This window comes from Stenella coeruleoalba (genome assembly GCF_951394435.1).
Source record: "Stenella coeruleoalba genome assembly, chromosome: 1".
In the NCBI taxonomy this organism is placed as follows: Eukaryota; Metazoa; Chordata; class Mammalia; order Artiodactyla; family Delphinidae; genus Stenella; species Stenella coeruleoalba.
In genome coordinates, this window is record NC_137169.1 from 22,237,663 (window position 1) to 22,352,881 (window position 115,219).

Here is a 115,219-nt window from a genome sequence, read left to right on the forward strand (position 1 = left end):
TATATAGATCTAATGTGCTTAGAGCAAGCTCTCAGCAGATCTGGGTACCACTGTCCCTCAGTTTCCCTGCTGTTTTCAAACTGATTGCAGCCACTGTGGGCCTTGTCCAGTTCATACCCACAGTGTCCCCAAGGGGGCCTGGAAGCCTTGAACGTCCCACACGGAGGCCTCTCCTAACCCTGCCAGCTACCCCCAAAGTTATTTTTGGCCCTTCCACTGTTCATCTTTTTTAGTCACCCAAAATGAACAGAATTATCTCCCAAACAAAATTGTCTGCTCAGAAATCAGAGAGACCCCAAGAATGCTAGAGGGGAGGATAGAACCAGACTGGCCATTCAAGTATGTCTCATATTGAAAAGAAGAAGGAAAAGGGAATTCCCTGGCGGTCCAGTGGTTAGGACTCTGTACTCTCATGCTCTCACTGCCAAGGGAGGGTGTGGGTTCAATCCCTGTCAGGGAACTAAGACTCTGCAAGCTGCTCAGCCCAGCCAAAAAAGAGGGAGAGGGAGGGGGATGCGGTGGGGTGAGGGTGAGGTGGGGTGTGGGAAGAGGAGAAGAAAAATTATTCTCTTCAATGTTTAGGAAACAGTGTTTAAGGGGAAAAGAAGAATAACACAGATTGCACATTCAAGACAATTCTTCAAGCTAAAGGAAAAAAATGCATAGAAAAAAGATTGGAAGGAAATATACCACATGTTAAATACGTGGGTTTTTTTTCCTTCTTCATCCTTTTATGCATTTTACAATTTTCTGCAGTGAACAGGTAATTACAGGAAAAACAATTAAGTGAAAAAATAAAAAAGGAAAGCCTTCACATGACCTTTTTGCCTCTTAAAATAATCATCTTTTTGCCTTATGCCTTAGTTCCTTCTTTTTGTCAAAAAATTTTAAAGAATTTTCTCCACTCACTGTTTCTGCTACTTCTCCCACTTACCATTTGATTCACTCCAATCTGGCCTCCTCCCTAACCTCAGAGGTGACCCACCCTGGAAGGATCAGCAATATCCTCTTAGCTGCTAAGTCCAATGACTTCTCCTTTTTCCTTGCCTGATCTCTCTGCAGTATCTGGCATTGTTGGTGCCATCTTCTTCTTCTTTTTTTAAAAAAATATTTATTTATTTAGGCTGCTCCAGGTCTTAGTTGTGGCATGCGGGATCTTTAGTTGCGGAGTGTGGGCTCTTTTAGTTGCAGCATGGGACTTAGTTGCAGCATGCAGACTCTTAGTTGTGTCATAAGGACTTCTTAGTTGCGGCACACATGCGGGATCTTGTTCTCCCACCAGGGATCAAATGTTGGCCCCCTGCACTAGGAACCCGGAGTCTTACTCACTGGACTACCAGAGAAGTCCTGCCATCCATCCCCTTCTGGAAGCGCCCTGCCTGCTCTCTGGGCTTCTTTTCTCTTCTCTGTCCAGGGAGCTAAGCATTCTTACCACTTCTGGTTGGTTCCTTCAGGTTCCTCAAGGCTTAATGTTCCCCAGGTTTGGGCCCCACATTGCCTGCACACTCTTCCTGGATGACCCATCCACTCTTGGCCTCTGTGGCCCATCTACATTGACAGGTCCCAAAATCCAGTCCTGGACTCTTGCCTCAGACCAGTCAATCCAACTTCCTCTGGATGCCTTCATCTAGATGTCCCTCAAACACCGCAGACTCAACAAGTCCAAATGGACTCATTATTTCTACTTTCCCTCAATCCCCAACAAACTCTTCCTGCTTTGTTCCTTCACTTGGGGTCATCCTTGTCCCTTTCTCTCACTCCCCGCATTTGCTTGGTCACTAAGACCTGTTGGTTCCAGTTTGGAACTGTGTCTGGAGCACAGCCATGAACTCTGCCCTGCATGAGCCCCTCTCTCTCTTGTGGGGGTGATCCTAGCAAGATGATCCTAGTTTCCCTCACATAGTTTCCTTTTCCTGGTCTTTATCCTCTCCAGTCCGTATCATAATTTTTCGGATCATTCATTCATTCGATCAACAAACATTTGCTGTGCACCAAACTCTACAGGTTGACACAAAATAGATAAATAAATAATCCAGGGGCTTTCACATTGTGGGGATTGCTATGAAGGTAAGCTGGGGGGTTGAGAGAAAATGACTAGGACATGGATGGGAGTTCTCTCAGACATGGTGCCCTGAATAGTCCCCCAAATGAACCTGACAAGTGCCCTGGTAGAACTGGGAGCAACAATGATAGGGAAGAAGGTGACTGGGGACCCCACTTTAAGGTTGGGAGCCAGTGAAGGTCTGTGAGGAAGGATAGATGAGAGTGAGCTCTGAAGACCTGAGGGAGGAGCTTCCCAGCTAGGGGGAAGAGCCAGTGACAAGGCCCTGAAAAGAGTTCCAGGCACAAAGAGAGTATCCAGAGCACAGTGAGTGAGGGGCAGAGGAGGACAGGAAGGAGATCACACAGGGTGGCCCTAGTGAGAGGTATGGATTTTATTCTAAGTGCAATAGGAAGCTACTGAAGGGTTTTTAACAGGGAAGTCACATAATTTGACGTTATTTCTTTAAAGGGTTACTCCCTTTAGGTGCCTAGGGCGGTTAACATTTGCAAGTGGGTGAATAGGGTTGCTGAGTACTAGAAAATGACTTCAGTGGTCCAGATAAGTCCTGTGGGCTGGGGCTGGGTGTTAGCACTACAGCTGAAGAGGACTTAAACCTCCCTTGGGTCCCCACTCCTTGTAGGATATCTCCTTACCCCTTATGAGAACCATCTGGTTCCAGCCCCCCTCTTCAGCCACATTTCCCTGTATTTCTTTGTACATGTTGTTTTTGGAATGCTCTTCCCCACTTTTCCCTTTGATAAACTCCTACTCATTGTTTGAGACCAGGCATAAATGCCTCCTCCTCTGTGAAGCCTTTCAGGAGTCCTCCAGGGAGAGTCTTTTGCAATTTTTCTGTGCTTTGTTTATATCTCTATGATAACACCTATCACACTGTACTGTCTTGTATGTTTACAATTCTGTCTCTGAAGAAGTAGACCGAGAACTTCTGGAAGGCAGGGACAGGGTTTTGGTCAATGTTCAATGAGTGCATGATGCATAATCAAAAGATATAGATGATCTTGCTATGAAATAGTTCACAAAGGTCAGGAGTCCACTCATGACCAGCCCCTATTATATTCAAAATCACCTACTAATGTGTAAGTCTCCTTATTTGATCCTGGAAACAGCCCTCAGAGGTGGGCACAGTGGGAAAATCATCTCTATTTTACAGATGAGGAAATCAAGGCTTAAGGGACTTGTGACTTGGCCAAGATCCCTGGGCTGCGATAACCAAGCCTAGAATCCAGGTTGTCTGACCCCCAAATCCTATTCTATTGTTCGACTCCTGGGTTGACTACCTGTTCTTGAATCAAGAACCTGTAAAACTTCCTGTCACCTCGTCATGACAGAGGGGACAGAGATCAGAGATGTGACTCATAGGAAGGGGCAAGATGGGGAAGCAATTCTCTCTCCCCTTCCAAAACAGTGCCTGCATGCCACTACCTCATTCGTTCTTAATAACGGTAGCAACCATATGAGTGGTTATGACCATGTACTCTGCAGAAAGAAGGGCCTGAGTTTACATCCCGGCTATACCATTTATAAGTTTTGTGACCTTGAGGGATTAGTTAACTTCTCTTGGCCTCCTGTATTTTATCTGTAAAACGGGAGTGAAAAGAAGCTACTTAGTAGAGAAGCCAAGAAGATTATATGAGACAAAGGTATCTTCCCTAAGGCCTGGCCATAGAAAGGTCTTAACACTTGCTAATTACTATTACTGGCCCCAGGAACTTTCCTAAGCATTTTCAAGGATCATTTCTCTTAACACTTAACAACAACCTAATTCCTAGGCAAAATAGGGGCTTAGAGCTGTCCAGTAACCCCCAAAGAATTTATGACTTGAACCCAGAACAAACCTCACAACCAGAAAAGGCTTGACAAACATGCATGGGTGAGAACGCAGAGTTTGCTTACTGACTCTATCCTGAACCAGATCTTTGATTCCAAAATGATAGTTGTATCATCACTTCTGAAAGTCTGATGAACGTAAGCTTCATAACCGGATTTGAGGAAGTAAGAGGGGCAGAGTCCTCCAAGGGGAGTCCTGCCTTTGAGAGACATGCCTTTGCCCCCGATTGCGAATGAGGTGAGACTTTAATTTAGGCCTCGTTTTCCTCACCCGTAAAGTGGGGTTAGAAAAGTTATCAGGATCCCTGGAGTCCCTCCCAACACTAATTTTCCAGGGCAGGAGATTCTTGCTCTGATAAAGGCCCCAAACCCTCCGGCTGAAGTTCATCCTCCGCGGGGCCGGCAATAGGGACGCGTCCCCTTTAAGGAGCCAACTCGCCGGCGGCGGCGGCCGGAAGTGTTGAAGCTGGGCCTGGCGGCGGCGGTGGCGGTAGCGGCCGTGGCGGCGTCTGCGCATGCTCCGTCGCCCGCCCGCCCTGGCCGCTCGCCGCCCGCCCGCCCGACGGAGACGGTGAGGAGGGGGAGGGGTGGGCGCGCGGGCGCGGGCGCGGGGTGGGGTGGGGGCGGGGGGGCGGGCGCGGGGGCCGCGCGGCGGCCGGCGAGGGCGGGCGGGCGCGCAGGGGGCGGGGGGCTCCTGCCTCCGCGGGCGCCTCCCCACGCCCTGTGCGTGCCGCCGCCGCCGCCGGGGAGCGAGCGGACGTCGCGGCGCCGCGGGGGGGTGGGGGGACGCTGCCGCTGGGTCCGCCCGAGCAGCCGGGCCGCCCCCAGCGCGGCCGGCCGCGGCGCCCGGGTCCGGACCCCGGCCGAGAGCGGCCGGGGGCCGGCGAGCCTGGCGTTGGGGGGCCCCGGAGCCCCGGACCGAGGGGCCCGGAAGTCCTCGGCCGAGGGACCTGGAGGGGCCGGAGCGACTCCGGGCTGGGAGGCCCGAACGCCCAGGACCCTGGGGAGGGGTCCGGGGATCCAGGGGTATCCCCAGAGGCGGGATCCAGGGAGCACCAGGCCCTTCGATGAGGAGCTGGGGAGAGGCCTGGGTCGAGCTGGGGAGAGGCCTGGGTCGCGCTCAGGCTAGGGAATAGTGGTGAAAGTGGGGCGAAGGGTGAAGGAAGCCCGCTGCCCGCCCGAGAGTATCCCTGGGTGCCTTGGGGTGGGGAGCAAGAGCAGAGAGTGGGTTGCTGAAGAAAGGAGGGTCCACGTTTCACCCGGGGGCGCGTTAGAGGCCTCGGCCATTCAGTCCAGGGGGAAAGAAGCAGGTGCTTCCCCGAAGGCGTGGTGACAGGTCCGGTAGTGGGAGCAGGGGACAAGGAAGAAGAGCTCTAAGGGGAAGTGAGCAGGCCCTTACCGTCCCCTAGATGAGGGGGCGGTAAGAAGACACCTCAGAGCCTCCAGAGGAAGGAATGAGAAGGGTCCAGATCTGTGAGAGAATAACAGCTGGGAGTACCTCCTGATATTATAGGTGGAGAGCAGGGTGATCTGGTCTGTCGCGGGTGGGGAGACCCGTGTTTTTGAGGACGGGAGAGAAGATAATTGGTGGGAAGAAGGCTAAAGTACCCTTGCTTTCTAAAATGACAGGGGAATTGGCCTGCTGTCTTCTAATTGAGGGGCAGGAGAGGTGAGGGCAGACTCTTGCTTGAAGGTCCTGGAGTGTGATCCACCCAGACTAAGGCACAAGTCTTGACTTAGGGATCAAGGGAAGGCTTGGCCGTCTAAGAAGCTGGAGGAGGCCTGCATTCTCTTCTCAAGATGTGAGAAATTCAAAAACCCTTCCTAACAGACACAGCAGGGGCCTTAACTGGTGTCTGTTTAGGAGAACCTGGAAGTGGCATTTTCCTCCTTAACCTGGAGGATTAGGAAAAGGGAGGATCAGATATTTCGAGTCTCACAGAGGATTCTTTTCTCTCTTGGGGAGACTTCTTCATTAAATGGACTGACTCCCCTAATTTGTCAGCCTTTTATCAATTATGTGTATTTAAATTAGTCTACTGACTTGATGACTTTTGTCATTAGTTGTTAGTCAACCACTTATTCATATTTACTTCAACAAACATATTGAATAGCCAACTTGTACTCAACTTCATTGGGATAGTTTGGGCTGTATTTTGGTCTTGTCCTAAGCAGAAGTCTCCTCAACTATAGTACGGTGACCCTTCAAAAAACCCTTTTACTGTCAAGCAGATTTGGAAAAGAATACAATAAAATTCCTAGTAATGAAAACTGAAAAGATTGAAATTTAAAACTTAATTTAAAAAAAGAATAGGGCTTCCCTTGTGGCGCAGTGGTTGAGAGTCCGCCTGCCGTTGCAGGGGACATGGGTTTGTGCCCCAGTCCGGGAAGATCCCACATGCTGTGGAGCGGCTAGGCCCGTGAGCCACGGCCGCTGGGCCTGCGTGTCCGGAGCCTGTGCTCCGCAACAGGAGAGGCCACAGCAGTGAGAGGCCCGCGTACTGCAGAATAAACAATAGATTTGACACACTTGAAGAGAAAAATCATGAAAGGGAAGATAGACATGAAAAAACAAAACATTCACACACCCACAAAAAACCCTTTTATGCTATTGCTTCCCTAAACACCTACGTAGTGGTCACCAATATGTGACTTATCCCAAACTTCATTTGCCCTGGCACTTTTCCTCACAGTGGTCCTATGTAGTGATCTTACTGGCTTCATTACATCTGGTAGCACCCTGGATCACCTACTAAATACATGAGGAGGAATAAAGGGAAAAAAAAATCCAGTTTTGACCTCATGTAATAATAAAGTTTTAACTTGGAAATTTCTTAAGAATAGACCACACAGTCTACAAAAATTACAGTGAAGTATGGAATAAATACATTTTGGAGTTAGAAAATTTCAGGATATCTAGTATTTCTGTTAGTCCATTTCAACTACCAACTCTGATGTTCCTATGATCATGTGACACTTATGCTTACATCTTGCCATGTTTTAAACGATTTTCAGGACACAAAGTGAATTTAATCCAGAGTAAGTCAGATTATCATATGTTTAGTTTTTTGATAGTTTATGTGAGTAGTCGTGCTTACTTTCAAGGTGTCTTATTTGTCTTTGAAAATAGCTACAAATAATTCTTCCTTTGCACTTAAGTTTGACATATTTCCTTCATGTGTGCCCCTAGAATTACAGAGTGTTGTGTGATTCCACAATGAATACTCTAAGTCCCCTTCCATGAAATACCCAAAGGAGCAACTCACTCATCTTGCCTTAGGAGTTTTGGTTGCTATAAACAGGAGCTACTTTTCAGTTTACACTCAGCTCGAAGAGATGACCTTGCAATTAGCCAGTGTAGTCTGTAGAGCTGATTCGGGTTACTTGCTAGGAATATGGTATTTAGGATAATAAGAGATATTCAACCCAAACTTGCTTCTCTAAAGAATGTAAGAATTGCCATGTTGGACCAGACCTGTGTCTCTGACTGATACTGAGAGATATATCGTGGATGATTATAATTATCTTCGCTGATAAATTCTCAGAAGGTTAGAGAAGCAGCCAGAACCTTCCTCTTGAGTTCTGAGGTGTGTGGGGGGTAAGGAGTATATGAGTTCTTATTGAGGAAAGTATTAATCAAGAAGTTAGTCTACCACTTATTCAGAGTATTGTAGAGAGGACTCAACCTTAGGGTAGAAGGTTGAACTAGAAGCATCCTAATTCTGCTTCTCTAACCCATTAATTTACCTATGCTATTAATTTTTTAACATTTAAACCATTTTTTTTGAAATAAATTCCCTACGATTGTTACATGCTAAAGTATTACATCTTTTAAATTCATTAAATATGTAACAGAATAGTGCTTGACAACAAACAAGTGTCCGACAGTTGTTAGCTGTGATTATTTTAATTCACCCTACATTTCTTTTTTCACCCTACATTTTTATGGTTCAAACTTTGACGATATCTATTGGTTCAATTATTCTAGGATTTGATGGCATTTTATACTTCATCATATCCGTTTTGGCTTTTTCTAAACTCAAGGGTCCTAATCATTTAGGTTCTATTGCTGGCAGCCAGCCACACCAGTCCACTGATTCTCTAATCCCCACCCCCGCCAGTTTTAAACCTTCAATTTACATAAGTTTATTTATTTATTTATTTATTTATTTATTTTTGCGGTACGCGGGCCTCTCACTGTTGTGGCCTCTCCCGTTGCGGAGCACAGGCTCCGGACGCGCAGGCTCAGCGGCCATGGCTCACGGGCCCAGCTGCTCTGCGGCATGTGGGATCTTCCCGGACCGGGGCACGAACCCGTGTCCCCTGCATCGGCAGGCGGACTCTCAACCACTGCATCACCAGGGAAGCCCAACATAAGTTTAGATTGTATATTGTAGTATCTTGCAATTACTTTTTTTCTGCACTATGTGACAGTGTCACACATCTCTTTCCCTTCTGTAGCTCCTTAAGAGCAGATAACATCCCTTTTCATATCCAGGGAGCCTAAGTCTGTGTCCGATGTGGAGTAGGGACTCAGTACATATTGGCCATAATGATGGGCAGTAAGCAAGGCAGCTTAGCCTGAGCTGTCTAAGCAAATTTATATCCCCTCAGTTAAAGATGAGAAAATTCTAGAAGTCTTTTAGGGTAAAGTGAGTTACTCATTGCACAAAAATTTATTACATACATGCTATGTGCCAGATTTTCTTAGGAAGTTTTAGGTGGGCAGTTTTGTAAATAGAAGTCTGATATTTGAAAACTATTTATTACACTCGAGAGTCCTGGGCACTGAGCTAGCACAGGGGAGCCTGTTGAAAAAGAAAAGCTATCCTTTCTCTGCCAGGATGTAGTCTGAGGGGGAGAGGCTGACAAAGGGGGTTGATGGTTGTGACGGGGATGCTGCAGGCGCTGAGGAAGCAAGAAGGCCCTCTCAGATCTAGTCAGGGATGTCACAGATGGCCTCTCTGAGGAAGCGATGTTTTAAATAAGTCATAAAAGTTTAGCAGTGACTTGCCAAAGAGGAAAGAGAAGAGAATTCCCGGTAGAGCAAACAAGTGTGAAGGCTCAGGTGAGGAAATATGGCGTAGTTGAGAAATTGGAAAAAATGCAATGGCAGGAGCCCACAATGTGAGAGGAAGAACTGTGAGAAATGAGGCTAGCAGGGTGGGCAGGGGACAGATTTGGTGGGTTTTGAAAGCCATATTAGGGTCTTTGCACCTTAATAGCAGCAAAGGGAATGCACTGAAGGATTTTTAAGTGGGGGAAAATGGCCTTTAGTAAGATGACTTTGCTCTGTAGATAATGAATTGGAGATCAAGACCAGAGATTAGGGTACTGACGAGAAGCAGCTGGAAAAATCCAGGTAACAGTGTGGTGGCTCAGAATATGATGATGGCAGCACAGATGGAGAGTGGGGGTTGGTTAAAAGAGATATATAGGTGATAGAATGGATAGGATTTGGTGGTTGGTTGGATTTAGAAAGAGAAGAAAGAGGAGTCAAAAATAGCTCCTTAGTTTCTGGCTTGAGAAAATGGGTGGAGGGTAGCACCATTTATTGAGGCAGGAAACATAGGAGCAGGTTTGAGAGGGAACAGGCTTTCAGTTTAAGGTGCCTACAAGATATTTTAAGAGGCTTTTAGATATAGGAGGTGTTGAATCCAGGAAAAAAGTTTGAATGTGAGAATCATAAAGGACAGAAGTCTAAGTCATATATGAGGAATTTTAACTAGGTCAAACACAAACAAAAATTGATTGAACCAATGTATGTCACTGCCTATGATGAGCAAGGCTGTGGGAGACAAGATTTTTATTTTTAATTAAAAAAAATTTTTGGCTGTGCCGCTGCATGAAAGAGGCAAGATTTTTAGATAAGCAGCACCTGTCCTCACAGAGAGTATAGTGTAGTCATGGAGGTAGATGTCTATTCAGTTAACTGCAGTGCAAGGCACAGTGTGATAAACACTAGAGGAGAGCTGCAAGCAAGTATTGGGGGACCTCAGAAAAGAAAGTGGTTTGGCAGTGGCTTTGTGGAGGAGTGAGCTTTGAGCTGGACCTTGAAGGGAGAAGGAGATGCGGGAGAAAGGAGTTTTGGGCTTATGGAATAACAAAGGTAGAGAAACCTGAAAGTACATATTACATGTTCAGAAATCTGTGGGAGGTTGGTGTGGCTGGATCTTAAGATTCTTGGGATACTGTAGTTGCAGATGAAACTGGGAAAATTTGGGGGCCAAATGAGGGAGATTTTGAGTGCCATGTTAAATGTGTGTATTATAGGCAAACAATTGCTGTGGCAGAGCTGAAATGTGGATTCGGTCATCTGAGTACTAGTTACATATTCACACTTGCATCCATTGTCTGTCTAAGCACAGTTCAGCACAGTCCTAATCATCTTCAAGTACTCACATATCTAAGTAAATGGAGTGTTCTTATCCATATTCTCTTAAGTGACTCTTTTCAGCTGTGAAGACTAACAGCTGCAGAATAACTTGGGGCCCTCTGAGTTTTCATTAAGCTTGAGATAATGCTTTGAGTTACTTTAGAGTCAAGGAGTTTGTGGTACTGGACAGTGGTTTCCCTAACAGCTCCGCAGGGGAGATGTCAGGCAAGGCCCTATCTCCATTCAATATGAGGCAAAGAGGTATTAAGACGTTCCTGGAGGTCATACAGTTGGATTCAGCATCTATTAAAAAACCACACGATGCGAACCATCTTTCTTTTTCCCATACAACTTAGTTTAGTTAGCAGATACTTATTAGTATCTGCTTATTAGTATCTACTCACAAAGGACAGAGCACTTGATGAGGTATAAAGGCTGGTTGCAAAGAAAACAGATGATTCTTACTTCCTAGGAGCTTAGTTTGGGATGGAACTAGTGGTGTGCTGTAAACCAGCTCTCTAGAAGAATAAATACCCTGATTTGTAATGTTTGTCAATTTCTGTGGTGTATATTCTCCCAGCAACTGATTTCAAGCTACCAACTTGATGTCACTAAACTTGGAGTTGGGAAGAGATGTGCACAGTTGGTTCTCAGGAGCTGGTAGAGCTGGCTCCAGCACACCACGGGGTGAATCACACATACTAAGAAAAACTACAATAACAAGTGAGTACTAAGGCATTTCTGGAAAGATCAGAGCCTATGTCAGCCCCTTCTCACAGTTCCCATCTTTTTCAGAGGACCATGATCTGCAGGATGCCCTGGGAATTAATAGTTATTATCTTGGTGTTCCTTTCCTATGGTTGCCATCTTTTCAAACCAGACAAAGTTACTGGTGCTTCTTGTTTCTGACAGCAGCTCCAGCTATCTGACTTCATGTGAAAGATGGCTAATGCGGAAGTGAGTGTCCCAGTGGGGGATGTGGTTGTGGTACCCACTGAAGGAAATGAAGGGGAGAATGCTGAAGATACCAAAACCCAAGTGATCTTGCAGTTACAGCCTGTGCAACAAGGGTAAGTGACTAGAGATTTGAATATTTTGAAAAATTTGGGAGGTTCAAAGAGTGAGGAAATTATAACTTTAAGGTGATTTAACATAATGGAACATTCAACATCAAACTCTCAGAGCTAAGTTTTCATCTCTATAATGTATTGTGTGCTATATTTGTCATTCAGTACTTACTACAACAGTTTGCTGTTTCCTTGTCTCTCTCCGTCTTCTCTACTGTGAGTTCCTTGGGGGTAAGTTACATGGTTCCCTCATCTTACTTATCCACACTGTTTAGCACAAGGCCTTGGTACATGTTTACCAAAAGACAGTGTATTTAGAGTCAGAGGAGACTAGGCAACTGTAAAATTATTCCTACCAGAAGTTCTCTGGACCCTCGTGGATGGGCAAATTACTAAGCTTAGTCTATCAAAAAAATATTTATCAACCACCTACGATTATACAACGTATTTCAAAGGTGTTGAAAGAAATATAGCACATGGTTCCAACCATCATGGAGCTTGTAGTCTAGTTGTGCAAGGCAAAAATACATGTTTATAAATAAAGAGATCACTTACATGGCAAAACCTAAGAAGTGCAGAGTGGCATGGTTAGGATGTGCTTTTGAATTCAGAGGATCACTGTGAATTTGAAAGAAGATATAAGATTTTTTGGTGGTCTTGAAAGTTAAATGGGAACTAGATCTGCAGAGGGAAGCGGGGGGTAGTTATTTAAAATAATTTTTTTTTATTTTTAAAGTTTTTTTTTTTGTCAAATATAGTTTTTTTTGGTTTTTGGTTTTTTTTGGCTTTGCCGCGTGGCACGTGGGATCTTAGTTCCCTGACTAGGGGTGGAACCCGTGCCCCATGCATTAGAAGCATGGAGTCTTAACCACTGGACTGCCAGGGAAGTCCCAGGGGGGTAGTTATTTTATTTTGGGGAATGTATAAAAGATTCTTCAAGGATCAGAAGTGTTCTTGGGCAAACATATACAGTTGGCCCTCTGTATCTGTAGGTTCCGCATCCACAGATTCAACCAACCTTGGATAAAAAATATTAAAAAAAAAAATCCAGAAAGTTTGAAAAAGCAAAATTGAATTTGCCACATGAAAGCAACTATTTACGTAACATTTACATTGTATTAGATTTTATAAGTAATCTAGAGATGATTTAAAGTATATGGGAGGGACTTCCCTGGTGACTCAGTGGTTAAGAATCTACCTGCCAATGCAGGGGACACAGCTTCGCTCCCTGGTCTGGGAAGATCCCACATGCTGTGGAGCAACTAAGCCTGTACGCCACAACTACTGAGCCTGCACTCTAGAGGCTGCGAGCCACAACTACTGAGCCCGTGCACCACAACTACTGAAGCCCGTGTGCCCTAGAGCCCACGTGCTGCAACTACTTAGCCTGTGCTCTAGAGCTCACGAGCCACAACTACTAAGCCCATGGGCCACAACTACTGAAGCCCGCTTGCTCTAGGGCCCGCGTGGCACAGCTACCTAGCCTGTGTGTTGCAAATACTGAAGCCACGTGCCTAGAGCCTGTGCTCCGCAACAAGAGAAGCAACTGCAATGAGAAGCCTGTGCACCTCAATGAAGAGTAGCCCCTGCTCGCCACAACTAGAGAAAGCCCATGCACAGCAATGAAGACCTAACACAGCCAAAAATAAAATAAAAAATTTTAATAAAAAATTAAAAAAATAAAGTATATGGGAGGATGTGTGTACGTTATACACAAATATTCAGTACTATGCCATTTTATAAGGGACTTGAACATCTGTGGATTTTGGTATTTGCAGGGAGGTCCTAGAAGCAATCCCCCACTGACACCAAGGGATGGCTGTAATCCAGTTCCAGTCTACTAAGTAATGCACCTTGCCTTAAAAATTTCTGGAGAAAAACAGTTAACCTATCTTGATAATTTAAAAAGCTTTTTAGTATAGGAAATTTCAAATATACCCCAAAATAAAATATAATGAACCCCCGTGTAAGCATCCATCACCCAGCTTCAACAGTTATCAACGCATGGCCAGTCCTTTCTTTTTTTTTTCACATGGCCAGTCTTATTTCATCTCTACATCCACCCACTCCTGAATTTTTTTGAAGCAAATCCCAGACATTAGTATGTATCTGTAAAAGATAAGGACTTTTTAGTTTTTAAAATATAAACATAGTTTGCTGACATTTCTGAATATTGTTGAGCATAAAGGAAATATTCTAAGGTCTATAAGGGAAAGTTGATATAAATAATGCCTAACATATAGCCTATAGAGTGGTTTAAATTTTTATTGGCACCAACAGATTATGCATGCTTATTCAAACTCATTTGTTTGGGAATTTTGTTTGATACACATACACATACTTGTAGTTGTTACCTTTTGAAGTAGGGTAACATCAGGAAGAATTAAAGGGCAGGTTCTTTAGTTCTCTGCAGCTTTATTTTCTTTTTCTTTTTCATTTTTTTTTTTTTTTAGAACTTATTTTCTTATGGAGTCATCATTTCTTCTGTCTTTCCTAAAGTACTCCAGTTGTCATTTGTCCTATCCCCAGTAGAGACAGAAGAAACTTCTCTGCTACTTAGAGACTTAATTCTTTTGAAGATTTGGTTCCACTTATTTTTCTGTTTGTCTTTTTTATTTTCCAAATGATATTGCCTTTTCTGGAAACCTCTCATTGCTTGCTTAGGTAGAGGATCTTTGTACAACATATATTGACTCCCCACTCCACTGTTTACACTGAATTTTAGTGCATGAGCTAGTGAATAAACATTTTGAGGTATTGCATTCTTTTTTTTTGAGGTATTGCATTTTGAGATGCCTGTCAGTTGATTTTTCTAGTTGTATTATTTTATTATTTGAATATTTTATTGCATTTTAGCCTCATTTTATAAAAATGAGCAGGGTACAAAAGCAGTGATTCTAGTGATAAGAAATACTGGTCTCATGATTTTAATACACTTGAGACAAAGATGGAAATCATCAGGTGTCAGTCTTCAGCCTCATCACACTTAACCTGCTTGGCTACAGTTCAAGTATGAAGGAGAGAAACAATCAAAGAGTATATATGAATTGCTGGGAATAAATTGGTAAAGATTATATTTAAAAGGCAAGAAATAATTAGAGATTTTATATAAGTATTTTTAGATTTCAATATATAATTCCTCTTGTCCATCTTTTTAGCTTTTACATATATGACATTTAATACTGTCTCAAATTTTCATCATATACACATTTTCAGGAATACATTGTGAAGCAAAAGTAGAGTGTCTGGTAACAGTCTTTTAATATGAATACATAGAACCTGACGTGTAAGGTGATACTTTCATAATAATACTAGATTGGTTTTTTTCTTTTTATAAATTTATTTATTTTTGGCTGTGTTGGGTCTTCAATACTGCACGCGGGCTTTCTCTAGTTGCGGCGAGCGGGGGCTACTCTTTGTTTTGGTGCGTAGGCTTCTCATTGCAGTGGCTTCTTTTGTTGTGGAGCATGGGCTCTAGGTGCGTGGGCTTCAGTAGTTGCGGCATGCAGGCTCAGTAGTTGCGGCATGCAGGCTCAGTAGTTGCATGGGCTTAGTTGCTTCGCGGCATGTAGAATCTTCCCGGACCAGGGATGGAACCCGTGTCCCCTGTATTGGCAGGCGGATTCTTAACCACTGTGCCACCAGGGAAGTCGCTAGATTGGTTTTGAAATATGTCCACATTCAACTTTTTAAAAAAAACATAGATACTGAGGTACTCAGGTACTAAGATACTAAGAAGACTTTTAATTCTGGGGGTTTTTCAACAAAGAAGGCTTGTTCAGCCTATGCTTTCTCTTTAAAAACAAAAAAAGATGGTTATTAACTTTTTCAAATAAAACCTTTAAAACATACTTAAAAAGTCCTCAGGAGGAATGAAGGTACTAAGATTCCATCACCATTCTTGGCTTTCTAATTCATTTTGGATTCATAACAGAGTTTTTAACAATGATATCAGGGACTGGTGATTTTAGTATTACATAAATTTACTCAGTGTGCTGAGTGGAATAGTTCAATTTGAGGAGTAGTGACCTTACTTTCCTTATCATGCTCATATCCCTCCCTAGTAGTAAGTTTTTTTTTTTTTTTTCCCCCCGCGCTACGTGGGCCTCTCACTGTTGTGGCCTCTCCCGCTCCGGACGCGCAGGCTCAGCGGCCATGGCCCACGGGCCTAGCCGCTCCGCGGCATGTGGGATCTTCCCGGACCGGGGCATGAACCCGTGTCCCCTGCGTCGGCAGGCGGACTCTCAACCACTGCGCCACCAGGGAAGCCCCCTAGTAGTAAGTTTAAGGCCTTAGGAAGCTGTATAAACTCTTTCAGATCTGTAGGGTACCCATTAGTTTATGTAATAATCCCACATTCCATTCAATTAATCAGAATATCTTTCCTTATCATTCAAGATAAAAAGAACTTAACTCTGTGGATTTTCAGTTTTCAGTGAATTAGAATACAATGATGTAGACTTAACTTGAAAACTCTAGTAAACATAATTTTACCTCACTTCGATGATTCATAAGGTATGTCGGTATCTCATAACGCCTTAACATTTTAAACATATTTTATGATTTTTTACCATAATCATAGTAGGTATAGAGAATTAGGCTAAATCCATCACTATCCTGAGTTACTTTAGAAAGATTTTCCCTGATAAAATCTTGTTTGACCGTAAAAATATAGACTATTCCCTGACTTCCCACCCCAAGTGCAATTTTCCGGTTGTTGAAATTATGTATAGACAAGAATTTATTCTTTTAAAGAATTTTGCACATACTGTTCAAGTTAGAATGAGCTTATCAAATTTACTTGAAGCAGTGGTTTTTTTTTTTTTTGGCCACGCTGCAGCTTGCCAGATCTTAGTTCCCTGACCAGGGATCGAACCTGGGCCCCTGGCAGTGAGAGCGCCGTGTCCTAACCACTGGACTACCACGGAATTCCAGAAGCAGCAGTTTCTCATGTGTATCACATTCCTCATTCATTTACCGGTCATTTATTATGTGCTGTGCCATGTTCCAGTTAGCACACGACATACCAGGTATACAAAATGAATAAAATGTAATCTCTGCTCTCAGGGACATTTTTTTTTTTTTTTTTTTGCACGTGGCTTGCGGGATCTCAGCTTGAACCCGGGCCATGGTAGTGAAAGCCTGGACTCCTAACGACTAGGCCACCAGGGAACTCCCTCTCAGGGACTTTTTTAGACTATGCCCAAGGAGAGAGAGAGACAGGTAAACAAGTATATAGTATGAAGTGTTATAGTTGTTGTGACTAAAGTACAGTTGCATCACAAAAGAGGAAGTGGGTGATTATACTGGAGGATTGAGATGGAAGGAAAAGCATCATACAGGCTACTCATTAAAAAACAAAAGATGGGGAAGGATGTTCTGGGAAGAGGGAGAAGAGCAAAAATAGACGGTGTAAAAGAAGGTGGCAATTTTGGGAACTACAAATAGTTTGGTATGATTGGGGCTTGGATTGTCTGGTGGGATTTGGTGAGAGATGAAACCAGGGGCCAGATCTTGGAGGGACTTAAATATGATATTAAGGATTTGGGTCTTTATTTTAGCAGCATGGAGAGGATTCTTGAAGGGTTTGGAGGAGGGTGTTACATGATCACTGTGGAAGGAATATAGAAGATCAGGTAGATGCAAGGAGACCAGTTCAGACTAGAGATGATGCAGCCTGAATTAAGGCGGTAGTAGTGGAAATAGACAGGGAGGATGGCTGGTGTTAAGGAGATGCATCTGGCAGGACTTGGTGACTATGTGGGAGTTGAGGAGGAGGAAAAGGGAGAAATTCAGTGTAATTCCCAGGCTTCTGTTTTAGGCTGCTGTGTGCTGTGTGGTGCCATTACAAGGACGGGGAATATAGGAAGAAGAGTAGTTTGGGAGGTGGGAGAGGAAAGAGAACTTGGTTATTTTAGACATAATGAATTCAATAAAGTCCTATGGGATATCCAAATGTATTTATTTATTTAGCAGTTAATTGTGTCCTGGTGTGGAATTCAGAAGGGAGGTCTGTGCTAGAGGTGTCACCATGCAGGTGGCTAATCACTGATGCAAAGGAGATTATTCAGGCAGTGCTTTAGGGTAGCAAGTGCAATAATTAACATGTTAGGTTTATTATGGAAATTGAACAAAGGATGTCAATGTATCATGTTAGGTATTCTGAGCCCATTTCTTAGAAGGTTGAAACGTTTTGGAGAGAGATTTTCCTTAAGTGGTACCTCTAGTTACTGCTAGTTACTTTGGGCATAATGGCTCTCTTACTTTTTTTTTTTTTAACGAGGTTCTGCTCATGTCTGTAGTTTGATTATGGTGACTTAAAAAATGCTAAAGTGTAAAAATGACTAAAGCTCCTAGATTCCGACAAGGGACATCAATTCTGTGGTCAGCAGGTTCTTCCTGGTTTGAACTAACAGTATTACTTTTTAGTCTTATTTGGATAAATCTACAATGTGACTTAATCTTATACTTGAAGCAGCACTTTATGTCATGAGCTTTTAAAGTTAGGAAGGGAAAAGTCTGGTGTAGAAGAGTAGCAAGTGGCGGTGTAAATACAGTAGCAAGAGGAACTTTCCTTTGGGGTGAGGAAAGTTGTTGATTCATTTCCATGGTAGTAGCTGCTAAGCAGTCCCGGGCAGCTTAGAATTTAAATACATTGGGGCACTAGTCAAAGCACTAACATCGAGTTGTAAAGTATATTATTTTATTCCTTTTGAGATAGATTAAAACAAATTTTTTAACCCCATGCTGTGAATATTAATTTTTTCATGATTTATGTAGTTTGTTTATCGATGGACACTTTTACAACAGGATTTATGAAGCCGGATCCGAGAACAACACGGCAGTTGTGGCAGTAGAAACTCACACGATACACAAAATTGAAGAAGGGATTGGTAAGTCTTTTTGTTGTTCTAGTACTTTTTTTTTTGGCCGTACCTCGAGGTATGCAGAACCCGTGCCCCCTGCAGTGGAAGCGGGGAGTCTTAACCACTGGACCACCAGGGAAACCCTGTTGTAGTACTTTTGACCTTAGCTTCCTTGGTTGAGATTTCTTGCCTCTTGTGCCTTATTTTCCCCCCCTACCCAGTGCTGTAGCCATCAATCTGATGATGGCACATCTAGAGACACCGCTGCCTAAGATGCTAGGGCTGTCCGTTGATGTTTAACGTGAATTTGCTAGGGTTGCTGAAAAGATTTTTCATCAATAGAAATCCCTCAAAGAAATTGGAGCCTCAAGGTTGAACTCTGTCATTAGGGAAGTTGCTGATGAGGTGTTGATTGTAAGGCAGTGAGTGGAAAGAAACTGAAGTTAGACAAACCTGAGTTTAAATCCCACGTTCTCACTGCTTAGCTGTGTGTCCTTGGGAAAGTCCCTTCACCTTTCTGAGTCCTACACAGGGACAATAGGAAACAATCACTGCCTCACAGGATTGTTTTAAGAACTAAAAAAGATTAAGTCTATAAAAGCACACAGCACAGCGTCTGGCACATAGTGGGAGCTTGATAAGAGAGCTGTTATGCCAAACTTCTTCCAGAAGATTCCTAAACAGTACCAACCAGTGTGAACTATTAGCCCCTCAGAGGAACCAGGAGACTAGAGATTCTGAATTAAGCTTTGGGGAAGAGTGTTTGATAAATAAATGATATTTTTTCCATTTTCAAGATGCAAGCACTATAGAAGCAAATGAGGATATGGAAATTGCTTACCCCATAACTTGTGGGGAGAGCAAAGCCATTCTCCTTTGGAAGAAGTTTGTATGCCCAGGAATAAATGTAAAGTGTGTCAAGGTAATTGTCTTTTCTCCTTGCTGGGGCCTATTTTGGGTCTCCTTGTTTTCAAAGGGTATGGTTTTAGTGCCTCTTCTCTCTCTTCCACCATGTCAATGTTTTTAATTTTGTGGTGTCCCTTTGTGTCACAGTAAAAAAAAAAAAAAAAAAATAGGGACTTTAGAGTGAATTTGACCTGGATTCAAGTCCCACCAGAATATAAGTCCTTTGAGAGCTGAGAATTTGTCTATCTTGTTCACCATTGTATCCCCAACACATAGAATAGGGCTTGGCATATTTATCAGTAAATATTTGTTGAATGAATGGAGTCCCATCTCTATCACTGACTAGCTAGGTGACCTTGATCAAGTTATTTAATATTTCAGAGCCTCATATGTTAAAATACAAATAATTATATACACACACAGTAAGTTTGCTAGAAGAGGAAGTGAGATCATATATGTAAAATGCCTTACACTGGTGTGTAATTTGGTAGAGTTTATTAAAAATTATTACTGATAAAAATAAGTAATCTTCATGAGAGCACAATATGGAAATAATTGCTTATTCTGTCTCCACTGGTAGCCACAGCTGACCTATGTAGATAGTAGTCACCATCAGTGGCATCATCCTAGAATCATTAAGAATTACAGAGCTTTGAGGCTTTGCAGTGCTGTTGGTTTCTACCATCCTTATTCTTTCTACCAGATCCTGAATTTTGTCATTAGGGCTGGATAGATTACTTCAGTTTAAATAGCCTTTGCAACATTGGACCTGTCTGCTTGATTCAGGGCATAAATGGATTTTAGATCCTAATCAGTATATTAATCTCTGACCCTCCTTGTGTCTTCTGTAGCTTCGTACCAGGACAGGGCACTGTGTCCAGAGAAGGATCATCTTCTCTAGCACAATAGGGTGGGAGGATGGAGAATACAAGGCTATGACTAAAGATGTCTGTCATTTGGGTATTTTTTGTTCATAACAAGTAGAGTTATGTCTTTCTTTCCCTCTTGGCCTGCCTAAATTAACATTGGATTATTTTGGACTTTACTTTTTACATTAGTTTAATGATCAGTTGATCAGCCCCAAGCATTTTGTTCATCTGGCTGGCAAGTCCACCCTGAAGGACTGGAAGAGAGCTATTCGTCTGGGTGGAATCATGCTCAGGTGAGCTCTGATAGCAAGTTCATACCTTTCAGCTGACTGTGGGGCACTTAATCATGGTGGAATCCAGAGAATCCAGTCTTCTTAATTTGAATTTTTATTCTGTCTGAAGGATTGGCTTAAACAATCCATGTATTATTTGACCTTCATCAACTTGTTCTTAAAATCCCTGTGAGAGAAGAAAAATTGAATCAAATTGACTCTTCCCAGCATCTAGGACAAATTCTTCTGATGTCAGAATGTTGGGCAGGATCTTCTCTGGGCAGAGAAGCTCAGGAGTAGATGACAGTCCAGCTTGAGATCACTCAGCATAGGCAGAGCTAAGCCTGGTGCTAAGAAAGCTTGACAACAACGGAGATGTGGGCTGATGGACAAATCCTGGGATAATCTGGTAGAGTAGAAGGGTGCTGTTTGTAAGTAACAATTATGCACAGCGAATGCAATCCTTGCCGTCACTGTACCATTGAAATAAACTTTATTTGTTTTTAAAAAATATTTATTTATTTACTTAGGCTGCGCCTGGTCTTAGTTGCGGTGTGCAGACTCTTAGTTGCGGCATGCATATGGGATCTAGTTCCCCAACCAGGGATCGAACCCGGGCCCCCTGCATTGGCAGCGTGGAGTCTTACCCACTGCACCACCAGGGAAGTCCCAGAAATAAACTTTAGAATGTATAGTATCCCCACTCCCATCTCTTTATGCAGCAAGTTTATCATTGTAATCCACCCCACTCCTCGGTGAAATTAACATTAGTTGGTGTTTCTTGAGCACTCAACTATTGATAGAAAATTTAAAAATGTGGTTAAGAATTAAAATTTCCCCACAGAACATGTATCATGAGCCTTAAAAACCTCTTACCTTTTGTCTTTAATTTTTTTAAGGAATCTGTCTTAAGAGAAATCTATAGTGCTTGTAGAGATTCAAGTATAAAAGTGTTCATTGCAACATAATTTCTGATGGTGAAAATTACAGTCTGCTTTAATATACAATCAGGGTATATCTAAAGTAAATTATGGCTCATCTAAATGTATATGAGTTTATACTATGGGGCATTATGAGGTCATTAAAATATTTCTAAAGAGTTTTTACATGGAAAATGCTTATGATGTAATGTAAGGAAGAAAACAAAATGTAATATCAATTAATATAGTTGTTTTAAAAAACACACATATGTAAGTAAATTTAGTAGAAAAAATATGCTGAAATGTTGATATGATCTCTGTGTTGGATATTTTTTTAAAGAGCAGTTGTTTTCTTTATAGTTTTCTGTATTTTCCACAGAAAATGTTTTTTTCTTTACGTATGATTTTTATAGTCAGAGGCATAATTAAAAAAAATTCATTCCAGATGATTTGTGTGCATTAATCAGTAGTTGAATGAAATTGGGGGTGAATACCTTTAACTTTCTTTTTTTTTTTTTTGTTCTTGGCTTGTTTTACTTGCCCAGAAAAACAAGTGTATGCCAACTTTCCCCAAATGTAAAAGACTCAGAGTGTCTAAAAAATCTTTAGTGAAAGCCAAGTAACATTATAACATAGAGTTTACTGTAATTAAAATACCTCATGGCTTTGCTCATGGCCTATAATAGCGTCTTGTGAATCTAGTTATAAGGACATTTTATAGTGGGGGTTTAGTATAATCAACTTTGCTCTGTATTTATAGGAGAGTTATCTCTTTTTTTTTTTTTGAAGGAAAGAAATGTGCTGAAGTTTTATGTCTCCAGAAGTGGCAACAGATCTTGCTGGTCTACAAGTACTAATACATCAGAATCTAATCACAAAATTCTAATCCCCCTGTGGCATTTCTCATTTGTGCTGGGATATGAGTTAGTCTTTTCCTCTTTTGGGCTTTGTTTCAGTGAGATTCTATGGGGAAATTTAGCTATTGTCAGGAGTATATGTCTAAAACTTAGTGATAACGGGAAATACAAGAGAGTACTCATAATGAGTAGAGGAAGGAGGGAAGAGGAGTACTTGTAAATGTGGGCAGGACCAATGAACATTTTATAGCCCCAATTAGAATTTCTGCAACCTAATGACTTTTAATACTATTAGGTTTCATTAACATATAGAAGGGACTCAGCAACTTTGTCTCTATTTGTCCCTTCAAGATGAAGTGCAGGCTGAATTGGTACTTCTTGTCTCTCTTTGCACAGGAAAATGATGGACTCTGGACAGATTGATTTTTACCAACATGACAAGGTTTGCTCCAATACCTGCAGAAGCACCAAATTTGATCTTCTGATCAGCAGTGCAAGAGCTCCAGTGCCAGGACAGCAGACAAGTGTGGTGCAGACACCCACTTCGGCCGATGGTAGGGGGTAGGAAACCACCTGAAAACCCACTGTGTTTTTCAGTAGCACTTTTCCCCTCATTTCTTCTTTGTGTTTCTTTTTTCAATTCTCGAGAGCGTTAATGTAAGGTATGGTAATCTTGGGTGGGAGTCCATGCTTTAGAAAGAACTCTCTTTGTTTTCTCCCAAATGATTCCTATTGGCCAGACCTCCTTCCTTGTTTCTTTATTACAGTGCATGGTAAACGTTAGAAAGGTGATCCAAATAATGCTTATTTAACAGTCTCACTTTGGTGCCACTTGACATATCTTTGAAATCAGATTGTTTTAAAAATCCTTTGCTCTTCTAGTGGCAAGGCAAGCGGGTGGATTAGAACGGAGAACGGGTTTTCAGCTGTTGAACTGAGATGTATCAAAGACAGTGTGTCATTGGCTGGGCTGGACTCTGGAGACTGCTGTAAGGATCAAAGAGCTCTGTCTGTAAGGAATTCAGATAAGCAAGCTGAGGCTTCTTCACAAATGAGATAGGATGGGCACACACTTAACTTCAGTATTGTTGAGCTTGGGACAAGGGCTCTCTAGGAAAGATATAGCCGTATGAGGTTATTATTAAGGATTTAGTTCAGCTGGAGACTTAGCACAGCTAAAATTCCTAGATAGAATATGTCTAAACTACTTCCAGGAGGCTTATAAATACGCCTGACAGAGACACAAGAACGCTAAAGGATGTAAGGGAAGTATTGTGCTTTAAAAATGACTTATCAAGGTTTCTTTTGGTCAGTCCTAATGTTCTGTGAGTAACCACTGGGTGAGTAGAAGCCAAATTTCTTGGAACCTAAGTTCCTTTCAGGAAAGTGTACAATATCTAGCAGTTTGAATATTTGGTGGTGTGACACTTTCACTTGAAAAGTGAAAAATGCTGTGAAACTATCTACTTCCTTTTCATTTTGCCGAAACTTCTTTACTTGATCATCCATATTGATATTACTTGTTTGCTTGATTATTGATATCCTTCAATGCGGAGAGTCCACACTTGTCTATATTTCTGTCTGGATCAGTTTGATTTTTCTCAATTCTCTTTGTTTAAAACCTTAATATAAAATTGATAGCAGTAGTTTTTTCCTCTGTGAATCTGCTATTCATGGATCTCTTATCTGATTTATTTTGGTCTCATTTCTCTTGCTTTCTTTTACATAGCCTGATAAATAAATTACAGCAACTTCATGAATTCTAGATGGTTAGTATCAAACATGCTTGTAGTAGGGCTCTTGACTATATATTTTCTTTTAAATTATTTCAAGTCCTCCTCATCCTCACCAAGTCTGGGGCCTGCAGCCTGGCAATCGTGCCCACCTTCTGTCTCTTTCAAAAACATAACTGCTCAGAAAGCAGATTGCTCTTTTGTGATTTTGTAAGTTATCTTTCACTTTCTTTTTTTATTTATTTATTTATTTATTTTTATTTATTTATTTTTGCGGTATGCAGGCCTCTCACTGTTGTGGCCTCTCTCGTTGCGGAGCACAGGCTCCGGACGCGCAGGCTCAGCGGCCATGGCTCACGGGCCCAGCCGCTCCGCGGCATGTGGGATCTTCCCGGACTGGGGCACGAACCCGCGTCCCCTGCATCAGCAGGCGGACTCTCAACCACTGCGCCACCAGGGAGGCCCCTATCTTTCACTTTCTATTCAGAGTAAGAAGAAAGCATTTTCTTTTGCAAGGCAGGTTTTATTTAGGAAATCCAATATTCATCCTGGATTACCTAGGATTCTAGTTTTTAAATATAGGGACATGCAGGCAAAAGGTTAGAAAGTTAAATAACAGGATCTCTTTGGCTGTCTGAGATAGAGGATAGTTGTGACTTTTTCATAAAATTCACGGGCCTTCCCTCTAATGGACTGCTTTTAGGTAGCATCACACAGATTGCCATCTCAGAAGAGAGCATGGAAGAGGCAGGGCTGGAATGGAACTCGGCTCTCACTGCTGCTGTCAGCATGGCCACAGAGGAGGGCATGAAGAAAGACTCAGAGGAAATTTCAGGTACTTTCTATGGGGCTCAGATTTCTTGTAAGGTTTTGTGACTCTTATCACCATTACGATTATGGACACAGAAGGCCTCTTCATTACTTGTGCTGGTTTTTCTTGTGCATATTAATACTAATTACAGCTGCAAACACCTTATTTTAATCCAAGCAATAGCCCTGTAAAGTCAGATTTTATGAAGCAATTGAGACTCAGAAAGGGTCAGCACCCTGCCTAAGACCAGTCACACAACTAATAATTCAGCTGTTTAACTGAATTCATCTGTTTAACTCTGAAGTCCATGCTTTTTATCCTGTCACACTGACTCCAACTTTGGCCCATTTGTTAGAGAAACCAAGCTGCAAGATGTTAGAAGAAAAAATTAGGTAGCAGGTGGTGTAGAGGATGGTGATTAATGATGATTCACTTAGAGGGGACAGGAGAAGCTTCACATCATCCTTCATTCATTAATTTATTTAACAAATATTTATTGCTGCCTGTTTTTAGCTGGTACTGTTGCTAGATCTAGATAGATGAAAAGACATAGCTTCTGCCCCCAGGGAGCTTATAACCCCACCTATTCAACTGTTTTATTGTTTTTTGGTTTTTTTTTTTTTAAATATTTATTTATTTTGGCTGCGCCGGGTCTTAGTTGCGGCACGTGGGATCTTCGTTGCAGCATGTGGACTTCTTAGTTGCAGCATGTGAACTCTTAGTTGCGGCATGCATGCGGGATCTAGTTCCCCGACCAGGATTAAACCCAAACCCCCCTGCATTGGGAGCATGGAGTCTTACCCACTGGACCACCAGGGAAGTCCCTTTATTTTGGTTTTTTAAGTATAGGATTAGAGGGAGTATATCTTTAACTTAATTTAATTTCTTTATTACTTAACATTTAAAATATTATGTATTATTTAATTTTAAATTAAATTATTTAAATAAATGCTTTAGTATTTATTAAATATTTAATTTAATATTTTTATTGGTGGACGATACCTGTTCCCTGTAGCCAGAGGCATGACAAATTGAGGCAATTATCACAAGTCCCTATTTTGCTGCAGAGTTCAAATAATTAGATACCAACTCAGGGAGGCAGCTAGTGTTCCAAAGGCTTTTTTTCTTTTCCCAGAAATAGCCCAATAAGAAATCATTTTGAGGGGGGGTTCCTTGGTTGCCTAGTGGTTAGGATTCTGGGCTTTCACTGTTGTGGCCCGTTTTCAATCTCTGGTCAGGGAACTGAGATCCTACAAGCTGCGCAGCACGGAAAAAAAAATCATTTTGAATCAAAATAATTTTGAATTTAACATTGAAGAGATATGCTTAAGTATATGTAGTGTCCCTTGTTTACCCTCTGTCTTATCCCTCTTTTGCCAGAGGACACTTTGATGTTCTGGAAAGGAATAGCTGATGTAGGACTGATGGAAGAGGTTGTCTGCAATATACAGAAGGAAATAGAGGAGCTACTCAGGGGAGTTCAACAGCGGCTTATCCAGGCTCCCTTCCAGGTCACAGGTAAACACACTAATCCCAACAATAGTGGTCATTGTAGGCAGATCATGTTAGCCTCATGAAACACTGAGGTATAGGTATTATTATCCTCATTTTACAGAATAGGAAACTAAGGCTCATAAAAAGTTACTATCCAAAGTTCGTAACTAGGGCTTTTTATTTTGAATTGTAAAATTTTTTTTTTTTATTGAGGTATAGTTGATTTACAATATTGTGTTAGTTTCAGGTGTACAGCGAAGTGATTCAGTTATATATATGTGTGTGTGTGTGTGTGTTTTTAAATTTATTTTTATTTAATTTATTTTATTTTTGGCTGTGTTGGGTCTTCGTTGCTGCACGCGGGCATTCTCTAGTTGCGGCGAGTGGGGCTACTCTTTGTTGTGGTGCGCGGACTTCTCATTGTGGTGGCTTCTCTTGTTGCGGAGCATAGGCTCTAGGCGTGTGGGCTTCAGTAGTTGTGGCACGTGGGCTTCAGTAGTTTTGGCTCATGGGCTCTAGAGCGCAGGCTCAGTAGTCGTGGCACACGGGCTTAGTTGCTCCACGGCATGTGGGATCTTCCCGGACCAGGGCTTGAACCCGTGTCCCCTGCAATTTCAGGCGGATTCTTAACTACTGTGCCACCAGGGAAGCTCCTATGTGTATTTTTTCAAATTATTTTCCATTATAGGTTATTAGAAGATATTGAATATAGTTCCCTGTGCTATACAGTAGATCCTTGTTGCTTATGTATTTTATACATAGTAGTGTGTATCTGTTAATCCCATACTCCTAATTTATCCCTTCCTCACTTCCCCTTTGGTAACCATAAGTTTTTTTTCTATGTCTGTGAGTCTGTTTCTGTTTTGTAAATAAATTCATTTGTATTATTTTTTGCTTCCACATGTAAGTGTAATTTGTCTTTCTCTTACTTAGTATGTTATTCTCTAGGTCCATCCACCTTGCTGCAAATGGCAATATTTCATTCTGTTTTTATAGCTAAGTAATATTCCTTTGGATATGTATACCACATCTTCTCTGTCCATTCATCTGATTGATGGACACTTAGGTTGCTTCCATGTCTTGGTTACTGTAAATTGTAAATTGCTGCTATGAACACTGGAGTGCGTGTATCTTTTCAAGTTAGAGTTTTCATCTTTTCTGGATATATGCCCAGGAGTGGGATTGCTGGATCATATATGGTAGCTCTATTTTTAGCATAACTAGGTTTTGAACTCAGGTCTGGCATTGCTTTTTCCACAGGTAATTTTTGCCTTGTAAATGGTGCCAGAAAGCAATCTCTCTCTCTCTCTCTCTCTCTCGATATAGATACAAAGTAGATATATAGAGTCTGAAAATTGGAGAAATCCACCTGGTTTTAGACAGTTCTCATATTCTGTTAGTTTAAAGCCTCCAGAACGATTGTCTGCATTCCAGGCAGAGGGAACAAAGATCTTGAAGTTACAATGAACCTGGTGGGTTCAAAGAATTAGAGAAGCACTGACGTGGCTCCAGTGGACTAAGTAATGGAGAGAGTGGTAGGTGATGAGGTTGCACAGGAGCAGAGGGGACAGTTTAAATAAGCTTTGGTCAGAACTTTGGGTTTTATTTTAAGGTGATGGTAAGCCATCATTGTGATTTTGAGCAGGGGAGTAAAGTGATCAGATATATTTATATATTTTTAATATAGTTTTTAAATTTTTATATCTTTTTTTTTTTTTTTTTTTTTTTTGGTACGTGGGCCTCTCACTGTTGTGGCCTCTCCCGTTGCGGAGCACAGGCTCCGGACGTGCAGGCTCAGCGGCCATGGCTCATGGGCCCAGCCGCTCCGCGGCATGTGGGCTCTTCGGGACTGGGGCACGAACCCGTGTCCCCTGCATCAGCAGGCGGACTCTCAACCACTGCGCCACCAGGGAAGCCCTAATTTTTATATCTTTAATGGAAGCAAACTCATTAATATTTTCAAGATTATTTCTTCACTTCTTTGTAATTGAGTTATCACGTTTGACAATTTCTAATGACCCCATGACAGTCTTAACTAATTTAAAAAATTTTTATTTTATTTATTTATTTATTTTTGGCTGTGTTGGGTCTTCGTTGCTGCACGTGGGGTTTCTCTAGTTTGCGGCAAGCAGGGGCTACTCTTCGTTGCAGTGTGTGGGCTTCTCATTGTGGTGGCTTCCCTTGTTGCAGAGCACAGGCTCTAGGCACACGGGCTTAGTTGCTCCGCAGCATGTGGGATCTTCCCAGACCAGGAATCGAACCTGTCCCCTGCATTGGCAGACGGATTCTTAACCACTGCACCACCAGGGAAGTCCCTCAGATTTATTTATATTTTTAAAAGATCACTGTGGTTGCTGTGGGGAGAATAGATTATATGGGGCAAGAGTAGAAACAAGAAGACCAGTTGGGAAACTCTTGAAGGAATTAGTCCAGGCAAGAGATGATGGTAGCGTGGATTAGAGTGGGTAGTGGTAGACCTGGGAAGAAGGGATCATATTGGGCTTATATTTTGAATGTGGAACTGACAAGTCTTGCTGATGGATTGGATGTAGGGTGAAAAAGAAAGAAATCCAGGATGACTCATATATTTTTGGTCTGAGCTGTGAGCAGTGGTAAAATTTCCTGAGATGAAGACCACTGGGAGAAGAAATCAGAATTGGTTTTTGACTTGTTTAGTTGAGATGCTTATGAGGGCTTCAAATGGAGAAGTCATTTGGCTCAACAGAAGTATTAATCTGTAATGCAGGAAAGAGGTCTGGGCTGGAGATCTACATGTGGAAATTCTTAGCATGTCCATGATATTCAAAACCATGGAACTGGATGAGACAACTGTAGAAGAGAGTTGTAGGTGGAAAAGTGGTCTGAGTTAAGGAAGTAATGACCAGTTACTGACAGCTCTTTCAAGAAGTTTTGTTTAAAGGGGAACAGAGGGACTTCCCCTGGAGGTCCAGTGGTTAGGGCTCCGTGCTTCCACTGCAGGGGGCACGGGTTCAATCCCTGGTCAGAGAACTAAGATCTTACATGCCGCGTGGTGCAGCCCCCCCACAAAAAAAATAATAATAATAAAGGGGAACAGAGATAATACTATTAATAATATTGCATGTCATTTCCCATGTTTGGCACTTAAAATATGATGTTTCTAATCTTCATATCTATCTTGCAGAGTAAGTATTATTAGTCGCATTTGTTTCAGATGAGAAAACTAAGGACGGAAATGACTTACCCAAGGTCACACAGATAGGCAACATCAAAACCAAGGTTCAAACTTAGCTCTGTCTAGTAGAATGACCATATTTTCTAAGACAAGTCAGAACCTATAACCAGATGCAAGATTTTTTTCCTTATTTTTGTATTTATTTATATGGAAACATGTATAAAGATATAACAATTAAATAATAATTAGTTACACATGTGATAAATCTTTGTTAAAATATTTTGAAAATGCTATTAGTATTCTAATTTCTGGATTGGTTTTTTTTTTCCCTATTTTTTTTTTTTTTTTTTTTTTTTTTTGCTGTACATGGGCCTTTCACTGTTGTGGCCTCTCCCGTTGTGGAGCACAGGCTCCGGACGCACAGGCTCAGCGGCCATGGCTTACGGGCCCAGCCGCTCCGCAGCATGTGGGATCTTCCCGGACCGGGGCACGAACCCGTGTCCCCTGCATCGGCAGGCGGACTCACAACCACTGCGCCACCAGGGAAGCCCGGGATTGTTTTATATTTATAAGCAGCACAATAGGGAGTTGGTGGAACATTTCTGTTTTAACTGGACAGACATGTCTTTTGTTTTAAATAGATGCTGCTGTTCTCAACAATGTAGCACATACATTTGGCCTAATGGACACAGTCAAGAAGGTTTTAGACAACAGAAGGAACCAAGTAGAGCAGGGAGAAGAGCAGTTTCTCTATACTCTGACAGGTATGTGTAACTTCTCTCTTTTCTTAGGTGATATTATACTAATATCCTTGAGTCTTGCCATTCCTTTGTTGACTTCTGTTGGGACTGGATTGGCTTGCTTCTTCTTTCTTTCCTTCCTTCCTCCCTTCCTCTGTCCTTTCTTCCTTCTCTCTCTGTCTCTCTTTCTGTCTCTCTCTCTCTCTTTCTTTCTTTCACCTCACATAGTATCAGATTTGGCTTTTTCTTTGTACATAGTCCTAGGTGAGGTGGAGTGGTGGGAAGCAGAGGAAGCACAAAGGAAAAGAAAAGAAAGCCAGCAACATGATCCTCCTTCTATATCTTTGGAGGATTAAGATGTCTGCTAGATCGCTCCATTAGTCCAGTAATATAAGTGGCAGAAGAAAAAAATTGGCCTTTGTCTTTTTTACATTATTAATACTGAGTCTTTTGATATACATTTAGCACTTTCATTATTTCTGGTAATCAGAAATTATGAGCACATGGATAATTTAACTCTTTTTAATAAGTACTTTGTGCTGGTCTCCAAGCTAGGTTTTAGAAATAAAATGTTGAATAAGGTAGCCTCAGTCTCTTGAGGGCTTTCAAGGAACTGAAGGGAAAGCAGACTTAGAAATAAGTGCAAAAAGTAGTCAGTTTTGTAACAGAGGCATATAGCAGGTATAGTGGTGGAACAAAGGGAGTTATCATTTTTACCCAGAAAAGAATCAGGAGAAGCTTTTGGAGGAGGTAAGGCAGTGAAAGATGCAAAACAAGTTGGAGGTATGGATTATCAGTCTTAAATGACATAGAATATATTATAATAGTCGGTCATGAAGACGAGAGGCAAGAAAGATCATTTGGTAAGAGAAGAACAACTTAGGTTGTTTTAAACTTATTTTTATGCCCAGTTTATATTTTAAATTCGGTTTACCAGGTATTCTCAGAGATGCCCTTTTTCATTTGATCTTTCTAGGAATATTATAGGCTGTTTCCTTATTTTACAGATAACCCAGTAGAGGCACAGAGAGGATAAATGATTTGCCTGGGACCACATCACTCCTTGACAGTGAAGCCCAGAGTAGAACTCTGTCTTCTTATTTATAGTCCAATGCTGTCTTCCACCTTGAAACTTTACACCATCTGAAAAATGGTTTTTGTTAGAAATGTAGGCTTCTGGTCCCTTGTCCATATCATTTTAGTTATAACCACAGTGTACATAAAGTTGTGTTTTCTGCTTTTTTCACTGTGACATACTAATATTTTTCCAAGTTGCTACACAGTATTTTACCTAGACGTTCTTTTAAGGATGAATTTAAATTTTCTTCAGTAGCTTATTTTGTTGCAGTGAACTTGTATGAATATAACTTTTCTTCTTATGTTCTCTTAAACTACTTCACAATATGAATACCATTTAAGCTTGAGGTTAAATGGTATTGATAATTTGTTTATGGAGTCTTGTGACCTACTGTCAAATTTTCAAGAAGATTATACCAATTTACATCACAAGTTTGAGCTCACCAACAATGGGCATTGTTTTTTACAATACACCCTGATTTAACTTTTTAAAAATTATAGATTTGGTATCTTGTTTAGGTTCACATTTCTTTGATTACTACTAAAGTTGGAAAAAATGCATTATCTTATAACCGTAAACGGCAATGTTTTAAAGTTTTTGAGTGTGTTCTTTATCACTCCCTACTCCTTTTATTCCAAACAAGGAGTTGGCTTGCTCTGGGTGTTCCACAGTGAGCAAGGTGCTCTACAGGTGTGACTGGTTATTTATTGGATGCTTATCAGGTGCTAAGCAATAGAGAAGTTCTGGTGTAGAACCAGACTCACCAGTGGTCATCAAGGTTGGATTGGACCCTTGGGAGAGGGATAGTGATAGATGTATTGGGGTGGAAAAGCCACCAAGTTGACTCTCTGTAACATGCTCTGTAACCGTAAGGAAGTCGCTTTATCTCTCTGGATCTATGTCAAAATGAATGTGTTAGAACTCTTAAGACCTCCTTCAGTTCTGTAATTCTTAGGGACTTCCTCTATAACTTTCTGTAGACTTCTCTGGGGGCTAATGGTAGACTAAAGCCATCTGGGTCACCAGCAAGTGATCCTGCCTTGAAGGACAGTTTGGGAATCACTGCTTTTCAGAGTGGCCATTGTAGCTCCTTTGTGGGTCCATGGCAGTTGCAAAGGGATTATGCAGATATTATTTTCATCTGTAGAGCCAGGCAGGGCATATATAAGCTGGTAGACCAACTGGAGACTTCTTTGGTTTGCATTTTGGTGACAGGTAACAAAATGCCACAGGAGCTTCTAGAGTTGAGCTATAGTAGGATCACAGCACGAAAAGATTCTGAATTATTGACCTGTCTATAATCACACAATGACATGTAGTAACTGGAGGGATTTTAAAGACCATCCAGTCTAGTTTCTTCTTGAAAACAATGAAATGACTTGCCTGAGGCTACATAGTAGCAAAACCAGGGCAAGACCCCAGGTCTCCTCACTCCCAGTTTACTGTTCCCAAGATTATACTTCTCTCCACACAAAGTCTGTCTTTTTTCCATAGACTTGGAACGCCAGTTGGAAGAGCAGAAGAAGCAAGCTCAGGATCACAGGCTGAAATCCCAGACGGTTCAAAATGTGGTATTGATGCCTGTGAGCACTCCTAAGCCTCCCAAAAGACCCCGGCTCCAGCGGCCAGCCTCTACCACCGTCCTGAGCCCTTCTCCTCCTGTCCAGCAGCCTCAGTTCACAGTCATCTCACCCATCACCATCACCCCCGTGGGTCAGTCATTTTCCATGGGCAATATTCCAGTGGCCACCCTCAGCCAGGGCTCCAGTCCTGTGACTGTCCACGCACTTCCTTCTGGCCCTCAGCTCTTCCGTTATGCCACAGTGGTCTCATCTGCCAAGAGCAGCTCACCAGACACAGTGACCATCCACCCTTCATCTAGCCTGGCGCTGCTAAGCTCCACCGCCATGCAGGATGGGAGTACCCTTGGCAACATGACCACCATGGTGAGCCCTGTGGAGTTGGTGGCCATGGAGTCTGGCCTGACCTCAGCCATCCAGGCTGTTGAAAGCACCTCAGAGGATGGGCAGACCATCATTGAGATTGACCCAGCCCCAGACCCAGAGGCTGAGGATACTGAGGGCAAAGCAGTCATTTTGGAGACAGAACTGAGGACTGAGGAGAAAGTCGTGGCTGAGATGGAAGAACACCAGCATCAAGTTCACAATGTGGAGATTGTGGTCTTAGAGGATTAACTGGGGGTCTCGGGGCCAGGAGATATGTTTTGGTTTGGAATTTTAATTATTTGTTTATTTTTATCATTGTCCCACTCATTTCCACATAGGATCCTTTTTTTTAAAAACAAAACCTTGTTGTTGTAACTGAACAGGTTGGGTCCCTTCCACCCCCTCATTGAAAAATGGACAAAACAAGCTGCCCTTCCGAAAGTTGAGAGTAGGTCACTCAATGTCCTAATCCTCTTACACCAAGAAAGTGATTTCTTTTGGGGGAGGCATCAAGATAACCAGAAACCCTATCCAGAAAGCCCTTTCCAGGCTAGTCTGTCTGTGTATGCATGTGGTTTTATTCTCATAAAGGTGCATTGACCAAACCAGGGAACACAAATCTGACCCTGGAAGGCAATCCACTCACACGTGGATGCAGAAGGATACTTTACTCTGTATCCTGGAAGGGGCCCTCAGAGGCCAATGCAAAAGTCTGAAACAAAAGTAAGTTGCACTCTGCTTGGAGGGGAAGGTGGCATACCAGCAGCGGCTTAAAAAGGGAAGTGCTTTGGCCAGGATGGGGCAAGGAAATTATCTTACTTCCAGAAGTGCACCTGATGCCTCTTAATATCTCTGAGGGTTACTACCATGGCTGCCATTTTGAGGCAAGGCCAGTGTTAAGAAGAAGGGTACATTTCCACCGAGCAAGTGGCGTCAGAGGCCTGTGGCTTGGCAGAAATAGAAATCCAGAGATGTCACAGCTGTGCTTTGGGGTTCAGGTTCACCTTGCCCCCCACTTTGTCAAAACACTTACCCTCCTAGTCCATTCATTTGCAAACTGTGTGATGTGGTGTAAATTGCTCTGGTTCTTGGACTGTGGCTGTTCTCGGGGTGGGGCTCCAAGGCCATCATTTTTATTGCATGACTCCAGGAGCAGGAGAGTTCCTCTTCCAGACCAGCTGCCCTTTTTTTGTGGGGCCCTTTTTTGGCTTTGGAACCAAAAGCAGCCATTCATTTGGTGCTTCCTCTGTTCTACCCTCTGTTCCTCAGTGGTTAATGGCATCTGTCTCCTGGATCCCACGCTCTTCAGATTTTTGGCTGATTCAGAGAACAGTGACAGGTGCCTGCCTGCCTTCATCCCCTTTTAGATTCATATATACCATTTATACCACAGATGTTTCTGTGAGATATTGAGCTCATAAAAAAACCTTAGGTTTGGCAACACCCCACCCTATCCCGAGGCACCGACTAGATGTCTCCTCCTGAGCGAGCTGGACTCCCTGGGAAAGAAGCATTGTCTGCAACATTATATTATAGGAAATGTACCAGGAATGTAATAATAATATCTTTTGGGGGGTTATTTTGTTTTCTTCTTTTTTTTTAATGTTTTTGTATATTTAGAGATGGGCCCATTTTCCATGCTGTGATTCCTTCTCTTTGACCATCTTCAGTGTCTGGGGCAAGAGTGGAGTCTGTTTTTTGTTTCTTTGATTGCATTGTTTACTGCACTAGGAAAAATATAGGGAAACTGCAGACAATTTAAAAGAAAAATAGGTCAAAAAAGAAAGCATACACTTTAGGAGTGGGAGAGTTTTTTTTTTTTAATTAAATACAAAACTTTAACCTGTAGTTTCCTTTTTTTTTTTTGAAGGCACCCACCTGAAGCTATGTTTCTTCCAACAGATGTTGGAAACCCTGTTGTTAAGCAAGTGAAAACTGCATCCTGCCATCCCTCAGATAGCTGTGTATAGCTGGAGAAGCCCTCTAACTTGAAAGGGTCAATCTTAAAAGCCTTATGGGTGAGATTTCTGAACCCCATACTGTTGTGGTTTTCAGCTTTAAAATTGGGGTTTTATTTTTCTTTTCAAAATATCTAATAGACATAGCAATCAGTTTAGAACAAACCTTTGGCCCTTTGTATATCTTTAGTGAAGGAAGTGGCTTTTATTTCTTGCTTCTTTAGGTTGTCTGTTGGTACATAAACAAAAACAAAATTTCTGCCTAAGCCTAAAACTACTACTTGAACCTAGAAAGGCACAAGTCATCTCTATTGCGGTTTTTAGGGACACTTTTATCTTTCCCAGAGACAAGAGGCTCAAATCAGGACAGAGGAGGAGCCCTGGAGAACACCTACCCACTAGCTCAGGTTCCTTTCTTTCCTCCATCAGAGCTGTTTGGTAGTGTTTTAAAGTAGTGTGAGCGTCATGCTTCCAAAGTCAAGAGATCACCTCCTAAAGACAGAGCCTGTTTACTTTCACTACCTGAATATTCCAGCTGGTGGAAATACATGAGCTTTGTTGTTTTCCTGGTCTTCCAGTAGCCTGTCATTATTGCTAGATGCTATGCACCCATTCTTGAGTGTGGGTTTCCTCACAACCCTGGTCTACATCTCAGACAGGGTGAGGCACATGCAAGACACTGGTATATACACAAGCAGTTACAATGAATCATTCCTCAGGCTGAGTTGGCAGTAGCCATCTAATCTTTCTGTTCATTCATTAAATAAACATTTGTAAGTACCATCTATGTGCCAGGCTTTGTGCTAGGCACTGGCAGTACAGAGATGAAGGCTCAGTCCATGCACTCAAGGGATTCATTCTCCAGAGGTTGTCTGGAGTTAAGAACTATATTTCAATATAATAATTGGTTTCCTTTGTAATGCTATGTATTTTATTTCATGCGTTGATGAACATTGTTCCGAGAGTTGGTCCGTAGGTTTCAGAAGGCTACCAAAGTTACAAAATGGTTAAGCCTTTCTCTAGTGAGATACTGAAATCATCATATTGGGGTAAGTGCAGTGGTAGAGCTATTGGCTGGGAGAAGAGAGAACAAGGGGTCAAGCATCTAACCCAGCTTGGAGGCAGGGGTCAGCAAATATTGGAGTACTTCCTGGAGAAGATGTATACCTAACCTGATTTAGGAGAGACCATTTTTGGCTACTTGTTTTGCATTCCATTTTCAAGTAGTTGCACTTATTTATACAAGAGGGGAAAAAAATCCTAAGTCTCTTGTTGCTTCTGTCTCCAGAGCTAGGCAGAGTCAGCAGCTCAGGCAGTCTCTTCTGAGAGCAACGCACTGGTGAAAGCCCAGTCATGTGTCAGTTTCTCTGAGCTTCCATCAGATGAATCCAGGGCAGGTAAATGCCCCAAACCTTCCTGTCATCTGGTTTCCACAAAGGCCTCAGAGTCAACTCTTGCCTTGGCCATGTCCCTGTCTGACCCCCGCTTTCCTGTTCTCTTCCCCTTTTCAATTTCCAGGTTCCATCCCTGCCCCCCTCCCCAAATTAAAACAAAACAAAAACTCCCTGGCGTTCTGAAGTAAAAAAGGGACAATAGATTTGAATATTTAAGATTTAAAGCTACTTCATATGAAGTTTCTTTCATGCTTCTGTCCATATTTGGGAAGGAGGACCAGAGTTAATCCAAATACCTTGGAAATTAATATTCAGTTTAGGTGGTCTGAGACACCCTTTAGTGGTGGCATTTTAATCCATTTCATGAAAGCATTAAAGGTAAGTCTGTATGGTGGGAAGTACTGGTAACACTTGATGATAAAGATAGTAAAATCAAGCATGAAATATGGAACTACTAGTTCATTGAGTTATAATTGGTCCACCACTATCAAGGCGGTAGCAAGGACAAAGAAAAGGTTGAATTCTCAAAATACGCACGAGTTTGTGATTCACTTTGGGTAATACTCCTGAGGAAATAGTCCTCTCTGAGACAAAAATTCAGATTCTAGGCTAGCCCCTGCATTTTCAGTCAACTTAACCTAGTACAATTGATCACAGATCCCTCACACCTTGGATGCCTCCTCCCTGGGATATTCTTGTGTAGTCTGTAATGTACTACAATGACAACCAAGGTGGTTGCCCTAAACAAGGGATCAGTTCTGCTAGATTGGAACTCTCTGCCCCTGGAACTTCTCTTCTTAGCCTTTATTCAGTCATTTCTAGGTTTCCTTCCCAATCCTGGAACACCTTTCTTAGTCCTAAGCTATGCAATTTCACTTCCCCTAGAAGGTTCTACTTTCCTTGAACATCCTTATCGTACTCCTGCCTCTCTAGCCCTTGCTTTGGGGAACCAAATGTGACTTAGTTCCCAAATTCTGCCATGTTAGTAACTCCCTTTCTGCTATGTCAGTAACTCAACTCTTGAGACAATCACTTCTTCCCAAGAAACCCCCAAGACCCAAACCTCAGCATACATCCATAGACTGCAGTCTTCACTGCCTAGAACAGCCTTCTTCATCCATCACCTGAATTGAAGCACCTTTGAGATGTGCTTGTAAGTTCCCCAGAACACACAGATTGTAAAACCTATCTTTTACACCTGATTGATTCTCTACCTATGGTCCATGGCCCAGGCTAAGACATGCCTGTTTCCTGGATAAATTATTTCAGCCCAGTATGATTCCTACTACCTCTTCTGTTATGTCTTATGAGCCTCCCAACCTGAAGACTCCTGGTGCTCTCTCAACCTAAAGTAGGCCACATCCTACTTTGAAATTGCCTCTGGGTTCTCCTCCTGTATCTATAGTTTCCAATTCTGTACCTTTACTAGTATTGGGCTTATAATATGGTATATATGGGTTGATTTCTCTAGTTTGAGAACAAGAGCGGACATTAGTATTGGATCACATATAAAGGAAAATGTGAGGCTGGGTAATGACCCAGAAGGAAAGATGGGTTCCTCATTGGGCTTTGTAGGAGCTTCTGTAAGAGGGGGTGTGGGGGATGTTACCTGCATTTCAAAGTATAAGTTTTTTTTTTAATTAATTAATTAATTTAGGCTGTGCTGGGTCTTTGATGCGGCACATGGGCTTCTCTAGTTGTGGTACGTGGGATCTTAGTTCCCCGACCAGGGGTCGAACCCGGGCCCCCTGCATTGGGAGCACGTAGTCTTAACCACTGGACCACCAGGGAAGTCCCCTCAAAGTATAAGTTTTTTAAAAAAAAAACTTCTCTGCTGTTTTCTCTAAAGAAATCTACGTATTGTAGAGCAAATTGGAAGCCCACAGCTCTGATTCAGCCTTAAGATTTACTTTGGCCCACATTTTAGTTTTATTTTAACTTTTTATTGAAGTATAAATGCATACAGGAAAGTGCACAAATCACTGTAAAATTTGATAAACTGAACATACCCATGAAATCAGCTTTCAGATCAAGGGAAAAAAAAAAAAGTCACCAGCACCTCACCCAGACAGGGTAACCTCTATCTAGCTCTCTAACATCATATCTTAGTTTTACCTATTTTGAACTCTTTAGGGACTGGCTTTTTTCCTCTCAACATTATGTTGTAAGATTCACCCATAATGTTGTGTGAAGTGTAGTTGATTGCATCCCATTGCTGTGTAGAGACTGTTATTATTTACTATGCCACAGCTGATCCGTTCTAATAATGGGCACTTGGGTAGCTTACAGTTTGGGGCTATTATAAATAATGCCTCTGAACATTTTTTTTTTTTTTTTTTTTGGGCCACACCGTGCAGCTTGCAGGATCTTAGTTCCCCGACCAGGGGTTGAACCTGGGCCCTTGGCAGTGAAAACAACAAACCCTAACCACTGGACCGCCAGGGAATGCCCACCTCTGAACATTCTTGTACGTGTCTTTTGACGAACATATATATGCATTATGCCTACGACAGTTCACATGAAAAATTCAAGATAAAGTTTTTCTTAAAACAACAACAACAACAACAAAAAACCCCACAAAGCCCAGAAGATCTGACAACACTGGGTCCACATTTCCTCACAGCAACACCTGACTGGAACTGAGGCCTGTCTTAGGTGGGCCGTGGCTTCTTCACGTATTACAAACCCAGATCTACTTATTTTTGGTAGCTTATTTTTTTCATTCAATAATCTCAAGCACACTCTTCCCCCCAGATAACTGCAAAGCTTATTACCTCATTTCCTTCAGGTCTCTATCCACATGTTACCTTATCAGAGAGGACCTCCCTGACCACCCACCCTATGAAAAGTGGCAACTTCCTCCTGCACTATGCTTCCTATTTTCCTTTACCCTGCTTTATTTTTCTTTCTTTTACTTATCACCTGACATACATGTATTTTTTTCTCCCCCAAGTAGAATCGAAGCTCCATGAGAGCAGGGACCATTCTCGTCTCTTAGTCACTGCTGTTTCTACAGTCCCTGGAACAGTGCCTGGCATGTAGCGGAAACTGGATAGATATTTGATGCATGAATAATAAGAAGAACAATAATAACCAATACTTATTGAAGGGTAACTATGTACCAAGCATTTTTCTAAGCACTTTACATATGTTAATCCATTTGATCCTCAGGACAATCCTATGTGGTGAAGAGCATTATTTACTTCATTTTACAATAGGAAACTAACACTTATATTCTACTCTAAACAATAGCTACATTTGAAACGTTGTATACGGATCAAATTTATTAAACAGAGTCTTTAAATGTACTAGAGAAGCTTAATACCTAAAAGGAAACTTTCAACAAACCATTTTATTAGGATGATGATTTGCTGATAACATGTTTAGTCGCTACTTAGGTTGTTTTGTTTACAGTCCAGTTCACCATCTCTCCACAGTACTGCAGAGGGAGTGGTGGAGGGAGGGAACTTCCAGTTACCTGAGAAAGGATTTTAGAACCCAGATCATCTGTCCTGTCCATCAGTCACAGGAAGTACTGATTTATCACTTTGTTAAAAGTGGTCTTGTCTTGTTTGAGATGACATTGATGTCAGGGTCCCTGGTTAGAACTCCTTCATTTGTTCGCTAAGCTCCTACTGTGTAGAGCCCAACCCCATGTGCTTTGTTACACAGGGAACCTATTCCATAGAACATTGATAATATTGTAAAACCTTTGCCCACTGAGCAAAAAGATATTCCCCTGCTCTAGGAACAAAAATGGAACCACTATGCCTCAGAAATGCTAAGTTAACATTTCCATGACTGAGACGTTCTGGTAAGCCTTTCTGAGCAAACTGGACAGGGCTTCTCATATTCTTGCCTCTCACATTCTGTAGCTGCCACCCAAGGACCGAAAGGGAAGGATTTATCTATAAAACATTGTCACAAATAGTTTAGATGCACATTCACTGGTTTAACTATTTTTTCTTGGCACAGACTTAAAATTGAACCAGCGCTTTCTGGGGCTCCCTGGCTTCATTTCCCCTTGGCACTATCTCCAGAAATCTTGTTTACACTCCATTTTTCTCTCTGGCCTATTGTCTTAGATTGAGACTGTAAGCTGTTTCCTAGCACAGTGCTGCTCAGACTTTTAGATCCCATGGATCAATAAAAGAGATTAAAAAAAAAAAGGTCTTAGGAACCAACATGGGGTTCTCTGCATTACATTTTACCAAATAAGGATATTTTAAAAAATGGCTAATTTTTACTGGCATCATTTGGGAAGAAAGGGCATTTTCACATCAAAAAAGTTAGGAGGGAAATAATCTCAGAATAAAGAACAGTCTTCTGCATTGAGAAAATTTAGTTTTATGAAAAGCTCATTACATTATCATTACCTTTCTTATTTCTTGGGGGACTGGTGAAAATTTCAGCTTTCACCTCTAGACTCTAAGTTGAAACTTCAAGGCTCCTTTCCTGCTGGCTCTTTCTTGGTTCTTGTTCTTTTCTGCCCTTGAGGACATCTCCAACAGGGTCCCTTGTATATACACAGCTGCGGATTCCTAGTGTCCTTCGGCCACCTGGTCCAGCTGTAGGTCTTTTCTTCCTTTAGCTTTGTTCTCACGTTGCTCTTTTCAAAACTCCATCTAGCAAGTCATAAAACACACCTGCAAGTTAAAAGCCAACCATCAGTTTATCTTGGGCTCTCCACAGTGCCTTTCCTTTAACATTCAATTAAGCTAGTTAAATCTGCACATTTGACTTTTTAACCCCACCAGGTTTTCATTAATAAAATGCGGATTGACATTACTAGGGAGAATTTTGAAAATGAATGAGATAAATTAATTCAACAAACATTTACTTAGAGTTGGAGTATAAAGATTAATAATAAAAAAGTTCTTTGTCGTCTAAGCAGTCATAGATTTATTAAAGAGGCAATATATAAATTGAGAGTTGGTTCTCTTAATCTGGAGTCCGTGGGATGGATGGGCTTGGGGAAGGGAGTGCTTAATGAGATTGTAGGCAAAAATTTGGGTGTATGTTCCTTTTTCTGAGAAGTTTCATTATTCTCATTAGATTTTCAACTGAGTCCAAGACTTCTAAAGGGAAAATATTGATGTAAACTTTTTTTTTTATAAATTTACTTTTGGCTGTGTTGGGTCTTCGTGGCTGCATGAGGGCTTTCTCTAGTTGCAGCAAGCAGGGGCTACTCTTTGTTGTGGTGCGCAGGCTTCTCTGGTGGCTTCTTTTGTTGCGGAGCACAGTCTCTAGGAACGCGGCTTTCAGTAGTTGTGGTGCATGGGTCTAGTTTAGTTGCTCCGTGGCATGTGGGATCTTCCTGGACCAGGCTCGAACCCGTGTCCCCTGCATTGGCAGGTGGATTCTTAACCACTGGGCCACCTGGGAAGCCCAAACAGATAGTTGTGGTTTTTTTTTTTTTTTTTTTTGCGCGGGCCTCTCACTGTTGTGGCCTCTCCCGTTGTGGAGCACAGGCTCCGGATGCGCAGGCTCAGCGGCCATGGCTCACAGGCCCAGCCGTTCCGTGGCATGTGGGATCTTCCCCAACTGGGGCACGAACCCGTGTCCCCTGCATCGGCAGGCGGACTCTCAACCACTGCGCCACCAGGGAAGCCCCAAACAGATAGTTTTAATACACTAAGTTACCATAAGGAAATGTGACCGATATTATGGGTGAACAAAGAATAGACCACTTTCTTTCTGCTTGAGGGAAAAAAATATGGTTTCATTGATCAGGGTCTCGAAGGACAGATAGGAATTGGGGAGGGGGGATGGCAAGGACATTTGAGGCAGAAAGAACTGCATGTGCAAAGTCATGGGTTCCAGAACAAAATGTGTATTTGAGAAAAATGCAATGTGGCTGGAGCATGGAGTGCATGGTGAGAAATATACAGGGCTAGGGAGTGACAAGCTTTGAAAACTGTGTGGACTACAGAGAACCAGCAGAAATCTTTAAAAATAGGTTTTTACACTGTCAGTTGTGTAAAGTATATAAACATTTCTCAAAGGAGGTCCCTTCTATTCCTGCCTTACTAAGGGAGTGACTTGGGCAGCGAGGTCTGCTGTTGCTGAAGGCTGGAAAAGTTTGAGAACCAGAGCTCTAGGGCCCAGCCCAGGCCATAGCAAAATTCTGAAGAGTACGTAAAATCTGTCCTCCTTTCCTGCTTCTTTTCACTTTATCCCCACTGCCCCCTTCATATATCCAGAAGGATCCGCTTGGTTTCTACCTTCCAGAATTCTAAAATGGTTGAACTAGAAGGAACCTCAGAAGTTATTTTGGTCCAACTTCCCTATTTTACAGTCTTGGAAATAGACTGTGATTAGGAAGGGATTTACTCTTCGTGTCTCCCCTTCCATCTCTGGTTTGGTGCTGGGCCTGTTCCTCTCCTCCTTCTCTTCTTTTTGTTTTGTTTTGTTTTGCTTGGCTGCATCACTAACCAGGGATCACAGTGGAATGGAAGCGTGGAGTCTTAACCACTGGACCGCCAGGGAAGTCCCACCCTCCTTCTCTTCTGAGGAAATCCCAGGGACTCCTTTGGCTTCAACTAACATCCCCATACCAGAGACTCTAAGGTTTGTATTTCCAGCTTGATGTTACTCTCTAAGCCCAAACCTTTTAATTGTCTACAGAACATTCCTATCTGATGTTTTATGTTCTTCTGAAACCCAACATGTCCAAAGATAAATTGATGATCACAAAATCTCCTCTAGGATTCTCCACATTAGAAAATGGCACCTTACCCACTGAATCGCTCAAATCAAACTACTAGATATTATGTTGATATCTCCTCCTTTAATGCCCTCCCCACAATCCAGTCAATCACTAAGACCTCTCATTTTGCCTCCTAAAATGTCCATTTTGTCCACTTCACTCTGTCTTCATCATCACTATAATAGACCATTATCTTTTGCCTGGACTTGCTGCAATATTCTTCTAACTCCTAGTCTACTCTTTTCTCCCTGAATCTACTTCCCACACTGCAATCAGAGTGAACCTAAAACATAAATCTGAGAATGCTGTGCTTCTATTAACCCTTTACTAACTGATCATCGTTTGTAGCTAACAACTAAAGGCCCTATTTTTCTCTTTTCTGCCCAATTCTTGAGTCTCATCTGGTGCCACCCTCTCTCTCATTATGCACCAGTCACGTTGGCCATTTTTTCAGTTATTCACCAGTACCAAGATCCTTCCCCGCCTGGGGCCTTTGCACATATTGTCTCTCACATCCCTTCCCTCCTTGTCTGGTCAATTTCTGGTCATCTTTCAGGTTCTAGCTGAAGCTCAGGACTTCAGGGAAAACTTCTTGGTCCTCTGACTAAGTGAGGTCCGTCTGTGCTTTCTCATTGCACTGTAATAACTGTGAGTGAATAACTATTTTTTTAATAGATAAATTAATTTTTGGCTGTGTTGGATCTTCATTGCTGTGTGCCAGCTTTCTCTAGTTGCGGCAAGCGGGGGCTACTCTTCATTGCGGTGTGTGGACTTATTGCAGTGGATTCTCTTGTTGTGGAGCACGGGCTCTAGGTGCACAGGCTTTAGTAGTTGTGGCACGTGGGCTCAGTAGTTGTGGCACACGGGCTTAGTTGCTCCATGGCATGTGGGATCTTCCTGGACCAGGGCTTAAACCTGTGTCCCCTGCATTGGCAGGCAGATTCTTAACCACTTTACCAGCAGGGAAGCCCAGAAGTGAACTCTTAAGACTTTCTCTCTAGCATATTGCCTGGCCTTCAATAAATGCTTGTTAGAAGAGGGATTGAGTGCTTTATGCACCTAGTGGCAGAGGTGAACTAGAACCCAAACTCATTTCTGATATGGTATTCTTTTCTCAAACCACGAGCGGTCTGCCCCCTAAGATGATATCCCACACTCCAGACTTCCTCTCCCTCTTCCCAGTGATTAAATGTATCAGTCTTGTGTGTTCTGTTCAGGGGCCTATTAAAGCCAATCTGGTGAACTAATCCAGGTTTAGAGACTACCCTTCCCCCAAGGATGTCTGCGTTTTAACTGGGAAATCCTATAGGACAGAAAGTAATCTCAAATGAACTAATCAAAATTTCAGGCACTATAAAAATATTGGAAGGAGGGAATTTTCACTATCATCCCTTAATGGGATTATAGGAAAGAAGTTTACAATGTACCAGATTTACTTTAATGTTTTTTTAAAATTTTTTTGAACTTTATCTTTGTAGCAAACCTGTTAGGTAGATTTTATTATCCCCTTTATCAAATGAGGGAATCTCTGAAAGGTTTAGTAATTTACCTAATGTCGCCAATCTGTTGGAGAGGCCAGTGTTTAGTCACTCCCCCTCCCCGATTATGACTCCTGGTCTAATCCTTTTTTCACCATACCACTGCCGCCTTCAAGGGTAAGTGTAGGCAACTGCTTACAGTTTACACATAAATCTGGGCCATGGGGTTAACTGGTTAACTTATATTAAAAAAAAAAAAAGGATTACTATGTTTCTTCTCTTCCCTTGGTGGGATCTACGCTCTGAATCTGGACTCTGCCAGAAGTCTATCACATTTGGTGCCTGACCTTATTCATTCCAACCATAAATGTGATTATGGGCAGAAAAAATGCGTTGAGCACTTTAAGCAAAATTATGATGCAAAATCCAAGATGCTGTGTTATTTATTTTACTACTGAGTCCACCCAAGCCTCCTGTATCCAGGGAGGGGATGGTATCAAGTTGACACTTGAGTGCATTATTTATCTGTTTACTACTATTTGCAATAACAAAAGCTATTAGGAGATGGACTGTCCTGGGATCAAATATCCCTGCAGGAGTCAGGTTTGCCTCTGATTAAAAATGCTTCTGCCCATCCATCTTTTAGATCGCCTCAGGATTCTGGTTCCTGAATACAGGATTTCTCTTGGGGGTGGAGGGACACTATTATGTTCCTCTCAGTGTCAGGCAAACCTCACTACTTAATAGCTTTGTGACCTTGGGCACATGACTTAACCTCTCTGTTTCCTCAGTTATAAAACGGATTGGCTGACAGCTACATTGAAGATGCTGAAAGCCTTTAATATGTTTGAAAGCACCTAACAACAAAGCCTCGTCTACAGCAGGTATTCAAATAGCATTTATTTCCTTTCTTCCCCAGTAAGGACTCTTTGAAGGAACATGTAAAATTTTGTGTGGATGTGTGAAGTGTGTTTTTCTTGGAAATAAAGTCCACAGTTTAACAGATTATCATGGGGGGGCCAGCGACATCCCTAAAAAAGAATTGTGGATTCTCCTCCCGGCAACGCCGAAGGGTGAATCTCTTTCTCAGGGGACCGGATGTTTTCTGGATATTTTTGTTCTCTGGGCCCTCTTTCTGTAGCCTGCTAACAGAGGAGGATAACCAGGTGAGGGGGTGTCTTTCTCAGGGCAGGGCCCCCTTGAACTTTCCCTGAGGGCTCTGTGACTCCTGTTCGTGTTCCCCCCCCATATGGGGGTGGGGTGCCATCTGCAAGTGGGAAGCAGGTTTATTTTAAGGCCTCTCAGCCTTCGGGGTTCGCTTCTTCACTGAAAACCCAGCTTTTGTGGGTTCCCACAAGCTAGAGCTACTCCCTTCCCTCCAGCTGTTAGTCAAAACCTCGTGGTGCGACCCTGGCCGCCCCCACCCTCCTAGGCCCCAATCCCAAGGCGGTGGGGGCGGGGAGGCCGCGCGCGCCGCTTCCGCTCCTCCAGCCCACCAGAGGGCGCTGCGGCCCCACCTCTGCCTTCCCGGAGTGCTTCGCGCCGGGCCCCTTCAGCGTGGGTGAGCGAAAGTGAGAGTCAGCGTCGCGCCGTGCGCGCCGTCCGCCTCCGCTGCTCAGCGCCCTTATTTCGGCTGCGAGGCGCGGGCGCGCGCGTAAAGGCATAGAGACGGGCGTTGAGCTGTCGGGCTAGAGCGTCGCCGAGTCGGAGCCGGAGCCTGAGCCGCGCGCTGTGTCTCCGCTGCGTCCGCCGAGGCCCCCGAGTGTCAGGGACAAAAGCCGCCGCTGCGCCGCCTGCTCCCGTCGCCGGGGCTCATCCGCTGCCGCCGCCACCCTGAGGAGAGTCCGCCGCCGTCGCCACCCGTGAGGATCCGAGAGCCATGTCGGCCAGCAGCCTCTTGGAGCAGGTACAGGCCCGGCCCGCATGCCTCGGCCATTGTGTGAGGCGAGAGGGAGCCCGACTAGGCCCGGGCCCGCCGCCCCCGGTCGGGCCGAGCTGAGGCGGCGCCTTTAGCGGGCCTCATTTTGAGGCTCTCAGGCCGGCCGCGCCCAGCGCCTCGCCCTCGGCCCGCTCTCCCCGCTCCTCACTGGGCCTCGGAGACCGCCGGCCGCGCCGCGTCCCGTCCTCTCAGCGGGCCTCGTTTTTCTCTTGTTTCCTTCCCCTTCTTTGAAGCCCTGGTCCCCTCGCGTTGTTTGTGGCGCGGCCCCCCTCCTCCCCCTTGGCCCCGCCAGCGTCGCGCTTCCCCCGCCTCCCATCTTCAGCCTCCCCCTCACCCCATTCCTGACGCCTCTCCTTAGGCCTGCGCCTTTATTCCCGTATCGGTCCCGGCTTTAATTTGTCTCTCCTTTTCCGTTTTTTCTTCGGACGATGTGCTGCTCGGCGACGTTTCCTTCCCCCGCAGAGACCAAAAGGTCAAGGAAACAAAGGTGAGCCCAGCTCCGCCGGTGCCCCTGGCGGGCGGGGGACCCCGTGTGGGGGGGGCGGGGTCTCCGGGAGGCGCCCCGGGGAGAGGACCTTTCGGAAGCCGCTTAGTTTGCAGGTGCCTCACAGTTAAGTATTTGACCCTTTCGGTGTGTTCCTGTAGCTGGCGAACAGCTTTGTAGTGAACAAGGAGTAATTCATTAGGGGTGGGGGTGGATTCGGTTTTGAAATGTCCCAGGTCCTTAGTTTCCTGTAGGTCTTAGAAGGCCTTTGTTTTTCATCCTCGTGGATCACACTCTGGAAGTGCTCACATGTGATGGGGGAGGGGAAGCGGGAGGGAATAGAAATCTAGAGGAGCCAATAAAATGACCTTTTTAGATCAACTTGCTCTGGGTGGAGGGAGACATTTTTACTGACGAATGTTGCTCAGCATTCATTCTCATCTTTATCCTTTCGAAACCCAAACTTATTTGCTCTGTGTAGTATGATTTTTCTCTGGTAGTATGATTTTTCTCTGGTTAGGAGGTATTTGATTAGTTTGGGAGGTGGATTGTACGATTGAGACACTCCTAATTTGAATTTTTTCTCCTTTAGTACAAAATGGATCTGTACATCAAAAGGATGGATTAAATGATGATGATTTTGAACCTTACTTGAGTCCACAGGCAAGGCCCGTGAGTAGTTAACCATTTTCGTGCTTGATCATAGGATGCAGTATACCATTATTCTTTCTCTGCTCTATCAATAAGTTTCATTTTCAGGGGATGACTTTCTTAATATCAGTCAATATGTTATAAAACCAGTTGCTACAAATGTCATAGGCCCTTAAGGATCTTATCTCTGTTGTGAGCAAACATACCATTCTCTGAGGCTAGTACTGATAACATTTTACAGTGTACTAATAGCAACACTTGCTTGAGTAGTTCTTCCTCCTTAGCAAGAATGTAACAATGTAAAACTTAAGAATACTTTCTGGTGTTAAATGTTTTCACCTCCCAAACATTTTTCTTTTAGGAAAATTGGATTCATACGTGATGGGAAAAACTAACATAAAATCACCTGAACTTTATTCAGTGCTGCAGAACTGAGTATCTTCGTTTTGTCTAGTCACTAGTTAGTGGGTTCTTAGGTTATCAGAACTATTTTGGAGCTGGGTACTCTTTCAAGTTGAGCTCCATCTTCATCTGTAAAGAGCAATTTTGTATATATCTGGCTTCTTAGGGGAGCTGTATTTACAAAATGGAGTTGAAGGAAAATAAAACACTGTTGAGAACAGAGATCAAGAATGATGGAATTCCAGTTTTTGCAATGTAATCTGTCTTCTAATGTGAAGATTAGTTGCATGTAGGTCCATATATGACCATGAACTGTGCACAGAGACTTCTTTGATTCAGCAGTTCTTTTGTGTTACTATCTTGCATCCCAAAGACAGTCACAAAGTTGTAACTAATAAGTATAACTCACCAGACTAATAAACCAAAAGGAAAATTGACAACTCATCCAGAATATCCTAAAAGATGAAAAAGTTTGTGGAACATTTATATAAATTCTGAACAGATGGTGTATGATATTCATAACAGTCTTGAATAACTTGACAGTGCGTGCGCATGTTTGGGCCTAATGCTTACATAAAACTTTTTGATCCCTTGTGTAGAATTTTCTGAATTGAAAGTGTAGAAACCGCTTAAGCAAGTGATTGGAAGAAAGTTTTTGCAGAAGACAACCAGTTAATCAGGAAAAGTAGGGAAGGAAGTGGAGGAATGAACTATTAATGGGTTCTTGCTCTTGAGGTAGTTTGCTTACATAATCATTATAACAAGGAGAGTGGGAGCATTTGGAAACATAATTCTAGGTAGTTCTTGTGAAACATTGTGTAATTCAGATTTTTGAGCTCAGGGGCATGTGGGAACCTGCCAGTTCAGGTGTAGGCATTTAGCTCTATAGTGGCATAACCTGTGATATTAAATGTGTTTGTTTTTTATTTGTTAAGTAAGCTAAAGCTTGAATATTTTTGAAAAATTTGTGGGGGAGTTTGTTTTTTATTTAAGTAAGTTAAAGCTTAAATATTTTTGAAAAATTTGGGGGGAAATATAAATTTTGGTTGAATAGACATAATCTGAGACTCTCTGTAGTCTGTCAAGGCTGTTTCATCTACTTTTTAACCAGTTTTTTATTTTAATTTTTGAATTTTATTTACTTTTTTATTCAGCAGATTCTTATTAGTTTAACCAGTTTTTCATCACCTTATATTGGAATAATTCTTCAGGCTTAATCTATTAAGGGTGGTCTGAATTTCTTATTCATAATGGATTTGGGGCTGTTAAAATTATAACACTGTCTTCGAGAAATAGACTTCTCTTAAACTTGAGAGTATATGTGAAAGAGTTAGGTTTTTAAAAGAAAATTTAGAATTGGCAGAGAGAAGCACCACCATTTTATCAAACTATATTAGTTGAAATATTTAATTTTCAGGAGATGTGTTTTAGTGGCTAGGAAGAAGTACTGTTGGCTTTGGTAATACAAACTTAAGGCCTGACATAGTTATGGTCATCCAAGTCTCCTACGAACAAAACTCCCTATTGACTAGTTAGTGGATTCTTAGATACCAGAGCTGTTTTGAAGTTAAAGTAGTCTATTCTTGAGTTGAGCTGAGTCTGTATCTATAGAAACCAATTCTATATATCTCTGGCTTCTTATTTAAGGGAGTACTTTGTGAGTTACTAGGATTTATGAAAAAGAACTGTCAGCATAAATGAAAGTAAGAATGTTTCTGCAATGTAATCTATCTTCTAATGTGAAGACTAGTTGAGTATAACTTTATTTCTGGTTGTCGTTCTGAAGGATGATTCCTTTTATAAAGATGTGGACTGTACTGTCTTTAGAATTATATTCCTGTTTTTAATGAAAAAGTTAGGTGTGCATTTTAGCTTACGGCCTTAACTTTTATAGGTGAAGCAAAACAGGTAGCAACATTTTTTTTGGTTTTGAATCCACTGGAAGCCACTGTGCATTTTCTTTCCAGGTTATAATTAAATAGTGGCATCTCTTGATGTTCCCAGATGGTTTGCCAGGAGGCTTTACTATAGAGTAGGTGTACTGAACCTTGATTTTTGGTTTATGGTTGAGGAATGGCTGCACAGATTTTTGGGGTAGAACTTGAAATTTCCAGTTATTTTTGTTTTATCTATTATATAGTAAGTTTTAATAGGAAACTCTTGTGAATACTTTTTCTTTCTGCCAATATTCCCACTCCTTCAGTCCAGAGATAGTGGTTTTAATGAAGGCATCATCTCAGTACATCTATAGAGGAAGACTTAAACTTAGTGAGATGACGGGTTTTCCCTTTTCTGAATTGTAGCACTAAAAGGTAAGGCTGGTATTCACTGTATGTCAGTTTAATTTTAAATGTTTAAGCAGTTCAATTATTAAACCAAAATATTATCTAAGTCTATAAAAATAGCAAGTTTATGGGAAGAGACCATCTGAAAAGGTCACTCTCCTTTTTTATGGTAATGACTGAAATATTTGAATTGTGTGAATAATTGGGAGAGGAAATGTTCTGGTCGTTTTATATATTTTTGTGTTTAGTTTTAATTAACCCTTTTTTCTTCTTCCACAGAATAATGCATATACTGCCATGTCAGATTCCTACTTACCCAGTTACTACAGTCCCTCCATTGGCTTCTCCTATTCTTTGGGTGAAGCTGCTTGGTCTACTGGGGGTGACACAGCCATGCCCTATCTAACTTCTTATGGACAGCTGAGCAACGGAGAGCCTCACTTCCTACCAGATGCAATGTTCGGACAACCAGGAGCCCTGGGTAGCACTCCATTTCTTGGTCAGCATGGTTTTAATTTCTTTCCCAGTGGGATTGACTTCTCAGCTTGGGGAAATAACAGTTCTCAGGGACAGTCTACTCAGAGCTCTGGATATAGTAGCAATTATGCTTATGCACCTAGCTCCTTAGGTGGAGCCATGATCGATGGACAGTCAGCTTTTGCCAGTGAGACCCTCAATAAGGCTCCTGGCATGAATACTATAGACCAGGGGATGGCAGCCCTGAAGTTGGGTAGCACAGAAGTTGCAAGCAATGTTCCAAAAGTTGTAGGCTCTGCTGTTGGTAGCGGGTCCATTACTAGTAACATCGTGGCTTCCAATAGTTTGCCTCCAGCTACCATTGCTCCTCCAAAACCAGCGTCTTGGGCTGATATTGCTAGCAAGCCTGCAAAACAGCAACCCAAGTTGAAGACCAAGAATGGCATTGCAGGGTCAAGTCTTCCACCACCTCCAATAAAACATAACATGGATATTGGAACTTGGGATAACAAGGGTCCTGTGGCAAAAACTCCCTCACAGGCTTTGGTTCAGAACATAGGTCAGCAGCCAACACAGGGGTCTCCCCAGCCTGTAGGTCAGCAGGCTAACAGTAGCCCACCAGCGGCTCAGGCATCAGTAGGGCAACAGACACAGCCATTGCCCCCACCACCACCACAGCCTGCCCAGCTCTCAGTGCAGCAACAGGCAGCTCAGCCAACCCGCTGGGTAGCACCTCGGAACCGTGGCAGTGGGTTCGGTCATAATGGGGTGGATGGTAATGGAGTAGGACAGTCTCAGGCTGGATCTGGATCTACTCCTTCAGAACCTCACCCAGTGTTGGAGAAGCTGCGGTCCATTAATAACTATAACCCCAAGGATTTTGACTGGAATCTGAAACATGGCCGGGTTTTCATCATTAAGAGCTACTCTGAGGACGATATCCACCGTTCCATTAAGTATAATATCTGGTGCAGCACAGAGCATGGTAACAAGAGACTGGATGCTGCTTATCGCTCCATGAACGGGAAGGGCCCCGTTTACTTACTTTTCAGTGTCAACGGCAGTGGACACTTCTGTGGCGTTGCAGAAATGAAATCTGCTGTGGACTACAACACATGTGCAGGTGTGTGGTCCCAGGACAAATGGAAGGGTCGTTTTGATGTCAGGTGGATTTTTGTGAAGGACGTTCCCAATAGCCAGTTGCGACACATTCGCCTAGAGAACAACGAGAATAAACCAGTGACCAACTCCAGGGACACTCAGGAAGTGCCTCTGGAAAAGGCTAAGCAGGTGTTGAAAATCATAGCCAGCTACAAGCACACCACTTCCATTTTTGATGACTTCTCACACTATGAGAAACGCCAAGAGGAAGAAGAAAGTGTTAAAAAGGTAACCAGCTTACCCTTCTTAAGACTTTAAAGGAAGGAGAAGGAACTAGAGAGAACAGGAGAAGTATTACACTGAGCCATTAATAAAAGCTTTGTAAATAACACAAGTATCACTTAACAGTTCAAGCCTTAATGGAGGGTAATTGGTCTTATTATTTGAACCTTAGTGTGAAAGAATATGGGAACATTAGTGGAGGACAGAAATGTGGACTTAAGTTAAAGCAGAAACAAACTTAGAGAAACTGGCTTTACATGATGCAGAAAGAGGTGAAGAATGAGTCTGAAAAAAACACAAAGGGAATAATTGAAGTGATAGAAACGTAGAAGTGAAAGTAGGAGAAGATTGAGGCTGTAATGTGGCAGAGAAAAAGATAATTCTGTCGGAATTAACTTTTGGCCTTGCTGGGGTACTGTAGTTATTTTCAAGAGTTGGTGTGTCACGAAGCTCTGACATTTCTGCCTGCCTGCTGACAACTGGTAGTGTTAAGAGGATGTTTTTCAGACCTTTCTTCCTTCTGTCTTTTGTAGTGTTCTGGTTAATCACTTTTTTTTTCCAAAATCTTTTTCCCATTAGAAAAGGTAATTATATAAAACTTGGAAAGCAGATCATCCAAAAGAGCTGGCTTCTTGTTCTTAACATTTGGTTGTATTCCTAAAGATTCACTTTCTCTTTTCCTCTGTAACAAGTGGGAATCTTGGACAGAGTGATAGGGAATAGTTCCAAAGTAAAGAGTTGAATTTATTTGAAAGGGTTGGTAATGCTTGATCCCATGTATTGAGTGTAAACTCTAGGACCATAAGAAAATGATAAAATAGTGGTTGGGGCAGATCATATTATCCAGAAGTTAGACATGTTGAAGTATAGGAAGGAGGTGAAAAGATAATGGCAAGGAGAAAATGTTTTTAAAACATATGTATATATTAATGATAGAATCCTGAGTGGTTAGCTTCAGATGTAAAATAAACAAAACGTAACAGACTTAATGTAAATACATTTTCCTTGAATTTGTCATAAATTCATAGGGATCTTACGTAATTGATCTAGGACCTGAGGCACTTGTTATGCCTTTATAAAGACTTATTCCTTTGAGCAGTGGGAGGAAGACTGCTCAGAGAAGTAAGTTTGCTCTGGTAGATTCTTGACCTCCATAACACAGAATCAGAGGTCCATAGTTGTCTAACTAAAGCTGGATGATTGACTTTTATTTTTGGCTGCATTGTGTCTTCGTTGCTGCTTGCGGGCTTCCTCTAGTTGCGGTGAGCGGCCTTCTCATTGCAGTGGCTTCTCTTGTTGTGGAGCATGGGCTCTAGGCGTGCGGGCTCTAGGGCACAGGCTCAGTAGTTGTGGCGCACGGGCTTAGTTGCTCCGCAGCATGTGGAATCTTCCCGGACAAGGGCTCGAACCCATGTCCCTTCCATTGGCAGGTGGATTCTTAACCCCTGAGCCACCAGGGAAGCCCAGGATGGTTGACTCTTTATCTTCCAGTGTGTACAGACAGATAAGAAATAGAGGTATGCTTGTCAGTGATGCTGAAAGTATTGGGGAGATAGAGCCAGGTTACTGGAAAGTTGGCTGTCAGAAAAAACTTGGTACTTTTTAGTTCTTTAAACTCTTTCCTTTCCCAGAGTTTAACAGTTTAACTTAAAATCCTCCAGAATCTATAGAAAAAAGATACTTGATTATTTTTGCCAAACATCTGAAAGGCTCTAAAGATGTCTTAACAGGCTTCTGTTTCTAGAGGAACAAGGAAGGAGGCTGTGGCCTTTTAGGCATCATGTAGTGGCATAGCAGATTATGAACGTGTGTGGGGGCATCCAGGTGCTTGGTTTAACTACTTGAAATATGCATAGTATTTGTTGCATACTAAGAATCTGCTTACTTTCATCTGCAAAGTTCTGTCCTACATCTTGTGATTTAAAAGCAGGAAGGCAAAGATAGGAGTATTTTTTGGAATGTGCAGCATAGCCGCTAAGATAAATTTGTATTTGTTAGAACTAGTGGGAAAGCTTGTGTTTAAAAGTGAAGTAGCAAGTCTGAGGATTGTTAATTTGTGTGCACTTTTAATCAAGTATATATCTGTATTCACTTGAGTGGTTCAGTGAATGATAAAACTTCATAAGTAGGTGTAAGATTCATTGACTAGCCTTGTGTTTTCAGTGAGTGTAATAATAATCAAGGTTTAGGGTCTTTGTTAAGCTAACTAATGGCTCTTAAAACCGTTCTGTAAAGACTTTTGATGAATGAGTATCCTAATTGTTCTGAGGCTGGTGAACAAACCACCAAAGGTAAAAACTTAAAAGCTTCAATTATACTTGTGTCAGATTACTTTTTAGTTTACTTTCTTTAAGAAGAGCTTGCTGGGGTTTCAGGAAGGTCCCTATGATTGCTTCCAAACCCAGCTACCCTTTCAGTCAGTATTGCCTTACTCCTGTGTTGCCCACTGTTACCCTTTAACATCCTTACATAACTGACTGTAAACTGTTCTTCCAGTTTTTAATTAGGCTTCCAAGACAAAACAAGTTTCATGATAATGGGACTGATAGCTCATTGAAGCATTGACTCTCTTAAGTGGGGTGTTTGTATATGTGCCTTGGTATTATTTACAAGATTGAAAAAAATCTTCCAGCCAAATGGAAACTCAGTCAGTAGGGAAATACTTAAAACTTCATCCTGAAAATGATGTCACAGCTGTTCTAAAGTTCCGTGATTGGGCATGTTTCTTGGCAGAACACACTGAAGCAGAACTACAGCCATTTTTGCCTTGTTCTGTCACATGATCTAATTCAATACCATAGAACCTTCAAGATCTGTCTGGCTTGGATATTTTGGATCTGTCTGGCTTGACACTTCCAGCAAATTTTAGTGACTTCATTTACTTCGTTGTATACTTTAGATACTATTTTGTAAACTGCTTTCTGCATTTATTTAGAACTTTCCTCTAATTGTTATTCTGTGACATCACTTTTTAAAAATTTATTTTATTTTTGTTTGCATTGGGTCTGCGTTGCTGCGCGCGGGCTTTTCTCTGGTTGTGGCGAGCGGGGGCTACTCTTCCTTGCCGTGTGCAGGCTTCTCGTTGCAGTGGCTTCTCTTGTTGAGGAGCATGGGCTCTAGGTGTGTGGGCTTCAGTAGTTGTGGCTCACGGGCTCTAGAGCGCAGCCTCAGTAGTTGTGGTGCACGGACTTAGTTGCTCCGCGGCATGTGGGATCTTCCCAGACCAGGGCTCAAACCTGTGTCCCCTGCATTGGCAGGTGGATTCTTAACCGCTGAGCCACCAGGGAAGCCCTGTGACATCACTTTTTAAAAAAAATTTTATTTAATTTATTCTTTTATACAGCAGGTTCTTATTAGTTATCTATCTTATGCATATTAGTGTATATAGCTGTGACATCACTTTTGATGGCTTCATAGTATTCTATCAAAAATTTATTGTAATTTACCAGTCCCTGTTACTGAATAGCTTCTTTATAATTTTTTTTCCAGCTAAAATAACAGTTGTAAATATCCTAAGGTATAAATATTGATTCATACCTATCCTTAAGTGCTGTGTCAAAGGATATATGCTTTTTTTTTTTTTTTTTTGCGGTACTCGGGCCTCTCACTGTTGTAGCCTCTCCAGTTGCAGAGCACAGGCTCTGGACGTGCAGGCTCAGCGGCCATTTCTCACAGGCCCAGCCGCTGTGCAGCATGTGGGATCTTCCCGGACCGGGGCACGAACCCGTGTCCCCTGCATTGGCAGGCGGACTCTCAACCACTGCGCCACCAGGGAAGCCCAGGATATATGCTTTTTGAAGGTCTTGCCTGTGCTATATATTGCCATATGAGCTTTTTTCTTAAAATTTTTTTTTTGTTGTTATTACTGTCAGCTATTCAGAAGATGATGGCAGTCAGTTAATCTTTTTCTCTGTCTCAACTTTGGAATAGTGGGGCATAAAGGGAGAGGTACTCCCTGCAATAGTGATTTTTTTTTTTTTAAAGAAACCTCATAAAATGTTGGTTTAGTTCCCCCCCCCCACACACAATATTTATTTATTTGGTTGTTCCCGGTCTTAGTTGCAGCAGGCAGGCTCCTTAGTTGTGGCTCCAGGGCTCCTTAGTTTGCCACACGTGGGCTCCTCATTTGTGGCATGCGAACTCTTAGTTGCAGCATGCATGTGGGTCTAGTTCCCTGAACCCGGGCCCCCTGCATTAGGAGTGCGGAGTCCTATCCACTGTGCCACCAGGGAAGTCCCTAGTTGGTTTAGTTTTGTCTTATCTTTCTAGCTTTTTAACTCTAGGTAAAAATAAGATAGTCTAGTAGGGGAGACTAAGGGCTGTGTAATTCTCTTAATGTCTAGCCCAACATTAGACTCAATCAGGCACTTGGGTAAAGATTTTTCTGAATAACTGGAAAGCTAAGGGGAGATTGAGGAGAGACAGATCTAGAGTAAATATTACTATAGTGACAACAGCTTAAGGTGTATATTTTTAAAAATTTCATTGCTATTAAGTGAGAATAGCAGGATTTTTTTTTTGGACTGAATTATTTAATTAGGTTCTTTGTAAGAAGTTTAGAACACTACTTTGTGAGGATAAATTCTGTTTGTAAGAGCGAACACAGAGGGGAGGTAACCCTAGAGTTGAGGAACAGCTTTTTGTTTGTTTGTTTGTTTTTGTTTTGAGGAACAGCTTTGATTCTTCGCAGAATTTGTCAGTCCACAGCTTTCTGATCAACCTTCCGCTGCTCTGTAATCTCGTATTTCTCTCTGTGTCGAAGATCTCACCTTCCTGGTGCCTGGGCTTACGCAGTTTCTTCTTGAAGTAAGCATCAGTGAGATGTTCTGGGATTTTCACACCACTGATATCAGTTTTGGTGGAAGTGGCAATGACAAATTTCTGGTGTGTTCTCCGCAGAGGAACTTGATTGAGGGACAGAGGCCCAGTCACAAGTAGCAAGCCACTGCTCAGCTGCTTCAGGAAAATGACCCTCTTGGCTCTGTGGCGCCCAATGAGGATAATCAGAATGGTCCCAGGAGTGATGCTAGCGTGCAGTTTTCTCACATGCTTACTGAAGGGTTTTTTGCCGTGACTCAACAGCTTTCGAGGCACATCTTCAGTAGGATAATACCTAGGCATTTTGTGAAGTATAACCACCCAGGTACCACTATTCTTGTCACCACCAGCTGGTTTTGTGACAATAGCAAGAACCTTCACCTTCTTTTTCTTTTCAACCTTGGATTTAGCTGCTGAATACTTCCTCTAGTACAAGGCCTTTCTGGAATACATAGCCGATCGGGAATATCTGCCAATTCCTTTGACCAGGACAGGGTTTTGGCTGCATTGGGGCTTCCCCTTCTTAACCTGCTTCACCTTTTTAACCTTGCCACCAGCATCAGCCTTCTTGGCTTCAGGTTTTTCCTCCTTAGTATCTGGCTTCTCAGCCTTTTCACCCGCCATCTTGCAAGATGGGAAAAAGAACTCAGCATTTCTTTACCTTTAGGATTATTCTGATTTTCAGGCAGAAGACCTAAAAATGGTGACTTGGAGTGTGTTTGGACATACTGAAAATTTATTACGGTGTTTAAGAATTGAGATGAAGCTATTTATCTTTTCTTGGAACAACTTTACTGTGTGCTAGACACTACAGAGAAACCACAAATGTATTGTCAGGGAGCCTTATATTAGTGACAAGTAACAATACAAAATGAAAAGTGTTTTCTCAAGGTATGCACAAGGTGCCAGTTTGGAAGCTTGAAGATTGCCTAACCCAGCTTGGGGTGTGGGTTGATTGATCATAGAAGAATCCTGCAAGAAGTGATCTCTGAGCTGAGCCTTGGAAGATGTATAGAAGATAGCCAGAGGTGTTTTGAGAAGAGTGAACATGGTTCAGAACAGCCCAAATCTGTATAGATAATAACACTGTAGAAATAATAAGTTGGAATAGGAATTCCTGTACAGTTCAAGAACAAGTCTAATGGGAGTTTGTGGAATGGGTTTCCAGGAAGGGAAGTTTGGAGATTAGATTAGGAAAAGGGAGTTAAATGAAATGTTTATGCAGTTAGTTGGATATAGAAGGAATCTACTGAGAGAGATACAAAGTTGGCTTAAAATAAAGTACTAGAGTTTAAGAGAATGAGGAGTAAGATCTAATTTGAGTTAGGATGGCGGAGGTCTTTGATGTAAGCTTCAGTGAAAGGCAATGGGAAACTTGTAAAGGTGAACCAGTACTTCGTAATAATAGGTATCATTACTGTATATATATATAGAGCTCACTTCTTCCTGCACTGTGCTTTATACATGTTATCTTATTTCTCATCGTAGTGTTTAGCTTAGTAGAGATGATTTATAAGGGGGATTATGATAGCTGTTATCAAATGATTTTTCATGCTAGTGACAGCACTGGAACCAATAGGTAAAGGTTATAGGGAGGGAGATTTTTGTAAAGGGGGAACTTTCTAAAAATGGAGTCTTAGTCACAGGAGGCTTTCAAGAAGAGACTAAAAGAACTTTTATTAGGTAAATTGTAGAGAAGATTCACACATGGGGTAGTTTAGATCAGAGAAACCGAGGAGTAAAAGAGGATTAGGTGGCCCAAGATAACATTTGAGGTTCATGGAGAGGAATTGATGGTACAAAACAGGTCTTTTTAGTAAGACCTTATTTTTGTTTGTGTTCTATAATTTCTGACCTAAATACTAATTACATATAAAACATAAGAAAGGACTTGAGAACAGAAGGAGATAGATGACAGATAGGATTTGTGGATTCTCAGTGAATCGTAGTATAGATTAGGTATTTGGGTAGTTATTAATATATTTACTGTGTATTAATGAAAAAAATTATTACCTAAAATGTAATAAAGACTTAGCAAAGGAACATAGAAGTGATTACTTGAGAAATGTTTCCTTTAAAAAAAAAAATCTAGTTTTCCTATAGTGTTGGCATAAGTAATATTTCTCTTATATAAGGAAGTTTTTTTTTTTCCTTACAGCCATCTTTTTCCTCCTAACCCTTTAATTTGGGCATTTAGTCCCTTGTTTATAAATGTTTGAGGTAATCATCTTGGCTCCATTTTCAACTTCAGAAAAAAATTTAAAATATCCAAGTTTTAGTGATACAAAAATCAGAAGAAAGAAACATCACTTTAGCCAAATATATTGTTTTCTTACTATTAAATCTTTAGGAAATAAATGACCATGCAGTATTGTTCTTTCCATTTAACATTACTCCACTCCACCACTGTTTTAAATTGCTTCTTCAGAGCTAGTGAGTGGGCATCCTGTTTTAATCAGGATGGCAAACCTGAACGTTTTGTAAAATTCTAAGGCCGTCTATGTTGTCTTCTGTCTTGCAGATAAATTTACTTGTTTTTCTGCCAGTAGGATTGAGGGAATTCTATTTGTATTACTCACCACCTTCCTTGCTTTGTGGATAAAATGCCTTTCTGTAGCCTTGTTAAAGGAGGACCAAAAGAGAATAGGTGATACTGAATTTGGATCTCTTTGAAGCATGTCCTTTGTTTGTATCCATCTTTCAACAAATGTTTTGTGGTTTTTTTAAATTTAATTTTATTTTTGGCTGCATTGGGTCTTCTTTGCTGCACGTGGACTTTTCTCTGGTTGTGGCGAGCGGGGGCTACCACTCTTCATTGTGGTGCGAAGGCTTCTCATTGTGGTGGCTTCTCTTGCTGGGAGCCCGTGCTCTAGGCATGTGGGCTTCAGTAATTGTGGCCTACGGGCTCAGTAGTTGTGGCTCGCAGGCTCTAGAGCACAGGCTTAGTAGTTGTGGCCCATGGGCCTTAGTTGCTCCATGGCATGTGGGATCTTCCCGGACCAGGGCTTGAACCCATGTCTCCTGCATTGGCAGGCGGACCACCAGGGAAGCCCCCAGATGTTTGTGTTAATTGCTAGGATAGAACAGATAAACAAGGCACCATCTTTGGCTTAGGACCAGATAGTGTTGCTAGGTGGACAACAAAATGGATAAAATATGAGATAAGAGCTGTAATAGGGGGATGAAGAAATATTTTGGCTTTCTGGAGAAGTGATAAATTTGCGGAAATTAAGAAAGTCTTCATGGGGGAAAGAACATTTGATCTATATCAAATAGAATGAGTAATTGGGTAATCAGCACTTAAATGATAGCACAGTGCTTGGCACATGGTATACATAAAAGTTTAGCTATCTCATGTAATGTATCATTCTCATATTTTAGATGAGGAAGCAGGCTCAAAGAGGTTATTTATACAAGGTCTCATAGCTAACAAGTGGTGGAGTTGGTAATTCAATGTCCAAGTCCAATAATGTGCTAGAGCTAGCTAATTGTGAGCCAGTTGTTTAGCTTTCAAGAATTTTAGCAAGGTAGTTGTTAAGCACAGTCAAATTGCATAAACTTAAAAATTAAATACGGGCTTCCCTGGTGGCGCAGTGGTTGAGAGTCCGCCTGCCGATGCAGGGGGCACGGGTTCGTGCCCCGGTCCGGGAAGATCCCACATGCCGCGGAGCGGCTGGGCCCGTGAGCCATGGCCGCTGAGCCTGTGCGTCTGGAGCCTGTGCTCCGCAACGGGAGAAGCCACAACAGTGAGAGGCCCCCGTACCGCAAAAAAAAAAAATTAAATACATTGTATTAAAAGGTGTTTTAAATGCCTTTCTATTTACATTGAATTACGTTGTATACTACAGTTAGTAATATGTTACAGTTAAACTACATAAACTTAGAATACCATTATGATTACAATTAAACTGTAATATTTAAATTCATCACTCTTAAAGTTATTATGTTTGTATCAGTATATAATGTTGTGCTTTTGCACATGTCTTCTCAGCCCCACTGTATTCCTGTATTCCACTGGTAGTTTGAGGTCAGCCATGTTATTGACACCACGGAAATTGGCAAATGCTATATACAAATCAGGACTTGATTTTTCTTGATTGTCTAGACTTAAAGGGATGGAGAAAATATTAATATAGATTTACCACAAGGCATGTGGGATCTTAGTTCCCCGACCAGGGATTGAGCCCGTGCCCCCTCCAGTGGAAGAGCGGAGTTCTAACCACTCAGGGAATTCCCTTAATGCAGATTAAACTTAAGTGTGTCATGTCTCTATCCCTGACATATTTTGAATGAAACAAAATTTGAAGAATTAGTCTTCCAGAATTTGAAAATTATTATCCAGTTTAGCAAGGAAGTTGCTCAAATTGACAAGCCAGTGAAGTTCTGACATATGTTTTTGTTATTTCACTTTTGTCTTTAAGTCATTAGTATCAATAAATGAAAATACGTTGGAACTCCACCCAAAGCCAGTCTCTCTCTAGTCCCAAAGCCCATGGACCACTGTGTGATATGTGGAGTTTGCCAGATAGAAAACTGGGTCTTGTGAAATGAGAAGTTTAATATGGAAAGAATAAGTGATAAAGCTGGAGAGGTTGGTTGGGCCTGGTATAAGAAGGGCTTTGGATTTTTATCCTGTACTTATGTTTTTAGATTGTAAGGGAGGATAGTCAGTGTAGAGTGACAGTTTAGAGGATGGGAAGGATGAAATACTTACTGAGCACTGACTTCGTTAGGTACTTTCATAGTTTTACTTTAATCCCCACACCAACTCCCGGAGGCAGTATCCCATATTTATAGGTAGGAAAATGGAAACTCAGGTTAGCAACTTACCTGAAGTCATCTATTAAATGAGGAGAGAGAGGTGTAGGTGACTCAAATACCAAATGAGAGTCTTTTACAATAGTTGGGAGAAAGACAGAGCCTGTATCAAGATAGTGGGAATGGGGAAGTTACCGTTGAAAAATGTGGTAGAAATATTTGCTGATTAGTTACTTAAAAAAAAACAGAGAATGTGGGATGAGCAGCAGGTTAGGGTTTGGAGATGTGTTGGCTTTTGGAAATAGTATTTGGGGTGCTTGTAGGACAGAAAGGTGATAGTAGGATCTGGAGCTCAGGAGAGATCTGTTGATAGAAATTTGGGAGTTTCCAGCTCTCAGTATAGGTAAAGGCATGGATGAGTTTAAGATTCTTCAAGAATATTGGTAATAAAAATAATGGCTGAAATTATTGCTCATTCTGTAGTGTCTAATATGCACCTGTCCTGAATACATTTTTTAAAAAATAAATATTTGTTTTTGGCTGCATTGGGTCTGCATTGCTGCGTGTGGGCTTTCTCTAGTTGTGGTGAGCGGGGGCTACTCCTTGTTGTGCTGCGCGGGCTTCTCATTGTGGTGGCTTTTCTTGTTGCGGAGCATGGGCTCTAGGCGCACGGGCTTCAGTAGTTGTGGCACGTGGGCTCAGTAGTTGTGGCACACAGGCTTTAGTTGCTCTGCGGCATGTGGGATCTTCCCGGGACAGGGATCGAACTCATGTTCCCTGCATTGGCAGGTGGATTCTTAACCACTGCGCTACCAGGGAAGTCCCTGAATACACTTTTTTATGTACGTTTTCATTTAATTCTATCATTGTGAGGTATGTACAGCTATTTCAGTTTTACAGATGAAGGCACTGAAGCACAGAAAAGAGTATATTCTTTTTGCACAGTTGCCCAAACTAAGAAAGCAGAGCTGATGTTCTACTTCAGTGCGGTTCCAGAGCCAACATGCATTGAGAGAAGAGGGCCAAAGAAAGAACCCCCTGCAATAACACAATTTAAGGGATGGATTAAAGAGGGACCAAGTGAAAGGGTTTGAGAGGGAGTACTTGGAGCTTTAGAAAGAGAACAAGGAAAGGGCTATATCTTGAGTAGAATTTCAAGCAGTGGGGTATAATCAACTTATTCAGAGACTGTAGAGAGGTAGCAGATGACTGCAAATGCCAACAACTATCTGAATAAAAGTAACATGAGAGTGCTTTGTTAGGGGTTTGAAGGTTTTGGTCTCCATACATCATTCAACAGACTGTGCATTTGTTGTTTCTGTAGTGCTCCAGCCCTTCACAACCTGTGAAGTTTTCTAAGCTGTCTGTTCCAAGTCTTTCAGGGATTTAATGAAGTAAGACCAGCTTCTGTTTAGTTAGTACGGGCTGTTTTGTTGAATTAGACCATATAACAATGTCTGAAATGCAGTTGGGTATTAAAAATGTCAGTATTCTGTTTTTGCTATGGCTAAAGATTGATCCAGAGGGGACTGCTGTTTTTCCAGACTTAAACATTTTGGGACAAGGGGTAGTTAGCGATTCTAGAATCATTTAGTATTTACTCTGAATAGTTTAAATCAAGAATTACTCAGATGTGAACCGTTCTGCTTACCTGCCAGAAGTAAAGATTAGTCCTATGACAGTTTTCAAACTTTTAAAAAGTGGAATTGTTTTTTCTCCTCCAAACAAAACCTTACTCAGAGCCCCGTGAATGGCTAATTTCACACGCTCAGCTCTCTTTTTTTCCCTGGGTGATCTTCGAAGCATCTCCTCTATGAAGCATAATTTGGAATCCACTGGATGACAGGAATTTTTCAAAAAATGGAATAATGGTGCATGGAGGTGGAGTTGGGGGTGGGGGAATCTATTTTGAAATTGAAGAAATGCAAGGAATCTGCAGCTTCAGCATCTCATTTAGGTGTATTGGTTATTTAGTCTTGGAGGAAGGGAAGGATTAGAAAAACATCTCACAGCAGCTGGCGATGCTACAGCATTGGCTTTGACTGCCTTAGTTTAAGGAACTGTATGATAAAGGACTGACACCTGCACTATATAGGAGTTTCATGTAGAGGAGGAAAAGCTCTGTTCCCTGAATTAGGGAAAACAAAAGATCTCTTTCTTCACCATTGAAATCTGCAAGTCTGCAATTGAGGAAGAAGAGTGTGGTAGGCTCAGATCATCCTTTCTGCCTTTCTCCACAGAAACAGGTAATTCAATTTAAATTTGCATCCTGCTGCCACCACCTCCAAAGCAAATTTTTCTAGTTATAACAACTAGACAGTATAGACTAACAACTAGCTCAATAGTGTGCCCTAATGCTTTTCATCCCTTGCTGAATAAGCAATTCCTAATTGAACTGATTTAACTCCAGTTAGCCATAGGGAGGAAATATAAGTGAAACAGTGTAGTATAGTGGATATTAAAATGCTCATTTTGGGCTTCCCTGGTGGCGCAGTGGTTGAGAGTCCACCTGCCGATGCAGGGGACACGGGTTCGTGCCCCGGTCTGGGAAGATCCCACATGCCGCGGAGCGGCTGGGCCCGTGAGCCATGGCCGCTGAGCCTGCACGTCCAGAGCCTGTGCTCTGCAACGGGAGAGGCCGCAACAGTGAGAGGCCAGCGTACCACAAAAAAAAAAAGTGCTCATTTTACAGGATGAGACCAAGTACAGAAGAAAAGAATAGTAAGACCAGAGTTGAGTCATTTTTATGGAAGACTGGCTTTGAGTTGGGTCTAGAAGGATGTATATAGGAAAAGATTGTGGAAAGAAAGATGAAGGAAGAAAATGGCTTCAAGTTTAAGCTGTTGGGTATGTGGGGAGCGGGAAGAGGCAGGCAGTTGCTCTTTCCAACTCATTTGCATTTACTGCTGTTGTAATACCTGGTGGTTCTTATGAGGTATTTAATACTCTGCTACATGTGTCAAAGCTAAAAATTTGGACAGATCACTTGTGTAATATGTGAAGCCATTTAGAAAAGGTAGACTTACATGTAAGCTTTTGACTTCATGTGGACCTTTTGCGCAATCAGGGTATAGATAGCATATAGAGCTTTTAAACTGCATGTTAAAAAAATTTGCAATGTGCAAATTTTATATTAGCATTTTGCAAATTTTCCGTGTGCATTTGGTTTTCATTGTAATAACCAAATCATAAAATGTGTAGACAGTAAAAGAAAACTCATAGTTCCTCTACCCTGACAAAACCAGTCATCATTTTGGCTTATTTTCCGACACAAGTTAGTGGTTTATACAATTATAATCATATTCTGTGTAGTATTTTATCCTGCTTTTCCCCCTTAATACTTCAGGTATTTACCCATATTTAGCCATTTTTTGCATTTATACATAAGGCACTTTCCATATCTTATCTCTGATCCCTTGTAACAATCCTGTAGAATAAGATTATTTTCTTTTTTCTTCTTTTTTTTGGCCCCGCTGCTTGGCTTGCGGGATCTTAGTTCCCTGACAAACTCGGGGCCCCCTGCAGTGGAAGCTTCCAAGTCCTAACGACGGGACCGCCAGGGAGTCCCCAAGATTATCTTCATTTTACAGTTAGGGAACTGAGATTCAGAAAGGAGTAATTTTGTTAAGATCACTAGCTAGGTTGTAGAAGAGCTGGAATTCGTTTTGCCCCAAAGCTTTTCTGTTCTTAGGCCTTGCTGCATCTTCACATTTATCATTTAAAATAACTAACTGCAGTGTTCTATTATCTACTAATGCTTGTAGTCAGTCAACTCTTCGTTGGCTATATGAGGAGAGCATAATTGGTTGAAACTTAAACCTTCATTTAAGCACTTAGGTTTAAAACTCCCTCATCACAAGCATCAAAAGGGAGCAGATTGGATCTACTCTACCTAACCTTGTGAGAGAGTTGCTGCTAATGACAGGCAGCAAGAGTAAGGGAGAACACAAATGGTTCTGTATAATTACTCTGGAAGGTTAAGGTTATAAAATCGAATGGGAAGGTTTTAGGCTACCTAACTCTTTTTGTACACAGACTGCAAGACCTCATTTTAGTGGCAGAACTAGAGCCCTAGACAAGTTCTTGGGTAATTCAAAATCATTTATGACAAATGTTACCGTACTTGCAGTCTGTAAACCTGCAAAGGGGTCCCCGGGGAGGGGAGCAGGGTGGACATGGTGTGAGAGCTTCAGAGTATAAATTCCAAAAAAAATGGTAACAAGTTAAAGCAAACTTTGAGTCACCTGGAAAGTATTTACAAAAATACTGATAACTAGGTTTACCCCTAGATTTACTAAACTGAAATTTTATTTAGTAAGCTCCCTAGGTAGTTCTTAAAAGGATTAGAAGCAGTTGAAGAGAAGTTTCCCAGTTTGTACAGGTTACCATCTGAGAGTTACTTACATGCAGATTCTTGTGTTTCCTCACCTACTGAGTGGGCACCTTTGGAGTTGAGGCTTTGGAATCTGCATTTTATCAGCCCTGTAGGTGATTCTCTTGTATTTAAATTATAAATGTCATTAGGTAGTGTTTTGTATGTCCCCCACCTCAAATTCCTCATGCTTATTTTTCCTGTAAGTTTCTTCCTTTGCTCTGTAGTCTTCCTTCCAGTCTCTGCCTGCTAGTCTCAAGACTTCATCTTTTTTTTTGAGATGTTGAGTTCATTTTTATTAAATATTAATCAGAACCATATGAAACTGCCATATTTCTGGGTCAGAAAAGACTTCATCTTTAGAAGCAATGTTAGAATTCACAATGTGTCTGATAAGTCTGGCTGTACCTTTTTATACTGTGGCCTGCCTTAAGGCTGAAAGGGTCTTTTGAGTAGTGTTTTTCATCAGCTATCAATATTATGAGCCTCTAGTGAATTGCTTGTATTGTTTGTTCATTAAAAGGTGCAGATGTCTTTGGCTGAATATCCTCCGTGTTACTTGTTATAAGCTACTCCTCAGAGGCATTATGGCTACTTCTAAGAGGCTTTAATGTTTTAAGTTTTACATTATTTTATTGTATCCTTTTGTGAGCACATTAATTGTTTAGAGTTGTTAGATAATTTTAAGCAATAAGATTTAGTGGCTACTAACCATCCTGAAGTTGCCTGAAGATGTTAACCGAGTTGTTTTTTTTAAATTTATATATTTTATTTTATTTATTTTTGGCTGCGTTGGGTCTCTGTTGCTGTGTGCGGGTTTTCTCTAGTTGTGGCGAGTGGGGGCTACTCTTCATTGCGGTGCACGGGCCTCTCATTGCAGTGGCTTCCTTTGTTGCGGAGCACGGGCTCTAGGCGTGTGGGCTTCAGTAGTTGTGACATGTGGGCTCAGTAGTTGTGGCTCGCGGGCTCTAGAGTGCAGGCTCAGTAGTTGTGGCACGTGGGCTTAGTTGCTCCACAGCATGTGGGATCTTCCCGGACCAGGGCTCGAACCTGTGTTCCCTGCATCGGTAGGTGGAATCTCAACCACTGTGCCACCAGGGAAGCCCATGGCAGGCAGATTTTTAACCACTGTGCCACCAGGGAAGCCCGTTAACTGATTTTTAAAGGTAATTAGTTTTTTGGGATGTGGGAAGGGATTCTGTTATTCTATTAAGTATATTACGTATGATGGGCCTTTTAAAAAGTTTAGGTGTATATATACATTAGGTAGATATTATTAATAAGCATGAATGCTAGATTCTGTTTCCTTGTTAGCATAGTATTGAAAAGGCTAGGAGCTCAGAAGATGGTGTCATATCTGCCACTATCAGTGATTTGAGTAAGTAAACTTTTGAGCCTCAGTATTTTATGAAAACGGGGGAAAAAACTTACTGGGTTATTAGGATTAAATGTATATATACAAGTGAAGTACTTGCATACAGGTCTTTTATGAGTGATTGTTGTGATCCATAATCTCAGGCATATAAATGTATATATACACATAAATACACCTTCATTTATTTTACATCAGTCATCACATTCTTCAGCAACTTTTGGCATGATACCTAATGCTACTGAGTTTCCATTTTGGGGTCCCACCCTTGGAATAGACTGAGGAGGGCACAAGACGAAAGGGCGATCAGTTAAAAGGAGTCTGTGGCAAAGTCGTATTGAGAGGGTACAGTAGCTTGGACTAGAGAGGTATTAATGGAGGTGTTGAGGATGGTTCGACTGGAAATTTTTGAAGGTGGAACTGGAGGTTATATCATTTATCAGATATCTGGAAAGCATATTCAGTGATTGCTTCATTCTTTCTGAACCTACTGTCAAATGCTGGGAGTGGGGGGGGGATTTGACTGACAAGCTATTAAAAAACCTTATTTGTTTAATTGTATTCGGAAGTGTTTTCAGAAATTGATTTTATTGTGAAATTAGTTTTTGTTCAAATGTAGTTCTTACTGGAGAGCCAAGGAGTGATTCAAAGAATAACTGAAAAAATTTTAATGTATCTGTCTTACCGTTTGTTCTGTTACTAGTTAAGACTTATGATTCAGGGCCTGAAAACAGTAGATTATCCAGGCTTTTACTTCTGACCTTGTTAGTGAAATGTATATAGGAGTTCAGCTACTAACTAACAATCTTGGAAAAGAATTTGATGGTAGGAAAGGTTATTAGTTAAATGCATTTACTTCATCCTAGTGCTCCTATGCCAGTTCCCAGAAATTTATTTCAAGTAAGTGTCCATTTCTGCACCTAGAAAATCTTAAAAGGGAGGGAATATATGTGTGTTTGTGTGTGTGTGTATAACTCATATTCATAGCATCAGAGACTGTTATGATTGATCAAGGAGTTCACTGGCAGTTCAGTGGTTAGGACTCCGCACTTTGACTGACGTGGCTCCGGGTTCAATCCCTGGTCAGGGAACTAAGATGTCACAGGCCTCACAGCACAGTGCCCCCCAAAAAAAGATTGATTTCATAAGCCATATAAAGCATTGAAAGTCATATTAGTATAATCCTATTTTTTCATGTTAAACTATGTAAGCATTGTCTTATTTTCAGCCAGGGACCCTGAAATTTGTGTTCTTTTCTATCAGGGACCATGCGGATATAAGAAAACTTACTTGAGGGCTATTAAGTGAATTTTATCTGAGGGGTAGACATCAGATTTTAAAGTTAATAAAATTCTATCCGACAAATAAATATATGTGTGCCTGTTGTGTTTTATGGCCCACTTCAAAGTGGGGAGAGGGATGGTAGTAGAAATGAGAAAGGATATTAAGCTAAATAGAGGAAAAATTAAGCAGATTTATATCATAGGAAGAGATTTCAAATGTGCAGACTTTAAGTAACATTGCCACCTTGTGGCTTTTAGGATATTTCCTCTAGAGATGAACTTTTGCATTTTATAGTTATAGATATAAGGTGAGGAGGGACTAAGATGTGATGGGTGAATGGTGTGAGTATTAACCTCTAGTTGTTTAAGTGACAGACCAGATATTGAGGCCTAGAAACTTCTTGCCCTGGTTTATACATTCTTAGTTAATATCTTTAAATTTATTTTTATTTTGTAAAAAATTTTTTTAGTCTCTACAATGAACAATGAGATTGTGGACTGATTTAAAGATTAGGATGAATGTCCTAGTGAGAATTTTGTGATGAGGTGTGAATTCAGTAAAATCTTGCTCTGCTGTTTTCCTTTTTTCTTTATTACCATCACAGTATCCTCAAGCTTTAGGAATGCTTCTTCCCTTCCTTTTAGCATTTGGTCTGTTTTTTGGTTAACTGGGACTTTATGATTAATTGTGTGTTTGTGCTTGAGGATCTTATGCAGGAGCTTAACCTAGACTAGCCAGTCCAGCCTGTTCCTACCACAAATCTCACTGTAGCTTCCTTGAACATGGCACTAGGTTAAAAAAGGTAGTAGGTAGGCTGCAACATGACACCACCACCACGGGGAAAGCCAGTTTGCTGCACCACTTCCCCTGCTACGGTGGGTTAGTAGCATCTTCATGTATAAAAGCCGGAGTGTCCAACAAGACACAAATGCATGTTGTGTTTATGGCAGTTCCAGCTGGGACTTGGACCCATTGGAGGTCCCAGCTTTTTTTTATGTGTTCTGCTCTTTCCTTTTATTGTGTATCTTGTCATCATTCTTCTGTCCCCCACCCTCCCAACCCCAGCTTTTTCTTTATTAAATATTACCAAGGTAGGACTGGTTAATTAGAAATGTTAATAAATACATCTGACAAGTGAAGTCTTTCGACCATAAATTGTCAAAGCAATTTAGTGGAATTCCCAGTGGTAATAGGAAATAGTCACAAAAGTGAAAGAAAAGACCTGCTGTAAGAGAAGTCTTTTATGGAAACCTAAAAGGTTTTAATGTCCCAAAGTGGTTAAAATAACGGTGCTTGTGTTAGAATCTTCTCTGTGTCATTTTTTTTCTCATTTTAGAAGACTTGTAAAAAGCTGATAGGCAGATTTTTTTCTTTTGCTAAAATACCCTCATGTTTGGTGATTTTAGTGTAGGTATGAGGAAATAAACACATTTCAAAGTTTCATGAGTTGTTAAACACAACTTTTTATTTTTATTTTTGGATGTGTAGGGTCTTCGTTGCTGCAAGCGGGCTTTCTCTAGTTGCGGCAAGCAGGGGCTACTCTTTGTTGCGGTGTGTGGGCTTCTCATTGCGGTGGCTTCTCTTCTAGCGGAGCATGGGCTCTAGGCATGCGGGCTTCGGTGGTTGCAGCATGCGGGCTTAGTAGTTGCAGCACACGGGCCCTAGAGCGCTCGGGCTTCAGTAGTTGTGGTGTGCGGGCTCAGTAGTTCTGGCTTGTGAGTTCTAGAGCGCAGGCTCAGTAGTTGTGGCACATGGGCTTAGTTGCTCCATGGCATGTGGGATCTTCCTGAACCAGGGATCGAACCTGTGTCTCCTGCATTGGCAGGTGGATTCTTAACCATTGCACCACCAGGGAAGTCCCAAATATAACTTTTTAATGCAGCCAATTTTTGCAGAAGAATTAAATGAACTATCCCCCAATTTATTAACATTTTACTTTGAAATAATTTCAGACTTGGAGAAATTTAAAGAATAGTGCAAAGGACTCCCACATACTCTTCACCCAGATTTACCAATGTAATATTTTGCTACATTTGCTGCATCTTCTCTTTGGAGATACGTGTGAAATTTTTTTCTGAACCATTTGAGAGTAAGTTCCAAGACATCATGACCTTTTCTCCTAAATATTTTGCTGTGTAGTTTGTAGTTCCTAAGAACAAGAACATGCATTTATGAGCACGATGCAGTTTTCAAAATCGGGAAATTTAACCTTCACAATACGATTATCTGATCTACAGATCTTATTCATATTTTTACCAGTTGTCTTAATGTCCTTGGTAGCAATTTTTTGGTGGCGGGGGGGGGTGTCCAGGGTCCAGTCCAGGATCTTTCAGTTTTATGTCTTTTTAGTCTCTTAATCTGCAGTTATACACACATACTCACACACCAACATCCCACCCATTCATCCCTTTTGTTTGTTTATGATATGACATTTCTGAAGAGTATATGCTATTTATTTTTGTAGATGTCGCTGCTTGTCTGAGGTTTCCTTTCCTCATTGTGTATATTCAGATTATGCTTTTCTGGCAGGAATACTACATAAGTGACTTTGTGTCCTCAGTGCATCACAGTAGGAAGTATAAGATGGTCTGTTTATGCCGTTATTAGTAATGTTTACTTTGATCACTTATTTAAGGTATCCTGGTTCTCCACTTAAAGGTACTATTTTCCTTTTAATAAGTGGGAAAATAGTTTGAGACTCTATATAAATATCTTTTTCGTCATCACATTTTTTAAACATCTTTATTGCAGTATAATTGCTTTACAGTGGTGTGTTAGTTTCTGCTTTATAATAAAGTGAATCAGTTATTCTCATCAAATTTTCACCCTTTAGATTTAGCATCCATTGCCAGTTCTTGCCCAATAAAGATATTACTGTGATAGTTGTTTACTTATCATTAAGGTTGTGTAATGCTCAAATTGGGTGATGGCAGGCCCTTCAAGCAGGATCCTCTGATTCATTCCCGTTTTCAACCAATTTTTTTTTTTTTTTTTTGGCTGTGCTGCGTGGCTTTTGGGATCTTAGTTCCCTGACCAGGGGTTGAACTTGTGCCCCCTGCAGTGGAAGCTCAGAGTCCTAACCACTGGACCTCTGGGGAATTCTCCCAAGTGTTCTTTTTGTTTGGTTTTTATTTTTTTTAATATTTGTTTATTTGGTTTTGCCGGGTCTTAGTTTTGGCACGTGGGTTCCTTAGTTGCAGCTTGCTGGCTCCTTAGTTGAGGCTTGTGGGTTCCTTAGTTGTGGCATGCATGTGGGATTTAGTTCTTGACCAGGGATCGAACCTGGGCCCCCTGCTTTGGGAGCGTGGAGTCTTCTATCCACTGCATCACCAGGGAAGTCCCTTTTTTTTTTTCTTTTTTAATAAAAATGTTTAAAATAGCTAGTATTTAAAATCTTGTGAATTGTTTACAGTTTTATTATTGGTGCCAAATTCATTTTACTTTTCAAGATGGTATGATGTGAATGCTTAAGTATCTTTATAATCTCTGAGAAGATGGATATTATCTTTATCATTTGTAAATATATAAGCTTATTTTTTTGTGTACACATCAAAATTGTATCTGGAAATAGAAGAGCAGTTTAATCAGCTTGCTGAATTGTATCAATGTAATATTTTCTTGATGTTGATCAGGAGATTAAGGCAGCTAGTGCCATTTGTTGTTTGCATGTAATTTCCATAATTTAAGCTTCTGTCACACAGGTTTACATTAGGGCACAGGTGGTACTTGCCCTCTTGGTATAATTGTGTAGCTAAGATTCAGGAATAGTTTTTTTTTTTTTTTTTTTTTTTTTTGCGGTACACGGGCCTCTCACTGTTGTGACTTCTCCCGTTGCGGAGCACAGGCTCCGGACGCGCAGGCTCAGTGGCCATGGCTCATGGGCCCAGCTGCTCTGCGGCATGTGGGATCTTCCCGGACCGGGGCACGAACCCATGTCCCCTGCATCGGCAGGCAGACTCTCAATCACTGCGCCACCAGGCAAGCCCTAGTTTTTTCTTTTTTTATGAATTTATTTAATTTTTGGCTGCATTGGGTCTTTGCTGCTGCGCGCGGGCTTTCTCTAGTTGCGGCTAGCGGGGGCTGCTCTTCGTTGTGGTGCGCGGGCTTCTCATTGCGGTGGCTTCTCGTTGTGGAGCACGGGCTCTAGGCGCATGGGCTTCGGTAGTTGTGGTTCGGGGGCTCTAGAGTGCAGGCTCAGTAGCCGTGGTGCACCAGCTTAATTGCTCCGCGGCACGTGGGATCTTCCCAGACCAGGGCTCGAACCTGTGTCCCCTGCATTGGCAGGCGGATTCTTAACCACTGCACCACCAGGGAAGCCCCAGGAGTAGTTTTATGTTACGTTTGAGGCAAAATTGAACACAGGTGGATTTAGTATCACATTATAGAGGAACAAACTTTGTGTTTAAAAATGAGATGACTTAATAAGTGCGATTTCACAGTGCTATTTTGCATTTCTTTTGACTAAATATTTTAAATGCTGTTACTAAGCATTGTGATGAACTTACAAGTGTGTATTACTATTTGTTTGTTTTGACGAGCTGCCTGGCGTGTGGGGAACTAAGGTCCCCTGATCAGGAATAGAACCAGTGCCCCCCCCTGCAGTGGAAGCGTGGAGTCCTAACCACCGGACCACCAGGGAATTCACATAAGTGTGTTTCTTAGGGAAAAATGGATTTGGCAAAGTCTAGGTTTTCTAATTTAATGGTACAATTTGGAGCATGTAAGTTTATTTGTATTCCTGGGGTTACATTACATTAAAATAATAGGCAGAATTTTTTCTCCAGTTTTTTTTGTTTTTCTGCTAGTCCGTTTTGTTTTTTGATGTATTTCAAAGAAATTGTCATTATCAGTATACTTCACCCCTAAACGTTTCAGCATGCGTATCATTAACTAGAGCTCAGTATTTGTTTTACGTATTTTTTGAGTTAAATAAAATGCACAAATTTTAAGTGTATATTTGCTGAGTGCTGACAAATGTACCCATCTGTGTAACCCAAACCCCAATGAAGATACAGAACATTACCATCCTAGAAATTTCCACCCCCACCCCACCCCAGACAACTACTGTTCTAATTTTGTCCCCACCGTAGATTCATTTTCCGTTATAAAACTTCACATAATTGGAATCATACAGTGTGTATTCTTTTGTCTGAGGCTTCTTTCATTCATCATAATGTCTTTGAGAACTGCTTCTCTTTTAGATCTGCAATTCCTTCCTTCCGTCCGTCCGTCTGTCCGTCCGTCCGTCTTTGTTGCTGCACATGGGCTTTCTCTAGTCTGGCAAGCGGGGGCTACTCTTCATTGCGGTGCGTGAGCTTCTCATTTTGGTGGCTTCTCTTGTTGCGGAGCACGGGCTCTATCTAGGCTCGTGAGCTTCAGTAGTTGTGGTGCACGGGCTTAGTTGCTCCGCGGCATGTGGGATCTTCCCAGACCAGGGCTTGAACCTGTGTCCCCTGCATTGACAGGCGGATTATTAACCACTGCGCCACCAGGGAAGCCCTAGATCTTCAATTCTTGAATTCAGAGCAAGGAGGGTGCTCCCAGACCCATAAAAAAAACAGATCTATATGTGCTAAAATTTAATAATCTGTAAGACATATTAAGTGACGGGAAAAAAAGCAAAATGAAGTGTGTTTTGTATGCTGCTTGTGAAAAGAAAAAACAAAAGATGTAATAAGTTTTTATATGCTTAAAATAACTCAGGAAGGACACAAGAAACTGGTAACAGAAGTTGCCTCTAGGGATTTCTCCCATTTTTATTGAGATATAATTGACATACAACATTGTTAAAGGTGTACTACAACATAATGATTTGATACATGTGTTTATTGTGAAATGCTTACCACAATAAGTTTAGTTAACATCCATCACCATTTTTTTTCTTGTGATGAGAACCAGAATTTTACATAAAAGTCAACTGTAGCCTGTTATCCACTGCTAAACTCATAAATAAGTTTGTGAGTGAGCTTAGCTAAAGAACTGTTCTTTGCTTTCTAGGAGCTTTTGGTTGAGTTGGGACTAATTTTATATGAAATAAGTCAATACAATTTGATTTTCAATTGTGGATGCAGATTTAGAAGCACCTTGAAAACTGCAGTGGTTGAGGAAGTCTCAGAGAAGGAAGGGGTTTTGAAGTGTACCCCAGGGCCAGAAGGCCAGGCATTCTTGGCTTTTAAAAGCATGGGAATGAGATTTAATCAAGAAACACAAAGAAAAGAGTCCATATTTCCTGAAACTAAAGGTAGATTTTGATTAGCAGTAGAAGAGAGGTTAGATAAATAGTATCCATCCAAATTAAGAAAGACTGAACGAGGTAGATGAGTTTATGATTGATAGGAGAACCTACTCCTATCACAGCACAGGGGGAACTGTATATTCAGTATCTTGTAATAACCTGTAACAGAAAGGAATCTGAAAAAGAATATGTATACGTATGTATAACTGAATCACTTTGCTGTATACCTGAAACTAACACAACATTGTAAATCAACTACAATTTTTTAAAAAAAGATTGATATGAGAATCTAGGTGCTTTTGTAAGTTTCATTTTGGTCAATGCCAGAGGGTTTTGGTTTTTTTTTTAGTTGTGATTTTCCTATTATAAACAATATATTAATTATCAAAACTTTGGGAGAGTTATAGAAAGGGGAGGGTCAGTACTGCAGCCCAGGAACATCAAAACTTTTGAGGTCCCTTTTATGTTGGATTGAATTTCTTTTTCTTATTCTTGAATTGAGTTTGATTTCCAGAAACAGTGTGTGGGTGAATTGTTTTATTAAATTAATTTTATAAAGGTTGAAGTTTCAAAATGACTTATTTTGAAAATATCCCAGATCCTTGTATGTTGGTGAGTTTATCTCTGAATTCCTGATATGTGAAGTGGGACATCACAAAAAGATAACTGTTCCTTCTGAAATTTACTGTTTTTATGTCCTTGGAGTAGTTTAGTGGTGGTAGTCAGTTCATCACAGAGCCTCACTTAACTTTGTTGACTTTTACGTAAATGTTTGTAATGACATGGTGTAGGTAAAGAGCCATATAGCCATGGATTTGAATCTTGGTTCTTAGGTAACCTTGGTCAGTTAACTTTTTTGAGCTTTAGTTTTCTTATCTCTGAAGCAGGAATAGTATAGTCCTTGTAAGGTGGTTATTAAGATCATTATGTACAGTGCCTGGAACATGGAAGCCCATAAGTAGTATTTGCTGTTCTTTCTTAATAGGAATCATGTTTAACTTCAGAACCATAGTTACCATAAGGTGAATGGGAGCAAATGACTCTATTCATGTGGCTTGATGAATCGAGTCTAAGTTCAGGTCTGTGTGCTTGCTCCTAACCACTTAATGCTTTTGCTTTTTTTGCTTTTGGTTTTGCTTTTAAAAGGCATGTGGATTGAGTCATATTTTTAAAAATCCCAATAAGTGAGGTAGTGTGTGAAATGGAATGCTGTTTGGGGTACATTTAGGAAAGGCTCGTAAAGAATGATTCTTAATAAGGAAGGAGCATTTAGATCTATTTCAGGGAAAATGTAAGAATTGCATTCAGTTTTCAAAATCCACTTCTGAGTGGATTTTAAACTCTCCCTAGGGGAAAAGGATGATTTTCTTGCCTGCTATGGACTAAGAGCTTTCTATATGTCGACTCATTAATTCTCCCACCACCCAGATACATATCCTCACTTTATTTTAAAAAAAGGAAATTAAGGCCTATGAATATGGTTAAGGCCTTGGGACTAATATGGGATGACTCTAGAACTGTTAGGGCTTATGCTGCTTCGCTGCTGCAGGCCATTGATAGATACATGTTTGAGTTACTTAGGCCCATATTTTGGGGAGACTGACACATATTAGCGTAAACCAACTATAATAGGAAAACAAATGTGTTTAGTCAGTTAAGAATTTTAAAGTCAAAGAAAAATAATTTTGTATTAATTGGGGTGCTTGAGTGCAAGTACCTTGGTTTAAAATATAAGAAGTAAAAGTTTTTATTTGTGGGGAATATTCTATTTAGCACAAATAATTAAATTTCTGTTGAGTTATTCTATGAAGTTGTAATTCTTAAACATGTTCAGATAAGTTTTAACTAACCATTTCAATTTTTTTTTAACTTATAGGAACGTCAAGGTCGTGGGAAATAAGAGGCAGTTCTGCACAGACTGCAGCAACGGTTGCGTCTGCATATCCTAAGAGGAAAAAAATTGACCTTCAAGAGAATTAGGACTTTTTTCTTAATTTCATTGACTTCAGAGACGATTGCAGACTTGCAGTTTAAGTATTGGAATTTCACAAAAGACATAGGACTTAACTGGAAAATGAAAAAAAAAAGAAAAAGAAAAAACTAAACAAAAAATCCCTCTAGGTAGTTTAGGTGAAAAATGTCCCTTTTATTTTGGCTTTGGTTGTGATTTCAGAGCATAATGCTTTGTTTTTTTGTCTTTTTACTATGTTTTTCGGATTTTAAAGTCCGTAAGTGCATACAGTTTTCTCTAATTTTTAAACCCTTTCCTCCCCCCATTTTGACATTTGCACTTGGAGAACACTTGAGTTTTGAAGGTTTTGGGCATCCACCCCAGAAAGTGGGAATTTGTTTTTTCCCTTCTGAACTGGAAGAACATTTTTATGAAGAATTTTTGTCTTGGAGAATTTAACAGTGTTACCCAAGGTTGTGTCTTTAAGGGTGGTTCATTTTCTCTGACCCTTTGTTATTCAAAGTAAAATACTAGGAGTCCTAAGAAATGTTCTGTTCTTGTACATTATACTGATTAAGTCAGGATTAATTTGATTTCAAAGCTAAGAACAGTGGTAAAAACTTGTTTACAGAAATGCATTTTGGAAGAGAAAAATATTGTAAAACGTGTAGTGAATGTTTCTTCAGTTTCTTGTTCAGCCAATGAGGAAAGGGCATTGCCTTTCTTTTTACCATTAATCACTTCTCAATAAACGTGAGATCCTGTTGAGCATCACTTCTAGTACCATTTATTAGTATTATTTGAATCTGCTATATTTTATGAAAGCTTTGGAGTATAAGGAGTTTTAAGAGGTGAGACAGCAACCATTTTTAGAAAGTTCACTGAGATGGAATAGTTCAGGCTTGCTTTGGTACCCAGGGTTGGATAACCATGACCTCTGCAAAGCAAGATGGGCCAATATTCATAATGCTTTATTTCTGGATATTTCCCTGAGAAGGTAGAGCCACTGCTATGCTAAATTGTTCAACAAATATTTGATCGTGAGTGCTTATTAGGTGCCAGGCATTGTGCTAATAACTTTGAGGAAACCTGGCCACATATCTTACGTGCAGAGTAGGTAGAGCCCAGTGTCGAGGTTTTAAGTGTTTAATCTGAAATATGACTTATTTAGGCAGGATTCCATGTGGTCCAAGAATAAGAAATTCCAATGGGCTTGAATCTTTGTGAACCATATAACCGTAATGTTAATTGATTCATCCTTGTTTATTTCCTAAGGTTTGGAGCTTCTCTGCCTTAAAGATTTTTAGCCCTTAAGATGTCCCAATTTTGGAGATTTAGTTAAATGTGTAAAAACTTCTGTAGTAAGAAAGGGTTCTGAAAATGGATTATAATACTGTTGGACCCTGTTTTGCCCACAGATTACTTATTCATCCTATTCTACACAGCCCAGGCTACTAAATCAAGGGTGCGATAAAATTAATAAATGTTGATTTTGTAATTAGCGTTATTGTTGACACTTTGAGTTGAGAACTTTTCTCTGCCTATCTGAAGCACCGCACAATATACCTAGATATTCCTATTTGCTAAGCTTTTTGAAGTATATTCCCCCCAGATTGGGGAGTCCTTTGTGCTTTCATCGGTTTGAAGATGCCCAATTTTGAATTGGAAATGTAGCATTTATTGCTTTCAATTTTAGCTGAAACTTCTGTGACTTCTACAGGACTCCCATGGGCTTGATGGAGGTTTAGTATTTCACCTTTGAAAGAGAAAAAAATATCCGGAGAAAAGCAAATTCAAAATCAGTTTTACCTAGATTTTCCTACCTTGTATTCAAGTTGGATATGAGATTATTCAATATGCTTTTTTACAGTTTGAAATGCTAGTGCCTCAGTATTTAAGCCAGTCCTTCCCAGTCTTTATTTTTACATCACATAGAAACTACTGGTGTGGCTTTGAGGACAAGCTGAAAGGAATTTGGAGCCCTTAAAAAGGCTGCTCACCCAGCTGTCCCTGAGTGAGTGTTGAGGGAGGCAGGGTGTTGAATTTGTGTATTTTTTTAAAAACCATACTGGCCTTGTAATGTATAAAAAAATTAGATAATATTCACTCTTAAAGAGTTGGTCCAGAAGTTGGTTTGGTGAAGATCCCAAAATGCAGCTCAACTAGTTCTCTTATTTGCTAACAACAACTTTGCCAGTGGAAAGTGTTGACTTTTGACTATTTGCCCTTAATGCTTTGTTCTGTCATTTGTGAATGTAAGACTTTGGATAGCCATGCTTGTTTACTGTTCTCCTTTATTGAATATGAGGGGAAACTGAACAATCTCACAACGTGCCATCGGTGTTAAATTCAAAGCATTTTTTAAACCTTTAATATCAAAAAGTGTATAAGTCTTATATTCACTAGATTTAATCTTAGTTACACTTGATTGGCTACCTTCCCCCAACATGTTCCATTTAAAAAAAAACTTATTTTGCAGAAATGGTGTGAAGAGTTCTCATACACCCTTCACTCAGCTTCCCTCAAATGTTAACATTTTACATACCATGGAATGATTTTCAAAAACAGTAAATATTGATACAGTACTATTAACTAATCTATAGACCATATTTGGATTGTGCCGGTTGTTCAAGGAATGTCTCTTTTCTAGCTCAGCATCCAGTCCAGGATCCCACAGTATGGTTAGTTGTCTCTAGTCTGTAGACTGCAAGTTCTTCAGTCTTCATCTTTTATGATTTTGACACTTTTGGAGAGTACTGACCAGTTGTTTATGGAGTGCCCCTCGAGTTGAATTTGTCTAATACTTTCTCACTATTATATTGAAATTATTTTTTTGTAAGAATACTGCAAAAATCATATATGGCCTTCTTAGTGCATTATATCAGGGTACATGATGTCCATATGTATTATTACTGGTGATGTTAACTTTGATCACATTAAGGTAGTATTTGCTGTATTTCTCCACTGTAAAGTTATTGTTTCCCTTTGTAATGAATTAAGTAACTTGTGGAGGAATATAATTTTAAACTATCAATCTTTGGTTCACTAATTTTGACGTCTTTGAATTGTTATTCCCCGGAACAAATACTGCTGTGGCGTTTGCCTAATGTTAATTCATTATGTCTATTGTTTCTTCTACATTCATACTAATTAGAATTCTGCTATAAGGAGGAGCTGTCCCTTCTCCCCATTTTATTTATTCAGTGATATCAGTATGGACTTTGTATTTTATTCCATAGGTCAATGCTATCATTTAATTTCTTGCTCAGATTGTCCCACCTTTGGCCATTGGGACCTCCTTCAAGTTGGCTCCTGTGTCTTTTTGACATGCCCCTGATGTTTTTTGGAGCCCTTCTGTAAGATGTTCTTGGCTAGTCTTGTATTTTCAGTGCCCCAGCCCCATTTTTCAAAAGGAACAAAGGTTCCTTTTATTGGAGAATATTTAGAAACCAATCGTTGATTTCTTTTTTAAAGCAACATTTTAAATAGCAACAGATTATTAAAGTGGAGTTTTTATTACTCCTGTAGGTGAAGAATTATTTAGCCTAATCAAAACACCTAACCACTTTATCTCTTCCTCCACTTTTGTAGAGCTTTTATACCAGTCTTCTGGAGTTGTGGAGAGGGCTTTTCACCTGGCATAATACTTCACCTAGAGTGAGGTCCAATGAATGTAGGTTGGTTTGCACCCTTCCATAATTTCTATCTTTAGCCTTGTAAATAGAGACCCAAAATGTTGGCCTCGTTTCCAACGCATCTAAACTGTTCTAGGGGTTCAGAGCTTTTTCTACCTGTGAAAAAATAAATGGTCATATACTGAAGTTTTCTGTTTTTCATTAGGGAGCAGATAGCACTTGAATATTGCCGCTTTTATTTGAAAAACAATTTTTCTGGAGAAGTAATCTTGTGTCATGAATGTAGGGCCCTTCCCTCTGAAAATGAAAGTGAGAGTAAAAGTGTCCCTAGGATTCAGATATGATAAAGCCAGTTTACAATCATTTTTGTTTTTTGCCTTGGGTAGTATTGCTACTTAAGACTGTATCACTCACTGCTAGTGGTTTCTGGGCAGCTGGTGGAACTCCTTACCCCTGAGAAGCCATTCTTTGAAACTAATAATTTCAGCTGCAGGGTTTTTTGCACGTGGAAAGCTGACATGGCTGTGGGGTAAGACATCCATAGCGAGACTAAGTGGGTTGGAGAAGGTCCCACAAACCTGCTTACAGGTTTCCTGATCTGGCTCTGTAGCCCCGCCTACTGGAGAGTTTAGGGTGGCCCCGCCTGCCCTGCCCCGTCCAGCAGCTGGGCTCGGTGACTGGACGGCGCGAGCACGTCGGCGGCCATGCATGGTGGCCACTGCATCGTGACCCGCAGGGAGGCAAACCTCTGTCCTGCTAACGTGATTCTCTCCATACTCCCGCGACCCCGTCAACTCTAGCCCGCTGCAGCCTGGGGGGCCGCTCAGCATACCCGTTCATTTTGTGTGCTTTTCCCTTGCCCTATTTTACCGCGAAAAATGTGGGTTTAAGACGGTGTCGCCATTGCCTTTGCACCTGCGCAAAAGCCTCTCCCAGTGCCAAACCCTTTACCTTCATAGGTGAGCTTAGGTCTCCTATGGGACGGGGAGCTGGAATTTCACGCTATCCTGCTCGCAGGGCAAAGATGACATTAGTGCCATGCGTGGCTTGTTGCTCTCCTACCTTTTAAAATAATGATCGACCGCGTGGCTGGCTAAAGTTTGTAAAACTGTTACTGTGGCCCCACCTGCTGGCCATAGGCAACGTTCACGTGCTCAAAAAAGAAAGTTACTTTGGAGTTGCCTTTTAAGGGGAAGCTCTCTGAAGAAACTCCCAATTTTGCTGCTTTGTCCAGTTTTTCGTGTTAGTGTATTCATCTGCTTTTCCCATCTATTCATTCATTCTGTATTTTGTGAGCCCCTGTTGGTGCTATTGGGCACTGGGGGAAAGGGAAATGAATAATATTCTTGTCCTCAGAATTTAGTTTAAGGATTACACTGTAATACGGTTTAGAGTTGGGGAAATACAGGGTAGGAAGAGAAGAGGGGCATCTACCCAGCAGATTGCTATTTCAATATTGGATCTTCCTTCCTAGCTTTTTCTTAATCAGTGGAAACCACGAGCTCCTTGCCTCTTTATCTTCCTTCGCAGTTTCCGCTCTCCTAGGTACTCTGCTCCATCATTGAGATGTCTGATTGGGCAAGTCAGGGAATTACTCTGTGCACATACTTCCTCATTGGAAAGAGGAAATGACCTCTGATGCCACTTGATGTATGATTTTTGCAGGGATTTAAATTCATTTTAACTACTAGTGCTTTTCTAATTAAAACCACCAGTCCAGACGGTTACATATAGAATAAAACAATATATATATCTTGGTATAACACTTTGTTATCTATCCTTCTAAACCTTTTAAAAATGCTTTATGATACATGTAAATTCAGTATATAGTATATAGCATGTGTGTATTCTTGAAAGTAACCCATATAATTTTAAGTTATTTTACAAAAATGGAATAATACAAGACCATCTACAGTGTCCCCTCCTCCCCCCATCACAATTCCATGAATTTCTATTTTGGTCTGCTTGAGAAGGACCCAGGTCTTCTGTAACAACTTAATATGGCTGGCCTTCTAGGATCCTGGAGTGAGCAGTGCCCCAAGGGCCTAGGTCTCTGTCATCAACAGCTACCTGGCAGAACCCTGACCTTTTCATCTTGTTCTTCTTAAGCACTGGGACCCAAACTTTTCCAGACTTCTGTTTCCCCAAAGCCTTTCAATGTGAAGAGTTTCTGTTTCTCTTCAGTGTGAAGAGTTTCTAGGCACTCTGTTTTTAGAGGCATGTCATTCCAAATCAAGGCATTTTGCTGCAGAAGTATAGGACATGTCCTGGGCGTGCGGGAAGAGTAAGCTGGCCAGGAGTGGATAGGGGAGTGCTGCTAAATGCCAGGCAGAATTCTAGGCACCGCGGCGATAGCAGAAAGCTAAGAGCTCCTGCCTTCAATGGGACTTCAATTCTGGTGGAGAGACAGACACATTTGTCATGTGTGATGAGTACTATAGAGAAAAGTAACACAAGATAAATGAGGCTGGAAGAGTCATGCTAACAAATTCAGAGAGGTGAGTGATGAAGACAAGCTGGGTAAGGCTTTGAGAGGGAAGCACTCACTTTTGAGAAAAGTGTATCATCACCTTTTCATTTTACCTCACCTTACCGCACCTGTCTTCTTTCCCAGATTAAATCCATGGTCCATCATAATCCCCCTCTCACCTCGTCTTCACCATCATCCCCTTGCCCCTTACTCTTGCTTCATCTATTTTAATTGACAAACCACAATCCTGGTTACATATAACTGCATCTACCCGCACCTCTGCAGTTTAGAGTGGTTGGAGAAAACATTCAACCAGTGTCTTAAATTCATGATCAGCAACCTCAGGAGGGGGGATCATCAACATTTGCCCCATTTGTTCAGTTTCCTCCTTACAAGACAACCATTTCATACCTTCTTCCTTTCCTCAAACCTCCAACACCTTGTATTCCACCTTTACTCTCAATGACTTGACTGAGAAAAAATAAAGCAATCAGAACGAGACATAACCTACTCCTTCCACTACGTGTACTTACCTCACCTCACATAATTGTAGATCGATGTTTCTTAAAGCCTGGTCTCTGGGCCAGCTGTATCAGCACCACCGGAGAACTTGTCAGAAATGCAAATTCTTGGGTCCCACTTAAGACCTACTGAATCAAATTCTGAGGGTGGGGCCCAGCAATCTGTGCTTTTATAAGTGCTCCAGGTGATTCTGATGAAGCTTAGTTTGCGAACCAATGCCCTTGGGACTATGCATGTTTCTGTCTAGAAAGAGGCCCTTCATTTGTGCACCAGACCTTCGTCTCTCAGCAACTAAGGAACATGGCTCCATGAAATCTCCCTCTTCCACATCCCAATTTCACCTCTATTGGATCATTCCCATCAGCGTAAAAATGTGCCGCTGTTTCTCCCATTTCTTCCTTCAGTTACCACCCGTTTCTCTATTCCTCTTTGCAGCAAGACCCCAAAGAGGAAGCTGTTACTCACTGGCTCCATTTCTTCTTCATTCTCTCTAAACCACTCCAGTCAGGCTTTCATCCTCTGCTTTCCGGTGGAACTGATCATGTCAAGGTCACTGGTGACCTCACATGGTTAATTCTCAGCCTTTATTTAACCTATAAATGGCATGTGATCTCCTTGATATACTTCCTTCACTTGGATTCGAGCACAGCATTCCTCCTGATTTTCCTCCTGTTTTACTGGTTGTTCCTGCTTAGTCTCCTTGGTTGGTTCCTCCTCTGCTTTTTGTCCTCTTGATGCCAGAGTGATCCAGGGCTTAGTCCTCGACCCTCTACACTCTAAATTTCATCCAGTCCTGCGGCTTTAAACACCAACCATGTGTCAACAACTCCCAAATGTAGAGTCAGTCCAGGTCTGTCTCCTGAACTCTGGTATATTCAGTTGCCAGCTCAGCCTCTCCACTAATGGCTCACCAACATCTCAAACCCAACACTTACAAACCTAAACTCCTTCCTTCCTCATCTGCCCCATCTCTTGTAATAAATTCATCTCTCCCATTTCTCAGGCCAAATCCTGAGAGTAATGTTTGATTCCCTATCTCACATCATTTTTGGCAGCAAATCTTACTGGTTGACCACTTCCCTCCGTATCTATGGTGAAGTTACCATCCTTTCTCACCTATATGACTGCACCAATCTCTTAGCTGGTCTCTACTTGCACTTTTGCTTCTTACAGTCAATCCTCCACACAGCAATAAAGGGATCCTGTGAAAATGTACATCAGATCATATTTCTGAGCTCAGACTTTCTCCTGGCTCCCGTCTCACTCAGAGTAAAGGCCAGAGCCTTCGACGCCTCACCAATCATTATGCCATCTGACCCTCCCATTTCCACTTTCATCTCACTGTTCTTATCTGCTCCACTCACCTTGTCCTCCCCGCTACCCTTCAAATGAGCCAGGTTCCTGTCAGAGGGTCTGCACCCTAGCTGGCTGGCTCTTCCACCTGGAATACCCTTCCCTCATATGTCTGCAGGGCAGCCTATTCCCATTCATTCTCCCATCTCCTGCGCTGCCTGCCTCCCTTGCTCTGGGAGTAGGCAGCGGTGGACCTGAGATTCCATTCACCGCACATCTGTCTCTCTCTACTCTGAAGTGGGCAGTCAAGAAAGCTAATAAAAAGCTGTCACACAATTTTTAAAAAATTGAATGAATCGGCAATTCGTGGTTAACAGAATTTTAAAGATATAGTTTCTATTCTCCAGTTCCAACTCCTGCTTCCCTAGAGTGACAAAACACTGACCTGGGAGTCAGAAGTCTTGCATCAATCCTAGGCCTGGCTCTGTCACTAAGGAGCTCTGTGACCTGTGGCAGGCAAGTCATTAGGCTTGCTCAGCCCAGGAAGTGAGGGAACTGGGACTAAATGATCTATAAGGTTGACCCTCCAGTCCTGTCAACCCTACTTCCAAAATACATCCCAACACTGTCAGTGTTTCTCATCCCCACTGCCACTACCTCCTCTCCATGCTGTTTTTATTTCCTGCGTGGGCTACTGCATCAGCCTCCTTTCTCATCTCCTTTCACTCTTGTCCTTTAATCCACCTTCCACATAGCTGCCTAAGTGAATGTACAAGTATGAATCAGGGCATGCCCATTTCTCTCTTGAGCCCTCCAGCAGCTTCCTGCTGCACTTAGAATCACCCCTGTGCTCCTTACCCTGGCCTACAGGGCCCCTCGCCATCTGGCTCTGTGCTCCCTCCACCTCATCTGGTTTCATCCACAGTGGTTTCCAACCCCTCAAGTATGCCAAGCTCATTCCTGCCTTGGCAGTCCTTTGTTTTGCTTGCACATTCTTCTTCCTGTGTTCTCCTGGTGGATTTCCTCTCATATTTTTAGGACTCAGCTTCAGTGTCATTTCCTGAGTATGAGCTTCCTTTCCTGATCACCTTATCTAAAGCCAGTTCTCCCTTGTTATTTTAAAATTAAGCTCCCTACTTATTTTCTGTTTTCATCATAACATTTATCACAGTGTAACATTATTTTAAACCATGCAATATTCACACAATGGAATACCATACAACTGTAAAAAAGATAGAAATCTATGTATTGATATAGAACGATTTCTTAAGATATATTGTTAAGTGAAAAAGATCCCAAGGTGCAGTGCAGAGTGTATAGAATACCACCATCTGTATAATAAGGCTGGGGGGTGGGCGGGGAGAATATATCTGCTTGTATATTCGTATGTTATCTCTGGATGGGTACAGAAGAAACCGATAACATTGCTGGCCTCTATGGAGGGGACTAGGTGGCTAGGGGCAGGAGTGGGGGGCTTTTCACTGTGCACCTTTTTGTATTTTGAATCATATAGTGTACCACCTATTAAAAATAAATAAGTAAATATTAAAAGTTGTGTACTTGCTTTGTTTCCTATCTCCTCAAAGAGAACATAAACATCATGAGAGTGTATACCATGTCCTTTCTTGTTCCCTGTTATGTCCTCAGCACTTAACACAATGCCTGGCACCTAATAGTGCTCAATAAGTAATTATGGGATGAATGAATGAAGGCCTCTTCCTGCTCTCACACTGTGATTCTAATCTTAGGGCTTCAAGAATATAAGACATGATATGGGGATATAGGTATATGTATAGCTGATTCACTTTGTTATAAAGCAGAAACTAACACACCATTGTAAAGCAATTATACTCCAATAGAGATGTTTTAAAAATAAATAAAATTAAAAAAAAAGAGATTCTAGGACTGGCCATTTAGAGGCACCAAAAGAGAATTGTTTTGCAGTGTGGTACACTGTTTTTCTTTGTTGTTATCAATAAGCTTTAAAAAAAAAAAGTGAGGGGGAGTGTGTGGCGGGTGAAATATGGAGGACCTGCCTGCCACAGACGTGCTTCCCAAGCAAGAGCCCAAGTGCCAGAAGAGGACAATGTCCTGCTTAGACCATGACCCAATCATGGCCTCTGCGGATGTCAGCCTGAGGGACAGGCAAAGAAGCCCCCTTTCCTGAGGCCTCAAAACGTTCAGGATCACAGCTCCTACCACACTCTAGTTCTAAGATTGTCTTCTTCTCCAGATTGTGAATTTTTTGAGGCCAGGAACTGCGTCTGTCTTGCTCACCAGTATACTTAGAGCCTGGCATAGAAGTGACAAAAGAATGAACTGAAAGACAGAATTTGAGTTGAAAGACCGAAATCAGGCTCTGTCATACCCCATCTAGCCAGGAGGTGGCACCAAAGGAGCATTTTCTGAGGTGTCAGTTCTGCCCAAGCCCACATTCTGGGGAGCAGAGTCCTATTTTGACCAGGGGAGGGGGTAGCTGATTTTTGACAAATTTACTAAGCAGCTCTACTAGGCACTGAAGGTTGTAAGAAGAGATAGCTGGGCCAGGGAGACAGAAGCCTCACACAGAAATCAACACTGTACAGGAAGACAAGTGCTATTCTGGCCCTTAGGAGCTCCGATAAGGGAGGATTAAGTTTGAGTCATTTAGGAAAAGTTCACAGAGGAAGTGACATCTGAACTGGGCCTTGAAAATGAGGAGGATTTATGCAGTTGGAGGACATTCTAGGTAGAGCGAATGGATTCATGGGAAATTGGGAGACTGGTGAATTGCCAAGAATGGCTGGGTTATCCCAGTTCGGTGGGAGATAAAGAAAACATTCTGCTCTGAGAGTTTACATTTTTGGTGAAAGGACAAAAGACTTATGGAATTAATGAAATGCATAGCAGCTCAAGAAATAGTCAATGGATTGAGATTTATGTGTCAGGTAAGTAGTAGAGGCTCAATAAATATGTTGTTGAATGAACGAATCATGGGACTGTGGTGATTTCTTTGCTAAATCACATGTCCTTGCTGATGCTTTAAGACTGTGTTTGCTAAGATTCTTTCCTCCTGTGTCTGAAGCTCTTCACAGACAGCTTTTCTTTCCCTTAAAGACAAGAAAAGCCTGACCCGAAAGGGGAAAGGATTGCAGTTAACCTGTGAGGTCCCTGGTGTCCAGAGCTTTCCTTATTAGAGGATTCCCAAGTCTTGTCCCTGGAACATAGTCTCCTTCCTTAGGGATGAGAAAATAGTAATCATCACTTATATTTTTATAGCAGCTGATGTCATCCATCGCATCCATATTGATAAACCCACTGAATTTCTATCCTCGTTCTTAGTGCAGAGGACTCCTCTCTCGAAACAGTCTCCTTCCTACTTGTGTGACCCCATCCTCTCCAGTTTACCACGTGCCTCTCTCCTCTTCTTGGTTTCTTCTGCTGGCTGCTTCCATTCCTCTCTGTAGCCATTTAAGGTTGAGTTAGGCCCTAGCCTCCTCTTGCTTTATCCTCTCCCTGGGTGATCTCATTCTTCCCCGTGGTTTCAACTACCATCTGGATGTCAACCGTCCTCGGAGTTGTCGTAGCTCTCCTCTGAGCTCTAGCCCACACATCCAACAGCCTACTTGCCTTTTTCGTTTGGATGTTTCTTGGGCATCTTAATCTCAGCACGTATAAAAACTCCGCATCTTCCCCACCTATTCCTCTATCATGGTGAAGGGCCGCATCACCCAGCCTGTCTAGTCAGCCAGAAGCCTGTGTGTGTGTGAGTCATCCTTGACTCAAGTCCTGATCATTCCGCCCCCTCACTCTCTCCTGAATCTTTCCACTGCCTTCCATTCACATCACTACCGTCACCTCCAGCTGCTCCGTCTGCAGGCCATTCTCTCCTCAGTAGCCAAAGTGACATTTTAAAAATGCAAATAGATCATGCCACGACTCAACGTTCTTCAAACCCTCGCATTTCTTTGCTGTCCTTATCGTTGTTGTTTTCCCTCCATTTCCTTCATATAAAGTCCTTGCCCTTTAACCATGACCTTCAAGACCCTGCATGCTCTGGCTGATGCCCACCTCTCAGGCTCCATCTCATGCTGGACTTTCCTCCACTCTACTTCAGCCAGTAGGAATTTCATTTAAGCATTCATTCAATCATTCATTCAGGCAACCAGGTATTTCTAGAGTGCCTCACTGGTGCTAGGAATGGTACTAGGAGACTGGGTGTGAACAAGGTGAATGTCTCTGCCCTCAAGACCCCTCCTGAGCTTCCTCTTCCTGCTTCAGGCTGCTCCCTCTGCCACAACTCTCCCCTCACACTCACATGCTCTGCTCCCCTCAACTACTAACCCTGGTTCATCATTCAGGTCAAAATTAAACCTCATTTCCTCTCTGAAGCTCTCCTGGGGCTTCCAGGCTCAGTTAGGACCCCTGTTAACAGACCCCAGGGTTCTGACCTTGCCTTCTTTATGCATGCCTGTTTCCCCTGCTAGACCAGAGGCTCCATGAGAATAAAAACCAGGTCTGTTGTGTTCACCAGTGCCTGGCACTATGCCTGGCTCACGTCATGATCTCAACACATATGAAGAAAAGGCCACGGCCATTTCATTTGGATCTGCTCTTTTATTATTTATTTACTTACTTATTTATTGGCTGCACAGCTTGTGGAATCTTAGTTCCCCGACCAGGGATCACACCTGAGCCCTTGGCAGTGAGAGTGTGAAGCCTTGCCACTGGACCACCAGGGAATGCCCTGGATCTGCTCTTTTAGAGTATTTGAGGATGACATCTTAAATGCTCACAGACCGGGCCACCCTAGTTACAGCCTTGCACATTCCAGTCTACCAGGCTCCAATGTTATTTTTTAAAAGAGGCCATCGAGGGCTTCCCTGGTGGCGCAGTGGTTGAGAGTCCGCCTGCCAATGCAGGGGACGCGGGTTCGTGCCCCGGTCCGGGAAGATACCACATGCCGCGGAGCGGCTGGGCCTGTGAGCCATGGCCGCTGAGCTTGCGTGTCCGGAGCCTGTGCTCCGCAATGGGAGAGGCCACAACAGTGAGAGGCCCGCGTACCGCAAAAATAAATAAGTAAATAAATAAATAAATAAATAAATAATAAATAAAAGAGGCCATTGACCCCGACATCACCCTGGTTCAAGAAAGCAAATACCCAGGCTGCACAGAGATTTGCTGCCATAGCGTTTCATGCAGTCAACTTGTCCTACAGAAAGGTGGTCAGGGGTGTCAGACAAAGAACAAGGGCTTTCCATTGGGATTCTAGCTTCCAGTCTTGGCCACTTGCTAGTTGTGTGAACACGTCATTCAACGTTTCTGCCCCTCAGCTTTCCCACCTGCGGGAAAGATGGGCATAATCATATGTGCACTTCTGGGCTGATGAGAGGAGTTCATGAGCTGTCACAGAGGACCTCCATGCCATTAATGTCAGCTTCCTTCCTAACCGTGAGGCAGTGCAAGTTATTGGTTAGCAGTCCGGGTTCTGGGTCAGATAGACCAGGGTCTGAGTCCTGGCTTTGTCACTTCTTAGTAAGCTGAACTTGGGGAAGTCACGTGACATCACTGAGTCTCAGTGTGCTTACGCGGAAAATGGGGACAAGTCGTACCCGCATCCAGAGTTGTTGTAAGCGCTTATGTGAAGCTCATGTGTATAAAGGGCTCAGCCTGGTACGTTGTAGGTGCTCAATAGATGTGCACAGCATCATGACGGAGACGGTCAAGGGGACAGAGAAAGTGGGTCTGATCCTCATTGGTGAGGTCATTTGGGAACTATTTATCGAGCATCTAATTTGTGGAGCGTCCTATGTGGGGAACCATTTGAAATGGACCTCCCACCCCAAGTCTAGAATAAGACAGAAAACATAAATAAGAAAGCTTTCATGGGACTTCCCTGGTGGTCCAGTGGTTAAGACTTTGCCTTCCAGGGACTTCCCTGGTGGTGCAGCGGTTAGAAATCCACCTGCCAATGCAGGGGACACGGGTTCGATCCCTGGTCCGGGAAGATCCCACATGCAGAGCCCGTGCGCCACAACTACTGAGCCTGCACTCTGGAGTCCGTGCTCCCCGACAAGAGAAGCCACTGCAATGAGAAGCCTGTGCACTGCAACGAAGTGTAGCCTCTGCTCTCCACAACTAGAGAAAGCCCGCACGCAGCAACGAAGACCCAACGCAGCCAAAAATAAAATAAATACATACACACATACTAAAAAAAAAAAAAAGACTTCACCTTCCAATGCAGAGGGTGTGGTTTCGATCCCTGGTTGGGGAGCTAAGATCTCACGTGCCTCATGGCCAAAAAACCAAAACATAAAACAGAAGCATTATCATAACAAATTCAATAGAGACTTTAAAAATGGTCCACGTCAAAAAAATCTTAAAAAAAAAGGAAAGCTTTCATGTGCAAAGTGATAAAAGTTATTAAAAAAAATCGAGACTCAAAAAGTTGTTGAATGAAAGAAGCTAGGAGCAAAAGAGTCCATACCACATGATTCTATTTTTGTGAAGTTCTACAACTGGTGATGGAGAGCAGAAGCATGATTCCCACTGGGGTACTGGCTGGGAAAGGCATGAGGGAGTTTCTGGAAATGTTCTGTCTTGATCTGGGTAGTGGATGCCTGGGCGTATGCAAAATATGTAAAAATTCATCCAACAGTACACTTAAGATTTGTGGAAATCTCTTTTTTTTAAAAAAATTATTTATTTTATTTATTTATTTGGCTGCCCCAGGTCTTAGCTGAGGCACGTGGGCTCCTCGTTGCCGTGTGCGGGATCTTCAGTTGCGGCATGCGGGATCTAGTTCCCTGACCAGAGATCGAACCCGGGCCTGCTGCACTGAGAGCGTGGAGTCTTAACCACTGGACCACCAGGGAAGTCCCAAGATTTGTGGAAATCTCACATACAGTAAACTGTATGTAAATTATATTTTAAAAAATTGCACCAGAGGAGTTTAGAGAAGGGAGCGATTTCTTCCAGCTAAGTGGACAAGGCAGGCTGCATGGCCTGGAGAAGGAACTGCAAGGGGGAAAACGGCCACTTTCTCTCTCGGTGGCTCAGTGACAGAGCATCTAAACAAAACACTTAAATGGAGTCAGGAATCGTCAGTAAGTGGTTGTGGAGATTATATACTCCCTGTTTACTCTGAAAAAAAAAGTTTGGGATTATATATTGCAAAAGTCATAGTCAGGGAGGTAATTATCAAGTGTAACATGAGTGTTTGATCTATTTTTGGCCTCATTGCTAGCTCTTCTGGCCCTTCATTCCCTTTGGCTAATGTGATTGAGAGCTGTTTTGCTGGTTCTCTTCTATCAGCGGTGGCTGGATGACGGGAGGGAACAGATAGGGGAACACAGAGGGGAATGGTAAATCACATCTCTGCTGGGCTTCCCTGTTCACAAAGCACCTGTGTGCACAGCGTCTCACTTGATGACAGCAATCTAGGAGGGAGGGAGGGTATCAGTCACGATTATCGATGGCAAGCAACAGAAACCAATTCTGGGCAGCTTAAGCAGAGGACCAGCGTATTGGAAGGTTATCAAATAGCTCACAGAATCAAAGGAGAACTGGAGAACTAGGGTCAGAAAACAGGCGGGAATCAAGGGAGGCTCATTCAAGCCTGTGTATTTGAGGGTGTCTTTGTTTCAGCAGTTTAACTATCACAGTTACATTTGGGAATGACTGAGACAGATTTTCAAGGAAGCGGTAGTGTGGACATGGTAAGTAATTTGACCAGGAGAGAAGGGAGTTTCCAGGAGGGAACCACTGGATGAGCAAATGCAGGGTAGTAGGAAAGAACGGTGAAGGTGTGCTTGGGGGACACAGTTTGTTGCAAGGGAGCAGTGAGTTAAAGCTGGGAAGGGAGGTGGAAGGTGTGCCGTGGAGAGCCTTGCATGTCTGGGAGATGAGCTGGTACTTGAACCAGCAGACAGTAAGGATGCTTGGAGGTTTCTGAGCAAGGGAACAAGGGGTTCTCTTTCCACTTTAGGAAGAATAACCCAGTACCCACAAGAGGACTGTGTGAAGCAGGAAGTCTGGACCTAGGCCAGCTGACATAGTAAGTAACACTGTCACCTCCTCCCAAGAGACAGAGGATGAGGACCGAGAGAGGGCTTTGGTACCTGGGTCATTGGGAACCACAGAGAAGGCAGTTTCAGGAGTGTGGTCAGGCCAGTGTTGGGGACTGAGTGAGCGTGAGGATGTGGGGTTTCAGGCGGATGAGAACACAGGCCCCAAGTCCAAGCTCTCTACCACTTGCCCCAGCCCACCACTGCCCTTGGCTCCGCTGGGCGTCCCACTCCTCCTAACTTCCCCTGCCTCAGAGCTGAGTCCTTCTGGATTTTGCTCTTCCCTTCTGTTCCCCCAGCTTGACAGAGAATCTTAGCATCTGAAGAGACCTTAGATGGACAAGCAGAGGCTTGGGGAAGGGAAGGGACTAGACAAGACATGGCCAGGAATAGGCAGAGCCAGTAGTGAAACTCCATCTCCTCTGCCCTGTTCAGGGCCCTGACTAGACACGTCTCTACTGAGATGCCGTCCCTGACTGAGCCCTGTCATTCGGTTATCTCATAGCCTCGAGGTGGCATGTATTCAGTTTGCATTGCATATTCCATGGGTGATTTAAAACTCCTTTCGTGTGTCTTCCAGTGAGACCCTACGGAGGCCTAGTTCCTCGTCCTTGGCATCTCCTCTAGAACAAGTCCAGGACTCTTCATGAGGGGCTCCTGGGCCCTGGGGTTGAGGCCTTCTCTGCCTCTCAAGCTGGGGAGATTGCTGAGCACAGACCCTGCAGCCTCCAGCCTGATCCCCAAAGACAGTGCCCAGCGTGAGACCATGAAATTAGCAGGAGGCCCTGACGGAAGGCTTGAGCCATCCTTCTGCTCCTTGGAAGTCCCTCTAGGGACCCCTTCACCCTCCAGGGGAAGCCTAGCACTGCCCCCAGGCTGTACAGGCCTGGGATGAAGGAGTGTCCCTCCCGAGTACCCTTAGGGGCCCAGGACACATTTTATGTTAATTCTTCAGCTTGTGATTCCAGGATCATGTGAGTAGTGTAAAGTCAAACTATAAACGTGGGTTTGGGGAATTCCCTGGAGGTCTAGTGATTAGGACTCCGTGCCTTCACTGCCGAGGGCCCAGGTTCAATCCCTCGTTGGAGAACTAAGATCCCACAAGTCACGTGGTGCGTCCAAAAAAACCGAAAACCAAACAAACAAACCTGCGCTTGGATTATAAATTCTCAGGGAAATACCCACCTTCCTACTCTAACGCAGGCCGAGACATAACACATTTCCTTGTTTTTCTGTGCCAGAGGAGAGATTTTTCCTCATCTCTTCCACCGAGGGTGTAGTCCTTGGAGGGTCCTCCTCATCCTGTATCATTAGAACCTGGACCCAGCTACCCCTTGCCATCTCTTAACTCATCTCCCCACCCTGGGAATCTTTTTTTTTTTCCTAATATTTATTTGGCTGCGCCAGGTCTTAGTTGTGGCACACAGGATCTTCATTGCGGCATGCATGCTCCTTTAGTTGCAGCATGCAGGATCTAGTTCCCTGACCAGGGATCAAACCTGGGCCCCCTGCATTGGGAACGTGCAGTCTTAACCACTGGATCACCAGGGAAGTCCCCCTACCCTGGGAATCTTCCTCTGCTATTCTTCAACTTCGCCCTGAATGAATCTTAGTAAAGCGTGGTTCTGATCATGCCCAAGAACCTTCAGTGGCTCCCCATGGATTAGAAATGTAACACGTCATTAACTAAGTAGCATTTCAGGCCTCAATAGCAGGGCCTCAACCCACCTTCACAGTCTCATCTCCTGTTACTCCCAGCAGAGAGGCCACCAGGCAGGCAGAGCAGTAACTCAGGGGGCACCAGGGAAAAGTGCCTGCCACTTGTGGCTGGGCACTTGGGGCCACTTGCCTGGCAAAACGATGCCCCCTTCCCACCCTCTGTCACTCACATTCTCCTCAGACTTTGCCCACTTTATTCATAACATAGCAGGGATGGGGAAAATTGCTATTTTTAAAAAGCTGCCTGAAATGGTAAATTTTATGTTATGTATATTCAACGAGAAAAAAAAAAAAGCTGCCAGATTTCATTTCTTCTTGGTGGAAGACTACCTTATATATTTATTCAGTTATTTAACGTTTCAGTCACATTTACTTTTCGCTTTTAGTGTGCTCACAGAAAATTAGGGTACCTTAAACAGTTTAACAGCAATTTTCGTAAGCAAAGTTACATTCCATCTCTAAGTCAAATTGGTCAAAGCTCCAGTATTTACAAAACATGACAGACAAGATGCTACACAAAACCATTGCATCTGAAGATCTTTTCCTTTGTTCTCAAAGATCACTGGAAAAGAAAGCATGGTCTGCTGAAGACTACCTTTTCTGGGACAATATTCCTACTTGGCCTCCCATGGTGCCAAGCGAGTCTCAGGATGAATGGGGAGAGAGAAGCTGAGACCAAAAGGGCTAAATACTTTGCACCAGGAGATAAAGGGCGAGTCTTCTGGCTGGTTGTTTTGTTGTTGCTGTTGTTTGCTTTTGTTTGGTTATAGATGCTGTTCTGGTTCTTTCTCTGGAGGACCCAAGAAATGGGTGTGGGGCACAGTTTGGACACAGAAAAGAAAGGGCAGGGACGGAAGGGCTTCATCTGAGCAGGGAAGGCCCCACTAACGTGGCAGGGGCTGGAGGGGAGGCTGAGGGACCAGAGGGGCATGGCTGAGAAGCCTGAAGATGCCCCTCATTTGAGTTTGCTGGAAGGACATCAGTCTCCAGTTTGCATTGACTGAATCGCTATTTCCTCATGACTTACACAAGCTGTCAGCAAGCCTCGTTAGCACCACAACTAGCCTGGGGCTGGTGTTGCCTTGCGGGATGAAGGGACGAACAGAGGCTCTCTCTGGGTGGAGGCGATTGGGAGGATGGCAGCAGCCTGAAAAAGTGATTACAAGGCAGCCTGGAATGATCAGGAAGCAACCAGAGCTGCTGTGCTGATTACACGGAAACAAGACATGTGACTATGGTTTGGTTTCAGAGAGCCGGGTTTTGATTCCTGGGTGTACCTTACAAGCTGTGTGACCTTGAGCAATTTAACTCACCTCCTTGAGCCTCCATTTTACTCTTTGTTAAATGAGAAAAACAGTCCCTACCTCACAGGACTGTCATGGGGATTAAATGAGATACAGCAGTCCCCCCTCAACCGTGGTTTCATTTTCTGAGGTTTCAGTTACCCATGGTCAATCATGGTCTGAAAATATTAAATGGAAAATTCCAGAAATAAACAATTCACAAGTCGTAAATTGTGCACTGTTCTGAGTTGCATGATGAAATCTCGTGCGGTCCAGCTCCGTCCTGCCCGTGAATCATCCCTTTGTCCAGCGCATCCTGCCCGTTACTCACTCGGTAGCTGCCTCGGTTATCAGATTGACTGTCGAGGTGTCCTGGTGCTTGTGTTAAGTAACCCTTATTTTACCTAATAATGGCCCCAAAGCTCAAGAGTTGTGGCGCTGGCACTTCAGATATGCTGAAGAGAAGCCATAAAGTGCTTCTTTTAAGTGAAAGTTGAAAGTTCTAAACTTAAGGAAAGAAAAAAAAATCGTATATTGAGTTTGCTAAGACCTACAGTAAGAATGAATCTTCTGTCCATGAAATTGTGAAGAAGGAAAAAGGAATTTGTGCTACCTTATTTATTTATTTATTTATTTTATTTTTTTGCGGTACGCGGGCCTCTCACTGTTGTGGCCTCTCCCGTTGCGGAGCACAGGCTCCAGATGCGCAGGCTCAGCGGCCATGGCTCACGGGCCCAGCCGCTCCGCGGCATGTGGGATCCTCCCGGACCGGGGCACGAACCCATGTCCCCTGCATCAGAAGGAGGACTCTCAACCACTGTGCCACCAGGGAAGCCCATGTGCTGCTACCTTTTTAAAAATATTTATTTATTTATTTGGCTGGGTCGGGTGTTAGCTGCAGCACGTGGGATCTTCGTTGCTGCATGTGGCATGCGGGCTCTTTTAGTTGCGGCACGCTTGCGGGCTCTAGTTCCCTGACCAGGGATCATATCTGGCCCTCCTGCATTGGGAGCGTGGAGTCTTAACCACTGGACCACCAGGAAAGTCCCCAAATTTGTGCTACCTTTGCTGTTGCACCTCAAACCGCAAAAGTTGTGGTCACAATGCATGATAAGTGTTTAGTTAAGATGAAAAAAAGCATTAAATTTGTACAATAAGATATTTTGAGAGAGATAGACCACATTCACCTAACTTTTATTGCAAAATGTCATTATAATTGTTCTATTGTTAATTTTTTTTTGTTGGTTTGTGTTTTTGAATTTTATTTTGTTATTTTATACAGCAGGTTCTTCTTAGTCATCAATTTTATACACATCAGTGTATACCTGTCAATCCCAGTCTCCCAATTCATCACACCACCATCCCCTCCCCCCGCCCCCCCTGCCCCGCGGCTTTCCCCGCTTGGTGTCCATACGTTTGTTCTCTACATCTGTGTCTCAATTTCTGCCCTGCAAACCGGTTCATCTGTATCATTTTTCTAGGTTCCACATACATGCGTTAATGTTGTTAATTTTTTAAAAAATATATTTATTTATTTAATTTATTTTCCTTATATTTTTTGGCTGCGTCGGGTCTTAGTTGCGGCACACAGGATCTTTGTTGAGGCATGCGGGATCTTTTTTTCCTTATGGCACGCAGTCTCTTTGCGGCGTGCTGCTTCCCTCTAGTTGCAGTGCTTGGGCTTCTCTCTAGTTGTGGTGTGCGGGTTTTCTCTCTCTAGTTGTGGCGCGCAGGCACCAGGCCGTGTGGGCTCTGTAGTTTGCGGCACGCGGGCTCTAGTTGAGGTGTGCGAGCTCAGTAGTTGTGGCGTGTGGGCTTAGTTGTCCTGCAGAGTGTGGGATCTTAGTTCCCTGACCAGGGATTGAACCTGCGTCCCTTGCATTGGAAGGTAGATTCTTTACCACTGGACCACCAGGGAAGTCCCTGTTGTTGTTAATTTCTTACTATGCCTAATTTGTTTACTTTTTTGTTTGTTTTGGCTGCAAGGGCTCTTTTTTGCGGGCTTCTCTCTAATTGCGGTGGGCGGGCTTCTCTAGTTATGGCCCGAGGGTTTCTCTGTAGTTGCGTCAGGCAGGTTCAGTTGCCCTGCGGCATGTGGGATCTAAGTTCCCTGACCTGGGATTGAATCTGCGTCCCCTGCACTGGAAGGCAGACTCTTAACCACTGGACCACCAGGGAAGTCCCACTATGCCTAATTCATAAATTAAACTTTATCATAAGTATGTATATATAGGAAAAAACATAGTATATATCTGGTTTGGTACTATCCTCAGTTTCAAGCATCCACTGGGGGTATTGGAACGTACCTCCCAAGGACAAGTGGGGACTGCTGTGCCGTATGTATAACGCGTGTCATGTAGACTTCAATTCAACCATATGAAATTGCTGTTTTGTGTTCAAATATGGTTGAGAGGTAAATTCATATGGTTTGACATAATAAGGACCCAACAAACACAGGACATTATTTTTATTGTTGTTGGTATTGTTATTATTATTAAGTACTTCCTCTACAGAAATATTGGCAAGAAGACTGGAGTTCTTGCAGTTGTTCAGGAGAGACGGAACAATTTGGATGTGATATTAAAGGGAAGGGGAGGGCTTCCCTGCTGGCACAGTGGTTAAGAGTCCACCTGCCAATGCAGGGGACACGGGTTCGAGCCCTGATCCTGGAAGATCCCACATGCCACGGAGCAGCTAAGCCCGTGCACCACAACTACTGAGCCTGCACTCTAGAGCCCGTGAGCCACAACTACTGAGCCCACGCGCCTACAGCCCCCGCTCCGCAGCAAGAGAAGCCACCACAATGAGAAACCTGCGCACCGCAATGAAGAGTAGCTCCTGCTCACTGCAACTAGAGAAAGCCCGCGCGCAGCAACCAAGACCCAACGCAGCCAGAAATAAATAAATAAAATATATTAAAAAAAAAAAAAAGTGAAGGGGAGCCAGGCATATCAGAAAATGGGACTCTCAGGTGACAACTGTTACCATCTTGATAACAATTTCTCTCGCTTGGACCATTCACTAAATGTACCTTGGCCTTTAGGTTCTTCTAACCTGTGTTTCCCTTTCAAATCCCCAGCCCCTCTGCAGATTCTACCTGGACGATAATCTGACGAGGGGGCTAGTGGAAGCAGGTGAGGAAGCGTCTGGGCTGCAGAGAGGAACCAGGGCGGGGTCCGGGTGGGGTCTCCAGGAGACAGGTGGGAGAGGCCTGGCTTCCTCTGGCCGCAGCTCTCCCTGACAGCAGGGCTGGTGGGCGTAAAGGGCTGGGGGCTTCAGGAGGGCACTGGAGGCTGCAGAGAGAGGAGGCCTTTTCCGGGATGCAGGCAAAGGACCAGGAGCCAGCCCTCTGGAGAGAGCAGCACGGTCGGGTCCCTCTCACTCTCACTGTGGAAAGAGAGAAGGGAGAGATGGGCAACTTGCGAGGCTCCTTGGGAGCTCTGTGTTCATTTTCGCAGACAACTGAAGAGCAAGATGAGTCTTGTTTCCAAGTGCAGTGGAGGAAGGGCACCCAGCCTACATCCTCCCAGCCCCTCTCCATGTCCCCTACTGGTGTCTCGGCCACTTCAGCAGGACTGGCAGCTGGAGTTGTATTGATTTCTAAGAAAAGGAAAATAGCTTTGTTGGATTTTTTCTGCTTATTATAAAAGATTTAGACAGCTGCATAAAGATTATCTATCTATCTATCTATCATCTATCTATCTATCATCATTTATCTATAAAGTAAACAAGATCATGGCATCATTCCATCATCCAGATATAGCCCCCGTTAGCATTTTGGTGGCAAGATTTTCACACTTTGTTTTCTTATGCTTTCATATCCAGGTGACCCAGAAGTCAGCTGGGGTCTTAAGATGAAGATAAGGTGGGCTTGAACCCTTCCTCCCATGCCCATTGGAAATTCCAATTCCCTCCTCAGAACTGAGTTACCCCAGGGAGCCTACATGAGCCCAGTCACATCTGGCTCCTACCTTGCCAACTCCACCGAAATTCTTTTATTATTATTATTTTTAATGTATTTATTTATTTTTGGCTGCGTTGGGTCTTCGTTGCTGCGCCCGGGCTTTCTCTAGTTGCGGCGAGCGGGGGCTATTCTTCGTTGCGGTGCGTGGGCTTCTCATTGCGGTGGCTTCTCTTGTTGCGGAGCACGGGCTCTAGGCGCACCGGCTCAGTAGCTGTGGCTTGCGGGTTTAGTTGCTCCCCTGCATGTGGGATCTTCCTGGACCAGGGCTTGAACCCGTGTCGCCTGCATTGGCAGGTGGATCCTTAACCACTGCGCCACCAGGGAAACCCTCCACCGGAATTCTTAGTCTTTGCTCTGTATCCTTTTGGCTGTTCTCGTGTGTAACTCCTGGGGCAACAGGACCAGATGGTGACTGAGACCTGGAATTTAGCTGCTTTCCTCCATTTCCAGAAACACTCCCTTCATAAGAAGCCAGGTATATACATATTGCAAACATTACTAAGGTAGGAAGGACAATCATGGGGAATACAACCATTTAAAATTGAATGTTGGGAACTTCCCTGGTGTCCAGTGGCTAGGACCCTGTGCTCCCAATGCAGGGGTCCTGGGTTCAATCCCTGGTCAGGGAACTAGATCCCACATGCATACCGCAACTAAGAGTTCACATGTTGCAACTTAAGATCCTGCATGCTGCAACCAAAGATTCCGCATAGATCCCACATGCCGCAATGAAGATCCCACACGTGGTAATGAAGATTCTGCATGCTGTAGCTAAGACCCGGCGCAGCCAAATAAATAAATAAATAAATATTAAAAAAAATACAAATAAAATTGAATGTTGACAAGCTGTTAAGAAAAGTCCTTGGATCCTCTCTCAGGGCGCCCATCCCACCCTCCTTCCTTTCCTGTTCCTTCCACAGTTCATGTTGTTCTTTTTAAATAAATTTGTTTATTTATTAATTTAATTTCTGGCTGCGTTGGGTCTTCGTTGCTGCACGTGGGCTTTCTCTAGTTGTGGCGAGTGGGGGCTACTCTTCGTTGCGGTGCACGGGCTTCTCATTGTGGTGGCTTCTCTTGTTGCGGAGCACGGGCTCCAGGTGCGCAGGCTCAGTAGTTGCAGCATGCGGGCCCTAGAGCACAGGCTCAGGAGTTGTGGCGCATGGGCTTAGTTGCTCCGCGACATGTGGGATATTCCTGGACCAGGGCTTGAACCCGTGTCCCCTGCACTGGCAGGTGGATTCTTAACCACTGCACCACCAGGGAAGTCCCTCCCTCATGTTGTTCTTAATGCATCTCTCTCACAGGCTGGTCTGAGAGTTAATGCCCTTGGGTGCACACTTTCCTCCTCAAGTGGTTTATCAAAGTGTGATCTTAAAGAGAGACAATTCTTTCCCCAAGGAACCTGCTGCCATCTGTTAAGATGACAATTCTTTCCATCCTGCTAGACACATCTCTTTTTTTTTTTAAACAAAAATGAGCTCATTCTATACATCCTCTATGACAACGAAACTGATAGTTTTTCCTCCATTTTACAAAAGAGGAAACTGAAATGAGTCTTGCCTGTTGCCTAAAAGCTGCTCTACCCAGCTCTTCACCTGGGCTGGACTTCAGGGCAGGGAGAGCTATGCCCTGGGGTTGTACACACTTGTAAACATCTCTAATTAATGTGCTTAATATTGTGTTTCTTTTTAAAAATATTTATTTATTTATAGTTGGTTGCACCGGGTCCTAGTTGCGGCAGGCGGGGCTCCTTAGTTGCGGCCTGTGGGCTCCTTAATTGTGGCATGTGAACTCTTAGTTGTGGCAGGCATGTAGGATCTAGTTTCCTGACCAGGGATTGAACCCAGGCCCCCTGCATTGGGAGTGTGGAGTCTTAACCACTGTGCCACCAGGGAAGTCGCTTTTGTTTCTCATGAGTTTCATCTTCCCTTCAGAGTGTAAACTCAGTGCGGTCACAGGCTGTGCATTTTGCTCACTGCTCTGTCTTCAGAACTAAGCACAGAATAGGCTGTTTCTTCAGAGAGATGGACTCAACAGGATGTGTATATGTAGAGAGAAATAGTTATTTTAAGGAATTAGCTCAGGTGATTATGAGGGCTGGCAAGTCGAAACCCTTGGGTTGGGCTGGCAGGCTGGAGACCCAGGGAAGAGCAGTTCGAGTCTGAAGTCTGTCAAGTTAGAGAATTCCTTTTTTGCTTAGGGGAGGTTAGTCTTCTGTTCAGTTCAGTCCTTCAGCTGATTGGATGAGACCCACTCACATTATGGAGGGCAATCTACTTTACCCAAAGTCTGCCAACTTACATGTTAATCTCATCCAAAAACACCCTCAGAGAAACATCTGGAATAAAGTTTGACCAAATATCTTTTAACTGTGCCCCGCCTAGTTGACACATAAAATTAACCATCGCGACATACACATGATAACTATTTGTTGAATGAGGGGCAGAGTGAATGAATGAATGAACGAATGAACTTCAGGAGGGTGAGAGTCTTGCCAGGGTCACACAGCTGGCAAAAAGAAGGCCCAGGTCTTCAGAACTCAATGCAGGCAGCTGTTCTTTCCACCCTACCACAAGGCATCTTGGAATGGTGACCAGAGCCAGCCTTGTGTGGTTCCTAGGGCTGTTGTCAGAGCACAGAAGACATTCTCCTGCAAGCATTTTACATTCCACAAAGGTCTTTGCTCATGTCTGGCATCATTACAAAATGCTCCTGTCTGACATTATTACAAAATGTCTCTTTTGATAGAAATTGCCACTACCTATGTGACCTGAAGCAACCAAGAACTTACTCTTTTACAAAAAGGAGAGCCTCACCTAAAATCTTCTCCTGCAGGCACGAATAAGCTAAGAGCTGAACACTCTGCTGTGAAGATCTGACCCTAACCCACTAACCTGCTCATCAAATCCTTGCATGCTTCCCTTTGTGCTCCCTACTCTCCAGCTAGACTAAGCTACTTCCTGTTCAGGGTACAGACCCTGCAGTTAATTCTCTCTGTTGTGTTTCACCTGGTGCTGTTATCACACCTGGAATGTACCTCCCCCTCCTCTACATTTTATCCATCTATTTATTCAACAAAAATTTCTTAAGCACCTACAACAGTGCATGTAGTGGGACTTAGCACCGGGGACACAGTGATGAACGGAGAGATAAGGTGTCTGCCCTTCTGGAGTGCACATGCTAGTATTGGGAAAACAGACACAACTCCAGCCAGCAAATTGAAGAAGATAATTTCAGGTGGTGATAAGCGCTGGGAAGAAAACCAGGAAGTAATAACTGTTTGCAAGAGGCTGACGTGAAAGATAGTGATATGGGGGAGGAATGTAATTTAGATTGGAGCTCAGGGCTGCTGTTTGAGGTGAGACCCCAGCCACGTGGGGAGTGGGGGAAGAACATTCTAGGTAGAAGGAACAGTTAAGTGTAAAGAAAAATCTTGTACCTATTATGTAGTTTCTGTCAGACATGTGCTAGGCTCTGGGAATAAAAGATAAATAGGGCATGGTCCTTTTCTCTAAAGAGTTCCTTATTTGGAGGGAAGACAGAAATGACAGCTGACACCCTCCGGGAGATCTATCCAGACCAGCAACCAATGACCTCACCCCTGGCAGCCATATTTGTACTCTGCGGTTATGGCTGATTGGTTGGGGGGGGAGGTCACCTGACTTAAGCAGGACCAATCAGGTTTCCTTCCCTCAGGACCACTGAATAGGGGTTGAGACCCTACCCTTGCTTGTAGCTGGCACTAGAACCTTTATGAACTCAGTATGTCTTGAGCAGCTATCGTCAGGGTGACTAACCCTCCCGATTTTCCCAGGACTGAGAGGTTGCCGTGGAAAAACTAAGAGAGTCCCGGGATGGTTGGTTGCCCTATTTGCTGGGTTTCAGGCTGAGTGTTAAACCTGAGAATTTAGGAGCTGCGGGTGGTCAGACCCATCACTTTGGCTGGAGCCGCAGAAGCAGCTGGTCTGGAGATAGAGAAGAATGGGGCGAGGTGAGAAACAGAGATTGAGTTCCTGGGATTCTATTCTTGGTCCCAGGTCTTTCCAGAGCCAGTCTACATCCCTCTGTATTCTCTGACACCCCGTTCCCGTACAATAAATCTCCTTTGTCGGCTTAAGTTAGCTGCAGTGGGTTTCTGTTACTTGCAACCAGAGAGACAATGGCTGTGAACAACTGTAACTCAGGAGGTGTATGCTTAACAGAGGCGTCTGCAGTCCGGGGTACAGTGAGGATGTGGCCTCCCTACTCGGCTACATCCCCAGGAAAGCCTTTCCCAACTCAAGCTATGGTCTCTGTCTCTCAACTCCCAACACCTCCATCTGACCCTTGCTCATAACACTTACTCCTCCCTTATAATGTCACCTTCTAGCCTGTAAAGATTCAGGTACTTTGAGAAGTCTTTGTACTTCTCCCCAAACATAGTGTCTAATGTGGCTTTTATATGGAAAGTGCTTGGTTCAGTTATTATACGCAGTAAAGGGTCCTACACAGCCAGGGGTGTGTGAATATTCTTATTGGGTAATAATAATATCTTGCACTTGTGCAGTGCTGCCCTATATAAAGGTTTTTTTTTTTTTTGGCCGAGCCATGTGTCATGCGGGATCTTAGTTATGTGAACCTGGGCCCTCTGCAGTGAGGGCACAGAGTCTTATCACTGGACCACTAGGAAATTCTCTATAAAGCATTTTCAAGTTCATTAGCTGATGGGCATCCAACTCTTCAAAATTTGAATATTAGTATTAATAATAGTAGCTGCTATTTATTTTGTGCGTACTCTATGTGCTAGGTGGGAAGAAAATACTTGCGGCTTAGAGAGAATAAGTGATTTGCCCAAGATCCCCAAATTTATACGTCACGGATCTGGCCATAGAACCTTATTTTCAGGCTACAAATCCATGCGCGCTCTGCGCTGGCAGGATCTCTGGGGCAGAGTGCAGGCTGCTGACCCCTCCCCTGGACAACCTGTGGTCTGATTCAAGTCCTTTGGGCTAGCTGTGCCTCTGCCTTGACCCTCTCCAGTAGGGCAGGCCTCAGGTCACTCGGTTTGCCAGTCTGGCCAAGTCAGGCGAATTCGGCTCCCTGGAGCCGCTGTGGTTGCCATGGTACCATCCCTGGGCTCCTCTCAGTGTAAACCCGGGGGCTAGCTGTTTTGAAGCAAATTCTCCCACGAATGTGGGCAACTAGCAAACAGCCTGCCTCTCCTTGGAGTTCTTTTTGATGCCTCGCAGGTGGGTCTTAGGGCCATGAAGTTCAACTCGTCCATTTAACAGGTGAGGAAACTGAGGCCCGGAGTGCTTAGTGTTTCACAAAGAGGTTTTGTGCCGTGGCCAGGAGGGTCTCTGGAGTCAGAGAGACCTGGGTTGCAATCCAGCCCCTGCATGACATCGGGCGAGTTCCTGAACTGCTCTGAGCCTTGGATGCCTCGTCTGTAAACTGAGGATCATGACACTTCTTCCCTGAAAGAGTTAGGTGAAGGGTTAAACCACGTCATATACATAACAGTGCTTCCAAAGTGCCTGGTATGTGAAGAGATGCAGTTGCCCAAGGTCACCCTGCCCGGTGTGGGAGAAAGCACATTGTTACATGATTCAGGAGACATAGGTTCTGGTCTTGAATTTGCTACTAATTTGCTGCGTGTAAGTCCCTTCACCACTCTGGACCTCAGCATCTTTTTTTTTTTTTTAAATTAATTAATTAATTAATTTCTGTGTTGGGTCTTCGTTTCTGTGCGAGGACTTTCTCTAGTTGTGGCGAGTGGGGGCCACTCTTCATCACGGTGCGCGGGCCTCTCACTATCGCAGCCTCTCTTGTTGAGGAGCACAGGCTCCAGACGTGCAGGCTCAGTAGTTGTGGCTCACGGGCGCAGTCGCTCCGCAGCATGTGGGATCTTCCCAGACCAGGGCTTGAACCCGTGTCCCCTGCATCGGCAGGCAGACTCTCAACCACTGTGCCACCAGGGAAGCCCCTGGACCTCAGCATCTTTTTCTGTAAACGAAGGGAGGGTTGGATGAGACGATGCCTAAGTTTTTTTTCCCCAGTCCTACAGTTCTGTACATCTGGTGACAGAATGCTAGTCCCAGGGCTCCTAACGTTGTGTTTGTTCACCACATCACCCTGCCTCACCGCCAAAATGGCCCTGGGAGGCCAGCACCCTGAGCCCCAGGGCCCTTTGCAGGAGGGGGAGAGATGCCCCTGAAGGCAGGATCTCTCCACAAGGGCTGAGACTGTCGGCACTCAGTCTAGTCCCCCAGTGTCCTCCTCTGGTTCAGAGTCCTGCCCAGGCTTTGGGGGCAGGACAGGGATGGGTGGAAAGGGGAAGAAGGAGGCCAGGGACTTGCCGGTGGGGAATACCCATCTGATGAGGCCAACTGAAAGCAATTTCTAATACCGTCAAGCGTGGAGTGTGGAGATGAGAGAAGCGCAACGTCAGTGCTACTGGAGAGTAATTACTGAGCTTAGACAAGGAGGAGAGATGGGAGTGGGTGGCATTAGGGATCCAGTGGAGGGAATGGGAATCCAAATTCGGGGCAGGAGGAGGTGAGTGGTGGGAAGGGGAACTGAAGGGAATGAGCGGAGAAGAAAAAGTAGAGACAGGAAAGGGAAGAACTACTTTTTGTAGAAGGAAAATGACAGCCTGATAGAAAAAAACAGGAGACAGATGGAGCACGTTCACTTCCACCATCCTGTGGAGGCAGGCGGGGAGGTAGCGTGCACTGTCCTTGAGGGTAAGTCCGCGGAAGGCCCTTCTCCCCACTGTGCAATGCTTGCTGGGCTGCTGGGGCCCCGGGCCTCCGAGGCCCCTCGCCTTCTGCCTGTAGCACCGAGGCCTCTATTCACGCAGAGGTAGTTGGCACTGAGCTGGGGAGCTCTGAGCCTGTCCCGTACTCTCCTCCCAGACACTCTTCCTTCCCTGCTGCCGCTCACTCATCTTTCAAGCCCCACCCCCCCTTTTCTTTTAAAGATTGTTTTTTGACGTGGACCATTTTTAAAGTCTTTATTGAATTTGTTACAATATTGCTTCGGTTTATGTTTTGGTGTTTTGGCCGAGAGGCACGCAGGATCTCAGCTCCCCGACCAGGGGTGGTACCCCTTGCATTGGGAGCGTGGAGTCTTAACCACTGGACCACCAGGGAAGTTCCTCAAGTCCCTTCTAATCTGTCCCCTCATCACCCCCCACTCTAAACAAACACATCCTGCAATTTGACACTTGGGAATGAACTCCAGGCAGGCCCCAGCACGCTTACCCAACACTGGCTAAATGCCAGGGATGAATCCATCTAAATCTGGGACCACTTTGCCTCACAAGATTGAGAAAGGAAGTTTGATACAAACATGGGTTCTTGTTATTAATATTAGGCATGATTATTGTAAGAATAGTACTAGCTAAGACAAGAGCTTATTGAGGACATCCCTGGTGGCACAGTGGTTAAGAATCCGCCTGCCATCGCAGGGCACACGGGTTCAAACCCTGGTCTGGGAAGATCCCACATGCCGCAGAGCAACTAAGCCCACATGCCACAACTACTGAGCCTGTGCTCTAGGGTCCATGAGCCACAACTACTGAAACCTGCGTGCCACAACTACTGAAGCCTGCACTCCAGGCTTCAGTACTAGAGCCCGTGCTCCACAACAAGAGAAGCCACTGCAGTGAGAAACCCGTGCACTGCAACGAAGAGTAGACCCCGCTCACTGAAACTAGAGAAAGCCCATGCACAGCAGCTAAGACCCAATGCAGCCAAAAATAAATAAATAAAATAAAATAAAATAAATTTTAAAAAAGAGCTTGTTGAATGTGTCAGGCACTGCAAAAGCTCTGTGTTTGTATTACCTCATTTATCTCCTTCATAATCCTATAAAATATGTATTATTATCATTTCCTCTTAATAGATGAGGAAAGTGAGGCTTTGTGAAGTCGAGAAACTTATCCAGAATTACATAACTAGCATGTGGCCAACCCAGTTTTCAAACCTATACTCTTAGAGAGTTCCACCTCCCAGTCTCCAAAGTTGTAGTCACGCCAATAAACCATGTCTACTTATTCTTGTGTCATTCTCCTTGGATGTTACCGACACACTGGTACCTCCTTTAGGAATGCTTTAAGCTACAAGTAACCAAAAAACCACGACTAGGAGTGGCTTAAACAAAAGGTCTTGAAGTCCAGAGCTGGGACACTTAGAGTTCAACAACATCACCAAATACCCAGGCTTATTCTGCCTTTCTACTGACAACCTCACCTACTGGTTTTTCATTCTTATGCTTATTGATTTGTAATTGCAGGATGGCCGCTATAGCTCCAGGCATCATACCAGCATCCCAGGGGGTTTGGGCAAACAGTTTTCTTCTGATGCGCTTTACTTTTTATTCTGGAAAAAATGATGTCAAGCAGACTTCTCTATACATCTCACTGGTTACCTATCTGTCCCCAGACCAATCACTGATGTAGGAAGTTATGTATCGTGATGACTCCTGCTTAACAGATCACACCAAAACCTCGGGACCGGAAATAAGCATTCATTATTGCCATGAGTCTGTGGATCACTGAATCGTTCTGCTGATCTGAGCCAGGCCTGGCTGATCTTGGCTGGGCTTCCTCCTGTGCCTGTGGTCAGCTGTTGGGTCGGCTGGGAGTTGCCTGGTCTAGGACGGCCTGACTTCCTCACATGTCTGCTGTTGGCTGGTTGCCAACTGGGGCGATGGCGTGACTAGGCGTCTCATCCAGCAGGTTAGCCCAAGCTTGTTTCCATGGCAGTGATAGGGTTCCACGAGATTGGGTGGAAGAGGGCAAGGCCTCCTGTGGCCCGGACTCTGGACGGGTACACTGTCATTTCCATCGTATTCTTATGGGCAAAGCAAGTCACAAGCTGGGCCGGGTACACGGGTGGTGAAATAGATTCCATTGCTTGAGGGGGAGAGCTGCACAGATGCAGAGAGTAATGAAGCATTGTGACCGCTTTGCAATCTACCACAGATTACCATGATTCATTTCGGCCAGTTCATCCCCTGAGGCAGGGAAAGGGCTCCCTTACCCCAGATCAAGGGAGTACCCCTACCTCCTGATGAGGTTACGGTTGCAGGAAATAAAGGGAGGACGTGGCTCGTGGGCAGACTTGACAGTGTCTGGACAGGGGGTTAATCCCAGGCACAAGGAGGAGGAGGGAGAGTTTGCAGCTTCAATTTCTCCAGGTCACCTTTCTTCTTCTGAAGAGAGTAATTTTCATCTGTCTTTTGTTGATGCCTGGTCTGGGCCTCATGATGGTTCCTCTAACAGGCATATGCATTTCTTCCATGACACTCAGATGCAAAAAAAACAACTAAAAAAAATGAACTCTACCTCTGCCCCCATCCACTAGGGTTGTGGGAAAATCCAGTGTCAGTCACCGGAGGGCAGGCCAGGGGGTCATCTAGTCCTTCTGCCTGAGGTTTGCCTGATCTAGGAAACACGGGGCAAAGCCTTTGGCATTTGGTCCATTCAGGTTCCTTCTGAGGTGCTGTCCAAGCCCCAGGGGTCCCTTCGGAAGCAAGAGACTCTATCTCTGCTCTCTTGACCCTGAACTTATTGCAAAATTTCCAGGCCCATGGGAATTCCCTGGTGGTCCAGTGGTTAGGACTCTGCACTTCACTGCCAGGGGCCTGAGTTCAATCCCTGGCTGGGGAACTAAGATCCCCAGGAAGCCGCAGCGCGGCCAAAAATAAAAAGAAAAAGAAAACTCCCAGGCTCTCACTAACCATTAAAATCTTCGCTCAAGGAACCTACGACCTCCTCTGTCCTTCCCTTCTCAGAGAATCAAACTGTCTCCTGCCTTGGTCACCCTCTCTCTCCAGCTCCATTCCCTCCTCTTCCTGACAGACCCAGGCCTCCCGGCAACATCCGGGTGGAATAGTTTTCTAGGAACTCAGGACCTGACTATGCTTCTGGGAGGAAGATGAGCCCCAAGAGAGCGGACGATATGTGATAGAAATTAATCTGAGGGAGGAGGGAAGAAAGCAACATCTCAGTTGAGACGGGGCGGGGGTGTAGGAGTAGGTTCGGTGACAAAGGGGCTTGGGAGCCTGAGGTAGAGTATTCCAGGCAGAGACGCCATCATCACAGTGATAGCTAACATATTGAGCACTGCCTACATTCCAGGTTCCACGAAGCAGGTGCTTTTGCTGTTCCCACTGCATGAAACTTTCAGGAGAAGTTAAGGAACTTGCCCAAGGACGTGCAACTAGTGAGTTGCTGAGCTGGGATTTTCAATCCAACCAGTCTGATGCCAAAGCCCCACTCTTAACTACTTAGATGAACTCAGATGTGAGAGAAGCAGGTTATCTGGAGAACCATAAGGAGTTTATTTTGGCTGGAACATAGCGTGTGAAGGGGAAGGTGGTACAAGAGGCTAGCAAGGCAGAGAGAGGCGCACGTGTGGAGAATCCTGCAGCCACGTTTCTGCTTGCAGGCAGCGAGCCTGGAAGCAGGGGCTCAATTTCAGAGTCTATTTCAATAATTTCAGCAAGAAATGATGATGCATAGACTAGGCAGACAGTAGTAAAAACAAAGAACAATGGCAGGATTCACGGGTTATTAGGAAGAATGCACAGGACTTGGTGATTACCTAGAGGTGGGGGTTTGGAGGAGGGAAGAGAGAGGGGTCAAGAGTGACCCTCAGGCTTCTGATTTGGGCAACTAGACGGAAGGTCCCAACGCTATTTCCTTCGCTGGCTTGCTATGAAATCATCTCATCCAGGCTCTCTAGCTATCTGTCATCCTAGCTATAAAATGAAGATAATGAAACCTGACCTTCCCATTATCCGGATGGTGTCAAGATAATATGAAGTCATGAATTTCGAAGTGCTCCGGAAAGTCAAAAGTACTTTGCAAATGCAAGTGGTTATTATTTTATGGTTCTTGCTAAGGTCCTTCCTCCTCCTGGGGCTTGCAGATGGAGCCAGACTAAAGGCAACCCAGGGGAGCTGCTCGCTCACTCACTCACATAGACGCAGCCACACTATTTCCATCAGGCGGTGTCTCTTTGGCAGGTGGGAGCCACAGTCCCACGTACTAAATTGTTAATAGCTTCCCCGGGGAGTTCCTTTCTGCTCCGACTCCTTCAGAAAATTTCTGTTTCTCTACCACTGACGCCTTCTGATGCCCTGGGTTGGCCCAGGATTCCCCATCCATTTTTGTTTTCGTTCTAATCTGAAGTCAAGGATGGGGTCGAGGAAAATGGAAGCGTTTGGCAGCCCAGGCATGGAGGGCTGCATCTTCTCTGCTCCACCAAGAGCAGGGACGGACTCAAGAATCTCCTGAGTTCACGTGACTCATCGCCCTCCACAACGGGGAAACTGCTGAACAGAGACAGCAGCCATGGGTTCTGGTGTGTTTTGGGGTGATGACTTTCTAGGCTCTGCTCTGAGAGGTAGTAGTGTGGTTGTCTGGAGTGGCTTTTGGGCGGGTCACACAGACCTGGCTTGGCGTAGGCACGTAACCTAACCTCTGCAAAACGGAATAACAGTAGAAAGACCTCACACCTGTAGAGCTGCCGAGAATTAAACGAGATAAGCCACAGAACACTTGGCCCCGTGCGTGGCACACAGCAAGTGCTCTCTAAATGGTAGCCAACAGGATTATTTATGTGTTGTGACCACAGAAATGAGACTGTCTTTTAAAGATAAATAGACTAGGGGCTTCCCTGGTGGCGCAGTGGTTGAGAGTCCGCCTGCCGATGCAGGGGACGTGGGTTCGTGCCCCGGTCCAGAAGGATCCCACATGCCACGGAGCGGCTGGGCCCGTGAGCCATGGCCGCTGAGCCTGCGCGTCCGGAGCCTGCGCGTCCGGAGCCTGTGCTCCGCAACGGGAGAGGCCACAACAGTGAGAGGCCCGCGTACTGCAAAAAAAAAAAAAACAAAAACAACAGATAAATAGACTAGAACACTCACATTTGGGTAAGGGTTGATCTCTTCAAAGTATTCATTTTGGGAGGCCATTGGGGAACCCCTTTAGATGCCTTTCAAGTTCCCACGTGTCCTTCCAATGTCCTGGGTGGGGGGAGGAATTCAGCTCCTTAGTCCTTTGGGGCTGCTGTAACAAAGTACCCTAACTGAGTGGCTCATCAACAACAGACATTTATTTCTCACAGTTCTGGAGGCTGGACGTCTCAGGGTGCCAGCAGGGTTGGGTTCTGGTGAGAAACCTCTTCCAGGCTGCAGACTGCTGCCTTTCGGCAAGCAAACTCTGAAAAGGCACAGCCCATGACAGCACGTGTGCTTTCTTAGCAATTACGTCGCTCTTTACTTGGTCATTTACATATCTGTCACAGCTTCTTGACTGCGAGCTCCTTTAAGAGAGCAATGGTCTTACTCATGCTCCTGGTTTCGTAACTCGTGCTCATGCAGCCCTTTCTCAGTGGGAAGAGCATCTGTCGTTTCACCAGATCCTCACCCAAATCCTGCCCTTCTCTACTTTATGGATGATAAAACTAAGGCTAAGAGAAGTTAAGGGAAACTCTTTTTCTGTCATTTGCCTCCACCATAGCTATGGCTTTCCACCATAGCATTTCCTTACCCAGGAGGGACTCAAAAACATCGTGGAATACAATGAAAAAAAATTCTCTTCAGCCCAGTATGGCTGGGGTATGCGACTAGGATGGGGTTAGGGGTGGAGTCAGAAGAGGGCGGCAATAAACCCTGGTTAGGACCAGACTGGGGAGGGCCCCAAATGCAACGCCAAAGGGGTGAGGGCAGACTTGCTTGGTGACAGCCAGAAGCCAAGGGTGGGGGGTGGTGGAGCAGGGAACTAGTATAGATGGTCCCCGATTTACGGTGGTTCGATTTATGATCTTTTGACTTTACAATAGTGCAAAGCTGATACACATTCAGTAGAAACCATACTTTGAATTTTGATCCTTTCCAGGCTTGTGATATGCGGTATGGTTCTCTCCTGTGACGCTGGGCAGCGGCAGCGAGCCGCAGCTCCCAGTCAGACAGGCAATCCCAACAGCAAATAACCAGTTACAACATCCTGCACCCACACAACCATGCTGGTTTTCAGTACAGTATCCAATAAATTATATGAGACAGTCAACACTTGCTTATAAAACAGGCTTGATGTTAGATGGTTTTGCCTGACTGTGGGCTAATGGAAGTGTCCTGAGCATGTTTAAGGTAGGCTAAGCTATGATGTTCGTTAGGTTGGGTGTATTAAATGCATTTTTGACTTACCATGATATTTTCAACTGACGTTAGGTTTATTGGAACGTAACCTCATTGTAATTGAGGAAGATCTGCACTTCAGTTCCAAATAAGATGTGATTGCAGAGTTGATGCAAAGGGTTTTAGTTGCTTAAAAGAATTCCTAGGTCCTATATGAAGCTATAAATGCTGTGTCTCCCTCATCAGAATGGCAGCTCACCAAAGTTGGAACTGAGCCTTCTAGTCAACCACGCATCAAGCACTAAGGTGGAGGTACGGAAGTGCACAAGACCTATTGTAGACATGCTGCACAGAAATCCAATGACTGCCCAGATAAATATGTGGGAAATTCTGTAAGGAAGAGGTACGGGACGCTATGAGAATAACAAGGACACCTGGTCTAACTGCATGTGTGTGGGGGGGTGGGGGGGTAGTCAGTGAAGCTTTCATGGAGGAAGTGATATTTAAGCTGAAACTTGAAGGATGAATAGCACTTAGCCTGAGGAAATGGCCGAGCCTTCCAAGTGGAAGAAATAGAATACGCAAATGTCCTGAAGTTGGAAAAACTTTGGCTTGTTGGAGGGGTTGGGAGGGGGCCAGGACTCTAGTAAAATAGCCCTCCTTCTTCCTGTCTCAATGTCTCTCCCCTGGCACCAGAAGAGTCTCTGTGGATAGCAGCCCCTTTGGGACAAGGGAGAGAGTTCTGGCAGCATATGTGACCACAGAGCAAAAATCCCCAGTCTGACGAGTCCTTAGATGATTGGGTGGGACAGCCTTGGGGTGGGGAGTCTGCTGTAGCTTGTAGAGGGGCTTGGACAGCAGCTGGGAGGGGCAAAGAGAATGGACAGAGGGTGAACTTGGGAATTCTGTCTTTGTTCTCTCTGGGAAAGGGTAAGCGCCTTGCACATAGACAGATGACTCAAGCCAGAGAATGATGTGAATGAGGGGTCCTTGCCCAGCCACTCACAGGGCCAAGAGTGTCACCCTAAATCCCAGGAGCCCCAATATTGTCCCATTCCATTCCCCTTGGGACTTTTATTCAACCAACAAGTATTTCCTGAGCACCCACTACGACCCCAGCCTTCCACTGGGTCCAGGGATCAATCAGGTCTGGTCTTCCGAAGGAGAAAACAAACTTGGATAGAAATAATTACCATATGGGATAATTTAGTCTAGTCTTCTCGTCTGTAAACTGGGGACACTAATAATAGAATCTACGCCAAAGTGTTGCTGCATGGATAAAGGGCTCAGCACAGTGCTGGAAGAGTAGGGAGAATGTTCTGGGAAGGACAGGAGTCCCAAGAAGGAGGATGGCTCTGGGTCTGGGCTGGTCAGGTTAGGGAGAAGGTGTCAGAAATAGTCCCCTTCCGTCTGCACCTACAGCAGCCAGAGTGATCTGTAAGGTGGTCTTTGAGACCCTGCCCACCACCTCATCCCCTTCTCCCCACACTCCCTTTCTGCCTTCTCCTCTTCCTGGCCTTTAAATCCCTCTGACCACAGGGTCTTTGCACATGTGGCTTCTTTGTCTGACATGCTCTTCCCTAGTTTTTCCCTAAGTCAGTCCCTCCTCACACTTCACATCTTACCTTAGGTGTCATTTCCTCAGGGAAGCTGTCCTGACCCCTGGGTTTTGTAGGTCCTGCCACAGGAATGCCTTGCTTTCTTTCACTTTTCCTCCGTGTGTAACTGTATCTTCATCAGTCTGGTCCTGGGATTGATGTCTGTCTCCTCCACTGGGCTGTAAGGAGGCAGGGGCCGCATCTGGTTTTATGCACTAGTGGCTGCCCAGTAGTACCTGGTTCTTATATTCGGCACCCAAAAAAGATCTGTTGAGCAAATGAATGGAGTAAAAGAAAGCCATGGATAGTAATGGTTATTTACGAAGCATTTACTGTGTACCCGGCACTGAGCTAAGTTCTTTACCCGCATCATCTTACTAATCTCCCCAACAACCCTCTGAAGGAGGTGGTGCGATTATCCTCATTTTTCAGAAGAGAAAAATGAAGGTGAGAGAGGTTAAGTGACTTGCTCAAGGTCACTCTGTTAGTGCAGGAGTGGGAGGTGGGATTCATATAGAGGTCCTTCCAATCCGCAAGCGGCAGAGGATGCAGAAGTGAGTCCCGACTGGGGTGGGGGCGCAACCGAGCCGGCAGAACATCCCTAGGGAGAGAGTGGGTAGCTTCCCTGGCT

General features: G+C 43.2%; 2 protein-coding genes and 1 pseudogene across 9 annotated transcripts; 2 read left to right on the forward strand and 1 right to left on the reverse strand.

Annotated features, from left to right (window-relative positions):
- Positions 1 to 4,396: 4,396 nt before the first annotated feature.
- Positions 4,397 to 35,785, forward strand: GMEB1 (glucocorticoid modulatory element binding protein 1). 6 transcript variants are annotated; one of them, XM_079938821.1, is made up of 10 exons: positions 4,397 to 4,463; positions 11,181 to 11,338; positions 18,116 to 18,228; positions 18,999 to 19,123; positions 20,166 to 20,269; positions 22,422 to 22,579; positions 24,462 to 24,593; positions 25,950 to 26,087; positions 29,859 to 29,981; positions 32,530 to 35,785. In XM_079938821.1, exons 2-10 carry the CDS (start codon positions 11,211 to 11,213, stop codon positions 33,228 to 33,230), a joined length of 1,722 nt encoding a protein of 573 aa, XP_079794947.1. In that variant the 5' UTR covers positions 4,397 to 4,463; positions 11,181 to 11,210; the 3' UTR covers positions 33,231 to 35,785. The 6 variants fall into 6 exon arrangements, with proteins under 6 accessions (XP_079794947.1, XP_079794952.1, XP_079794948.1 ...); XM_079938826.1 differs by having other exon boundaries at positions 18,146 to 18,228; XM_079938822.1 differs by having other exon boundaries at positions 4,418 to 4,463; positions 11,184 to 11,338.
- A 10,363-nt stretch (positions 35,786 to 46,148) lies between these two features.
- Positions 46,149 to 83,381, forward strand: YTHDF2 (YTH N6-methyladenosine RNA binding protein F2). 2 transcript variants are annotated; one of them, XM_079918781.1, is made up of 5 exons: positions 46,153 to 46,426; positions 46,922 to 46,946; positions 47,536 to 47,615; positions 50,561 to 52,147; positions 76,857 to 83,381. In XM_079918781.1, exons 1-5 carry the CDS (start codon positions 46,400 to 46,402, stop codon positions 76,878 to 76,880), a joined length of 1,743 nt encoding a protein of 580 aa, XP_079774907.1. In that variant the 5' UTR covers positions 46,153 to 46,399; the 3' UTR covers positions 76,881 to 83,381. The 2 variants fall into 2 exon arrangements, with proteins under 2 accessions (XP_079774906.1, XP_079774907.1); XM_079918780.1 differs by lacking the exon at positions 76,857 to 83,381 and having other exon boundaries at positions 46,149 to 46,426; positions 50,561 to 52,519.
- On the reverse strand, positions 52,798 to 58,478 carry LOC307176881 (large ribosomal subunit protein eL6-like; annotated as a pseudogene). Its single transcript has one exon. The product of its transcript is annotated as a large ribosomal subunit protein eL6-like (transcript).
- Positions 83,382 to 115,219: the final 31,838 nt, after the last annotated feature.

Coding starts and splice junctions, on each gene's coding strand:
- GMEB1 (XM_079938821.1), top strand. CDS start 11,211: ATGGCTAATGCGGAAGTGAGTGTCCCAGTGGGGGATGTGGTTGTGGTA. Junction 19,124..20,165: donor TAAATGTAAAGTGTGTCAAG/GTAATTGTCTTT, acceptor TTTTTACATTAG/TTTAATGATCAGTTGATCAG. Junction 22,580..24,461: donor GACACCCACTTCGGCCGATG/GTAGGGGGTAGG, acceptor GACTGCTTTTAG/GTAGCATCACACAGATTGCC.
- YTHDF2 (XM_079918780.1), top strand. CDS start 46,400: ATGTCGGCCAGCAGCCTCTTGGAGCAG. Junction 46,947..47,535: donor AAAAGGTCAAGGAAACAAAG/GTGAGCCCAGCT, acceptor TTTCTCCTTTAG/TACAAAATGGATCTGTACAT. Junction 47,616..50,560: donor TGAGTCCACAGGCAAGGCCC/GTGAGTAGTTAA, acceptor CTTCTTCCACAG/AATAATGCATATACTGCCAT.